We start from the raw sequence: 137,277 nt of genomic DNA on the forward strand, positions 1-137,277 counted from the left end.
TAATTCCCAATTCAGTCACTGATTGTTTGTGTCTCCCTCAGGATTGCTGTTTATGTCCTCTGAGAGGAGGAGCGCTGCAGAAAGCCAACAATGACAAGTAGGTGTACAGGGCCTCTTGCTCAACGCACTTTCAATTACTCATTCTAAACTCAAAAGGCACTTGTGTGAACTGACTCTCTCAGCAGCTGACAGCGTGTCATGTTAGGCGGTTGTACCTCTAGCACCGATGAAACCTGCTGAGACTCAACCTGTGTTTGTCTTACAGGTGGGTTCACGTGTTATGCGCTGTGGCCGTGCAAGAGGCTCGCTTCGTGAACATTGCAGAGCGCAGACCTGTCGACCTCAGTAATATACCGCTGCAGAGGTTTAAGCTGGTGAGTGAATGTTCTGCACTAAAACATGCTTGATTTTCTGTTACAGTGTAAATTCATTCTAAGTGACATGCGGAGAGAAATCAGTTTATGTGACTATTTGAATGTTATCAAAGCAGCACAAAACAACGAGGATTTGGATGAGAAGGTTAAACAAATGTATTAATGGGCAAAATAACTTATTTATATATTTGGGCTGTCACGATTATTTAATAATCGTCTCATCGCAGTGGTTTCAGATCATCGCAATTATTGCACATCTCTATAGAAGACACAAGGGGGAGCTGTAGTGCCTGCATATTTTAGTGTATATATTGTAACTAAATTATGGTAATATTGGTAAAGTGTACCACCACAACACCATCACTTTAAAGCAGATACCATAAAAAATAACCTGCAGTACAATTTAATATTATTTAAGCTAATCTCAGTGTGAAAACGCATTTACTTGGGGAAGTGACATCATGTGCATACCCTCTATACTAGCTACTAGCTAGACCGATAACCAGCCTCAAACCGGAAGTTAATTTCGGTCTAGGCGCGTGCATCCTATGAAACCGCGTATTGGCAGCTCTAGTTTTATTTTATCAGATGCTTCATTGCTGCCTGTGGTGTCAATACTGACATACAACAAGCTGATAATTATACCTGATATTACACCAGTACGTGTGTCACTTTAGCCCAGCCTAACCAAAGCTCATTTAGATGTCTTTTATGCTAACATAACCGCGAAGATGTGTTTCTTTACAGAAATGTCAGTACTGTCGTAAGTGGGTGAAAAAAAGTTCAGGCTGCTGCGTGCAGTGCTCGCACGGTCGCTGCTCCACTTCCTTTCATGCCACCTGCGCACAGGCCGCAGGAGTTCAGATGCACCCAGATGATTGGCCCTTCGTCGTCTACTTTACCTGCTGGAGACACAAGGGTGGCATCCAAGTGGAGGTATATAAACACAACAACACACTGCAATAGACACAACAGGTAGGAGCGACTTGGCAGAGTGCGTTATGATAGCTGAACAATTCAAACATACAGTAAATGTAGAGTACTGGTTTTCCACATCGTCATTGGAAGCAAGCCAGTGTCCTGACACGACCTCTCAGTTTGTCGTGTAACAAAGAATCCCTTTGTAATCATATTTATTTCATGGTGGTTTGTTGACTGTTCATTTTCGAGTGTGAACATAATCTTACATTACACAAAAGTGGCCCCACAGAAAAAAAGAGATAAGCAAAGACAGATTTTCTTTTTTTTTGGTGGCCTGAATATTGCAAATATGTGTCCTATCTGTTTTGTAAGTTACTTTTTTTATACATAGTCATTCTTAACTGTAAAAAACAATATTGTAAGATATCTTTAATATTGACTTGAGTTGTACTGTGATGTGTTAGTTGATGTGTGATCATTGTTGTTATCATCTTCAGCGCAACAGGACATCTATGCGGGAGCTGGAGAATGGACAGAAAGTTATCTGCAAGCACAAAAACAGCCGATATTACCACTGTGAGGTGGTCGAGCTGACCAAAGCCACCTTCTACGAGGTCATCTTCGATGATGGCTCATTTAGCGACAACCTGTTCCCTGAGGATATAGTGGTAAGAGCCCAAATGATGGCTGTCATTCAGTGATTAAATGTAAAGACGTTATGTGTCTGAAGCAATGCTGATCTTTATTTCCCAGAACAGGGACTGTCGGCAGCTTGGCCCGCCATCAGAGGGTGATGTAGTTCAGGTGCGCTGGACAGATGGCCTGATTTATGGAGCCAAATTCGTGGCTGCCCATATCATCCCAATGTACCAGGTCAGAGGACAGTAAACACATTTGTGCACACCATGTGGGTTAGAGTTTATTGAACTTCAGACGCGACGCAGCAGCAAGGCAAAATGAATATAGTGGTCACGCTGTAGGATCTCTGTGTTCAGTGTAAACTGAGAATTTTATGTTGTGGGATTGGAGAAGCAAGCAACTAATGTGTGTTTGTATACTGTTTAAAGTTTAATATGACAATATACACTACTATACATGTGCAATAATACTATACAGTCATTTTCCATGATATTTGCCCTTATTCCATGATGTTTGACTTAAAAATGGCTCTTTTTAACAATTTTCCAGGTGGAATTTGAGGATGATTCTCAGCTTACTGTAAAGAGGGAAGAGCTGTACAGTTTAGAAGAAGAGCTGCCCAAACGCGTCAAGACTCGCCTGGTGAGTGATTTCATGCATGGATTATACATCATAGCGTGGGTCAAAAATGCATTTTTTGCATAAGTGTAATTTTCATTTTTTATTTAAATATATTTTTATCTCTATTACAATGGCATTAACAATTTTTTTCTAATACGTATGTGTGACAAAACATTGCTGGTCATTGTCTCTCTTCTTTATAAGTAGCATCATACACTCCCACATTGTTAGTTCCTCAATTTCATTGGTTCGTTGGTTTAATAAAATATTTCAATTGTCACAACTGTAAATGTCTTGGATAATCTTCGGATGGTAAATTATTTTACTGAAGTAAAAAAAATCATTTGAAAATATACAAGTTGCGACAAGTTTTCTTCCTTAAATTGTGTAATTTACATCAGTAGGGTCAAAATATAATTCTTAACATTTAAACAATGTATTATGTTGCAGTTGTTAATATTTCTGGTAAATTGGCTTGTAACACCATTTTACTCAACAAACCACATTTCACTATCAGTTTTGGCCTCTGGGTATTGACGGTTTCAGCAGCAGTAACAACATAAACAAACGTTATGTGGCCCAAACTTCAAGTTGACTTTTTTCCGCAGAGCACAAAAGAAGATATTTTGAAGAAAGTTGATAAACGAACAGCACTGGCACCCATTCACTTCTATTGTATGGACACAAAAGTGAATGGGTGCCAGTTACCAACATTCTTCAAAATATCCTATTTTTATGTTCTGCAGAAGAAAGAAGTCATACAGGTTTGAAATGACAAGAGGGTGAGTAAATGATGACAGAAGTTTTATTTTTGGGTGAACTATCAGTTTAACTTCCGGTAGACCTTAACAAAGAATCAATAACTGTTGAGTAGTTTTAATTTAATCCAAAAAATTAATATGAATATGAATAGTTATATTATAAACAACTAGGTTAACTTTGAGTCAGGTGCGGGAGTCTGATAAAACCGTCTATAAGGCTGAGAAACAGTGTTGCTGTTCCAATGCACCTGTGGTCTATAAATTACATTAAACGTATTCAATTAATATTTCTCTCCGCAGTCTGTGGCATCGGACATGCGCTTCAAAGGAGTGTTTGTAGAGAAGGATGTAGAGCAGGACTCGAAAAGACAGCGAGTGATCAACTCTCGCTACAGGGAGGATTACATCGAACCAGTCATCTACAGGGCCATCATGGAGTAATTTGTTCCCCACAAACTGCATGGTCAACACACATATCCAACAATACAACAAACAGGCCGGACCGGATGCTTTGATGTTTTAAGTGGACAAATAGAAGGTCACGCTATTGGACAACTGGAAATACACATCCACCACTGAGCAGATTGTTTTAAAAACATCACGATCAAGTTTTAGACCTTCAGGCCGAGTATGGATTTTTGCTGGTGTTCTCACTGTGAAGAAAAATATCTTCAGCCGTCAAAGGCACAGATGAGAAATATTAACAGGATTAAACGGAACAGGCATGTCTTGTGTAAGAATGTTTGTTTGTTCAGACAGCACACAACTGGCTCAGGCTCAGTAGGAGGGTTGGACGGCTCTTTGACTCCCACTATCTTCAGTCAGATGGTGGTAATGTTTTTAATCACATCCCTGCAGACCCACTGGCTGACTGCACACAAACAGACCTTTAAACCATCGGACGGATCATTCGTCGGTTTGGACGTGCCGTCCGGCTGACCTCTTTTAGTGGGTCGTCGAAGTGCTTCGCAATATCTCATGGATGAATCTAGTCTTTATTAGTATGAGCGGCTCTTTGTGTGATCTACTGTAAAGATGAGACATTATAGAAATCCTTAGCTTTATACTTTCACATTTAGATCAGGATTCTGTTTTATTTATATTTCTGTCAAAGTGCAAGGAATGACAGTTTCCTAACTGCATATTAGTTTAAGTAACTTTGTTTGTAAAAAGATGTATTTATGTGTTAAAGCAAAACATTCTCTACTTTTTCTACTGTTTAGTTGCATTTCTATGCCAACACCGGTGAGGGTTACTTGTGACCGATCGTGGTCAAACCAGTGCATTTATCAACAGGTTTCTCTTTCTTTAAATTTCAAGTTGAATTGTTCCTATAGGGCAGGGAAGGCAACCTCTTCAAGCACTTCATTTCAAGTGTACTATGAAGGGTGCCTCATTTGAATCATTTACATTAAAAATGCATTTTGTGAAGATTTCTTTAGCATTGTATAGCATTCTCATTCACAGACCCTTGTTTTGTGTAGTAGGCATTAAAATCTTTTGTCTTGGACTATGGATCTACATAGTTTTTAAACGAACATTATTTTTAAATTAAAAACAATGTCTCCTCTCCCTATGAACTGTGTGGTCATTTGTCTCTTTCAGCTTCAATTAGTGTGATTTGATTGACATCACAGTCGGTAAACATGCCTTACACAACCTGTTTAAAAATATTTTGTGTACTTTATCACTTCTTCTTAGTCTGTTTATGCATAAACCATCAAAACAAGCAATTTTAAACACTGTAAATCCTGTGAAAGCTGCCTGCTTCCAGACAGGTCAAGTGTGTTTTATTTTTATCAGGTGAAACCCATGGGAAATCATTGTTTAACTCGGGCATGTTGTTTTTGCGTTATCAAGCTCCAGGAAAACGCTCTTCCCAGGGAGCACTGAGATTTATGAATCTGTGCGAATGAGCAAATGAGGTAAATGTGTGATTGTGAGAGGTTCAGATGAGTAATGGAAGTGATCAAGTCAAGGTTATATGCTCATTGCCCTGTCAGACGTGGCTTGTTTTTACATGATCTGTCTGTGTACATTGCTTCCATTTGTGTGGATGTCCTAACAGCAACATATCAGCTGGAGTTCTGCAAAGTCTTTCATGCCAGGATGCAAAGTGCTTTTGTCTTATTGAATTAATATCATTACATTTGCTTTAAATTTAAATAGCCATTAAAATCCAGTGTGAAATGTAAGTGGCTTACGTTATTGAAATGTTATCATGTGATCCCTGAGAAAACATATCAGTCACAAACATAACAAAGACAGAAATGCAATATAATATACATAACTATGTCTTCAGAGGTGTATAAAGACCTTACGTAATGAAGCGTTATGCTTTACAACCTTAGAATGAGCTATTTCTATCTACACACACGGGGGTTCCACCATGTTGTTTCTACAGCCTAAACGGAAAAACTGCTCTACGGAGCGCATTTTGTAAATACATTATCTCCTTAAAACATGACGACATCTTACTGTTGTGTCAGCGTAGTGCTTCGAAAGGAAGGGGTGGAGTGAGCCGTTGGTTGCAATTCGCAACCTCGCCACTAAATTTCATACGCTGTACCTGTAAGTGCAGTAATGCATCATCGTGTGGCTGAACAATCATTACCATCAATAATTCAGTGTTTATACTGTAGATCATATAACACCTGATGTCAGAATATCATTGGCTTCTTTAAAGCATTCTGCCTGTATTCACTTGTCATTTCACTAAAGTCAAAATTTTATTTAACTTTTTTGAACTAGAACTGGAACAAATGGCTTGTTAATGGTCTAAAATACTCATGAACCCATGGCTTCTCAGTTTCTGAAAGCATGGGAAGTTCAAACTTAACGTACACATTCTGAAATTCTGCAGCAATATCATTAACTCGAATAGTAATTGGACATGCTTGCCATTCAGACCTAAGGTACAACTGGACAGAATTGTTGAACAGGATGAAATAGAGATATTACATTAAAATGAGCAACAAGTTTTATGTAGATTGATCTCATCTGTTTTTCCCAACACAAATGTCTTTTCTTTAATGAACGAAATAAATAGTGTTAACATGGTATTTGATAAGCAGGTATGGAGGGGTGATGAAGTGTCGTACACAATGAATTAAATGTTTCATGTGACCAAAGGGCTTAAATAAGTAAATAAAGGTGTGTTTTGAACTATAATAAGGAGTTAACCTGCTGATTGTGCACTGGGTAAGTGCTGACAGCTGCCATTCTGTGTTGATACAACTCTAGAATGTTGCTTATTTAATTGGCAGGCAGGCAAACCTAGTTATGAAGAGCCAACACATCTTATTTACATTTACTCATTAGCATACACTTTATCTAAAGCAATTTACAAATGAGTGAGCTCTAACATTTTGTAAATAAGCTAATAATAAGGGCAGTCTACAAAGCAATGTTTTCAAGTAACCAGAGTTAAAGCTAAGGAAAGATGAACAACATAGAATATTTTTGTACTTTTTTAATTAACATATACACTCTTAAAAAAGGTGCTTTAAAAGGTTCTTTGATGCCATAGAAGAACCTTTTGGTTGCATAAAGAACCTTTAACATCTGTTTCACAAAAGGTTCTTTGTGGCAAAAAAGGTTCTTCAGATTATAAAAATGTAAGAAAGAGATGGTTCTTTAAAGAACCTTTGACTGAATCTTGACTGGTTCTTCTATGGCAGGGCTATAGTTTGTCAAGGGGGCCAGTTCATGAAAAGCCTCCCAAATGAGGGGCCGGAGAGATGTGGCTTGCAATATGAGGGATGACACAACAACAATAAGAAATCCATTTTACGTTTTCCCAAATTCTGTTTTTCTATTTAAATTTGTCTGGATTCTGTGTTTTCCGTCCTTTACTATACAATAGTAATATATTTGCCCACATGAAAAAACACTTCAGTATACTACAGTATTCACTTATAAACTATATTAAAAAACCTGTAGTAGATGCGTTGAACCATACAGGGAAAAATAAAAATAGAAATAAAAACACATTTCGTTTTTAAGTCTACTCTAATGTAAGTAATATTTTTAATAATAAGTTAAAAAAATTTATAATTTTACTAGCACATTTACTTTACTAAAGTAAATAATATACTCAGTGTTTGAATTATAAAAAATCAAGAGGGACGGAGTGGTAAAATGTGGGTGTGTTATATAACTTGTTCAAGTTAACCGGACTTTTATTTTTTGACAGTTGCTTTTCTCACATGAAACAGTGAAACAGGTCATGTGAACGTGTTCTCTGAAAGCTCCACGAGCATACGCAAAACAGTTGCAGATTATATACCTGTCTTATATATATATATATATATATATATACGTATATATAATTATGTCTTCAGTATCGACTTCTTTTCAGGCTATCATCAATCAAAAACTCACTAGCCATTCAGCGTAAAGCGGCCGTAAATCCCGCCTACACGTGAGCTTTGAGAAGCGTAAACGAAAACTCGGAAAGCGCAAATGAAAAATCTAGCAGCGAATTCAAAAATTATTATTTGCAAAAACGAAACGAATTTTTTTTATTTGAAAATCATGTCACATTCTTGCAATTGAGTTTATTGTTTTCATTATCAAAGTGTTTTTTTCTTTCTCATTGTATTTTTTTGTTCGTTTTTTTAAAGTTTGCATTCATTTTTATTGGCACAAAAATAATCCCATAGTATGGGTATGGGCCAATTGAATAGCCCGGTTCTATGGCATCGCTGTGAAGAACATTTTAAGCACCTTTACTTTTAAGATTGTATACAGAGTTATATACAGAAAACACTGACAGTTTGGGGTTAAGTGAGTGTGGACCGTGTTCAGTTGTTTCTTCAATGTTGTGATGGACACATCAAATAGCACTTTTAAAGAGTAACTATTACAACGTCCTTAATATTACATTTCATGTAGTGTGTAATGTTCCTGTGTGTGAATGTCAAGCTGTCTGCCAAGTTGAAAGGCCGAAAGTGAACTAATAACAAAGTTATTGGCTTGTGGAAAAAGGAGTCGACTCTGAATCACGCGAAGGAGTCGTTTCTTGTTCTAATTTCAGTTCTGGGTCAGATTTGCGTCATTCCGTGTAATGCCCGCGTGCGTACGTTCCATTTGCGACACTGCTGATAGAGAAGGCTGACAGAAAGAAGTGGATAAAACAGATTAATTGCCGAATTAATCATTTGAGAGTCAGTCAAGAAGTGAGGTAATAATAACTGCCTATTATTAGAAAATGAAAGTGGTTTTACACCGTGTATGTACTTAAATGTGTTGTTGGACACGCCATAAACCAAAGTAGGACCTTAAAAATCACAAAATATTTACTCTTTAATGTGTAATCTTCAAATGCAAACCCATGAAAAGTGTTCCTGGTGGAAGTGGGCTGCAGGGGCTTTGTTTCCAATTCCACTACAAGGCTGTTTAAGAAAGTGGGGATCAGAGGACAGGCCCAACGGACGGTAGTTAAAGAACTTGCCACTGTTGCTGAGAGAAGCAGCCACTGGCTGTGGTTGAAACGGAAGGACACAATATGGGCTGCCAAATGACCACGTAATAAAATGGTGTTGTGTTGTAATGTTACGCCATACGGAACAAGGGGCACTGAGCATGCATTAACGATGTGGGCAGTCGTGGCCTAATGGTTAGAGAGTCGGACTTGTGGAGAGAGGCGGTGGGCCTCCCTTGACTTATCTTGGGTCCCTTGGGTATCTTATAATAAAGGGCCGAAACACCCAATGAGGCTGAGGTGCACAACTGACGATGTGTCGCATTGATAGGAACCATACAAAGAGCATTATCAACAGCACCTCACCAAAAGGCATCTTTCACCCAGGATAATGGATGGGATGAAGTGGGATCGGACACAACTCATGAGATGTCTCTCTGATAATGGCAAGGAAAGGTAAGTATGCTATGTACAGTATTTCTATAATAATTTATCCCCCAAACACAGAGGATGCCTACCTGACGAAGCCAGTGAAACTTTAGACCTCCTTTCCTCTCTTCATATTCTTGATTGCTTCACCCTTTCATGCATAAGGCGTTTTTTTGCCTATTGGGCAATTCAACTGTGCTGAAATAGTGGGATTATAACACCTAGTCCCAATAAGCGAATCTATGGAGAGTGTTTTTAATAGCAGCAAAGAATGCTATTACTCGTAGATGGCTTCAACCTGTCTCACCCACTATGGAAGACTGGAGAGGAATTATATCTGAGATACAGAGGATGGAATCTGTCATGATTCTGCTCCCTTTGGTCATGATTTTCTAGTCTTGTGGCAGGATAATGACAGACCCATGTGTTTAGTGTGTGAGAGAGACATGGCATTGTTTGTTTTGGCACGCCATGCGCTCTCACTGGTCTCCTCCTTGTTCCCGCCCTCTCGTTTCCTCATTATTGATTGTTAATGACTTCATGCCCCGCACCTGTTCCCCTCTTGATTTGATCCCTTATTTAATTCCCCTGTGTTTTCTGTCTTGTACTGGTTCATTTCCATTCACTCGCCTTGTTTGTATAGCTGTATTCCTGTATTGAGTCTAGTCTAGTCTAATCATTTGTAATTTATGTCAAGTGTTGTCTTTAGTCTAGTCTAGTCTAGTTAGTCTACGTTCCTGTTGACCCGTCATGTTTTATTCCCTTGTTCTGTTGTTTTACCCCCGCGTGGGTTTTTGTTTTATTAATAAACAGTTTTTTGTTAACCCCTCACCTGCTGTCTGTGTCTAGGTTCAGTCTGCAATCGTGACAGGAATCGCTCACTTTTACATTAAGACTGAAAAAACAAAAGGGAGTGAATTTATGGAAGAGATGGATGGATTTTGTGGATGCAGAAGAATAGAAGTTCAAGATCTCAGCAAAATGTATTTGGTTGCTAAATAATGTAGAACTGTGCAAAGGGAGTATACTGTAAATAGGCTACATATATTTTTTTTCTTTTTCTTTATTTCATTTTTTCTTTCTTCGTCTGTTGTATTTTCTTTTTTTCTGTTTGATGTTTCAAAGAGTTTTTGCAGGATATTGTATAGTATAAGCCTTAATGGAAGTCAGGTGAGAACTGCTAAGAATTATAAACAACAACAACAACAAAAAACAATTCATTTACATTGAACGTAAATGATCCTATTTGTTTCAAAGGGAATAATACTCTTTCATTTTTGTTCTTGAACTGGTTGAATTAGATGTCCACAAAAAAGGAAAGGTCTATAGAGTATTACTAAAAAATCCTTGTGAAAAATAACCATAAATTTACCATTACGCCCATCTAGACAGTCATGTGCCATCCACAAGAAGCAGAATTTCGAACACGATCAAGCCATAACATTATGCACAACATCATCCAGAAGATTTCTCCGCCATTTACAAGAGACTGGAAACTTGTCATGAAAGTAAAGTGAGGTCTAAAATCTGTCATTAGACACTAATTATGCTGTCAGGCAGATAGTGCAGCAGTTATCCATGTGCAGCTAAACGCACTCTCTCGCTTCACACAATTACTGCATGTACTGTATTATTCAGGCCCTGCCAACATCATAACACATGATCACCCCAATCAAGACAGCGTTTAGCATTGAAGATAGAGCACAATATAAATGACACAACACATGCACACACCCACACAAACATGCAACGTTAATCACAGGTATGGACATATGCATGCAGATTACTTTAGCACATCTGTGTGTGTGCGTGTGTGTGTGTGCGTGTGCGCGCGTGTGAGAGAGAACGAGAGAGAGATGGAGACTCACTTTAGGGCAGCTTCCCTCATGCTGGTCCTCCAGAAATCCAGTTCTGCAGAGCGTCTTATCGTTCTTCAACCAGTACTCAGATGAATCCAGCACACTGTTACTGCACATAACCTAACACAAACACACATATTTACTCTGACGAACAACATTTCAAGAAAAACGTTGGACTCAAAGACCACCTGGTGTTGCAGGGGTCATTATACCTTGTATTACAGAAAAATGTAATTCCTAGAATGGGGAATTCAATTTCCCTTGATCTTTTCAAAGAAAAAAGTTCAGTGAACTTCAAATCTCCTCTCCTGTGAAAAAGACAATTTATTGAAACTATAAAAAATAGGAAAACTAAATCAAGACCAGTCAGGCCAGACAGATTATTTACACCCTGAAATATTGTACGATCGGGTTTCGTCAAATGGAAGGGTCTCTGATTTCACATCCCTTTATTTTACGGTGTCACTTCCTGTTATTGTGAGACATCTTGTGCTTTTATATGTATCAAATTGTTGTTATTTGCTATTAAAGGGCCAGTGTATGAAATTAAGCGGCATCTAGTGCAACCAATGGCTCACTTCACCCCCCCCCACCCCCCTTTGAAGCACTAAGATGGCAGACACAGAACTAAGATGTCGTCATGTTTTCGCATCTTTGCTGAAGGAGATAACGTATTTACGAAACGCTCTCTGTAGAGAAGTTTGTCCGTTTAGGGCTAGAAACAACATGGCCGATTCCATGTAAGGGGACCCGTGGTGTATGTAGCTCATTCTAGGGTAATAAAAACATAAACATAACGATTCATTATGTAAGGTCTTTATACACCTCTGAAGACACAGTTGTGTATATCATATTGCATTTCTGTCAATAGACCCTCCAAAAAATGACACACAGCACCTTTAAAGCTGTACACGGTCAACAAAATGTTTGTTTCGGTACAATGCTGAACAAATAACAACATGTTGCTAACTATTTTCGATCACCTCTGAATGAGATTTGACTGTTTATTAACGCTTTCCATTTGGATCACCCGAAACAAATCTTAACGCCATGTTTAAACATGACCACACTGTCCAAAACACACAAACATTGTACTACAACAAAGAAAAAGTTCACAATTCAGTTTTATAATATTTTCATAACATTTTTATAATATTGTCTGCTTTGCTGCTGTACATAGGATACATTATAATTCAACGTGTCAGTCTCTCACCCTTGAAGTACTTTTAACTCAGTCACACATTCAGCACACAAGTGTCTCTCCAGACGCGAACCTTCCTTAACAGACTTGAATCATGAATATACAAGCACATTAAGAAACACGCAGACATAATTAAACAAGTGTGTCTAACACTTACATTCTGTGCCTTGGGATTGACATTCAGTCGCCCATTTTGACCCCACCATGTCTTTGGTGTTTTGTAATTTTAACAGCATATTTACAGTACATATATGTATATTTAATACAGCTTTTAATACTTCTTCACAGCCAAGTAACAGTGCTGAGGTTAGTTATGGATTATTCATATACTACTGAGTGTCTTTTCCTGTTCTGAGCCCCCAACGATGGGTAATACTTTCATAACCATATGTTGTATGTGCAGGTCAGCGCTTCAACATGCAAAACTTGCTTTGTTGCAGTGTAAATAGTTTTGAGCACTGATGCAAACTGCGAAAATTAAAAATACACACGTCTAATTGAATGACCTCTAGTATTAGTATGTTAAACGTCCCTGACATAAACATATCCCCACCCCATCAATGTGTGTGTGTTTAACCTTCAGCTTGATTCATTATCTGTGCCCTGGCCCTGTAAGTTAATTACCTCACATCTTGTGTGTGTGTTTGTGCACAAAAGTGTCCAGCCTGTGGTCTGTGTTTACTACCTCTGATTAGAAGGAACGTGTGGGTGTTTGTATGTGTGTTTTTCATGCGTGAGCACATGTGTGTGTTTTCTCTGCCCTCTGCTGTGTGTGCCATCTGTACTGACTGTTTTCCTGGCGCAGAACCATATGACAGGGTCGCTGGGACGATTGCGTCACGGTTAAACCTCTGACATAACTAACATGCTATTTCAGAGGTCGGAGCTGTACGGGGAATTTTGACAGCAGAGATGAGTTTGATGTAGACACGGATCGGTCTGTGCTGCTCTTTTACTGGGTCACGCGAGGATTTGTGATGAGATGGGTGATCCCACTATTGTGTTAATCTGTAATGATTATCTTGATAGACAAAACTAGTAAACATCATGAACATTTGTTAATTACAGATCTTATTTTTTTGCGATCTTCCAAAAGTCTATGGGAAAAATGCATAGGCTTTCAGTCGAGGGAACCAGCGCGGCGCTAACTTCCGGGTTAGCCTACAAAAATATGTCATCTCTGTGACCGATATCGGTCAATATTTGGAATTTTTATTCGTCGGCACCGGGTGATAAATCATATTTCTTTTTATCGTTGTCACTGTCGTTGTCAGACGTGAAAAATTACATTACCAGAGATATTAACAAGATGACAAACTGCTTCACGCAGCGCTATCCTTTTCAATAATGGCCCATCTTTCTAATCTCAGGACAGTGCAAAATGATCAGTGCAATGTCACGCTATTGTAACCCCCCTTCTCTTAATCCTGCATCTGCTCCCGCAGGGGCCATTTTACCCTATAGCCAATCCACTAATAAAGTGCTTGGTTGAAAGAGGCGTAAAGTGTAAGGAACCAGAAGACAAAAGAGATATTTTACTAATCATGCTGCTTGTTCCGTCGCACTCCCTTTCTCTCGATCTCAAGTTCCCTCGCTTGTTTTTGTAGCCTTTCTTTTCTCTACTCTGAACTCACGCTGGCAGAACATCAGCTAATGCAACTTGTAGTGCGGCTGCCTACAGAGTGAAGTGCTGATGACAAAAAGACAAAATCTCTGTCCGTGGACAGGTGGGAGCAGTCAGCCAATCAGTAAGGTTTCATTTTAATCACACGGACTGTGATGAGGCTCTGATTGGAGCATAAGGTTCAGCTACAACACAACATCACTCAGTATTGCACTTTTGACCAAAGGCTTACATTTTTTTTATGAGAAATTGTATAGACCACTTCGGACGACGTAACCAACGTTGGTTCAATGCTGGTCCAGAAGCACTTCCTGTTTCAGTTCTTTAACAAATCTCTTTAAGATTTCATTATATACGTAAGATTACAAAACTGGACCAGTGTTTACATCTTGCAAAGTGGTCTATAGATGGTTTCAAAGCAACAACATAAACAGACGTCACCGCGCATGTGTGCTCTTGTGGCCCGAACTTAACTTCCGATACGCATCTGCAAAGAATAGAGTCTCTATAGATTATTTTTGAAAACATGCAAAATAAATAATAAGTAAATTACATTAGCTAGCAAGTTAAAGGTATGTCTAGCCAGTAATATTTTGGGTTACCAGTAGAAGAACCGTTACTTGTCTTAACTTAAATGCGACAAAGTTACACAACATAACATTATTATACAATAAAATTCAACAAATGGTTTTTGTAACATTAATATAAATGTAATAAAATATAAATAGTTATATTATTAACCACTAGCTAGACCGGTCAACAAACACAGATCGGAAGTTAACTTCTGGCCAGGTGCGTGCGCATCCGTTAAAACCATTTATATCAGCCAAATGCTATGTAACAAAAATGACGAACAAAAAACTATATAAAACCTTGCATTACCTCTATTCAAAACAATACGCTTATAATAATAATTTAAAATTTGAGTAACCAGTTACAATTTCGGCGGAAATATATAATTAGGCTTCATTCAGCATAGATAAGCATGTAAAGTAACCTGCCAATTGAAAAACAGAGATGACGATTGACACGTAAGTAACAGATTGCAGCTTTAAAGGAGTAGTTCACTTCAAAATGTTCCCCCATTCACTTTCCCCAGTCATTTTTATTCCTACTATGGAAAGTCAATAGGGGCAAATTTTACATATTACCTTTACATATTAAAAAACGTGGCTTTATGGCAATGCCTATTATTAGATAATCCTGTGAATTAATTACTTTAGAAAAGCAAGGTACTTTCATTTGATTACTTCAGCTTTCCATGTGGCTGGACACAACTCACAAAAGAAGATTATTCAGAGCAACTGAACAATAAATCTGGCATTTATAACTTGGTCCGAAAGGTTCCCTTCAAATTGTTTCTGATAAAGAGAGAGAGAAGAAAAGAGTGTACTAATACCTGCTATAACAACGCTGACACAGCACACTGCATGTTCTGACACATTTCAAAAAGCAGCGACGTATGAAATTGATCCTGCATGCAGAAATGTTCACATTCATGTGCTCGCATAGATTACTTTGGAACTTCACTGGACACGGTGGCAAAACACACACAGGCGGTTATGTACCTTCTTGCAGGCGGAGACAGAGGACCCAAGGGTGCTCTCAGTTCTGACTTCCTGTGTCTCCACGGACTCAGACCCCTCATACATGGCAGACGACTGGAAATGACTGTGGAATGAGCCAGAAAAGAGAGAATTGAACTTATATTTTTTTATTTTAAATGAAAAATAAATTGGCTTCTTTCTCAACTGAGAACGAGAAAGAAAATAACCCAAACTTCATTATAATCTTTAAAATAAATTGACTACTGGGGTACATTTTGTAAGAAAGCCATAGTCAGTCATTCAGTTCTCTGAAGTGGAATAGGAAGAACGTTACTGTACAGTGTGCAAAGAGTATTTTATGTGCACTTCGTTTTCTATCTGAACAGGCCAAATTAACCTCTTTTGTTTATATTATAAAAGACTTAATACATACAGTGCAAAAATGTTCCCAGCAGAATTTATCATGTGCGTTGTTTTAAAGGCAGCACTAACTGGTCCTTCAACAAGGTTAATTGTGGGATCAAAGGAGTGTTTAAAGACTCCGTATTACTTTCTTCGTTGACAAAATGTGCTGTTTTTGTCCTAGGGCTATTTAGCGCTGTGGTGAATGACTGCAAACTCCTAAAACTTAGTCAAAAGTTGAACGTTGCATTAAGCAAGCACCTGCAAACCAAAGGGGCGTGTGTTTGTTTGTTTCACTCTTTTCTTCTCTGCGCTTGTCTTTTCTCTCATTAGTCTGAATGTGTACATAAGCTGCCCCCGAGTAAAGCCCAGTTCTGCTGGGGATTTCTTGAGGTAATTACAGGTTAGATAACAAATAACATAAGCTATCCACTGAGGAAGATAAACACCGGAGCAAAAGACTTAAATGCTTCATTCGGAGGTGCTGCAGTGTCCTGGGATGTTGGCTTTTGTACACCCAAAGTGTTTTGAATATCTTTCAGTCGCTATTAAGGATTACCCGTGAGCCTTGAAGGACTCATGGGGGATCTTCCTGCATTAAACACTCAAAGAAACCAAATACGTCGCTCAGTTGATGGAGTGGATGGATTTGAAAATAAGGAACGCCTTTCAATCACTTCCATTATTGCTTTAGCAAGTCAAGTGTCAGGGCTGCCGTGTTTATGACAAACAGACGTCTCTCATGAGAAGACATACAGCGAACGTCTCAATAATTCTCAATGGGAGCTTTCGACGAGGGGTGACTTGCGGCAACTCGAGCTACCGCGCAACGTGCGTGTTGAGCAAAAAAAGTTGAGAAAATGTACAATGTACAAATCAGGAGCAGCCTGGGAAAGAAGAGAGCAGACCTCATTTAGCTTTCTGATTTTATATTCATTTATTGTTAAATCAAAACGAAGAATGCATCAAAACAGTACATCAAAACAAATGGCAACTGAAAAAGTAACCAGAATCGAAAAACATTGGGTTCCCAACCATAAACCAGTATTACAGTTTCAAAAACCTTTATCTCATAATGTTTAACCATTAGTCCCATTAGTCTTGATTTGCGCTCAAATTAAACCCATCACCGCTGTCTGTATTTCATTTGCAAGAAAGTAGACCCTTGTCTAATACAGCTCGACATACTGAACTCCCTTCCTCCATCTCACGTAATGGGATTATGACATGAAATCATGAACGCCATTTGACAGCTACCAAATGCGCTCTTGACACAGTGTGATCACTTTGCAGGAGAATAAAAACAGATGCTGAAAATCCTCAATTATCCCCTGAGGGGATGAATGCAGCTGCGTGATGTGTTTTGATGTGTCTGGGCCTAAGCACACCGAATCTCCAGTCTTTATGGAAATGAGTCATCGATTTGGTTACGTGAAGGGTCGCTTATTTATCAGCAAAAAAGCTGGAAATCACACATTTTATAGTCGGGGGGCAGTAATGGTGTATGAACTGCACAGATGTCATTGAAAGTCAATTAAAGCAACACTATCACTTTACTCTCAGGAAGCCCTGTCACATTCGGTTTACTCAGTCTGTCAGTCACAACTCGGTCGTAGACGGCAAATGAATAGTGTCGTAGACCCATCCTCACTTGGTCATATGGCTACCAGAACTGTTCAAATCTCCTGCTGGTTATGGTCACGAAATTCATCTGGTGATATTTACATGTTGGTAATAAACACAACATTTTGTTGAACTTGGCGTTGTAAGCTACAGAATTTTGCCAGAACGAACTCGTGCCACAATGACTTCTGGGACTTCAAATGTGTCTGCATTTGATGCATTCTTGATATCAAAAACACATATGGGTACTTTCATGCATTTCCTGTACTTGTGTTCTTTAAAACACGTTCCAGATACAGCCGTAGATGGGAACATCCCAGTTTAAATGTCCGACCTCAATGCGTTCCAGTCAATCGCGCGTCACGGCACTGTCACGGTCCTACCTTCTTGTTTATGAATTTCTAGTCATGTGGCAGGATCGGGACAGAGCCCTTAGGTTTTATGTGAGAAAGCCATGAGTTGTTTGTTTTTACTTCTCATGTGTTTTCTCGTGTCTCGTCTACTTTGTATATATATATACACAGTATATAAATAACCCTATACAGTATATATATATACACAGTACAGTACAGTAGGTATCCCTTTGCACAGTTCTACATTATTTAGCAACCAAATACATTTTGCTGAGATCTTGAACTTCTATTCTTCTGCATCCACAAAATCCATCCATCTCTTCCATAAATTCACTCCCTTTTGTTTTTTCAGTCTTAATGTAAAAGTGAGCGATTCCTGTCACGATTGCAGACTGAACCTAGACACAGACAGCAGGTGAGGGGTTAACAAAAAACTGTTTATTAATAAAACAAAAACCCACGCGGGGGTAAAACAACAGAACAAGGGAATAAAACATGACGGGTCAACAGGAACGTAGACTAACTAGACTAGACTAGACTAAAGACAACACTTGACATAAATTACAAATGATTAGACTAGACTAGACTCAATACAGGAATACAGCTATACAAACAAGGCGAGTGAATGGAAATGAACCAGTACAAGACAGAAAACACAGGGGAATTAAATAAGGGATCAAATCAAGAGGGGAACAGGTGCGGGGCATGAAGTCATTAACAATCAATAATGAGGAAACGAGAGGGCGGGAACAAGGAGGAGACCAGTGAGAGCGCATGGCGTGCCAAAACAAACAATGCCATGTCTCTCTCACACACTAAACACATGGGTCTGTCATTATCCTGCCACAAGACTAGAAAATCATGACCAAAGGGAGCAGAATCATGACAGATTCCATCCTCTGTATCTCAGATATAATTCCTCTCCAGTCTTCCATAGTGGGTGAGACAGGTTGAAGCCATCTACGAGTAATAGCATTCTTTGCTGCTATTAAAAACACTCTCCATAGATTCGCTTATTGGGACTAGGTGTTATAATCCCACTATTTCAGCACAGTTGAATTGCCCAATAGGCAAAAAAACGCCTTATGCATGAAAGGGTGAAGCAATCAAGAATATGAAGANTATATACATGGCCACAATAAACATATGCTTATTCAAACAGCATAGGTAATAGTACACCCTGTGAATCAACACAGGTAATCCTCACAACCACTGTAAAAACAACAATCCCAGAATATGATTGATATACAGTATATATATATATATATATACTGTATATATAGGTTATTTATATATTTTTCTTTCCTTTTCTTTATTTCCTTTTTCCTTCTTTGTCTGTATAGTATAAGCCTTAATGGAAGTCAGGTGAGAACATTGTATTGGATTTCACCAAAAATTTTTACTATTGTATACTTGATTTCTGCTATAAAAAATAAATAAACAACATGGCAACAAACAAACCAACTGCAGTTTGATTAATATTAATTGGAATGCACAATAAAAAAACATGAATTTTGAAAGTTATCTCATTTTGGAACCAAACTCTTCAAATACTTTTATAAACTCTTCAAATACTACTAAATTAGTCAAAATAATCAGTTTAGAAAACTCAAAATGAAGAAAATGTTACAGTAACTTTTTAGAAAATGAAGTTATAAAGTACACTACTTTATATATTTAATTACTTTGAGCATTTGGGTTTACAGGGTAGGTTGAACTGACTTGAGTAGGGATGTAAATATTTGTGCTGTCAACAGTTCAATAATGATTCTTTACCTAGCGATTACAGTGCAGAAGTCTGAAATTTGGTCATCAAATAATTCTCAGCGCATAACTCGGTGGAGAGTTGAAGAAAACCTCCTGAGATGGGCAGGGTTGTGTGTGCACTGAAACTAAAAAACAGAAATTTCTTCTTTTGTATTGCTGAGAAGAGACAGTCATGTTAGGAACAGCCTGAGTGTAACAGGTATACAAAGTGTACTTCTAAATATTGTTATATGGTGACGAATGTACAACACATTTGTTTTATAGAAGCGCAATAAGGGCCTTTTAATCTGAGAGGCTGCTTGTATGTTTCTTTGTCGATCAGGTATGTTTTCTGTTTCCTTCCCTTTCGTAATGTCATTCAGTGGAAGAGATTAAATGATCCAGTGAACTGATGCCTGTCTGTTTCCCACAACACAACGCAAAGTAGACTAAGTCTGGTGTCGCCGGTCATACGCGAGCCACCGGTTACACGAGGGTAAAACAATGATCAACTTTATGGGCTAGTCTGTATAGGTATTCTGACAGGTCCTTTGTGACTTTCGAATACTGACATCCACTTCTCATTCTTTTTAATCTGCAAAGCAGCTCAACAGGCTTGTGGCGATCACATGGGGTTCAGATGGTGGGCTGTAGGAACTTAAACGGCCCTCTCCGCCACATGCCACAATAAACTTATGCTTATTCAAACAGTAATAGTACACCCTGTGAATCAACACAGGTAATCCTCACAACCACTTTAAAAACAACAATCCCAGAATATGATATTTGACTAAGGGTTGTCTATTTAGTCACGGTTTATTGTCATGAGCCCAGCAACCTGCAGCATGTAATGACAGCCCTGGAGGGCTCAGGGCCCATTGGAATTAACCCCAAGCATGTGATCAGCTAGTCTAGCAGGCACCTGCTTCCACTGCCACAGTAGTTGATGGGGAGGCATTTGTGAAGGAGGTAAACTCCAGATGCACCTGAAAGGCATCTGTTCAAATCACGTGAGTTTTACCATTTGAATGAATACTTTTAGGTTTCACTACAGCATTAAACTTGCATGCAATGAGAAGTGCAGTAGGTTTGGAAATGTTTTTAAAGCATGCAGTGTTCATGCTATGCTTAAATAGTTTTGCTAATGATAACCGTGATGTTCTTTCAATTGTATATAAATTTCATTTAGTACTAGTAGATTGCTGCATTACAATGCAGTTTTGAAACCTCTACAGAAAGTGTTGTTGTGAAGCAGAGATGTTAACACCTCACATTTAGACATTTGTTTAGGAAGCACTGGTTATTATGTTCTCTTCGCTTGACAGCGTACTAAAAGCGTGCTGTTTGCTTAATGCCATTTTTAACATTTTATCTTACAGCTATTTTTATGTGAAAATAACAAAGGTACCACCTGAATTGTATATTTACTGTTGTTTGTTACAATAATGAAAATTAATTATTCTTATTCTAATTTTATTCTAGATTCTTATTGTAATGCACAGGCGATGAGATATACATATCATAATATTACTGCTGCAGGCAAGGGCGGTTTGTAAAAATTCCTCTCGCCTTTTAACTCCTCTGATTATTATTTTTGGATTATAAAATATGTCACTTTCACCTTCAAACTGGTTAAACCAGACATTTCCTAGTTTGGTGTCTATTTGTTTTTCTATTTAATACATTTTGAATCAATTAAATGTTCATCCTAAATAAATCAAAATATGAAGCTATAGACTAACTATCATCTGTCATCACAAAATCAAAACTTATGTTTGAAAATCATAAATATCCATCAATTCTTGCTCCTGCCAATAAGAATTGAAATCACAGAGCACTACATTATTTACTTACATGGTGGTTTAACATCCTCATTCCTAAGACTAATATGGGCCAAGTTCTGGGTGACGTTACACACCTCCTAAAATAAGAGAGAATGTCATGTGGGTGGGAGGGGCTGATTGAAATGACAGTACTCTGAAAAGAGGTTCCACACCTCTGACACGGTGAAAGTATTTTTCAATCCTTTATTTAAAATGACTAAAATATCACAGATTTTTTTCACACAACAATTCAGAGTGATTTTTTTTGTCTCAGGACTGTGGGACTGAGGAGGATAATGTTGCAAGCTAAAAAAGGCAGTGGAATCTTTTAGCCATATGTTCATAGACTCACGTGCCTATTTGCATGTTTATTACGTGAATCCAAAAGAGTAATGATCCTTTGAGTTTTCAAACAGTATTTGCTTTTTTGAAGGTATTTCTATGTTTTCATTTCCCGTAGTTATGCAAATTATGAATGGAATGTTTATAGCCATTTTGGTCCAAAGTAGGTGTGTATGCTGTATCGTACATGTACAGTATGCTGAACCAGTGAGATGTACACTGTGAACAGTATGCAAAGTATCTATAGGCTCAGTATATGACCCACTACATATGGTGCGATGTGCAGTTCTCAACAGAGCACCCTGCAATGTCGCATTGCCTACTACTTTTTAAAATGTTTATTGTTGCATATATTGCACTCTACTTCACATACTGTTTCTTTTTAAGTAGAAGATATATAATTTAATCTACACTTCAAAAAAATATATAGAACCATTTTTGGATATGGTTCTATAAAGAGCGGATTTTCACCTTTATGTTTAAAAGTATATACTGTATACTGTACATTGTGCAACGTTTAGTTAATAGTAAGAGGGTTTCAGGGGCTAAAACAGGTGCAGAATATAAAGGCAGTGTAATTTAAACAGAGTAGTTTGATTAAAGAGAAAATAACTCTATCAACAAATAACAAGTAACAAATCACAGTCACGAGGTTGAAACTGCTGTTGAGTTTTGATAGAAAGTTCTGCATTCCAAGGAGCAACCGTAATGTTAGTAGCCTATCCAGTGCATAAACAAATGTTTAGCGTTTAACTGATACAAGACCAGGGGGAACAGTGAGTTTCATATTTCAGAAGGCCCCAGGGTAATACTGTAGAATAGAATCTATTGACACCCCTTGTTTGTCGTAACAGGATGTGTGTCATACAGCAAGAAAATAATCAACACACACAGGTTTGTTTCACTATATTAATGATGACTAATTGTCACATTTACGTCTGTTTCCTTATTTAGTTTTCCCCGTTTTTGCCATTGGACTTAATTTTGCCACGATCCCTTACCTGTACCTCATTTGTTTTACTCGCACATGTTAGTTGTTATCGTCATCACTTGTACACTATTTAGCCACTGCCCTTTTCATTTGTTCTTTGTCTTGTCTAAAGTGTTGAAACTGCCCTTATCGAGTTCTGTTTATGTGTATGAAGTGCTTTCATTAAATATATTATCACTGTGGATTACCTTCGCCTCCTTCATCTACCGAAATGGTTACACTAATGCAATAAACTAACCCTCACACTGGCAACATTTATCAACTAATGTGGACCACCTAATATGTCCTCATAAGTCTTTTTTTAATATATTTCTGAGGATGTATTTAAACATTTGGTCCTCACTATAGCTTAAAAAATAAGTGTAAACACATTTGAAACATGGATATTCTGAATTATGCGACAGAACACAGTATCAAAGACATTTATCATTAATATTCATTCCTTTGCTTGAACACAAAGGGAACGGATGATATCTTGCTCCGTGCTAATTTTGACTTTTGGGAACTCTTGCTCAACGAGTCCCACAACTCCTGGGTATTCTGCTATAGTATACGGGCTACCTGACATGAGGTAAAAGTTACGAGAGAGAAACATGAAACCTTTTATATAATCCTACAGGGTCGCACTGTGTAAACTAAACTACCCCAACATCTCCTGATATATGATACACATAAGAAAAGCTGTGTTTAAAGGTCAGTTTAAACATGTTTTTAAGGTTTATTTATAGAACACACATACTCTGCTTGCTTAGACATGCTCAGTTACTACTGCATTACTGACTTAAGTTATCTTTATATAGGAACACAGAGTTCTGGGAAAGAGGATCACTATATTTACTGTTGTTCTCATGTTCACAGGTTGCCTTTTTAGTGGTCCCTTATCAGTGAATCTAACATACAACAGTGTCAAGTTTGATGGCTCATTGGGTAGCACATTTCAAGTCATAGCTCTAGACCTGGGTCTTTGCATGTTCTGCCTCGGTGTGAGAAAACTGTAAAAGGTACAGTCTGAATATGTTAACCACATTGTAAATGTATATGCATAGCATTTTCTTGGAAGTGTTTTGTTTTTCAAAAGTGACAGCCTTTTTTACTACCCATAATTAAGCATTGCATTGAAAAGCATCAAAATACTTCCTAAGCCCTCTGCATCATCAAGTTTCTGTGACTGAGTTAACCAATAATTTGTTACAAATAACAACATGTTTACTGCTTAGTAGTATTTGTTATGGTTGACATTTATAGAAAAAACACAATAAATTATTAATGATGATGTCACTGCCCATCTCATCAATACTTAACAATTGGCTAATTTTTTGTATTATTGCTTCTTCACAATTTCAGCATAAAAAAGGCTCAGGGGCGGTGTGTTAGATGTGCAATACGCTATAATGGACAGTGTGTTGTTGACCCAGAACACAAAATATCATGTTACACTTGTTTATTATTTGTGTAAATAGTAATTTAGCTGATGCTTTTATCCAAAGAAAATTATAATGTGTTTATAGGGACAAGCCCTGTGGAGCAGACTGGTGTAAACTGTTTTGCTCAAAGGCTGAATGATGAGAGCCCTCAGTTTTTATGTGGATTGAACCATTAGCCTTCCAGCTTTAGCTCTTGTTTCTATGCAGTGTTATCATATTTTTAAATATACATTAAAAGTAGTTTAAGTTGTTTGGATAAAAGTGTATTGTTTGTCCTATTAGGGAAGTAAATTTATATAATTCATTGTTATTAAAGGTGTCCTGAACTGGGCTTGTTTATTGTTTTATACTGTTGTATGAGGTCTACTTATGACGTTCGCATGGTTTTTACATTCGAAAACATCAAAATCAATAAGTAATAGGCTATTTTCTACCCGGGTTTTGATGCCGTCTCGACAAACGCTCCGTTTTAATGGGCGTGCCGCATTAAAGACTTTAAAGGTCAGTTTATGGTTCTGCGTAGGACCTACGCCGTAACATACGGCGTAGCCTACGTACGTAGATGACGCCGTCGTGAACATTTATGGTTCTGCGTTGAGAGTATGCGTCATACTGCAATTACACCGCCGAAACGCTAGTTGGCTCTTTGTGTTTTCATGGGTTTGCTCTTCTTCGCCGATGTTTTGTGTGTGTGTATGCTAGTGTTTGCAAACGACAATGGAAGCCAAACCGACGTTAGAGGAAATCTCTCTCCAAGAATTCGCCGCCATCTGACAGTCTTTATAGTTCGCCGAAGAGGAGTCATACAGATGCGTGTATTTCCGAACCTCTTCAATCAGATGCTCAGTAACTTGGTCGATGTCGATGCTCACCATGTTGTTCTTTTGTGGACTCTGAACTTGCCGGAAGAAGACACCAGAGAAGAAGATGCCGGAAATGCGTAGAAGGAAGTACGATGCTGCCAAACCGACCAATCACAGCGCTTGCGGTCCGCGTAGGGTCCGCGTTGAGTTGACGCATTGTTACATTTTTGGAGAGGTGCGCGTCAGGCTACGGCGTAGGGTACGCACAGGGTACGCGGCTCTGCGTAGGCTACGCCGTAGGTTACGGCGTAGGTCCTACGCAGAACCATAAACTGACCTTTAGAAGTAAACGCTTCTACTGCTATGATTGGATAGCAGTTTGCGTAGTAAACTTAAGGCCAATTTATGGTTCTGCGTAGGACCTACGCCGTAACGCAGAGCCGCGTACCCTACGCCGTAGCCTGACGCGCACCTCTCCAAAAATGTAACAACGCGTCAACTCAACGCGGACCGCAAGCGCTGTGATTGGTCGGTTTGGCACCATCGTACTTCCTTATACGCATTTCTGGCATCTTCTTCCGGCAAGTTCAGAGTCCACAAAAGAACAACATGGCGAGCATCGACATCGACCAAGTACTGAGCGTCTGATTGAAGAGGTTCGGAAATACACGCATCTGTATGACTCCTCTTCGGCGGACTATAAAGACTGTCAGATGGCGGCGAATTCTTGGAGAGAGATTTCCTCTAACGTCGGTTTAGAAGAGTGTCAGCAAAAGACATGAAGAACTTCACACTTTATAAACACTGTGCACGATCTTTTGCACTTTATTGGCTTTATAGTTTTATTTTTTGTTTTACCTTTTATTGTTACTAGTTTTTTGAAAGTTTTATATTTGTGTTATCAGGGTATCATTTCAATACACAGTTTTGACATCTATGTATATACAGTGCTCTGCGTAAATTCAATCCAATTCAATTCTATTTATATAGCGCTTTTCACATATGGAGGACTAAACCTGCAAAAATTATAAATAAATAAATGTATAAATAAATAAATATATAAACGAATAAATGTAATAATATGAAAATAAATAAAGGAATGAATGGTTTTATAAAACAAAATAATTCGTTTTAGCTATTATTGATCTTAGCTTTAAGTTTTTTTCATTTTTTAAATTGATTTATTTTTTGTGTTCATTTTTTAATTATTTTTAATTATTTATTTATTTATTTTTTTTAGATTATTTTATTTATCATTTCCTTTTATTTTTTACATTTATTTATTTATACGTTATCCTTTGCTTCGTGTATAACGTTAAGTAACTATGGCGGGCGCACAATTAGCTAGAGAGTTACAGCATTTAGCCAATGAAGTCGATAACCATGCATCAAATGACTATGTGTCATTTAGATTAGGTGCGCTTATTGATGTTTTATTACAGATTTACGGCGAGATAGCAGGCTTCCATCTACCCGATTCCTGAATTCTAACCTGATCCCCTGCTCGTAGTGGTGTGAGTGGCTTTGCACATCTGTTGTAGTACTTTCCTTGATACAGTTGCTTTTGCTCACGCCTTGCCTTAACATCATTTCCACTGACAGCTTCAGGTTTCAACTGCTGGCTGGTTGTTGGTAAAATGGAGCGTAATCGTCTGCACATCAATAGTTGGGCAGGTGATTTGAAACCATCTACTGGAGTATTCCTGTACTCCAACAGGCTGATTTATGGGTCTTTCTGGTCCGCTTTTGCTTTGTCCATTAGGGATTTGGCAATCTGTACTGTCTTCTCACTGAGCCCATTGCTCTGTGGGTAATGTGGGCTGCTCATGACATGCACAAAGTCCCAAATACGCGCAAAGTTTTCAAACTCTTTTGAGCTGTATTGAGGTCCATTGTCCGAGAAAACCTTTTCAGGAATACCATGTGCTGCAAATGCTTTTTTCCGTTTCAGGAACACTGCAGCAGATGTGGTGCTCTTGAGCTTCTCCGAGTCAAAATAACGGCTGTAGTAATCTACCACCACTATGTAGTCATCACCATTCCAAGTGAATAGATCAGTGCCAACAGTTTGCCATGGCCGGCTTGGTATGGGATGAGAAATGAGTGGCTCTTTTGCATTTGACATACGGCGTTCAAGACAGATGGCGCACTTTTCGACCATGCTGGCTATCTGTTCGGACATACCAGGCCAGAATAGAATGTCTCTAGCACATTGTTTGGATTTTTCAATTCCCATGTGGCCAGCATGAATGCATTTAAGCATCTCTTCTCGCAACTGCATGGGGATTACGATCTTTTCTCCCTTGAAGACCATACCGCCCATCTCCGATAACTCATCTCGGTGATTCCAGTATTCCAAAAGGGCTGTAGGGCATCTCCTTCTTTCAGCAGGCCATCCTTCTTTGATCACTCTCCTCAGTGTGGACATTTGGATGTCTCTGTCTGTTTCATTCCGAATGTTGCTCAGCTTCGCATCACTGACAGTGAGAGCGCTGAGAACAGTGTGTACTTGCACATCCATCTCCTCAGTGAGACTGTGGTCTGTGTCGGGCTTCGACTTTCTTGACAGCGTGTCAGCCACTGGGATGTTTTTCCCAGGAAGGTGTACAATGATTAAGCTGTACTTTTGTAACTGCCATATCATCCTTTGCAGTCTTGGTGGTGCGGCGGCCAGTGGCTTTCTGATGATCGCTTCCAAGGGTTTATGATCGGATTCCACTGTTATGTGATGTCCATAAACATATTGATGGAATCTTTTGCAAATCACGCAAACAAAGCAAATACAACAAATCCGTGTTATATGATGTACATTGTCAGTAAAAAACAAGGTTCTTGAAGAACACATTAACGTATTTAAAATGTAATGGGAACTAGCATTCTAGCACTACACAGGCTGCAGACAACAGCGCGGGCTGCATAAATCTGGTCTCAGAACAGATTACAATCCATGTCCTAACGTTACATCGTTTCTGACATCAGCCTTTTGAGCTTTAGACGTCTGAGGAATAAAAAAGAATGGCATTAAATGGTTAAATATCGTAAATTAGTGTCACTCGTCAAAGGCTGTGGTAAAGTCAATTCAATTTTACCTCAGGTGGAAAAATGGCAGGTACACGCAGGCGTACAAAATGCAAAGGAAAATGACGGTCAAAACAGGGTTCCCGGTGCTTGATAACACGGTTAACAAAAACACGCTTAAGGAAATATGAATTTTACCTTCTTATTTTTGATTTTTCCAGTCCCGACTCGATAAACTTGCTGCTCGGTGGAGTTGCCAGCGTGCCACTGCTCTGCCAAAGATATCCTTCCGCCGATAAAGAAACTCCTCTGTAGTTTGATTTATTTATTTGATTTAAATCATAGCTGTCATTTAAACATTAAACATTTTCAACAAAACAATATTTAATTATGTGATATAAGAAAAATCTACCAAAACTCAGGAGAACTACTTTGTCAAGCGGAACAAAGTGTTCTTGGTCAGGGGTGTGCTCGACTGCATCACCTGCGCAAAGCAATCAGGTTATGACATCAGATACCGCGACATCCTTTCTAGGCAAGTGCTTCCTGATCGATCTCGCGGTAGTGTGACGTGAGCCGGTCGGTCTGCACAGCTAAGTACAAAGTCGAAAGTATCTGTCACATTGAGCAAGAACGTCGCTTGTGAGACTCATGTAAATTGACCTGGATTTCTGCATTTATCTATCGTGGTTGATTTTCATACAGTTAGGACAGTGAATACTGATACAGGCCTATTGAATGAATTAACAAAAATATTCCAGAAACTCCATTTGCATTAAATACATAACAAAATCAGCCTAAATATCTGAGATATTTGTATGTTTAAAATGATTATCAACCAAATATAAGAACTTTAAAAAGTTCAAACGCATAATGTATTTTAAGCATGAAATCATATGCCCACTTGGAGCCCATGAAGGTCTCATATGGGCAAAGTTATGTGGGACGCATATTGGTATCCCACACGGGGCCCATATGTTTTGTCCATCTTAAACCTATGCCCATGTGGAGCCCATATCGCCCAGATAAAACCCATATGGCCCACATACAAATGTACGCATTTAAAGGAGTTTAAAGGCATAATATGTATTTTAATCATAAATCCGTGTGCCCACATGCAGCCCATAAAGGTCCCATAAGGGCAAACCTATATGGGACCCACATTTGTAATCCCACATGGGGCCCATATATTTTGCCCTTTTTTATCCCATGCCCATGTGGAGCCCATGTCGCCCAGATATAACCCACATGGGGCCCACATACCAATGTTGGCTGGGCTATATGCACACTGTTTGTTTTTGCGGTTTTCTGATAGCTGTGACGCATTTTCGCATGCTTTCCTATTGTGTGCACTTGGTGCTCCTGATTTGCATTTGTGCTACCAGTGGCCATACTTCTCATATGCGCCTGCGCGACTTCATGCGATCTGGCGATGTCAATTGCTTTGTCTCTAGGGTTAACTCAGCACCGTGATTGAGTAATTTTTCTCGAACGCGTGGAGAATGGATGCCGAAAACGACACGGTCTCTCACCATCTCCTCTGGATTGGTGTAGCCACAGTCTTTAACGAGCAGTCTGAGCTCGGTGACGAACTGATCAAACGTTTCCGTTGCACACTGCGTTTTCTCGTTGAACTTATATCTAGCAAAAATAGGATTCGCCTTTGGTACTACGTAAGCTTCAAATTTGTCGTAGTAAGTTTTAAGCAACTTGGCTTCATCATCGGTGAGGGTCCAAGTGTTGTAGACATCCCGTCCTTTCTCTCCTTCTCTCGACCCATAGAAGTAGGTAGCTGCATTTCTCCGTCTCCTCTTTGCGGCGAAACGGCCCCGAGAACATCAGTTCCACGTGCTGCTTGAACTTTCTCCATGCATCGGGAAGATTCTGTGATTCCCAATCCATTCGCGGTGCTGGTACTCCGGTAGCCTCCATTTTCGCGATTTACTCTGACACCATGTATTATTTTGACGAGAAAATATGACAAACTCACAGATCAGCTTTCAACATGCGTTCTTTTACGTTTTTCCATTCGTACCCTATTTCCTTGCTTACCCATCAACCCTCATATTTACCATTGCCCCCTATTGCCCATATACAGGAATTACACACATATCACAGTTATACATTTATATTCAACACTTGAATATTACAAAACTCACGTGTATTGAGCTGCCGGCGGGAATTCTTTGCGACAGTTTTTACGACACTGCATACAGACAATTCCGCTTATCAACCACGTGGGGCAACAGTAAGCAAAAGTTACTCGTTGCCGCTTTAACATCCTACATGATGGTCAATATCTGATGGTAGATTTGAGGTTATCTGTGATATTGTCTTTTTGTCAAATGTTAAAGGGATAGTTCACACAAAAATTACAAATCTTTTATTATTTTCCCTCATGTTATTCTAAACATATGACTTCTGCAGAACACAAAAGAAAATATTTTGAAGAACGCTAGTAAACAAACAGCATGATGGGCCTCCATTGACTTTCAATGCATGGACACAAAAACACTAAGACATGTTTAAAACATCTTTGGATTTTGGATTCAATTTATTGTCATTGCACATGTACAAGTACAAGGCAACGAAATGTGACCTCTGCATTTAACCCATCCAGAGAGTAGTGAACACACGTACCCTCGGAGCAGTGGGCAGCTATCACTACAGCGCCCGGGGAGCAAGTAGGGGTAAGGTGCCTTGCTCAAGGGAACCTCAGTTGTTACCCGCCGGCCCTGGGAATCGAACCGGCAACCTTCTGGTCATGAGTCCGACTCTCTAACCATTAGGCCACAACTGCCCCCTTTAAAACATCTTATGGCTTACACCGAACAAAGAGCCAAAGCCAATGCTGGTTTTGTATTTTTGGGTGAACTATCTCTTTAAGCCTTTATTAAAAAAAATCTTCCCACATGCCCTTAGGGAAACTCCTAACAATGGATTCACTAAAATGCTTTTGCTACATAAAGAGCTAACCAATCATGTGTCCACAATTCAATGCAATAGACTGCCACGTGAACAACAGAAAGACAAAACTGACATGAAAAGATGCATTCATTGCGACGAATTTTCCTTGAACACTATAAATCCAAAAGCACTTAACATTGTGTCAAACGCCCTCCACGGAATTTGCTGCATAATAAAACGAGTCATCTCAGAGAAGGCTGCATATTTGAGAAAGTAGTTAAAAACCTATGAAACATTCTAACTACAGTATAGAACTCATTTGGGGCAATATGAACACAACAAATTCACACGTCTTACGTTCCAACGCGCAAAACGCGATTTTCATACGCTTCAACGCACGTTCCAGTTTCGTCTAGATAGTGATCTCACTAGAATTTAAGACACCGCCGCAAAGCACTACAGTCTGTAGAGCCCCCACTCAAAAAATCTTCCAGTTGGAGAAAGGGGAGGGTGATTCCATAATAAACCAACGCACAGCTTCAGCGTCGCGGCTGTGAGGAGCTGATAAAGTGTCCTCGCAATTTTTATCGTAAAGGCATGGACGAAGGCGGGGGTAAAGAAGAGTGCGATCGATAACATGTTAGCCCGAGGGTTTTAACGACTGACGGAGACAGGTAATGCGAAATCAAGAAAAAAATAGACGTTTATGTGCGTTGTACAGATTGGTTGTTTCACGTTACCTCAGAGCTTCAGTTAATTCTGCGCTTGACAAACTAACGTTAACTAGACTGTGTATAAACCATCTGACCATCTAATATACGCATGTACGTAGGCTTTAAAGGCATTCACGTAGAAGTGTGTGTTTGTGAATGAGTTTCCAAGCCGTCTGGACTGTTTATGTATATCTGGCTAGCTGAATGAGCGCAAATGGTCTGCTATGCTTTAACTTAGGCCCGTGAGCCCATGTCGTCCCACAGCGTTTTACTTATAATCTGCTTTAAATGTTTAGTCAGGTCTGTATAAACCTGTTGTGCTTATGTGGTCTGATGCGTCGAAATGTACGCGGTTTGTTTGGTTGAGTATCTAGAAGGCTGCCCGTCAGTTTGCCTGTGTGAAGTGAGGGTCAACCGTTAGCTTGTTTGCGCTCTCAGGCTGGGAAATGCAAACATCCAGCATCGGGATATCGCGATGACATTATCAGACAACAGTTTGACTGCATAACGTTACTTGCGGATAGTTTAAACATTGACTGCTCATCTGTAACGTTACCTGTTGGTGCAGTTCGGTTGGGATTTAAGGATCTGAATAGCTAGATACAGCGGAGGAATGACCATCAAATGGGTGTGTATCAGAATCAGAAAGAGCTTTATTGCCAAGTATGTTTGCACATAAAAGGAATTTGTTTTGGTGACAGGAGCATCCAGAACACAGAAACTGCAACAACAGTACACAGAGACCATAACACAATAGAATACAGTACACAGATGATTTAATTAAGAAATACAATACAATAAACATAAGATAAAGATTAGAGAGTAAAGCTATGTGTGTATGTAAATATGTACAAGTAAAAATTAAGAATAGACTATTGTAGTATAAGGTAGAGCTGCACGATTCTGGATAAATTGAGAATCCCGATTCTTTTGTTTCAAATAGAGATTGCGATTCTTTTACGATTCTGAATGATGACTAAAAGTAATACATCATTTACTAGAGGTTCTGACAAAAAAAAATATTTAGGTATGTAATACGTAGGGCTTTGCTTCAAAATGATTACATATTTTATGGTTACCCTACAGTAGTTATAGTGAGAAATTTTTAACCACAAATTCCATAAGTAAACTAAAGTGTTTTTTTTACTTTACATGTAAAAGTTTAACTTCCTAAAAAGTATTAATGCATTGAAGTAACGTGTATATGAAATATTTCTCAGTAAAAAATGCATAAGGTGACACTTGCAATTAAAGGTCTTGCCTAATATCTACAGACTGCTTGAAGGGGTCTTTAAAGAAAGACACTACTGATAAACATAACAACGCAGTATTCTCACCTTTAAACAGTTTAAAATAACTTTGGCAACTTGATGAAAAGCTCTAATAGCTCAGCTTCTCTATTAGCGTAAATACAGTGATAAGCGCCACACACTCTGATGACGTGTTTTACCGCAATGACGGATTTAAACGCGCACTCGGATTTGTCAGCGCTACAAACTGTCTGCAATCGATAGTTTCGTTTCAAACCTGTCTAGTTAAGATGTGAAGCATATTTAGAACAATGTAAGAAAGACACTCATAAGAGCAGTTTTGTTGTCAGGCGTAATTATTTTATATGTTGGTCTGTTGTTTGGTGTGAGATTAATTTGGGCAGTGTAGGAGCTTGTAAACGCGTCTCATGCGTGTGAGTTGGCAACTCTCTGCTTTAATCCCAATACTTCTGTGATCATTGGACTCAGAAATAAGGATAGTGTGTGGTTGAAAAGACTGTTTGTGACGTCGTTAGATACCTTATGATAACAATGCTATCTCTGCTTCTGCGGCAGCACCAGCACATATTGAAGCGTTATGATTTTAGTCCGAGGTAAGTTAGACACGAGAATCGTTGGTTTTCATTAATGAGATCGCGATTTTTTTAAGGGTTAATCGTGCAGCTCTAGTACAAGGTATGTGCTATATACAGCAGAATGAAATTATCGTACTTGTTTTAAGATGACACATAACATTAAGCCTTTACGTATGTTATTAATAGACAAAAGTATTGAAACATGTCTTAAAAGTATGGTACCTGATGTTGTGTATTTTATGTGCGTTATAATTCATGTAAAGCAAAGAAATCCAAGACTTGTTATTTTCACGACATAGCAAGTTAGCAAAAAATCTCATAAACGTTTCAGATGCAAGTAGTATCACATCCTTTATGCTAGACTTTTGTACATTAACATCGTAAATGACCAGGGGAGTAGCTGGGGAAAAGTAATTGCTGAAATGGCTAGAATAAGGGAGGTACGTCTGGGAAAAGGTCTGGCATAATTTGTTTGCGGATGCCACTTGGTTTCATTTTTTGTTGTGTACTGCTATGAAATGTATACACTGGTATACACCATGTATCTTTTTGGACCACTGTATTATGTATGTTTCATATGTATGTCTATTTGTCATCATATGTATGCAAATTTGATGTGTTCCTTGAAAGCTGTAAAACTGTAATTTGAGCTGATTTTAACTTGTCTTTAACATTAGAATGAATATTTATTATTGTCTGCTCAAAGACATCAACTGGCTACTGTCTTGATATGCAGCATATGCTGCGGTGTTCTTATAACATTATTTGTATGTATTATGAATATAGTGTTATTATTTATGCAAGTATTGTCTTTTGCTGTTAGTATTTAAAATTAATTTGACATTATTGAGAGTATGATGGTTTTAGCTGGGTGGATGATTTAATTCTTCCTCATTCTCTCCGTTCCTTAATCTTTTTATATAATCTTTTTTTAAGTGCCTTGCTTTTGGTTTTACGTGGTGAATATTGGTTTAGACCAAAAGACTTGAATGGTGTGTTGCATTTTCCATGCCATACAAGTAAATATTATTTAAATACTGTCTAATGCTTTGTATTAAGTATATTTAAATATTTTCAATATAAACTTAAATGCCAGGCTCAGCTGTACTCCAATAATAAGAGCCTGTCTGCTTAACCACATGCTGTGAACATGTGATTCAGTTTCTGTGGATCTTTCTGTTCTGTTCCTAGGTGATTTAAAACACGGTACCATGTGAATGATTAAGGATCATGAAGCCTACACACAAACTACTGTTCGTCCTGTGTCCCATGCTGGTCTTGGGGTTCATCTACTACTCTTCTGGGAAGCTCCATTTGCATGTATGGGGCCAGAAGCCACGTGAGTAGTTCTGAGGCCTTGTATTACCATCTACTTGTTAACATGAGTCGGTTTGTGACCTCTCTGTACACTGATGCCTTTTGGTCTGTCAATATGTATGTCTGCCATAGTTTGTTTGTTAAACCCTGTGTCAGTTAAATTATTAAGCTTGAAAGTCCACTTGCTTGCTTTAATGCTGCTTTAGGACTGATCACGTCTCGATGTGATAGTGTTGTTTCGTGTTGCACAGGATTTGCATCACAGCTTTCACAGAGCTCACATTTTGTCACAGTTTGATCTAAGGGAATAATTTAGGTTTTGTTTGACCATTTGGGCCATTAAGCATTTAAAAAAACAAGGGTTTTAAGGATATTTCTGATGTAGAAAGATTCGGAGGTGCGAGTTGTTCAAGTCTGGTTTAATAAATGTTTATGAAAATGAGACTTTAGGTCATCAGTGTTTTCGCAAGGATTTTGTGAAACTGTGGCGCTGAATGATGTCAGATGCTAATTAACATATCAGTGATGTCATTAGGGATGCATGATATTATCGGCACGCAGATAGTATCGGCCGATATTGGCTTTTAAATTAAATATCGGCATTGGCCTGAAATGAAAAATTACGCCATTAAACAAAGATGTGTTGATTATGATCATTCTGACATGAGTGTGCACTCGCAAAGACACCAGGGGCCTGTTTCAATAAGGAGGTTCAACCAACTCTAGGTTAAACCTTGAACTCAGAGTTGGTTTACTTAGAAATGAGAAACTTTGAGTTTTTGGTTTCAGAACAGCTGATTTGAGTTAGTTCAATTTACTCTGGGTAGGCTTACCCTGGGTTAAGCGCGTGCACCACGACTTTAAAAAGCCATCATCAATGGAGCTCCGATATTACGATTCACCATGGCAACGGCACCAAAAAAAGCAACATGGCAGCACAAAGCACTTGAGAGTGAGGCACACTTTCCGCTCTGCATAAAGTGGATTTACTGATGTCCTGAAAATGACTTAAGTTTAAATTAATAAATGTACCAATAAACAAACAAATTAATCATTAAATGAAACAACAGAAATAAAACAGAAATAAATAAAAAAAGTATCTTCTCACTCGCCATGAGTGCTCTAGTTACGCAAATGAGACGTCATGGTGTATAGGACACCTGTAGGGCGTCAGACTTTCGTGCAAAATTAGACTGATCGCCGGTTCGAACCCTGCTCTGAGCAGATTTCAGTTGGAATGGCTGCACGTCAAACTTACTTGTTTATTTTATCGCTTCATTTCTGCATGTATGTCTGTATTTAATAATTTCATTATTCATGCACTTTATTAAGTAATTTCTCATTGTCCATAGAAAATTATGCTCTGATGTAATACACGTACGTTTGCTGATGTTATTGATGTAAGAATGGATGATATATTTTGACATATCTAATTCACTGTAAAGAAAAACGGTACAGTTTTAATAAAAATGCACAGGGAAATGACAAAATTCCACTCGGGTCCTAAATTGCTCTCCTGAAATCAATTCGAACCCATGACCTTGGCGTTGTTAGCGCCATGCTCTAACCACTGAGCCACAGGAAAGCATCGAAAAACTAATTGGGATTACAATTACGGGTAAAACAATTACATAAACTGTAAGAAGTTTCCTGTAGAATTTACAGTAACCTTCTGGCATACTGTATTCATATTTACAGTACTATTTAATTAGCTGTAAATGTATTTATTTACTGTAGAAACACAATAATTTGACAATAATCTTTCTCTAGTAATACACTGTAAAATGTCCTGCAATTCATTGTTACATTTTTTCTTTTTTACTGTAAAACTGTACAAATTGCAAATTAATGTATTTACTGTAACACGTTTCAGTAAATAACAAAAATAAACAATGACAAATGAGTAACTTTATTATTAACCGTTCAATTGTAATACTTGCACTTTTAGCTCTCTTCACAAACTGCAGTCACATTTATACACAATCGCATAATACACAATCAATACACAATATTACAGTATTTAAAATTCGTGAACAAATTCTGTCATAAGAACAATTGTCAACACTTACAAATTTAAAAAACTCTCATGAGTAGAATGTATTTACTTAAAGTAGCAACTGTTTTTCTCAAAACTGCAGTCCCATTTATACACAACAGTGCCATATTAAAATATTTTTAACCAATTCATGAACAAAACCATTCATAAGAACAATCGTCAACACCTACAAATTCAAAATACCTCTCCCGAGTAGGTCGTGACTAATCGAAAGCTAGATAAAAGTTTTTGTTTACATGATACATGTATATATGTACTGTGTATAATAATTATGTATGTATAAATGCACACACATGCAGGTGTAATTTAAAGAACAAATACATATGTACAGTATATTATAAATACTTTTTAATATTATTTATACATAATATAATGATATATAAATATAAAAATGTATATACATGTGAATATTTCTTAAATATATACATGCATGTGTGTGCATTTATATATACATAATTATTATATACAGTACACACATTTATATTATATAAACAAAAACTTTTATTAGGCGTTGTGCAGCCCTACTCCTGAGTAGAATGTATTTGCTCTTAGTAGCTTAATAGTTTTGCCACCCAGAAACTCTTTAATGAAGGAGGATACATGACCATGAGAGTTCTTCCTTTGCACCATCATCCCACTTCTTTTGCTGACTTGTAACTTAGAGGATCACTGTTGTTGGGGTTGATCCTTACAATGAACCTTTACATAAAACAAAGAATTCATTAGATCTTTTGACATGTAAAAGTGTCTTAAACATTAGTTAAGACAAAAGTTAAAATTTTGTCATTGTGTGCTCATTTTCGGAACATAAATTAATATTCTCTCTTCATTTTTATCCCTGCAACCAAAGTCTTTCAGCATCAAGTGCATGGTGCAAAGACGACTTTTTAAAAGTAATCCATATGATTTGAGAAGTTTAAAAAACCGAATTGCTTAAACACATTTGAGATTATATTTACCATATTTGATGTGCTGTGTATTTGGATGACCAGTGTTTGTATTCCAATAAAATCCCAATTGCAGATGACATATCTGGTAGGTCAATCACAGGAAAGAAGACTTTGACTTCAATCGCCAGCATTTTTGCTAGTTCTGTCCATTTGCCTTCATTTCTGTGCATTTCGGCAGTGTGTTTGGGCCCCGAGTACAGTGGCAAAACAGAGACCTTAAAATTAAGTGTCCTTCGTTTTTGATTTTTACCAACTACATAACTCCCTTAATTATATATATATTTTACATTATATTATTTACAGTAGTTTTGGATGTTTATAGATAGAATATGGCATGCAGCTGCTTCACAGAACGTTATAAAACATTTCAAAGCTTCAATATGAAATCAATTAATCAAAAATAATAATCGCAATTATAATATCGAGGTGAATAATTGACAATTATGATTTTTTTCATAATCGCGCAGCCCTATTGGGATGAACATGCATCAGAATTCTATCTCAAATAAGTATGCACCGAGCCACAAAAATCATCTAAATTTTGTATAACAATTTGTGAAGACACCAGTGTTGGGTGTAACTAGTTACTTAATTAGTTACTGTAATTTAATTACTTTTCCCTTGAAAAAGTAAAGTAAGGGATTACTCTTATTTTTTCTGTAATTTAATTACAGTTACTTCTGATGTAATTAAAGTAAATACTTTGTGTAATATGTGTGTGTGCAGAAGAGGAATTGACATCAAAATTCAAAGTCTAACTTTAAAATCCGTGCTTTAATATATAATTCTCACAGTTGTAATTAATAATAATACTTTATGTAGTTTTATATTATTTATTTAAATGAATTAAAAGAGCAGTTTCATGTCTATCCTTGAATCACTTAACTCATCAAGGTTGATGTAGGATATAGAAAGTAATTAGTAATAAGTAATTAAATACTTTTTGAAGAGAGTAACTTGTACAGTAATCTCATTACACTATTGAATATGTAATTAGTAACTAGTAATTAATTACTTTTTCAGAGTAACTTACCCAGCACTGGAAGACACCAAAGGATTTTAACTGATTGAATGTTGGCCTTGCTGTGACACACTATTATGATGTACAGAGAACATGACCTCAAATTCTAACTGAATTTTGGATTATACAGGCACATCTGCACCTTACTCCATGAGATGTTTGTTTAGTCTCTCGCCTGGTGTGCAATGAACTGGGCAAATGAATGAATGTGGGGACTGTTTGAGAGGGAAATGATCTGCCGAAATAATTTGACTGCAGTATGTATCCAGGCACGCTTGCTGTTTCTTTGAATTCTTTCAAGGTTTTTAGGCTGTTTTGAATTAAGGGAAGGTTGTGAAGTGTTACTAATTTACATAAGGTGGCACTCCCAGTTGCGGAGTTCTACCCTGTACGTTATAATATTACAATTATAAAGTTCATGTTCAAAATTAAATATATGAAGTATAAACAGAAGTAACAGATTGACATAGAATAAGTTACTGTAGCTGATTAAAGTGACCAAATTCTAGTATTTCACACTGACTTACAGGTAGTGTAAACAATAGGTACAGGAAAAGTGTAAAGTGAATTGGAAGTGATTTGTTCAAATAAAGTTACCAGTTATAATATTGCACATACATATTCTTTATTAATTATAGTATAAACCGAGGTTCAGATTGAAATGGAAAGTGACCCATGACTATTATGTGTATTCTGTAAGCAGTGCATAATAGTACCCGTAAGTTGCATGTTATATTCTTAAACAGTATGTGAAACGGTATATATGGGAGGCAAAAACTAAAACATCATAAAAAATCACATTTTGGCAATCAAGAACACAGGCATGTGTAGTTCGAAACACTGTAGCCCTTATGTGTATAGGTGTTTTTACCCAAGAATCACAGTTGTGTTCACAGTTGCAACCACATGAAGTGCTTGTGAAACACAGTCTGTTTTAGTTTGTTTTATTTGAAAATGGTAATAAAATAAGATATAATTCGAGTTTTATCTAGATGCTGCTTTGTTGTTTTCAATTGATAAATTTAGATCAGCTGAAGATTGGAGTTTGCTCTGTGTCAAGATCGTCCTCTGAAATAATGAAATCTTATGCTACATGTCAAGCAATGCAATAGAATATATGTAATTGTCATCCTTGAATACTATAACACTAAAATAATAGATCAGGAGATTTTGCTCATGTTTGCACTGTGTCGTAAATAAAAATGTGCAACTATGGTTCCGCCAAAAATTGTTTATAGGGTTTTTTTAGTCCGTATCAGATCTATGTTCTATAGGGATGCACCGAAATGAAAATTCTTGGCCGACGCCGAATAAAAATGAAACCCTTGGCCAAACACTGAACATGGCTTTTCGTATTTCTTAAATTTATTTAGCCAATTTTTTCACTATTGCATAAACTGAATGGTCAAAATGTGCTTTTTATATTTTGTCTCGCTTTTCAATATAATACAATATAACTTAAAATAAAATTAAGCAAAACAAGTAGGTTAAATTAAAACAAAAAATGAGCCCTCTCCCCTCTTGAATAACCTATATAAGTCCTATAACTGACTGCTGAAAGAATGTACTTTACTCTATACAGCAAAACACTTCATTAAATAGTGTCATTCAACATTATAAGCTAAAATATGAATAAACGAAAACTGTTGGATTATTATAGGCTACATTGCAAAATAATTTAAAGAAAAAAAAACATCCACGCAAGCAATTCTGACTGACAACCATTTCAGGTCACGTCTCTCCTCCAAACTCTGCCCACAAAAGCTGAATTTTCTCTCAGAAGGTGCACTCGTGGCCGGGATGCACAGAACGTACTTTGACAAGTTGTTTAGTACAGGAAACTGTGTGCACGCGACCATTGTATGATGTCATAGGGATGGGCATTTTTGATCATATTTCATTTCGAGTATTGGACAGGTTTGAAAAACGAGTACTTGATTAATTGGGGGCGGGGCATGTCCCCCATACCATGGTGACAATGAAAAGATTTTAATTACAACACTGATACGAAAATTTATGTTAATAAAACTATAAGATTGAGTAAATAATTAAATCGACAATGTTAGATTATTAAAAATTCACTATCAATGTTATTGAAAATAAAGTAAACATTTAAAAGAAATATGAGCGTGAGATGAAACGTCATCTCTGTCCTGTCACATTGTCTGTCAGTGTCTGACGGTAAAGTCTCTTATGCTCGTCTGACAAGTCTGTCTGATAGTAGTGGTCTCACCTGACATTTTGTGTCCAAATATACTGGTGCGGAGCGGGTTGAGCGTTTTTAATCCATTCTTATGAACTTCAGCGCACGTTCACGTGGCGCTCGTGGAGAAGAGGAATGCTCGCTTTGCTCCGCGAGCGCAACGCGAGCTCAGCTTCCATGGGAATGGATTGAAAACGCTCGCCCTGCCCCGCGAGCGGCGCGAATACAACACTGACCCATTATAAACAGAAATTCTGTGCCCACTGGATGCAGCGCAAAGAGACGGGGCACAACCCGAAATGCCAGCATAACCAATCAGAAAAAAAAAAGTATTTATAGACCCAAACGAGCATCGTTTTCACCATCGATCGTCGCGTTCGAGTACTCGTGCCCATCCCTATGATGTCAAAGGATGTTGTGAGCAGAGGGGCTACTGTCAGACCGACCGCTCCAGTCTGAAGTACACAAGTTACCAACCGGTAAATACACTTTCATTCAGAAATTTACTCCGGCGCGGCAAGTTCCGTGCTCTGTCTTTCTCTGACACTTAAAGGGTAAGTTCATCCCAAAATCAAACTTGTGTGATTTATTTATTTTTATTCACCCACATGACGTTAAACGTGTTTTGAGACCTCGCGGCGTCTTCGGAGCACAAATAAAGATATTTAGGTGACATCCGATTTCCAGGCCTCCTCATAGACATAATGGTTATAGTTGTTGTCAAGGTCCAGAAAAGTACAAAAGACAGTGGCTCAATTTAATTTTTTTTGAAGCGACGAGAATGCTTTTTGTGTGAAAAACAAACCAAAATAACGGCTTTAATGAATATATTCTCCTCTGTCATGTCAGTCTATGGTGCACGTTCAAGAGAGCACTCCCACGCATGTTCCGTAAATATTCGACCATTTCACTTCTTTTCACTTGCACACTATTTTCGGTTGCCGAACATTCCATTGTGACGAACTTTTAAGCAATAAGCAGTGCAGTGCAGCGCAGCGCACTGAGCACAGCATCCTCATCTTACTTACTACTGAAGATCACAAACTAAAATTTTGCATTACTGCCATCTGTTGTTCTGTAACGCATCTTGCGGCTTACGCACAGTACTCAGAGGTCGTCTGATGATTATGTGACTGTGCAGAAGTAAACTGGACACGCGCACACACACACACACACACACACACACATCCATCCAGGATGGAGCAAGGCATGGTGACCGTGGCAGATTCGGAATCGTAAGATGTATAGATTAATTGCCCATGGCCTTATTTGTCCAAGTTCATGTCTCTTAAAGAAGCAAACAGTAATGGTTACACATATTTGTATATACTGTAGTCTGTGCAAACCAAACAATAAAACGCTGTTTGCATCGAAGACTTCAAGCACAAATTTAAGGAAACACATACAGGCGAGTTATAGCCATTTTAAATCGAATAATTATCCGGTTTTATTAAAGCAATATGACCCAAGAAGCAGTGGGTTACAGTGTATTTTATAACAGCTAAGGGCACTGTAGCGCGACGCGAAGCGCTTATTGCTTTTATGAAACTGTTATTCCAAATGCTTAGCAAGGTTTCATAAAATAAATTAAATGAGGTGATATTTAGGCTATGTAATGCGGTCAGCCGTTATAAATCGGGGTATTTTACAACAGCTCAGCCAATCAGAATCAAGGACCAGCACTGACCGTTTTATAATGCATTTTATATATTAAATGTCTGTTTAATTGCAATGATGAATCCTTATTTACCATTAATTACATAGACTACAATGACCCGCCCATTTCAAATCTGTCCAGCAACAGTTTTCTAATGAACCTAACATTGTGCCAGGCCCATTACTTTGGCAAAACGTCTGCCAATCGAACAGACAAACGTAATCACAATATAACAAGTGTGTTCATCAAACAGTAAAGGCCAAGATTGAATTAACTTCTTTAACAAGTGGCTCTAATTTTGAGTATTGTATTGATTGCAAAAACAAGTTTTGAAAATGAATGTTTAGTGTTTTAGCCTTTAAATGATGCATAGCATTTGATTAAATATTAATGTTAAACAACGGTAATAAAAAATGCAGACACAATAAAAAACGCTCTTCCAGCTTGCCCATGTGCCCTTTGCAAAATATATAAGTTGCATACATTTGTTCTTTTTGTTGTTTTAATGATTCACATTGTCTACATTTTGCAAACTGTTAACTTGAGATAAATTTGATTATTCAACTTGACTGTTTAACTTTAACTTGAGTACTGTGTAATTTACAAAATAAAACAACACTGAAATAATAATTGTATTACATTGTTTTCTTACAACATTTTTCATTAACAATAATTCAGTTATTCTTAATATGCAATGACACTCTAAAATCAAAGTAGTTTCAATGTAGCTAGCTACTTTTTTATAGTAACTTGTAGTGTAGCTAACTACTTTTCAAAGTTTCAAAGTAGCTTCCCCAACACTGAACATCGGCTGTGAAAGTTGTTCTGTGTAAGACACTGATATTGTGTGTGCGTGCTCATATACCTCTAAAACACTTCTATGAAATTTCCTTTGAAGTCCTGCTTGCAAATGTCTCCTAGTCAATCTGCTTGTTTTATTATCCAACGTAGGTCCAATATAAAAAGGCAAAACTAACGCTTCTGTTATTAGTGTTAATTAATATAACCGGTCTGACCCAATTGGTCTGCTGTCATTTCTCTCGCCATAGTAGGAAAAAAAATTGCGATCTCTAACAAAGTTTGACGTTTGCACATGTAATAGCAGACCTCCGTTACACTTCGATCGATCCGCATGTGTTTTAACTGATGCCATTGTTACTGTTTATTGCTAAAAGCCCCACAGTTTATGAATACACGTGCACTGAGAAGGGACCGACCAATCACAACAGCCTGAGAAGCGGAAGCTCGCTGATATGGTATGGGTGGGACATCTTCAGAAACACGCTCTAAGTGGGGAACCAATCACGACAGACCTGGTCAGCTTTACCAATCAGAGCGTTTCGGAAAGAGGGATTTTATAGACCGGAATAAATCCGGTCCTTTTGTTAGAAGAGGGACAGCGGTAGACAATAGACTTGAAATATGTGAAATATAAAGCGTTTTTTGAAACTAGAAACATGAACATCCATTGTTAAACACCTGAAAAACATAATCAAAGCTTCAAAAACAGCAAAAGAATGGCTCCTTTAAATTCAAATTCTCTGCAAATGTTTTTCTAACCACTAGAGGGAGATAGAGCACTGCTGTAGACTTAAAGGTGCAAAGTGGGTGCTGGTGGTTAGGCTGTATGTCCACTCCACATGGGTGAGCATTTGTTTCACATTCAGAGCTTCTCATGGGAAATTGCATCTTATTCACCCTAGAAAAAAAGCTGTAAGCTTAAACTCCTGTTTCAAAGCCTCTTGTGTAAAATGGTTTTATTTAGATAAATTCACACATTTATCATTGTTACCCTGTTTTCCTTGCAGGTTCAGTTTATGTAGAGAATATTTGAGACTGCATTTTCTATGGAAATTCCTAAGCTTTGCTATGCTTTTATTCTACAGATAAAATGTGGTTTCTATTTACACTCACGTCTTTGGTATAAAACAGTTCACCTTAATCTCAAAAGCGTGAAAGCTACATCACCCACAGAAATTCAGACACGTTGCCTGCTCTTGGCCATTAGCAAACTTGATGCATAGGCAAACCGTGGAGAGATCTAAAGAGCTTGGGGTGAGCATTGGTCCAGCCTTCAGCATCTGTGATGGTCTCACTGATAGATGAGCGAGAACGTTCCATAATGCCCTCAGTAAACTGTTACAAGATCTCCTGCACATCACTCACGAGCAGTCTGTGCTATCAGTGTCCCGAGAGCAACTCTCCACTGTCTAATCTCAGTCCACACGCACTGTCACAGCAGGATGTTTATCATGTACAACACTAACTAACACTCAACATACTTTCACATGCTGCTGGGGAACCAGTCGGCCCTGGTGCAGACAGGTCAGAATGGTCCTCGTGTCCTTGATCTGCAGAGGGCCCTGAGTTGTGTAAATAGTGTGAATGTGATTCATATTCTACTTGATAAGACAGAAAAAAAGTGTTGATTCTTTGCAGGGGAAGAAGTCATTTTCATAGCCCGGACTGATGATGAGACAAATAACTATTTGGTTGCTGCAATTATTTTGATGTTTTATTGATTAATGGTTTCTTATTGGCTCTCATAAACACAGCTGAGGAAATAGATTTGGCTGAAGTGTCTTTTATCCCCTCTCCATGTATAGTCTCGGTGATTATTAGTATTCAGCAAATAAGTTATTCTCAGTTGTTCAATTCGTGTTTTTGTTCGCCGACTTTGCTATCTCGAACCTCTGTGGAAAAAGTTAGATTAATGATAAACAGCACATCTCGACAGCTGCGCCCAGTTTATTTTGGAAATTTTGTGAACCTGGGATGGGTTTCTTTGAACCTAACCCCTGTTATGAAAGGCCCTTTCGGACAAATTGTAAAGATGAATCACGAATCGTGGCTCTGAAAGGGTACGAGGGAAGGAAACGCAACCCTTTTGTGATGATAAAGGGAGGGCGAGAACCTAACACTGTTGGTTTGACTGTGCCATACAAGGCTGTTATAATAGCATCATCTAAATGCATCATCTTTCCACATTGCAGCATGAAAAACTTCAGAAAGGTTTTGAGAAAAAATCTTTAGTTTGTACTTTGTACAATCCATAAAGATGTTTTGCTTGTCTTTAAACTGAATCATTTTGCTTTATTTAGATGGGCATACAGTATATCAAGGGGTCACACAGTTCACACAATAAGAAAGGCCTTGGATTTGGATACTGAATGTGTACAGATGGCTGACAACGTCTTTTTTTTTAGATTATGCACATCTCTTTTTATTATTATGCATCTTCAGAGGATCTCCAGAAAAGAACTGGACACACCACCTAAATCCAAGTTCATAGCTTTTAGATGGAACTATATCTTTAATTCTCAACAAAGTGGGTCTTGCAACGTATTGAATCAAAGATTCTTAAATGACAATTTACATTTGTGTTTTATATACAGGACTTAACAATAGGAATGCCATACGGCCAATTATACACTTTTGGGCCAGCAGACTTATTGTGTTACTCAGGCCAGTGGTGCATCATCACTGTGTGTATTCATGCCTGGCAAATGTAAACATTTGGTTTTCATTTATGTATTATAATTAGGTGTGTGACGAGACACTTCAGATGAGACGAGACACGAGACTGAGTTCTAGAGAACGAGATGAGACGAGATATTTTGACTTTTTAAAAAAATCCTCAATGAAATATATAGGAACATTTTTTATTTTTTTCACCTTAAAAACACAAAATGCAAAAAAATGTAGGCATTATAAAATCAACTTGAATTTTATGGTTATGCACCTGCTGCCAAAGTGTTGTTGGAGGGACACGGGATGAAGTCAGAGGACTGTGGATCATCCGAGCTGCTGGGAGTCAATTTTCTTTTCTGTGGCTGTAGGCCTAAATCTTTGCAGCCACTTATCCATTTTAATTTTACAAGCAATTGTTGCTTCGTTACAAGCCGCATGCAGTGGAATTACATATGATGCGTAAAGACGTGCGCTTACGCATGACACTTGAGTGGACGCATATTTTTGGATTGGATGTCATGAATTTGACCTTTTATGGCACTACCTGTCACTAGAGGGAGCACGTCTTTATATTTAGCTTGTAAGAAAAACATGCCTGGTTGAACGTCAGGTGCGTTATATACAAGTAAACGGTACATTTCAGCATTTTGTTCACGTTCCCCCTCCGTCACCTGGCGTACCCCAGTTTGGGAACCACTGCTCTACTCTACATGTGGTACAGTCCACTGCTGTTCAGCTGCGGACGTGAAAGACGTGAAAGAACCGTTCGTCTAGCGGGATGGAAAATCAAGTGGTCTTTATGAATGGCTGGGCCGGTCACTGTAGCTCACGGCACGCACATACTTTGTGCAGTTATTAGCGTGTTCTGTACAGTAATGAAAACAGGTCGCACCACAAAAAAATGTGCACTCACACACATGCTCCCAAATATTTTTTAATGTCGCACAGGTTAAATACAGGGGAGCATATGCGACTAAAATGGTCGCAATTTCGAGCCCAGCACTCCATCATGCCAATAGGGAGACTCAGAGATGACGTATTTTTGTATGCAAAACCCGGAAGCGAGTTAGGATTTTAGGATTTCCGGTTCCATCGCTCCAATGTTTTTTTAATGGGTTTTTGGTAAATCGCCTGAAGTAAGGTCTGTGGTAAACAAAACCTCTAAATATTTTCACGTTTTATTCTATAACATAAAACATACCAATTATAGCCCGCTTGTGATTTTTTTTAAAGCCTTATTGTGTCTTAAACGGTGGTTGCTAAAAGTGACTAATTCCTTTGGCGGGGACGTTAGACATCATCGCGCATATAAAGCTTACAAATAATGCAACGGCACAAATCTCTTAAAACGTAGATGCGGATTCATTCACGGTGTAATTACTTACCAGTGAACACGTTTTTAATAAAGTTTGAAAGAGTTGTCAGAGGCTTGGTTGGTGGTGACGTTGATATCGAGCGACCTTAAGTGTAGTCTGTTTATAGCAATCGTGTTAACTTTTTACCTCTGCCGATTGTATTTCGGCTTCAAAAGTAACAATGTTGTGTTGATTTGTAAAGATTATCTTGATAGACAAAATGTGTAACCATCATAAACCTTTGTTAATCTGATCTTGATCTTCCAAAAGTCTATGGGAAAAATGCATAGGCTTTCGGTCGAGGGAACCAGCGCGGCACTTACTTCCGGGTTAGCCTACAAAAATACATCATCTCTGAGGTACTGGATTGCATGAGGATATTGTGTTCTCGCGAGATGTCGTCACACCCCTAATTATAAGTTCAACAGTTAATATTTCTGTTCTGATTTTTTATTAAATTGCAATTGCTGATTTAATGATGCCAAGGTAAACAGATCTAGCTAGCTGGTTTTGTCAAAACTGCGAGAAGTCGAACTATACAGATTTGGAAGTGTTAGATGGGTCACTTAGATTAGGTTAAACAGTAATCAAAACACTGTTTACCCTTGTTTTCCAGCAAAAGTGTGTTTGTTTATCGCTGTCATAGTAACATTAAAGCAGTATTATTTAATTGAAAATGAAAAATCATTTTAAATGTCTTCATTTGCTTTTTTGTAAAGAGCTGCATATTTTCTAAAGGCAATGTTTACATTTTTGGTTGTCTGCATATTCTAAAATGTGCAAATTGAGTTTATCTTTGGATATATTTATCAGCTCTGATCATTTTTAATCCATTTGATTCACAGATATAAAGGTGGAGCCCACACTAAAACTCTCAAAAAAAGTCACTATCCATACTACAATTCCTACTGTGAAACAAGGTAGAAACTCTGGTCTTTAACTTCTCCATAGTGGCAGTTGTTGGGGACTGGTGAAATAATCTGTGGGCTTGTTGGCAGGTGCTATTTTCCTTTAACACCTGATCTCCCTTGGATTAATTGACCTTTTTTAACTTTACAAAGCTTTACTGCACAGGCTGCTTGTTTTATCAGCTGGAAATGATGCTGATGGGTGTCCTGCCGTGTCTTGAGATTTCCTTAACCTCCAATCATGCTGGAACTAATGCAACTCAACTTTCAAGTTCATATTGTTCGGAATTGGTCATGGGTTTGGGCCGAGGGTCATTTCTTCGTGACCTCAAAGTTCCTAGAAAAGTGTGTGACGGATAGAACCACCGGACCTAACTGATGGTCTTGTGTTTCAGAGCCGGTGGTGGAGGGTGCTGTCTCCGTGGGACGAATAGTAGGCTCAGGTACAGCCTCACTGCAAAGAGTGCATTCTGATCAACACGAGAACCTCAGAAGTTACTTTGGGAGGCCTGGTAGTCCTGAGATAATGTCCTCTACTACATTACACAGATACTGTACATCGGTTACGTTGATGGGAACGGTCACATAGGGAATGTGCACAGCACGTAATGCCACTGTTCCTGAACTAAAAAGTTTGTATGACTACAGCAGAATGGCTTTGAAGATTAGATTGTTTGCCACATACAATGGTGTGAAGTGTCATAATGGCACACCATAGACGTGTCAGCCCTTAAAAGGCACACTTATAATTGTATTATGTTAGATAATCTATTATATCTCTATAAACATGGCTTAATTTAGCATTTGTGTTTGACTGAATCCTAGTCAGTCATCTGCACTGAAAAAAAGAACTTGTAGAATTTACATAATAAAATCCTCGTAACAATTTGCACAATTTTTTTAATTTGCTGCTATAATTCAAGTACAACTTACTAACCAGAATAAAGTAAATTCTACTTATTAAATACATTTAGTTTTTGTTAAAATATCAAGCAAATGTTACTTAAAGTAAACAAAAAAAATGACACTGAACAAAACCATGTGTCTAACTCAAACTTCACAGATCGCTTACTTTCATATTGAAATATACTTTTTTTTTTTACAACATAGATGGTCAAGTAAGAAAAGTCTGGTGGTCTCTGTACTGGCATCAGCACAGTTAATGCTCAAGAAGTGAAATAACACAATTCATGACTAATAGTGTGCCTCCCTCAGCCTAGGCGCAAGCACCACTCTTCTGAACAACGGTAACAACTTAAAAAACCCGATCTTAAAAATTATACCAAAACTCTCCTAAATCTCAAAGATAAATCAACAAAAAACACGAACAAGTCTTTCTTTTTACTGAAAAACACTTAAAATGACAGTTAATCTTGAAAATGAATCTCCTAATGCAGTCAGATACAAAGCATGCTAGAAACTACAGATCAACTGCCAAGGTAGTTATATCTACAAAAATGATTTATGTAGTCTCAACACAAAATAAATAAGTAAACTTAATTTGACCAATTTAAATGGGTTTAACATAATAAAATTGAGTTAGATTCAATTAAAATTACTCAAACAAAATAATTAAAATCTTAACCAAAATTAGTAGATTTTATTCCCAAGATTTTGACGTTATTTTAACTCAATTTTTTGGTTTAAAAACAGGAACATAATTATGTTAAGTATATTTTAATTTCTTTTCATAAAATCTACTAAGGCACATGAAAAAAATTCAGTGTGTGTGGCATATTAAAAACAACACATTTTTTTTACTACATATGCGGCTACTGTACCTCGTTTCCTATTTGTTGCTGTGCACCTTCAGTTAACATCTCAAAGCATAGATCTTTTTGAAGGGGTCAGGTCTAATCCCAAAGGTTATTTAAGAGTATGCATGTTGCTGAGGTCCCACTACTGCTGGCGCTGAGCAAGGCAGTTAAACCTGTGACATTTTTAAAGATTGGCCAACCACATGCTGCTTTGAATAATAGCCTCTTCTAAAGGATTATTTTGGTTTCAGCAGTGGCCACTTTCTAACCACTTCCTCCTCTCCATTCTGCAGCATTTGTCTTGAGACTTTCGACCTTCAATGGAGTTCTCAAATCCTCCCTTTCCATGCATTAGTGCCAATACGATTAGTAGTGCTGTACTAACTGATGCTGTATTTGCACTCTGAATGTTACAAGTGCTGCTAATACGCAAATGTAAAAGCTGAATTAATGTCTTTTTTATCTGTTCATCAGTCCTGTTAATGAGTTCATTTTTCCAGTCTGCGTGATAATTGATTTCTTTGTTAATTTCTTGATTGTTTTTGTTTCTTGCTGCACTGCTCTGGCTACCACCAAATGCATGCTCAAGTCGAGCCTGTTACTGTTTTTATTGGTTTATCACAATTGAAAGACGTAGACCACTTTAGGCATAACAATGACCGTGATTTGGTTTACTGTTTTAATTTTTCCCTCAATCACTTTCTTTTCTTTCTTAGGGCTTAGCTTTATTGACACCTCATAGACACCTATGATCTAAAGGAGCCTGCATAGGTGGACAAACTGCTTTTTAACACACTTTCACAGCTGATCTGAGGAATGTTTTGGCTGGCCTAACCTGATATTGCTGCCTCTACATACTTTACAGTATGCTAAACTCCCTCTAGATGATGATCTAACCTGGGATGAAATAGGAATGCTAACGTAGCATCTTTAGTACTATCAAAATGTGCTAAAGAAGCATTTTGGTATACATAATGGTGTTGGGATAAAGAGTGATAATTACAGTTTTATTGTTGTTCGCTTTTAGTTTGTTGTAATAGTATAAAAGTTGTAATTGTCATCTTTTTCTTTACAGCATTTGATAAGCAAGGGTTCTTGGTGAATCTGGACACAAAGCTGTAAGTATTCTGTGTGATGTCAGTAAGTATATACAGCCGTGGAAAAAAATTAAGAGACCATTCCAAATGTTCAATTAAGCAGCATTTCTAGATAGTGGTCATTCCAGCCCAGTGTCTGTTGAATTTCATCAAAATCAAACCTCAGGATTGACAAAGTCATCCAACAGCAATGTAAACAACTGACAGCATGACAAGACACATGAAAACGGAGATAAATTGAGGTTGTTGCAATTTTTTTTATCTTTTCCTAAATGCATGTACAAATATTATTGATGTATCGCTTGAACGTGAATATGAACTTGTTTTCTTTTCAGTATTTGAGGTCTAAAAATTACTTTTTTGTTATTTTGACCTGTTTCTCCTGTTTTATTTTTTTGCAAATAGAAACAATATTTTTATTTGAAATTTGGGAGAAATATTGTACTTATAATAAATAAGTACTTTACAGAATATGACGACAATTTTCATTTTACCTCAACACATACCTACAAATAATAAATTCAGAAAAACTGTAAATAATTTCGAAATAGTCTCATTTTTTCCACGGCTGTATATTAAACAATGTTATATTTGTTTATACAGTGGCCTGTAACAGTACTTGGACCCTCATGTCTCACCTAAACATGTCTGGATTGCATTAGATCAAAAATATAAAACAATTGGCATATTTGAACAAATAAATGCTTAATCTTTTCTCATAACCAATGAGATTAAAGCTGGTCTCAAGATCATTTCTATACATTTATTACCCATATATTTGTCATTTAAGTTTCCTTTAACTTCACACAGAATCTGATAAAAGTAAGCTCTTCTGCTGGTACTTTAGAAAAATTATTTTAACCGAGAACCTTATAACATTGATTATTTGATTATTTCCCCAGTCGGAGTTGTAATATCACGTACCCTTTTACTTCCAAGCTTTAAAGTGGGAGTGAATTGTGGACGAAATTTTGAAGCTCCAAATGCACTTTTTGGAGCTTCAAAATCTCGTCCACAATTCTCTGGTTTTATGACTCCAACTGCATTATTCTGAAAGAAAAAAGTCATATACAAATAGGACCCTTGAGGGTGAGTAAAACATGGGGAAATTGTGTTTTTGGGGTGAAATATCCCTTTAATATGTTTTGAAAATAAACTCCTCCTCACTTGAGATGTTTAAAAATGTCCTCTGCTGCTTCTCCAAAAGTGCTTCTTCAAAACTGTTTCCCCATTTTAGGTTAACAAAACATTCCTACCAGTTTCATTGCCTCAGCATTGTCATTTAAAAAAATAGAGGTGCGTTCAATGGGCCTCATTCATGAAACACGAGCAGAGCGATTTTTTGTGTAAATCGTTCGGAATGTCTTTTTGAAGTAAATTTTCGGATTCATGAAAATGTATGTATTTTCAAAATGTTAGTTGGTACGAAAGAAATTTACACCTGCTCCATACCACGTGTAAATAGTGCGTCAATCCGCACGTAACGTTCTGTATTCTTTTAGACAAACTGATGCCACTGCATTTTGTCACTGTCCTTTTTTACACAGCCGTCCAATCACAGTGGAGAAGAGGTGGGACAAACACTACATTGACCAACCATCATACACAACAATGGACAAGTTAATATTAATAGTTACTGCATTTTCATATTAAGTAAAATTCTTCAAAATAAGATACTAGTAGGCTAACTGTTGTGGATATATTCAGAGGTGGGTAGAGTAGCCAAAATCTTTACTCAAGTAAAAGTACAAGTAACTAGAGAAATTGTTACTCAAGTAAAAGTAAAAGTCACTGTTTTAAAAATTACTTGAGTAAAAGTAAAAAAGTATGCAATGAAAAAACTACTCAAGTAGCTAGTTACTTTGTATCTGATTATATAGGCCTACTACATAAAATTAATATTAACGCCAATATTTTAATATTACATTTTAATCAATATTTTTAATTATCATAAGCAGATATCTTTGCAATATACTAGAGAGACTAAAGAATAGACAAACACAGAAGAGACAAGCATTTCTGTAAATTTCATCTAGTCCTGATGTCAATGTAGTTTACACAACTTATTTAGAATAATAGACCATGTCAAACTAAAGCATGAACTAAACTCAGAGCATTTCCTAAGATGATCTAGAACATCTGCAGTGCTCTCTTAAATGAAATACACATTTTTGAACAAAGCTCATGTTTTCTCGTGTTGTGTCACGTGTGTGTTGTGAAACGCTCTTACTTGTAAACAAACAGTAAACAGTGAACCACACGCCCATCAACAAGTTTTCTTCCTTCTGTTCTTCAAATGTATATTTCTGCAAGCCCACGTCTCTGTGTCTGACAGGTAACGCGCATGTTGCTGTGTCTGACGAACAGGTCGCGCGGGTGCGCGCATATGGCGGGCATTTATCATTGCTGGCAAACAATATGACACATTTGCAGTTTTGATTGTATAGATATAGATTAATATCCACTTCATCCAACGCTCTTTGTGTTCTGCGTCTTCTTAAATTTCGCCCTACGAGGAGTGAGTAATCCTGCTTCAGATGATTCAGATCGTGCTGCGAACTGAACAAATCATTTGAACTGATTCATTAGCCTATGAATGGTTTTGCCCATTGTTCAATTAATGCTTTCAAAAGAATCGACTCAAAAGAATCGATCACTCGGGAATGCCCGTAAAAAGAGACGACAACCTTGAAATATACATCGCGTTTTAAAAAGCATATTTTAAAATGAAGGAACGAAGGAACGTCACGCAATGTAAGTTATGTAACGAAGTAAAAGTACAGATTTTCTATTAGAAATTTACTCAAGTAAGAGTAAAAGTACACACTTTTAATTTTACTTAAAAAGTACATATTTTCCAAAATGTTACTCAAGTAAATGTAACGAAGTAAATGTAGCGCGTTACTACCCACCTCTGGATATATTCTAAATCACACCAACCAACTCATCTCCGGAATAACGCTCTGTGCCTCCAAAGCAGTTTAATTGATTACTTTATTGGTAAGCATATAGCCTATTAGTATCTTATGCATTTATGCAATATAACGTGCCAAACTAGAGAATGAAGTCCAGAGGATTCCGGCATTCCTAGATACATAATTTGCGTAGCAGTAATTCATAGGCGGGGATTATGCTAATTGTGAATGAGCGCGCATGCGCGCACTGTTTACGAGTGATTGGAATTCATTAACATACACACATTTTACTATCAAATCTGACATTTACGAAGTATTTGTGAATCCGGGGGAAAGTTTTCAGGAAGGTCTGTTTTACGTGCAAATTACTGAATTTACTCATATATTTACGAATGTTTCCTGAATGAGGCCCAATGTGTGGTACCAAAAAAGGTTTAAAAGACTTTTGACCCCCTTCAGTGCCATCAGTGTATCTTTGAGCAATCTATTCCGCTGACCTTGTGAGCTGTTAAGGTGTGACATATTGCAGGTCTGTGTGTGGTAGGTGTATGTTTACATTTCATCGGTGAAACGGCTGAATTCTCAGACTCTCACCTCGCCCTAATCTCTCAATGTTGAGCATCAGAGAAGACGCGTCCGTCCACACCGCGCACACATACAATAAGCAAAGCCGTCGACAGGTTTAAATTTCATTGACGCTGTCTGTGTGGTGCACTTCATCATCGCTCCTGGCCTCAATCCACCATCCGCTCTGCTGTTTAAAGACTCAGAGCTGTCACAATGGCAAAATACAACACTGTCCCATTGGGCCAAGCACTTCATCAAAATGAAGGCTTCACCAAACAAGTGTCCTGTGGCTTTGCTTTTATTTTGACTGTTGAAAAGGCATTTATTGTAGGACGGTGTGTTTAGATGATGCCAGTGATTTACAAGGTTTTTTATGTGTGGTAACAGCGTAACCTCCGAACGCCTATTTTATTATAGAACTTGCTGCTTAATGCACTTTAACAAGGTGGTCCAGCCAGAATGTGTCCATTCTCACCCACCTCCAATCTCTGATAGTCTCATGATCTCGCACAGCACTCTCTCTCTCTCTCTCTGCTGGTCTCTCAGATTCAGACTTGTCATCTCCTTACTTGTTTATTTGAACTGCTCTCATTGTGTACTGCAGATTATTAATGATGCTTCTCCGTTTTGTGGGCGAGAGTGTCAGCTTCCCCCATACATTTAGAGAAATTTGTATACAAATTGTACAAGAAATTGTACACAGATTTTTTGCCGGTATGTATTTCGCCAATGTTTTAATAGTCCCATATTATCTTGCGATTTGAAATAAAGGTTTGGGTTAAAGCGACAGTTCACCTAAAAATCTGTATAAATGTCTTTGTTCTGATGAACATTGAGAAAGATATTTGGAAGAATGCTTGTAACTAGACAGTTTTTAGCCACCACTGACTACCATAGTAGGAAAAATGTTTATGTTATTAAAATGCCACAGAACTGTTTGCTTTCCTACTTTCTTCAAAATAAGAACAAAGATATTTATAATGCCATTTTTCCTACTATGGTAGTCAGTGGGATTCAAGAACTGTTTGGTTAGAAGCATTCTTCTTCAAGGACTTATTTGAAAGTTTACATTTTAATGGGTCTTTTACAAAGCCATTTGAAAACAGTTCAACAATTACCAAACAAAAACGTTTCTTCTATTTAATTTATTTGACACTGTTGGAAGTAACGTATCCACATCCCACTTCAGATAAAACAACCCTCAGTACCTCACTATTACCCTGTAGGATCATTATGCTGCACTTTATGTCAGGGTTAATATTTACTGTTCTGTCTTGGTGCAATTAATGCCTCCTTCCTCTCCTCTCTTACTGTGTCTACAGGCCTCCGGAGCTGGTCTACAAGTATGGAAACCTCAGCGAAGGAGCCTGCAAACCTGGCTATGCAGCTGCCAAAATGACTGCTATCTACCCAAAGTATGAACTGCTTTTTAATGCATACACCCCAAAAAACAACATAGAACTTGCACTGGAGTCCTTTACTTTTTCACGTGTATTGACGCAATACTGGATGTGGTCATGTTTTTAGAAAAGATGTATCGTATTTCAAAGAAAGGATCATTGAAGATGGCAGATGGTATAGAAGTTTAGTTGCAAGAAGACAAAGAGGGCTTTGCTGTGTTTTTATCTGCCTTTTATTCTGATCTATTCATCTTTTTGTCAAACCTGCTTTTGATGTCAGGCATCGTCCAACGGAATTAGATAAAACCTCAATGGGGGAAGCTTTGTTGAAGGTTCACTGGTTTAACCCTGATTTGCCAACCACAGCTTTTCTTCAGCCTGACTTTTACTATACGCGCATCAGCACTGGAAAGACACTATGTCATTCCTCAACTACGAAGTCCCTAAGGCTAATCTCATAATATCACAGAAAGCTGCTCTTCTGATCTTTTTAAGCCTTTGTTAATTTGTGAAACACCACAACAAACAACCACTTCCTCCTGATCTACAATGTGCCTGTTGTAACTTTCTGTGGAAGTGGACAGTGGTTCTGTCTTTGCAGCCAAAGAGGAAAAAGTCCTGTCAAGCAGCCACTGTGGAGGACTGAATGATTCAACTTTTTCACTCTGAATGATGTCACAGAGCACTCGACAACCCTCTATGATGTCACAGGCCTCTGATAGATCCTTCGCTCTTTGCCGCCATCCATTTACCATTGTTCTCTCATCTTTAAGATCATTCTCCTACTGGCATACAGTCATTGTTAGCATAAAGCATTTTTCCACCGCGGCATGCCCAGCAAGAACTGAACGTTATGAGTCACGGTGCGATTTGTTCATGGATATTTCTCTCATCACTGTAAAGATTGTTTAGAAATAACTTGTCCACCAATCAAGCCAGATTATTTTGGAAAGGACTTTAACAACTATCGCACAAATAGCAAAAACAATATTTAATCAAAGTCGAATTTCATCATTTAGTCAAAGGCTGTTCTGGATTGAGTAAACAAATGCTAACAAAACAAAAATATTAGTAAAAAAGGTTTTATGAAGTTTTAAGAATTCTAACGACAAACCGATGGCAGAAGTTTGAGTGGTCTTCATGTGCCCTGTATATGTAGACTCAGCACAAGCACCATGAGAGCCGTAAAACCCAGCAGTGACTGAATTGGTGGCCGAGACATTTTAACAGTTCCCTCAATTAACGGCATGTTAACAGTGTCTACAATCTGCCACTAATTAACACGTGATGGTTCTCAAGCAACCGCTGCAACCTCACACATATTTTCACTACTTGTAAAATGATAAAAAGTATATATAAAATAATAAAGGATTTTAATTATGTATTGTTTTTTGTAAGCAGAACCAAGAACGATGCTAAACTAAATGACTAAATGATATCAAATGTTGTGATATTTTGTCATTTCAAAAAACAAAGATAAAGATCATTATTGATTTGTTGCTATACCCCTCTGATGATTCTCTCGAACTGACCGAACAAAACTGAAGGTTCGACATCATGTGGGAAATGAGCCAAATAATTCTTCAGTTGATTAAATGAATGGACAGCCTTTCAGCTCGGAAAGAGTTTTTTCAGTGTGGATAAAAAGCTTGTTTAGAAGCGTGATACATTTGTGAGAAAATGTCAATTCAATTCAATTTTGATTGAAATTTCTTTTAAACTAACATGATGCACACATGAATCTTTGACCATTGTGTTGTTTTTGTGATTTCAAAAACATTTTTTAATGAGACTATACTTGGTCAACTGTAATATCTAAAAATGTTTTATTATAATTATGTATTTAACAATGTTCTTAAAGGTGTCATGAACTGGCCTTTTTTATTGTTTTGTACTGTTGTATGAGGTCTACTTATGACGTTCGCGTGGTTTTTACATTCGAAAATATCAAAATCAATAAGTAATAGGCTATTTTCTACCAGGGTTTTGAGGCCGTCTCGACAAACGCTCGGTTTTAATGGGCTATGATTGGATAGCAGTTCGCGTAGTAAACTTAGTTGGAGCCTTCTGTAAATTTGGTTAGACACGTAACATTAGGTTACACATTATCAGGACATGTCAAGCGATCTCTAACAAAGCAATAGTGATGAGTAGTGCAAATATGTTTTACTCGCATAAGATTGCTGCGCCATTCCTGTCGGATTCAATATTGAAGGCACAGCACTGCTTTTTCATTTTAGTCTCTCCGCAAATCCAGCGTCGACATGGGCCGTGTTCACAAAGGAATCCGCGGTGAAATGAAGCGAACAAACGCTCAATGTTTTACCCATGTGAGCTGGAACGTCTTTAAAAATAAACTTCAACCACGCATTACTAATGTCGGAATCCGAAGGAAGGTTATGCAGCGACTGTGTTTTTCCACAACCAGGCACTGCACAATATTTTGCGATCTTTACGGCATGTTTATTGCTTGCTCGCTCTATCTGGTTCCGCGCAACTTGTGTTACTTCAGTACTGTCATGTGCGAACCAGTGGGCAGGGCTAGTAATATTCTTCTGTGGAGGCGATGCTTAACCTACAGTATTTATCATAGACGGGTGCATTCCAGCCAGCGTTCGCTGGGCCTGGTGTCAATACAATTTGTAATTTCAGTAACAAGGGGGTTTTCAGTTCTGACACTTACAGGATGTTCGCTTGAATGCGATTACCTCTTGTATAACAAAAGCTCAGGTTTAAATTGATGTCATAATTCATGACACCTTTAATTAAATAAAAAAAGCTCATTGATAAGAAGCAAGTTTTTCGGATTTTCCTTGTTTAATGTTAAATGTATTCTTGGTTTGGACTAGACAAGCTTGAATAAGATACAGTATCACTATTTCATTTCCTCCCCCATGTCCTATTTTCATGGGAGTTGCTAGTGTTAGAAAAAATATGGATTTGAATAGATTTGAAGTTTGCAGCTGATCAAATAACCTTATATGTCAAGTGTTTGAGTAGGAATAAAGCCCACTTGGGATGTGCAGGATGTTGGCTCTCGAATGGTCTCTTATCACTCTTGTTAGGGATTTGGTTTTATTGCGCATTGTAGCGAGGAAGGCGGGACGAGAGCCGTGAGGCATGCGGGACCGGTGCGCGTACAGCTGATACTCATTATCACTCACGCCACCGGCCCCGCCTTCCTGCCCCACGGATCTCGTCCCGCCTTCCTCGCTACACGCATATAGAAGAAAACCACCTAAGGTGAGTTGATTCCAGCCCCCCCATGTCAGTTCAGTCTTTGGTTTACGCCTGGAATCCACTTTATTTTCAACACCTCCGCTCCTTTCCCAAAATTGTTAGTATTGAACTCTTAAATCAAATGTCTTGAGTGAACCCGAGTGGGCGGTTATGAAAATACAGCCCCCAGTAAGAGATAACCATGAGGAAATGAACGCAATCTGCGCAGGCCTCCTGTTCAAGACCCCATTATGACAAGCAGACCCCTGTCTCTCTCAGGGCCTCAAGCTCTTGCACCCAGTTATTTATAATTCAAGTTAGCCCGGACCCCACAAGCCACAAGTTAATTAATCACAGTTTGTTTTGGCAAGTCATCACTTCATCTGCTTTTATCAGGTAGTGTATGTGAACGTTCGTCCTTTTTCTTGACACTGTTGGACATCCCCTGGCCTTAAGCAATTAGTATGTGAAATGAATGCACTTTTTTCGGCGTCGGTTAGACAGTTTCCAATAGCAAGCACATTTATTTCTCTGCCTCATTTCCTGCCATTTCTATCTGACATTCTTCCCTTTCTACAAGTGTCTGATATTGCTGTGTGTATATATGTGCAATTCTCAAGCAAATATTCAACTGGTTGAGGATTGCGTTGGCAGTACTAAGATCACAGATTCGCTTTCCAGGGAACACGCATACTGATAAAATGTATGTTAATGCTGTCGATTTAGCTGGTTTATATGCAACCCTATTCCTTGGTTATGTTTTGTTAAAACGGTCATTTAAAGTGAAGGTCATGTTGCCAAAAGCAAATCTGTAATTTAAATGACCCGTGCATTTTATTTATTGGCCCATGATTATTTTTTTGGTTTCTTAAGGGGCTCTAGTTTTTTTTAGCCATTTGTAACCCTCAACAAGCTCTCCCTTTTAGTCTCCCTATCAACCAATCTACTGCAGATTTCATAAATTAAACCGAACAGTCCTGGAAGAAAAAAGGAAAACAGAAATAAGCTGCAGGATCCCTGTGTTTGTAAATGAATGACCCTGTCGAGTCGGTAAGGTCATAAAAACACGAATCCATCGTGCGGGGGCACTTGCAGAAGCAGAAGAGAGGTAGCGTTCACTGCATGTTTATGGGAAGTCACTGTTGGACACTTGGGTTTCGGTATCCGAATTTGATAAGGTATTTTGATTTGTGTGCAAGAAGCCTTGCTTCTTGTTCTTAAATGAATCGGTAAATTAATTAAACGCCTAAAAGGGATCTTTAATGAAAAATGTGTTCCTACTGCCACCTGTAATGGACTTAGTGTTCCACTTCCTCAGAGTTTCCCATTTGTATTGCTGTAATTGTTGTTGCAATGCCCTTTAGTAGCAGACAGAGCTGATAAGAAATGACAGTGAGGATCTGCGGGTCAGAGGCACAAGCATTCATCGTTGTGCTTGCGCCTCCAGAAGTAGCACATCTAGGCTTGGGGGGGTGTGCTGGGAAATGGCCGCCGGGTATGGTATTCTGTATGAGAATGGGTGAACGGAGGCCTGGATTCATGATTGATTGGAACTGGTTCAGCCAGTGTCTTAAGCTTTACCCATGGGTCAAGCAGAGAAGAGGTGTGACCTCTCACAGACAAAGACCCCTTTAAACCTCCCCAAGCTCCAAATGTCCAGGAAAGAGAATGTGTTGTTTGCCCAATCAAACAAGCCATGTTTTTGGAATTTGCATGTGTGGATGGAGTTATTTTTGGTATTGTGGGAAATTTGCAGTTGTTTTTAGACAAAACGCATTGTTATCATTCTGATCAGTGTTATTAATGTTTAGATTACCAGTGTGATTGTATTCATTAATTTAAATTCCGTATGTTTTTGCAGGTTTAGTAAGCCAGCTTCCATGTTTCTGGATCGAAACTTCAAGCGGCTTGCAAAAGTTAACAACTATTTACCTCCATTTGGATTCAAAACACAAGGTTTGTATCTATTTTTATCATCCTCAGTGTTCCGTATAGGTCACAACGCCTCTGAAAGAGGGCAGTTTTAAGCAAAAAGAGTCACTATGTGGGTTGGCTAGTAGGACGTTGACATCAAGACACATCACATACAAGTATACAGGGTTTTTCCTGGCTCAAAATGAGGCGGAGGTGGTGCCATCCTGATCTTGTACACACACACACACATGTAGGCCTACCGTACCTTTAAGTGGCTTAACCAAAGTGACTTTGAGTTTGACATATTAAAAGTTCTAATAAAATTAGATAAAAATGACAATTATTAAGTTATATAAAACATTACTTTTATTATTTATTTATTTACCAATCAGAAATGGGTTTTTTTAATCAAATAAAGCTTTTTTATCATTTTCAACTAACTTTTCAGCCCACAATAGCCAACTGAATTAACCAGTCTTACTAAATGAGCAAAGCTCATTCGCATCTTGCATTCTCTGTGGTTCACTTTAAATGACTCAAGGATCTCTTATATTCGCTAGTGACTGAAAAGTTCAATAGTTTAAATGAATCTGTTCAAATGAGTCATTCGTGTGCGAGTTGTTCTGAACGCAATGTGCGTTCATACTGGCGAACTCGCTGTGTACAGTATACGCTGATTCAACGATCCAACTGCACAGCTAAAGACATTACAATGATGTACGTCATGTTAATTTAATAAATTTCAAGAAATTAAACGTAGTTGGATGCAAAACAAACAGCCGTGAAACACAGGCTGACTCTTGTTCTGCAACTCTTTTTAGCGCCTCAGTGTGCTGATAACGAAACAGCGCCTCCACTGTGGCGTAATGTCGCAACTGCAATTACAAATGATCTCTTGTGAAGACACCCGACATAATTTTGGCGAGAGCCTGAGGCGCACGACATTTGACGGAGGCGGCCACCTCCAATTTCTCTATGCAGGAAAAACCCTGGTATATTTTAACCAATTAATTAACCAATTAATTGTGTCCCTGCCTGTGAAAACCCATTTTCTATTTTTATATGTAAAATCATTTTACATAATGAAATACATTTTCAATAAAAGAGCATTTTTTGAAAATATAACCTTGAAATCTTTAATATTGACTGAGTAAGGCCATGTCAAGCATTGAAATCATAATAAAATTAATGGTTGAAGCCAAACTTTAATGCTCTCAGAATTCGATTTTGGGACTTTAACCTGGTTTTAACAGATAGGGTCACAATTTCTTGTTTACAGATGCCAAGATGTTGCATCACAGATTCAGAAGTGACTGCCGAATTACATACAGTACATGCATAAAATAGAACTCGCTACGCTATTTAAACATGTTGTATTATATAGGCACAGTTTGGCGGTGCTGTTTAGAGGGCAGTTTTTAATTTACTGACACACTTAGACATCAACACTCATCATTAGGGTTGGGTACCGTTCACTTTTTAGCCGGTACCGGTACCAAAACGGTACCTGGAATTCGGTGCCGGTACCAAACGGTACCTTTTTTCGGTACTTTATTTATTTCAGTGAAAAAAAAGTCCAAACCTCTCAATTCAAACATTTTGTTGAAATTTTACACAAAGACTATAGAAATAACTACAGCGTTATTATTACAACCAGCTTATTCTATTTCCTCCTCACACACATAATCATTTATTCATGCAGTGTGATAATTTACCTAAACCATGAGGCCTCCACCATTAACAGACCATTAGAAAATATAGAAAAACAAAACTTGAAAAGTCTACAAAAAAAATTTTAACAGCATCATTACTGAAATTAACAGATTGATTTGTAATATACATTTTTAACAGAGATACTGAAAGAATTACATATGTTGATCATACAATAATACATAGTGTAAATGTGCATCAGTCTCCTGCGGCGCTGTTCACAGCTTTAAACTGCACCTTGACGGTTGCCATACTCACCTCTTAACATCGACTGCTCTAATCTGTCACTAATAACTTTGCTTCGGGACTTCATGAGATGATTTTATTCATTGGTGGACAGAAAACACAAAGCGCCTTAACAAACTTAAATGTTCAGCGCAGTGTTATGTGTGTGCGTGCCGGCTGCGTCTGAGCGCGCATTTCCTTAACGTGAGTGTACGCTTAATTTTCTAAACAAGAACAAGTGAAACAAATAATATAAATATGATAACCGTATGTAGAGTCGAGTGTTTATTTTCATTTTGTACGTTGATAAGGACAGCCTGCTTTATTAGCGGTTTTAGTTTCGCTTTGCGTGAAGTAAAATTCTCTCTCTCTCTCTCTCTCTCTCGTACATGCTCACGCGCAGTACCAGATGCATTCTCAAGTACCGAAATTTGGCACCGATTGATTTAATGTGAATCGATACTCAGTAGTACCGACGTAATTCGGTCGGTGCCCTTAAAAGTACCGAGTCCGGTACCCAACCCTACTCATAATACAAATCTCAACAATGGTGACAATTATCAAACAAATTCAGATAAACAGATCAACTGCAATGCATGCTGGGAATCATGAATGAGTTTTGTACTATGATGTTACCCAGCATGCATTGCAGCATGAATTTTTATTTTGTTGATTGTCACCATTGTTGAGATTCATACAGTCTAACTAAATGAGCAAAGCTCATTCACACCCTACGTTCTCTTGTAGTTCACTGAGCTTTGAACGATTCACTGATCTCTTACATTCTGTGTAAACGAATTGGTTCAATGGAGTCATTTGTTTGCGAGTCTTTCTGATCGCTATGTGCGTTCTTATTGGCGAACTCGCTGTGTACAGAATAACGCTGATTCAACGAGCCAACTTAACAGCTAAAAACATTATAATGATGTACAGCAAGTTAATTTAGGAAATCTTTTCAAGAAATTCAAGAAAATGTAAATTGAACGTAAAACTCCTGAACAGCCGTGAAACACAGCTAATACAGCTCCTAATATACTGTAGCTCTTCTACTGAACTCTTCAGCGTCTCACTGCTGGTAACGAAACAGCACCTCCATTGTGGCGTAACTGCAGTTACAAATGACAATCTGTTTAATAATGCACGCAGTGTTTTTTGTGAAGACACTTGACATATTTTTGACGAGAGTCTAACGTGGCACGAAATTTGATTGAAGCGGCCGCCTCCAATTTCTTTAAGCAGGAAAAACCCTGATCTGGGATTACTATATACAAAGTGTGCCCTCTCTCTGTCCTTTCATGCATTTAAATGTGACCAAATTTCTGTACTAGTGCGTACAGTATGAATCGTTAGCACTGCACTGACGTTATTATATTATGTCTTTATGTGCCCATCGATCTGCGCAGCGGAGTCAAACCTTTCTACATTTGAACTGGCCGCTCTCTCCTACAAAGCTCACAGCGCTCTTTGTTTGACAGATGTTTTGGTTGTCAGTCATTATAACTGTGTTGTCGGTGTTCATGGAGAAATACTCACGGGCACATTATCATTGCTCGTTGCCGGGAGAGTGCTGCGTCTGGTGGGAGAGAGAGGCGCTACTGCTGTAGGAGCAGCGGTGGAGTTTGTGTGGGGAAAAGCAGACACTTTGGCAACAATCTTTTGTAAATCGTCTTTTTTCCTCTGCGCTGGTGTAGCTGCGTTCTTTGTTGTTTTATTTCCCTGCGACTTTTACTTCGTTTTGCAGCTAATGTACCACACAATGACACTCTCGCTGTGGGTAGTTCTACTAATTCCGCCGCTGCGTTAACTTTCTCTAGCTGGTGTCGAACTCGTCTCACGCATATATGGTGCTAATGGAATGGTCCACTCTAATCTATAATGGGGGGAGTGCCTTCGTACAGATGTAATAACTTAAAACGTTAACAGGGATATCCCGACTATTTTGATGATTACTTGGGGCTCTACGTGGCTGCTGACATAGCTTATTGGTTAAGTCCACCCCTTTCTTTTGGGGGCCCCTGGTAGCTCGGGGCCCCAGGTGATTGCCTACCTTTGCCTAATGGTAAGTCCGCCCCTGCTCTTTATAGTGATTCATAATGATCACCAATTGAAATCAGCTACCGGATTTCTTTGCTTTTTACCCCAAACAAACAGGTTTAACACACTGTTTCAGCGGTCAAAGAGAAGCTAAGTAAATGTTCTAGTAGTGAAACACAAGAGCAAGAGCCCAACTAAAGCAAACACTGATCACAATAATGGTAGTCAGGTTAAATTTCAGCCTTTTTTAAAAATGTATTCAATGGTTGCTTGTAGTGTTGTCAAAAGTACCGGTACTTCGGGTCCAAGTCGGTACCTAAAAATAAAAAAGTTGTCGATACCTAATTTTCATAAGACCCGGTACCACCGACGTACCGGGTCAACCGGGTACTGATGCTCTGTCTGACAGGTTGTCAGTCGGAAACTTTTTATAGACGCAATAAGACGTGATGAGCGGATAAGCGCGGCTCCGATCCACAAGAGATGCGCACAGAAATACTTCAGATTAAAGTCATATCACGAAGAAAACGAACAGAGTTTTGTGGTGAAACGAGGAAGCATCCGGATTTAAGTTAACAAGTTCAAGCGGTAAGTTTCAAATTCTGTTCGTGTTTGCATTATGAATGTTGTAGCATACTGTATGTTAAGTTAAAGGTTACGTTTAAACAAACGTCCCTGTTTGCGTGGTAATTTGTTAGCGCCAATGCTAATCCAGTCAAGTGTCCTTATTAACCATTTAATGCTTTTATAACTGTAATGGGGTAAAATAAGTGGGAGGACAGGATGGGGTTTACAGTACCTATTTTATATAGGCCTATCTGAAATCTATGTGCTAGAAAACTAGCATTCTAACTGTATGACTAGCAATGTGTATGTTTTGGATAGATAACTCTATTAGGTTTAAAAATTCACATTTAATCTAAATAAAAATCTATCTGTTGCTTTTATTATTTTAATATACAGTTACCTTAATGTAAGTAATCTTGTGTAAATGCAGTATAAAAACTGAGGTTTGTTCTAATATTGCATATGCATGTTTGTTCAGTCAGTTGACTTACTGAAGTTTATTCTATTTGTCTTATACAGCAGCAGACTGAGGAGGATGTTCATCAGCATGAAAGACCCCAGTGAGCACACAACAGTTTCAGCAACAATTAACTTATACGTCATGTATACAAAATGGCATTGCTTTTTATACATTTATATTAACAATGAGCTTTATTAATAAAATTGTGTTTCAATTAGCATGTACTGGTGTTTTGCTTTGGTACCGAAATTGGTACCGAGAACCGTGGAATTTTACTGGTATTGGTACCGACTACTGAAATTTTGGTACCGTGACAACACTAGTTGCTTGCTATCTGGGACACTTTAAAGTCTTAAGTAAACAGGACTATTTCAGTTTTGAGTACAGTTAACTCATTTTTAATGAGTAGCTTGTACTGTTCGGGATTACAGTGTGATTACATCTTGGATTTCACCACATTGTCAAATGTTCCAGCATTTGAGGGCAACGTGCACGTAAGGGTACCTTGAATGTAACCTTTGTGTTTGTCGAAGGGCTGCCGTGTCCACGCACATGAAGACTTTGAAAAGAATAGGTCCCATGTTTACATTACACCTGGTTTCTGTTTTCTGCATGGATCGCGAGCATGGCGTGACACCGCTTTTAACTTTTTCATTCGGATAGGTGATACGTGTGGTTCTTGAATAGAACTCCACAACGGTTCTTAAGTCATAGGGCAGGAGAAGCATAAAAATAGATGTCTTGTTTTTTTCACTTCCAATTTTGATCTGTGTGGCCACCTACGACTTTGTGATTTCTGCTCTTGATTACGCCCCCTCACTCAAAAGATTGCAGATCGCACGGTAGCGTCGACCATAGGGTAATCCCAAAATCCCTTAAAGACGGTTGAAAGAAATATGACGGCGAATAAACCATTAAGACTGTTTTGACTGTATGTTTGGCCTTTTAAGTGTCTTACAGTATTAGGTAGCCTCTTAAGTGTCTCCAGTGACTCAGAATGAAGTGTCACTTTCAACTACTTTGACTCTTTGGCAGACTTCCTAAGAGCAAGTACTAATATTCACTGTAAATTATGTGTAGATAGTTTTCGAGTGTGTTTGATTAGTCTTTAAACAAAATTCCTTCACGCCAAACGTGAAATGAGGGAAATGTGTCATTACCTGGCATGCAAGAACCTTGCTTTTGAAAGTCACGCTTCAGAGGTTTCCGTGACAGCAGCCTCTAGCGCATTAGCTCTTCTCATTCTCAGCATCTGTATCGTACCCAACCATTTTCACTATATTTCAGACGCCAATGTCCCTTGCCAAAACAGTGTATGTAGAAGGTGAGGGTCCTGTTTGTTTAAACTGCCAGTAGTGATACTTGGATGGCATGTTTATCCCATTATTTTAAAACAATTAGAACCTATTGCTCTTCCCGTTTCTTTTTGAAACCTGCTCTTAATTTTTTTTTGTTTCACATTCCACCCTTATCCAAGTGTGGTCCCTCTGCTGTTTATTCAGTCAGTGGTGATGCTTGATGCAAGCTGTCAACACTTTGTCCAAACAATGACGGCTGCTCCCTTATGCCTTTTAATCATTAAGGTTACAGTTTAGGGTTAATACTTCACACAACAGGAATTTGAGTTCTTACAACAGTTTTCGCACTATACTGAATGGCCCGTTTGGGAGGCGGAATCGATTTAATCTTGTAATGGCAACCGTTTGTTTCAAATCGAACCAACCCAGGCGACGTCACTGGTACATCCTAGTGTGTTTGCCTCTCAATAACAACGTCTTTGGCAATAAAAAAGATAATGTCACATGTAAACTCTTTGTTGTCAGAAAGGGTAATGGTAGTCATTAGGGTGGATGCTTTCAAACCACCGGATGAAGAAAAAAAGGTAGAATTATGTACAGATGTAGATTTGGCGCCTCACAAGTGCTGCAAAGTATCTAGCAGACCTCCCAAAGTGTTTCTTTACACATTATACCTAAAACCTCTTGATTTGGGTTCCTCAATTACAAATAAAGATCAGTTAGGGCGTGTTGGGAAAATGAGTCAGCCCTTGAATGCTTTTTGACTACAGTTTTCTGATCAGTAATGGCTATTTCACATCTTTGGCCTTTTATAGTCTGCGTAGAGAAGCGAGGGCTCGATGGGTCGCTGTAATGCTAAAGTACCCTTACTAGGAAATCTGGTGTCTTCACTGATAGCACACAATACAACGCGTGGCTGCCGTAAATGCCTATGAGGGTATCGCAGGAATGATCGCTATGACCAAACAGTCCTGTAAATTTACATCATGAGGTGACATGCTTAGAGCAAAGTCTCAGTCACTGGAATTTTTTGCTTGTTTGCGAATGGCATTCCACTTTTACAGGCTGTTTTTTCCAAAATGGTAACAACCTATTTCCAGTTGCTAATAAAAGTTCCAGGGGTCTTCAAGTGAATAACAACCATGTTTCTACATTAGGCCAGAAGGAGTGTACTGTAGATGTTTGATTGTCTTTTTATCTTTATTCGACAGAAAGAATCATAGATGCTATTTTAACTGACACAAAGAATTATGGGCTGGGTCCAGAGTTGGATAGGTAAGACTTTTAAATGCATGTTAAGAAATAATTTGCCTAAAGTCCTCACGGCGTGTCCTAACCAGGTGATAAAACAACAAAGCTATCTCTTCCATGTAAATCAGAGATTTTGTCCTAACCAACCTGGCGACTATGTTAGCTTGTACTTACAAGCTAGACAAGCAACATTTTATCTGACTTCTGTTTCTCACAATTTTCTAAAATATCTCAGTTAACATCACAGTTAAACCTCATTGTTCCAAAATATAGCTATGTAATTGTATTAAAGTTGTTTTCTCACCTGTTAAGGTTATTAGCTATTTAGGTTAAGTTATTAGTTGTGACAAACCATGTACCTTATGTTAATAAAAAATAAATAATATTATAGATATAATATTATAAAAAAGGATGCAATATTTTTAGATTTTAAATATTCTTCCTGAATATTTGATTAAATAATCCTGTTTTTTCACAGCTTTTGCAGTATATATTACAGTAGCGTTCTCTCATTCTTTCACATTGCTGTTGGGTGATTTTGTCATGCCTTGGGTTTGTTTCTATTGAAATTCAACAGCCACTGGACTGGAATTGCCACAATACATATCAAAATGCTGATTAAATGCAAAACTGGAGTGTTTTCTTATTTTTTTGTGTGGCTGTGTGTGACATTAAATAGGGCCATGTGAATTCTTCAGTCACGTATAACATGCTGAGTGGCATAATAATTATGTGTATGGATTTGAATTAGTGACTCCTGTCTTCTCTTACATCCTCCTTGCAGTTTGAGTTGTAGAAGATGTATAATAGTAGGTAACGGCGGTATCCTCAGCAACAAGTCTTTGGGCTCGCGCATCGACGAATATGACGTTGTGGTGAGGTGAGCTGTGCCCAAATCAATTAATGAACCAATCTACAGTGACCTCATTTTAAAAGTATGGATATACCAGGGGAGAACATTTAGAAGCAACTGTTTGCATGTTCATCCTATTGTGTGTGTGTGTGTTTTTTATCTCTAGGCTCAATCAGGCACCAGTGAGTGGTTACACCAGAGATGTAGGTACGAAGACCACCCTGAGGATTACCTACCCTGAGGGGGCCATCCAGAAGCCCGAGCGCTATGAGAAAGACTCTCTCTTTGTCTTCTCTGCTTTTAAACCTCTCGACTTTAAATGGCTGAGGCAGATGGTCCTCGGAAAGAAGCTGGTAAGGCTCAGTTCAGTAGTACGTAAATATACTGTCTTGTTTTTTGTAACACTCTGTTGGTATCATGACTTTATTTTCCTTTTTAGTTCTTTGATTTTGGCATGACACGAGTGACTGACATTTTACGAGTTGTTTTCTAATTCAGCACTACCTTGGACTTGAAGTTTTATCTCTCTCTGTTTTATTATACTTTAAACCTCACATGCATTTAGAGTGCTCATTTTTACAATGTCGAACATGTTGCATTGACATTTTTGCAATGAAAGGAATTCGATTAAGGAACTGGTTAAAGAAAAAGATGTATTGTTCCAAGAGTTTTGTATCATATTTTGCAAGTGGTAAAACCATCTCCTTTCAGCTTTGAGTGACATCTAGTGAATTAGCCTCTTAATCGAGAGGGTCGCTCCGTTTGAATGAGCTCTCTCTTATCTCACACCAGTTTTAATGACTCTGCCTCCATCCCATTTCTTATCACATAAAGAGCAAGCATAAGCACTCCGTTCTTCTCTGAAGGCAATTGGCTCAGCTATTCAAGGACGCATTTTAACTTTTCCAAACGTCTGTCATGAAAATATGGATCTGCCAGGTCAAGGCGTTGGTCAGCATGTGTGATTTCCTCCACAATCTTTCTTTTGGAATATTCTTGTGTTCCTCAGCATCACACCTGCTTGTTTTCCGTTATTATCGTGTGGGAATCCGGTGGCGCTGTGCCTCACGAGCTCCCGGCCAGCACAGCTGCTGGATTTTCAGGGACCGGCACGGGAAATTTTGCGTGACATTTGTCAGTATGCGAGAAAGTCGACAGAGGAAGAAAAATAGTGAGCTATTTGATTACCCCCCCTCCCCTCTGACAAGGGCCAGATTTGTCTGAACGTCTGATCGTAACAAGCTGGACAGTGGAAAGTGCTCAGATAATTGATCTGCCCTCTGGCTTCTGATACATTGGCTTTGATCTCATGAAAAGAAGTATTTCCTTCACCAAATGAGGGGTCAATGTGTCTGCCATAATGTTTGAAATGGCATTTGGAGGACGAAGACTGATGAAAGCACGATTTGGGTAACAAAATAGCTTGCTTGCTTTTTTAAAATGTGGGTTGAACCAGAAAGAGGGAAACTGAACATTCACGCCATAGTGGAGTCTAATGGGTACTTGGATGTTTAAACATTTGCCAAATGGTAACAGTATTCTCGATGCTAAATACAGCTATTAATTTATATTACTAGTAGTAAACATCCTGCTTGCTTTAGCGTACGGTGCTTATTATTGCTATGAGGCAACATTTAGAGACCAGAATATCAAATAGACTTTGGGGTGGGGTCTTTTAACTAAGACTAATAAGAAACCACCCAGAACACCTCAACCACCAAATAGCATTGCCGAGGCATCTGCCCACAGTACCCCACCATCATGTTTGGGCATTTGGTTTTATTCCGAAAATGTAAAAATCTAGTCTGCGCTTATTTTTCTTCCAACCGCAGACAGCCACAGCTGTAAAAGATGTTTATATTCGGCCAGTCTTCAACGTGACCTCCCGTGTATGTATTAAGTTGTAAGAGTATCATGTTTAAAGTGGCTTTTTAACCGATTGTCACTTGACAAATGAAGCCTATCAGTGTTGTGAATTCTTATGGATGAAAAATGACACGGACGTCTATTCTTCACTCCAGAGCGACGTCAGCCCCGCGCATTCCCTCGTTCCCTTCTCAAACAGTTTAACTTAGGATGTGTTTATTTTCAACTGGCAAGTAAAAAGGATGGTATTTTTGGGCCGATGAAAATTTGACTAGGCGTTTATCTGGTGCATGCTCTCTTTACCTACCACAGATGTTTCTTTTAATAATTTGAGTAATCTCAAAACAATAACAGACATTCATCGCAATGGTTAATCACGCCAAATCTTATCAAACACTGTTTCCCTAACAACAGTATACAATACGACTCGTGTTTGAAAACAAAAGCATTCCTGCGATCCGGTTTCAAGTCTCATGTAGGTCTGAAGACATATCTTGGAAAATATCATCGGCGTGGTGAAAATGCTGTTGAGTGACTTGCGCTGAAGTTGCCGCTGCTTGGCCGGCGTATTAACATTTGTCTTTAATAGCAGAAACCTGGTGGGGAAACAGAAAACACCTTGTTTGTTCAAGCAGTGACAGCAGCGATTGAGCTTCATTGTGTTGCAATGTCTTCCATTCCTCTTCCCTGAGCAGAGATGAACACACAAAGGCATGAGTGGCTGTGTGGGCAGTTAGCTTTGGAAAGGCATGTAGACTTTAGGTGCCGAATCCTCTGATAGCACTAACTCCTCACTTTTTTAATCTCAAAGAGTCTGACTGACGTAACTTTGAACGGTGGCAGCCTGCTGCTTTGAAGTGCTTTTCTCTCCGCTGTGTGGATACTCGCTGATGGAAAGAATGCAAGTCTTTTCAGTTCATCTCTTTTATTGACAGAACAGTAGATGAACGCTTTCGCCAATGCTTGGGTGTTCTCTTAAATGAACTCTCACGCTCTTGTGTAGGGTCTTCAGAAAATTCTGCCGGGCTTGTAGTTGGCTCTACCAATTGAGCTGTTTTGTTAAGAAGCATGATGAACATTCTTAATGTGTTAAGTTTTTTTTTCTTTAAGAAATATTTGTGGTTCGAACATTGGAGTATGCAGTCGAGACGATAATTTTAACTTTTACAGTAATGATCCTGACAGTCTGTGGGGGAAGACATTCCTGATTGATTAAAACCAAAACATAGCTTGTATTTCATTTCTAACAATTATATCAGACCTGTGTGACTTTCTGTCCTCTGCAGAACACAATAGAAGATATTTTAAAGAATGACTTGCATTTTGCGTCCATACAGTAGAAGTAAATGGGTAACGCCATTGTTCGGTTCCCCGACATTCTTTCTTTCACAGAACACAAAAGAAGATATTTTGAAAAAATGTTAGTAACCGAACAATGGCAGGATCCCAATGCACGTTTATAAAAATAAATTTAAGACAAGCAAGTTTAGTAGGTAATTCAATCTGGTCTCACATATGTTAAGTCTTATGGCTCTACTTTCGAAAGTAGTTATTTTAAGGTTTATCAGTCGTGCAGTCCCTCACCTCATTTTAAGTGCCTTACTTTACACACTATTTTGCATGTTTTTACAAACTAAAGGGGTAAGAGAATTAGTTTCTGTGGTCATAAAGCCAAATTTGTTTTGAACCCACTAGGTTCCTTTAACAGTAACCACTTAACACACCTCAGATTTGTTAACCTTAGGCATCTAACTTTGCTCACCTTTACCATGTTTTAGAGATTTTTTTAAATAGATGTAAGACCTTGGAGGTGCTTGAAATAAAAAGCAAATGAAGGAGGCAGTCGTCTATCGTATATGATGAGAATGAATTGAATGAACAAGTCCTGGAGGTTGCGGGGGGCACGCAGATCCCACGTTAATTATTTTCATTCAGAATACCATTTACCAGATAATCCTCTGCTCTCTGTCTGAATGTATTTACCCATCACTTCCTTTTCCAATATGGCCTAATCCCTTATTATTTCAGCCTTACATGGTAAGACCGCGGCTAAAGTGTGTCACGTATCAGACACTCCTTCAGGGTTCAGGATTCAAGCAGCTCTTGTTTTTTATTGAAGGTGCTTTCCGTGTGGCGGCATGTTGCATAGCGCATCATAGCCTGTTTGTGGTTTTGTCCGTGTTAGTTTTATTTGTATGCCAAAATGCAACTGCTGGAGTACAAACTGTTGTGTGCATGATTATCTGTGTTGATGCCTGCAGAGAGCGTGCCTGTGTTTACTTCACAAACCTCCAGGAAAGGTGACTCACAGCAGACTGTAACACAGACATGGCAGCCGACCAAAGGACCAAAGTTATGAAATCCACCGATTGAATATTTTATAGAGGTGTACTTTTCTCTAAGCAGGTTTTTAAAGCTTAGTTTTTTGTGTGCAGACCTGTTATGTGTGTCGAGTCTTTTTGGACTGTTTTTGGCCCTTTGTAGCATAGTTTGTTTTAGAAACCTGTGTATTTTTTGAGTTTGATGCAGGTGTTGTCTCTCCCTTTGACCTAGTGAGGCATCAAGCCAGGGGTTGATGACGGGGCATGTGGATGTTTGCGTTTGAAAGTGCCAAAGTAGTGAAACAGGAGAATTTTGCATTCTGTAACACATCTGTAGTACATTGTGGTAATGAAGGCTTAAACATCTTTTTGAAAGGGGTCATATGGCGCGAATACGTGTTTTTCTGTGTCTTTGGTGTGTTATAAGTTGCGCATGCATGTATTAGACACGTAAAATTGCAAAAATTAAGTGTCGGAACAAAAGATGCATTCTATCTAAAAGCGAATGCTCACCCAGACCTGCCTGAAACGCCTCGTGTAACCACACCCCCACAAATCTACGTCAGTTGACTATGACCGCCCAAATGTAAACGCAAGTAAGGTGGGCATACCTGTCAGTACAATTGCTTTGGATCCTGATGTTCCAAATATGGTAAGAGGCGTTACATTTCCGTCACGCGCTTGCAGTATTCGACCAATCACTACGCACTGGTTAACTGGCCAATCATAGCACACCTCGCTTTTCAGAGCGATGAGCTTTGTAAAAAATCAGCGCGTTTCAGAGAAGCGGGGAAAAGAGGAGATACAAACATGCACGGTATGTGGAAAATACAGCGTTTTTGAACCTTAAATCATGTATACACATAGCAATACATCTAAAACAAATGATAATATCCGTTTTAGCCCTGTCATATGACCCCTTTAAAAGTGGAACCCCTCTTACCAGGCTGCAGAGTACGTGAGCGGTGTGAACCGGAGAGTCACTAATTCATTGCTGTTGGAACTGTATGAAAAATTAATTTCACTTGATACATTTTGTGTTTACATGTTTATTATTAAAATATATTTGAAACTAACTCATCAGTGTAGCTGGAGTAGTAAGACTAGATCTTCCCATGGAGTCAACTTTGATTGGTGTTAAAGGAAATGGAAAACCTACAGTGGAGTTGGAGCGATACAGGACATGTAGGATGAGATGGGAAATTGCTTTTCACTCGTATGTCTGACGTGCTTAGGGCAACATTTTCACTTTTTGTAACCAAGCTCATATCAGGTACCCATTGCTTTTTGGCTTTTCATTAACACTGAGAGGGCAGTTGTCCTTTTCTGTCTTATGATGTGTGAAGGTGAGAAGCAAGTCGAAAATGGAGAAAGTCACGGTTCTCATGGCAAAGAGGGGGCCACGACTGGGACAAAGGAGAAGAAAATGAGCAAATACCTCAGATTCCTACTAACAAAAGAAATGACATTGGAGTATTCCATGCAGTTGGGATTTCTGACTCAGTTGAGAGCAACAAGATCTAGATCTTGTATATTTGACCTGCTCTGGATGAGTGCTCCACAAAACATGCACATTTCTGTAGGGGCCCTCCGAGTAAACTTTTGGAGCTTTATACACAAGCTCAAGTTCATATGAATCACACATGGCCCAGGGCTAAATGCTTTGCCTATGTGCAGCCTATTCTGTCTTATCTGGCTTTTAGCTTTAGTTTAGCTGTATCTAGCTGTGGTGGTATACATTTGCATGTTGATATTTAAGCAGATTTGTCACCCTGTATGATACGTTTATAGGCATTCTGATCATGGCAACAGGGGAAGCAACATCTGTCTGACAGCATGCCTGAGCCTCTTAAGACAGAGCTCTGTCAGCTAGAGCACACATCATAAAAACAGATCATTTCACTTTAACAGCGTACCTCCCAGGTTTATTGACCTTCTAAATATAACGCTAAAGATAAACAGGAAACTTTTTCAAAATAGCCTGCGTTTTCCTCTGGTTGTTTCTGTGCATGCTTCGCCTTGAGAAATTTGTTTAGTAGAAAGGCTTATAAGGTTATTGGGTAGTTGGGTCTCATTCACTCCTCACACGGGCACATGTATTTGTATGTGAATTATCACAGACAAATCATAGACTCTTCATAGCCTTAGAAACATGGCAAGCGAGAATGTCATTTCAGTCATTTACAATTCGTGTGAATGTGGCTCATCGTAATGATCAATTTTATTTATAATTCTCTACAATTATCAAAACAATTTATAGACAAAAGGAAATAAAGAACAAATGTATGTGTAGACATCTGTTTAAAACAAAGTTTGTGCACACAAGAACACTGATTATTAGTCACTGACACCCTGTGTCATTATTTTCAGAAGCATGATACCGTTTTCACAAATACAAAGGAGCCCTTGGCTAGTTTTTTCCTCATGCAAGCACCTGTAGGATTATCTCTTGATATCTTCTGTTCCCGTTTTGCTTGAGTCCATTGCAGTGGCCAGGTAAGGTTTCCATGCACATCATCTTTAGAAGGAAGTCCCGGTTCAGAAGTTTCCCCAGCCCGTCATATAAGTCCATGTCAGGTGTAAACCTGATCAAAGCAAGCGCTTTCACTCCGCCCCATAGAGGATTAAGCAATGAATTACACGGCTCCACACAGTTTCACATATATTAGAGATTAAAACAAGTGCATTCCAAACATATTTCAAGGTATATGAATGTATATTCTCTATGGCATCTTTTTAAAAATCTGATCTTCAGATTTTGTATTTTCAGTTATACCAGTCATTAAAGCTCTTGGTCTAAATGTTGTTTTTCAGTGCTGCTCGATCTGCAGATCTGCTGTATTTTACATGTTTTGCTTAGTTTTGCCTCCCTTCAAATAAATTGCCTCGCCTTTTAAACTCCAAAGCGTTCAACTGGAGATGAGGCGGCCAGATTGCTCCTTATTGTGAATTGAAAGCGTTCTGGATAACTAAGCTTGCTTTTCATATATGTTGTTTTTCTTGTCATTCAAGCCGTAAGTTGAGCATATGGTAGAAATCATGTGTTTACACTGATGACAAAGGCGAACGAAGCGAATACCTTTCACACGGTTTTATACTTCATTGCAAATGACAGCAGCTCCCTCACACCTGACCTCTTAAATACACTACTAGACTGCAGGTGACTAGTGAATAAGCATACTGTCAACATTTGGGTACCAAAATCTGGGAGACCGCGATCGGGTCGGGGGCTTGTGCAGGGCAAATCTTTTAATTACTTTATATCTAACATAACATAATTTTCTTAAATGTAAATCAATATCTTTATTCAGAAGGCAATGAATCCATGAATTGTATAACTGCAAGGTATCATTTTAATTTAATATTTAAATATAGTCAGAAATCTCAACGTCAGACATGAAATGCATCTAAACGTGGTTTTAGTTTGTCCCTTCGCGCGTCGAGTAGTTTGCGTTAAACTTTCCGCCTGCATTTGGCATACCCAATTTTAAATGCACACCATATCCATGTACAGTGGTGTAAATACAACATTTTGGTGTCATATTCCAGGAAACCTCTCCAAATTTTATAAAACACTGCTGAAAGGGATAAACATTATTGTATGTGTTGTCAGTCCTATGAAAAAGACACAAAAATAAAGGCACTTTTTTTTCTTTTTCTAAAGTCTGTTTTTGAAAGTGTATTGCTCTGAGCCTGAGGGGCCCAGGTACCTGCAGACAATTGTTCTTGATTCCAACAGGTCTCAACAAATAGAGGAAAAATGATTTTTTCTCTATCGTGTAGTATTCAATTATTATTCTAAAGCAACTCAAGTGGCCTTTTTTCGTAATTTCCATCTGAATTTGGCATACCCAATTTTAAACAGACCCCATAACCACATACAGTGGTATAAATGGAATATTTTTGTGTAATTTCACAGTAAACCTCTCAAAATTGTATGTAACAGCTGAAAGTGCATGTAACAAGTGAAACTTGTTGAGGTCACAAACATGCTACTTGTGTTTTGGTCCGCCTCCCCTGTTCTGTTGCGCATTGCCATATCTCAGCCTCTGATTTGCCTGTTTGGACAAATGAGAGGGGTCTTCGTAGAAGTCAAAGTCTGAGCTTCCGTTAAATATGTATCTCATGTGGATAGACAGAGGTTCATATATTTTGCTGAATTTTTAACTAAACAAGTTTTTTTGTCACGTTGCTGACGCAGCACGTTGATGGGAGACTTTGGAAGTGGATATTTCCCTTTTAAAACCCCCAAAAGAGGTAGGAATGGACTTATGTAACAACCTAACGAAAAAAAGATTATGTAGCATTTGTGGCTAAGTGTAATGGTGCAATGCAGTTATTAGCTTAGATATTCGATGGATTTGTTGTTTGTTTACAAATATCAATTTCATACATCGTAATTCATTCGACTTGTATTCGATCTTTGGTAAAATATCAATAAATCCAACTAGAGATCTATATTCTGTAGAATAAGAGCTTTCATTTGATATATACTGTAACTTGAACATGTTGGACATATTTGAGCGTTAAGAAAAATGTTCATGATCATAAACATACATGATTTTAAAGGAGAGGTTTCTTTCTACTTTTACACAAATGTAATATAAATCTTAGGGGTCCACAGAATGTGTCTGTGAAGTTTCACCTCAAAATACACCGCAGATCTTTTACTATACCATGCCCTAATTGCCCAGTTTTGCATGTGAGGAGAAACGCGCTGTTTTGGTGTGTGTCTCTTTAAGTGCAAATGAGCTGCTAGTCTCCGCCCCCTTTTCACAGAAAACTCAGCCAGGGCTGTGAGCCTTTGCTTCCATCGACAAAAGAAGGGTCACATAAAGCGAATGAGAAACTCTGTTTCCGTCTTTAAACACCAAACACATTGTTTTCTAAAAGCGAACAGACTCCTAACAAAGGCGTCATGTTTTCTACATGCGAAATTACACATGACAGACCGGTCGCGTGTTTACAGACCATACACACTGCTTTCTATAAGTGAAGATACTCAAGACAAACGCATCACGTTTTCTCTAAGTGAAAGTAACGTTACACAGGACAATCCCGTCGCGTGTTTACAAGCCATACACATTGCTTTCTTTGCGTGAACGGACAAACGTTTCACAATGACGTTTTACCTACTTTTAAGTTGCCCTGAGGTCTTACTTAAAAAATAACGGTACTTACAATGTCTTTATTTGCAGCTTTGCCTCGTTCAGTCTGGTGGATTTCCATTGAAAACAAAATAAATCCATTGCTCTCCTGTCAGGCTGGGATCAGTGTTCTGTGCTGCTCTGCGCAGCCAACAACAGAACACTTAGCATGCTTTGCTTACTTTTGCCATGGTGTCAGAACTAATTCACATATGTCGCCTGCGAAAACAAAAATGGCGGCAGCGCCATGGGTGGACACGTTCAGAAAAGGGGGCGGTAATATTATAATAAGAACGACTACCTACGTCAGAAAGCGAGCGAAATCTGAACGGCTCGTTTTCTCACAGGCTTGCAGAGATAGGCTCACGTAAACAAAAGTTACTGGATTGTCATTTTTCATTTTGTCGTTTTCTGAGTTGGTATGCACCAGACACCCGATTATAGCACTTAAACGTTGAAAAAGTCAGATTTTCATGAAATGTCCCTTTTAAAGGGGCTATGACATGGGGATATGATGAATTTCAGGATAAATAAGTTATTTTATGTACGATAAATGCCAAAATGGTGCACTTCTCCAGAAACTAGAGACTAAGCTTTGCAATGAAACCACATATGATAGTTAGAGTTACAGAAATAAATGTAAACATTAAGGGAATACTTTTCTGACGTACTTTCCATAGAGTTTAACAGGTTAATGTTGTTTATTAGTAAGCATAATGTTTTATTTTTTATTTGGATGGAGGATTTACCAGTGTTTGCATATTGCAGTTATTATTTACAAGAACCGGTTATGGTCACAGTACGGGAAATATTAGAAATAAACTCTATATTACCTGTCGAAGGAACGATCTGTCGTCTCTAGTGAGTGTACGGAGACGGACCTCTACTCGCCTGTTTTGTCAATTTTTGTTAACCTGAAACGTATTCTACTATGTTCCCAGGAAGATTTTTTCACACGGCACATCTGCAGTCAGGAGCAGGTTTTCCAAGTCGCTGCTCACCCTGACCTCTTGTTTCCAGCGCCTTATGGGGGGGGAGGCCAGCGTTGTGGCCTGTGATTTTTATGAAGTGATTTAACACTCGGCGGCCATGCTGGAAGCTTGTTAAGTGCGTGCTGAAGTTACGGTTGGGAATTGAGAGGCCTCTCTCACCTGCTGCTTTATTGGATGGATCAGTTACAAGGGTTGTCCTGTTTGACAAGAGTGTGGCGGCTGTTAAAGTTACTGCGCCACAAACGGCTTGTGGTTTTGAGGGCTTGGAGAGGTGATTGGTCAGGGTATCTCTTACTTACTCTTTCTCTCTCAGCGTTGTGTGTCACCTGGCTGTGATTCCCGGGAGGAATGACAATGGTTCTGGTTGGCTTTACTCCAGACATCTCAATGGAGAAAACATCAACAAAGGAACTATGTTTAGAATGGCCTTGTCTAACTTTGATGGAGCCATAATGCAATCCAGAGTAAGGCCTAGGAATAAGGAAATTCTCTCACCCACGTGTCATTTCAAACATATATGACTTTGTTTTTTCTGCAGAGCCCAAAAGAAGATACTTTGAAGAATGTTGGAAACCCAACAACCCATTGACTGGTTTTGTGTCTGTATAATAGAAATATCCGGTTACCAATATTCTCCAAAATATCTTTTGTGCTCTGCATACAGGTTTGAAATGACAACAGGGTGAGTAAATGATGACAGAATGTTTTTTTGGGGGGTGGAGGTGGACTACTACTTTAAGACAAGCGTTTTGTTCTAATTTGTTTGGGCTTTTTAATCAGATCCTTAATCATTAGTGGTGGCATCTGTTGGCACTACAGTGGCCTTGATATTAGATGACTAACATATATACTCTGAATTTGGCTTGTATTTAGTCATAAAACAAGCAAATCAATATAGAATTAATAGTTATTCAATATTACTTGAAGGTGCACCTTACCTTGTCTAACCACATACTACCATCATATACATTCAAGTGGATTCAAGTCATCTAGTGGATCAGTCTTTCATTAGCATCATTAACATAATTATTTGCCATTGGGCTGTAGTTTGTCTCACTCTTTCCAAAGTAATTTAAGTAAATCCTGTATGCCTTTTAGATGTGTACTTTGAGAACTGCCTGGTCCAGAGAAGGGAATGCATTGGGCTACAGTCATCCACACTTCTGCGACGTGACTATAAAAGAATCAATCAAGGACTTCCTGTTTTATTTTGTCTTCAAACAACCCATCACTCTTTTATACCAAACACTCGCGGAGTCAGATTTCAGATGCCAGTGCATTCTGCGAGTGTTTACTTGTTCTCTTAAATAGAGCTTGTGAATCATGTGTTGCGTTGTGGAAGGCTTCGGCTTGGCAAGGGATGTACGGCGAATACTGTAGAAAACAAAAAAGTGTGTACAGTGTGTCAGCGGTTTGCTAAATGCATATCGTTGTGGTGCACGATGTGAAATTTTGATATGTTGTTGTTGAATTTTTTCCCGTTTACACCTGCTTGTGGTTGCAGCATTCTCCAGACTTTCTGTTTCTGTTAAGTGAAAACACACCGTTGACAGGAGAGATGATGTTTTCTTGCCACGGCTTGTTGTGAGCGCGGGGCCCTCCGAAGTTGGTTCAAAGCTATTCGACCAGCTTCAATGGCTGCTCCTATTGTTGGGCTACATCAAAGGCACAGTCTGCTTATTTGAACAGGTGACTCCCATTAAGTGCGATGACCTGGCTGGCTTTTTTCCAGCAGAGCTGCCGCGGCTTTGCAGAGCTCGTCTATTCGGAACGCTAATACCTGGTGATCTCAATGCCAGGTTGCAGATTGAATAATTGCTGAGCTGTGGCGCTCTGTGTGTCTCCTGAGTAATTGGTATGGGAGAAGCTAGGGGGCTTCGGCTCCCCGAACACTCGTAGAGGTCAGGATTTCATTTGTCCACTTCCTGTGGGCTTGTCCAACTTGGACGTCTTACTCACTTTTAATGAAAGCCGTCTGAACTTGCACCCCTGGTTATTTCCTCGTTGCTATCAGTATGCAGTTATGGCACCTTATAGTATTGTGCCTGAGCTCATGATTATGGAAAACGTTATGTCTTCAGGTGTGGGATTTGTACTCTTGATCTGCTGTAACATGATATCAAAATATTTGATGCATTTTTCATGACGGGTCACTTTTAATGACTCGAATGTGCCAAGTGGTGTTCGCTGATGTGATGACTGTTTCTTTTTTGCTTCATCTTCAGCAAGGAACGGAGGGCTTTTGGAAGTCTGTAGCGCAGAACGTGCCCCGGAAACCCTCGGAGATACGGATCCTCAACCCTTACTTCATACAAGAGGCTGCCTTCCAGTTTATTGGCCTTCCACTAAACAATGGCCTCATGGGTAAAGGGGTAAGCATCATGTTCATTTTAATGACTGCCGTCTTTTTCAGGTGCCATGTCTTGCTGTTTTTATTGCATGCTGCAGAATAATTCAACCCTGCTATAACCAGTAGCTCTGTGAAAGGGAAATGTTGGACTGCTCAGATTTCTCGAACCAAAATGGCAGGCGGTGCCTTTAGTCAATTTTATGTAAATTGGGGTCACAGGAAGCCTTAGGCACGTGTTTCCTCAATTAGCCTTTAATTACCAGAAAGATCACCATAGGTCAAAGGCAGCATGACTAATCCAATGGGTGGGGAAGCTTATACCATTTGTTATGGCCAAACCTTGACAGCTGTTTTAATACCTTCAAATTGGAAAACTCAGTTGACAGCCACAGTTTAATCAAATTAATTATGTGGTTACTTGCAGATTAGTCTAATTGATAGCAATGTGGATAGACAATATGAATATTGTAGGACTATGTGAATATAGTGATTTCTCACTAACATGACACATATACGTCTTTGGTGTCATGTCTAGTGCCGTGACAGCCACGTTCAGATGCCATGTCAAAAGAATTTCAACTTCGGAACAAAAAGTGTCTTAAGGCCATTTAAAAGTCACAAAAAAGACATTGTTCCTTTATTTGCTGTGTTCATCCAGCTGTCTTTGAGTATAGAAACGTGAATCTGGACACGTTATGAAATGTACATCATACTAAATAAGCTTATTTAATTTAACTACAATTTTTTCATGTAGAGCAAGCGAGCAATCCTCCCTACTTAAAGGGTCATATGGCGCGAATACATGTTTTTCTGTGTCTTTGGTGTGTTATAAGTTGCCCATGCATGTATTAGACACGTAGAATTGCAAAAATTAAGTGTCGGAACAAAAGATGCATTCTATCTAAAAGCGAATGCTCACCCAGACCTGCCTGAAACGCCTCGTGTAACCACACCCCCACAAATCTACGTCAGTTCGTGGTATGATTAGACTAAGACCGCCCAAATGTATACGCAAATAAGGTGGGCGTACCTGTCAGTACAATTGCTTTGGAACCTGATGTTCCAATACTGCAAGTGTATACGCAGTTTTCGACCAATCACTATGCACTGGTTAACTGGCCAATCATAGCACGCCTCGCTTTTCAGAGCGATGAGTTTGTTAAAAATCTGCGCGTTTCAGAGAGGCGGGGCAAAGAGGAGATACATGCACGGTATGTGGAAAATACAGCGTTTTTGAACCTTAAATCGTATATACACATTGCATTACATCTCAAACAAACGATAATATTCGTTTTAGCCGTGTCATATGACCCCTTTAAGGTTTAGTTGGTTACACAAAACTGTCAGTACATATCACAAAGGCTGTGAAGCATGCAAGATGACATTTCCAGAATTCCACCGGTGAAACACATCATGAATGTTCTGGTCAAGCATCACTAAAATTTGTTATGCGCTCTTTCACCATGCTTAAAAGACCCCCGCCCCATTAGCAAACACGCATCTTATTCAGACCTAGCTAGGGTGTGCCGTAGCCCGTGGGGAGATTTAGTAATCGCAGGCTGACAGGACTGTCATAAAAGAAGTGTGTGTGACATGCCTCAGATCTCAGACAGGCTTTGACATAAAGTATTCGCCTACCAAGAACTCATAAACACGACATGCCACCTTTTTCTTACATCACAGGAAATTGGACTCTTAAAAGGAACTTGCCAGTCATTCAGTGCGTTATAAATGCTGTAAATGATGCATGCACTTGAAAGGGGGAACAGCAATGATGGGCATGTTGTAGGGATTTTCTCAACAGAACAGGACAAAATCCTTAGTACATTTTAAATCAACATTATTTAATGGTAAAGGTCCAGAAATTTAGCGGCATCTAGTGGTGAGGTTGTGAGTTGCAACCAATGGCTCACTCCACTGCTCGCCCCTCCCTTTTGAAGCACTACAGTGGCTGACACAGGACTAAGATGTCAGCAAGTTTTCGCTTGCCAAAGGGGAACCAACTTAATTACGAAAATGCTCTGTAGAGCAGTTTGTCCATTTAGGGCTACTGTAGAAACAAAATGGCGAATTCCATGCAAGGGGACCCACAGTGTATTTAGATAGAAAGAAAATGCTCATTCTAAGGTAATAACACTTCATTATATAAGGTATTTATACACCTCTGAAGACAGTTATGTATATTACATTGCATTTCTGTCAATAGATCCTCCTAAAAATGACACACAGCACCTTTAAAAAGCTTTAACTGTGGTCATGGAAGCCTTTAAAGCTAACAAGTTGTAAGGATGAACTCTTCTGAACACAAAACCAGGTTATAATTGATCCAAGCTATTTATGACATAAATGTAGACAGGGGTCTGTGTATGAGTTGACCACCTCCTGAAAGCTCAGACCCCCTTTGAATTGTGCAACATGTGCTGTGCACGTGAAGCGGTGCCCGGGCCCCTAAGGTTTGTGTAGGTAGGGGGGCAGCGGGAGGGAAGCTGTCCCATACGGTACTGATCAAGGTGGGATATGGTTTGACACATCCTTCCCCTTTGAGCGCTCCAGACACCCACCTGCCTTGTGCTGAATACACTGGGCCAATCTTCTTACTAATTGTGTGTGTGTGAGTGATCCATTCCCCAGGCCACTGCGAGCTAATGATTTAGAATAGTTGACTCCCTCAGGGAGAGGAGGAAGTGAAGGTCTGCCTCTTGAAATTGGTGAGTCAGGGGTTGGGGGTCTGTGTAAGGCAATTGTTAATCACAGGCAGCTCAGGATGAGTTAACAACTGCAGGGATTGAATTTAGCCAGGGCTCATTTAAGAGCAGTTATCTAGACCTTGAGGAAGCACTGCACTTTAATGCAGGACATAGACAATGCTATAAATATATTTGCATGTAGCATAGCATTGCTTATTCTTAGTTTGGTGTTACATGTGCCAATCTTTATTTAAAAGATTATTTTGGAACTTGGGTTTCATGCACTATTAAACATTCAAATGATTATATTTCCCTGGTTCTTATCAGTCGTAACACATGATTTGCATGAATATGGTTAGGAGTTTGTTTAGAGCTTTGAGAGGTGTTTAACTCGTCACGCATGCTGTTACTACAGAGACTATTTATATTTATGGCACTTATAGTTTTAACCCTGGCATTGTGACAGCAACTTTTGCACGTGTAAGCACAACTTTGCTCATCAAGAAGTTTAATGATGCTAAACTTTCACTTTTTCTCGACAGAACATTCCAACATTGGGCACCGTCGCCATAACAATGGCCCTGCATAATTGTGATGAGGTCGCCGTTGCCGGATTTGGCTATGACATGAACACCCCTCATGCACCCTTGCACTACTACGAAACCGTCAAAATGTCTGCTATAAAAGAGGTAAGAGTTTTCTAGATTTATTTGCTTCTGTAAACTCAGCAGATATACAGACCCAGGTTAAACAACGGTGAGCTTATGGAAAAGTACGATTATGAAGGTTTGGTTCAGATGAGACGTCATGAAAATAACTCCGTTGTTATGTTTTCTGAATTCCATTCTGCCCACATTTACCATGGCTGTAAAAGCACACTCATAAAACCGAGCGGTTAACGCACAGTTAGCTCCTGACTGCTCTGGCACATGTCCCTGTCAAATCACAGTGAGATACCGTTCATGCAGAACACAGTCACTTCCTACTATCTGTGTTCTGTCCATTTTTAACGTGTGCGCTCTGTAAAGCTGGCCGTAAACCAATGGGATTAAAGCTGTGCAGGTGGTTTGCACATGCTGTACTTGAATGGTGGAGGCTATTTATCTTTGTAGATTTTGAGTACACAGCGTTTATCCTAATTGTGATGTGAGGGATGAATCCAACAGCAATTCCAACAGTACATTAACTCAGAGGCTTCTAGCGGTAAATTCCAGGATTACGGTAATAGCTTTTTCTTCCAGCGTGTTGGGGAAAATGACATTTGGCATTAAAAGTCTTCTTGTGAGAAAAATGGTTTGCAGGCTGTTTAGAGACCCCTTGAATGTCAACACAAGCGAAGGCTACAAAAAACGAATGTGTATTAAGTGGGTTGCCTAAACAACTAGTAAGAGAAATAGCGAGAATCACGGTTGATCTAAAGGAAGCATAGCACTGCTGTCCATCTAAAACCTTGTATCTCCATATTTCGTGATTTTATTATCATTATTATTAGTCACCCTTTATGTTTGTCATTGGGTTTCGCCAATATCTAACCAAAATTAAGGATTAATTGTGCTTGTCAACTTAGACAACACATTATTTGATCTAGCGGTGTCCTTGACAGAATCAGAATTGTCACGTCTTGCCTATAGTCGACTCATAGTCGAATCGCACGCGCGTGCGTGCAATACAACAGTTCGACGGCACAAGGATATATCAGAAACCGTGGTGATACTGGTGGCAGCGCAACATTGATGCAACAAAAAACAATCAAACATTAATTTACAGAATTTGTTTAGAACACAATATACCTTTATAATAAATAAAAAGAAAAAAAGCCGGATTCAAGTCACCATTAAGTGCAAAATAACTGTGTTTAGGCAAAATGTCTGAAATAAAGGGGAACATATACTCAAAACACAAGCCAGAAATACTGTAGTAAAATGAATGGGCATTTTCCTTAAACATCACGTATGCCTAACAATGCTGTTTTCAAAACTACGATAATAATAAATTATTTTTTATAAATCGGGAATACAGCACGTTCATTACCAATAAAGTTACTTTATTTACCGCATGTAAAGGAGGAATCCAATAAAACATCTTACCATTTAAACAGTCAAAAAGTCCCTTTCACCTTATTTCCTGCGCACTCTTTCTCCGTCCTCCTGTCACGCTACGCTTGCTTTCAGTGCAGAGAAAGACAAGTTCCGAAAGTCTGCACCGTGCTTGCTATATGCTGTGATTTTGGATATATTACTTTTTATTGTATCATGCAGCGCAAAGTTCAGTCTAAGTAACGAACCACGTGCATTTACAGACAGTGTTAATTCATATTTATATGCCCAAACATTCAGTAAGTGACAAATGTTTGGAAACAGTGTACACAATCATTTGCGAGTCATCTGCGGGTGCGTGCGGAGCGTGCTGCTTCTATGGAGTTTAAATGGACCCTAAACTCACGCGCATGGAATCCATGGATGCATGGATGCAAACGCGCATAATGATAACCACGCGTGGAAAGCTGCTCCGTGAGGGCGCATTTAAACTCCGCGAGTGAGCAGAATAGTATCTGCAAGCAGAACAGAATCCTCGCGCGGGCGCATTTCTGCTCCGCGAGCGCATTTGATTGGTAACTTTTAACATGCACTCACCTACATGCAGTCACCTACAGATTACATGTCTTACTACCGAATGATTAGTGTATTACCTTAGCTTGCCTTAGCTATGTGTTAGTGTTTTAACAAGTGACATTTTGATTTCTTACATCTGTCAACAAAAATTATGCTATATAATATAGCAGTTAAACTTACATGTCATGTATGACCTATTTAAAACATACTATAATAATATAATTAAATGTCTCCTGTAGTCATTAAATTTGAGTTATCTAATATCTGTTTACTGGCATAGCCCGTTTTAATATTTTCAAAACAAAACAAAACAAATAAATTATTTAAATTAAATTTTAGAGAGTACATCATATTGTAATTTATAATAACTTGTGCTTTGAGTTATACTGTTGTAGCCATTTATTAATTCTCATTTTATAACAATTTCATGAAAATTATTAACAATTCAAAAGCAATTATGAATACACATACCAAACTATTTATTTCTAACTTCCTGTCAAGATGCCAAATATGTAAATCCAAAGCCAAGGGCATACATAACACTGTAACCCAAGTTTAAAAATGGAAAAAAGTATGGTGTTATGCCAAATTAAGACGTCTGTACAACGGGTAAGATACATGTCGGAGACTGTAGGTGAGTGCATGTTAAAAGTGACCAATCAAAGGATCGGAGAAGTCTGTCATTGTCCCTCCTCCAAAGTCTCAGAAGTCAACTCAACGAGCGAGCAAGTGTTGAGCAGTTGCGAGAGCATAGAGAGAATCGCGCGCGCTCGTCAAAGCCTCTGCTCGCGGACTAAGTTTTTGCTCGCGGAGCAGAAATGCGCCCGCGCGAGGATTCTTTTCCGCTTGCGGATACTGTTCTGCTCGCTTGCGGAGTTTAAATGCGCCCTCGCGGAGCAGCCTTCCGCGCGTGGTTATCATTATGCGCGTTTGCATAGCGCGTGCGCACGCGGATTCCATGCGCGTGAGTTTTGGGTCCATGTAAACTCCATATGCTTCTCTTTACCGGTCTCACAGCACAGAAGACGCGGTCCTGTGCTGAGTCATAGCCAGACCTCGCGCTCATATGCGCCGGGGGTTTCGGTACCCAACCCTAAAATTATATAATAATATTTTTGGCGGCGCAGTGCGTGCCCGTCTGCTACGCCACTGCCCATACCAAAATGTCATGATCCCCATTGCATTACACCGCTGCGAAGATTCGACTGTCGAATCAGGCTCCTGCTATTGAAGCATCGAATCTTCGACTATTTGGGGTCACCCCTAATTTGATCATTTAAGAAGTACAGTTTTTTTCCCATATCCTGAAAAACAGAATTTGAACATCTGAGGTTTTGGAAGGACAGCGACGACAGGCTGCATATGGCATGTTCGAAAATCTAAAACCCACCACCACTAACCAAAGCACTACTTTTGAGAATATCAAAAGTAAATTTTGCTGGATTTTTATTTTTATAAATATATATTCAATATTCAATTGACCTATCCCTACAAAATCCAGTTTGTTTTGTAGCCATTTCCCCCTCCAGTCTGGGAGTTTCTGTACTACAGTCACATATGGAAGAGATTGTTTCAGGTCTTCTGTCCCTAAGGCAGTTAGGCGTGAAGGCACTCTTACCCCAGCATTCATTTTGGCCTGCACCTTTTTCTTTCTTATGGGGACGGAAATCGTATTCCTGGATCTACTGGCCTTTTTATGAATGTGATCCTTCACACAAGTTGAACAGGCTGAAGTAGACAGCCCAGAGACTCTGACGAGAGCCTTGGCCCAGTATCACCGGCCCAGCGGTCCTTCTGTCAGGGGCAGATGTGCAGTCCACCCATTCGGACTCTGATCCTCTCACAGGAACCCAAAGCTCTGGTTTCATCCAGGATTATCGAGCCTGTAGTTCCTCTGTTGTGGGGTTCAGTTTGCAAATCAGAAAATCACACATGAAATATAGTATGTTGAAGGAATGGTTGGAAAATATGGTCAGTTGAGTCAGTGGAGCTGGGGTTTCTTGCTCTCAGGCCACACTCCGATTGCCCTCGTGTGGCTCAGTGCTCACTGTTATTGTTATATTAAAGTATCCTAATAGGTTTGATGTGTTTGTGAGAATGAAGGTAGCTTTGCTTGTAGTTGATGTTTGGTTGATTTTTTTCAACTCTAAAAATTAATTTGAGGCCTTCAAGTTTTACTTCAATTGTATTTCAAGATGTGTGTTCTATGCTGAAAGTTATCAATTCTATTTATGTCTCCCCCATAGTCATGGACGCACAACATCTCAAAAGAAAAGGAGTTTCTCCACAAGCTGGTTAAGGCCAACATCATCACAGACTTGACAAATGGGGTTTGAAGCTCCCAAGGGTGCCTTTCCCAGAGGACTAATGAAGAGTCCTGGCAAACCCAAGATGAGGACCAGTGAAGACTAAGAGGCATATTTCAGAGCGTTGGAGCGATGCCTCCGTTAAGATGCACATGTGCCTTTAACCGACAGGCTTCCTCTGAGCGGGACATCGAAAGGTTCTTGAATGTCTCGGGAGACAATCCTTGTTCTGATCTGACCCCCTCACGAATGGAAGATATTTGGAGGTGACAAACAAAACCAGTCTTTGAGGAACAAGTCTCAACATTTACTGTTTGTGCCAAATGTACCTCTCTATAGGAGGAGACTGTCCTCTTCTCCTGCCTGAATGTATTAGCGTAATGTAAATATCAAAGATTTTTACAGTGCATTTTAATGAACTGCTAAGGCCCCTGGGGTTCTGCCTTCACATGTTTTTCTGTCCTGGTCACTCAGCGCATATCCTGCCCCCTGTGTATGGAGGGGCAGAGGCAGTTGTTTAATTCAGCTCTTGTCCTGAGCACAGGAGGCTCTTTATCTCCTGAATGTGAGGTTATGTTACTTCTTTTGTTTAGGAAAGAGGATACATCGCTAAGTTATTTATTTTGGTACACAGTTGAAGTCATTTATTTTTTCAAAGAGTTCACCGTTTCGGAAAATCTCGCGTGGTGAATATATAGACCAAGTTTAACATAGATGGGGACCGAGTACCTTCTCAGGCGGCCCTCAAAATCACCTGACGTTATGGTACACTGCCATGCTGTATCCTGCCTTTGTACTTTCAAGGCAGTAGACTGAGACAATTAGAAAATTATGAGAAATATTTTTACCTCTGTTTCACGTTTTTCTTTTTTTAATCAAATGTCACGCCATTTTCTGTATATTTTTGGAAGGTACAAGTCATTTTAATGTGTAATTGTTTCAGTGCTTTATAGTTTCGTACGCTATGAGGTTTCATAGAAAAGGCTGCAACACTGCCCTGATTTATAGGCCATTCCACTAGCCATCTCAACCTTTTTTTTTACTTTTCTTAGGTTGAACATATGCTACACAGATATGTTCAGCAGATATTTAGCTATTCAGACTTCAAAACATGAAGCAGTCATCATCCTGACTGATGGAAATCCAAGATAAATTTGTCCATGTTCAATGTTATATTTATACTGTGCAGAATACCACCAATCAGCATTATTCTGAGGATCATTGAAAGTAGATGGAAAAAAGTATTCATGTTTCTTTTTATAAATATATATATATATATAATATAAATATATCTTCAAGTTGTAATAAAAGAAGTGTTCTGGGCAGTTTTGCCCTAAATTAAAATTTGAGCTGTGTCTAATCTTTATCTTCTCTGTTTGAAAACCATCTATAAAAGTTATGTAGTCTTAAAGGGATAGTTCACTCAAAAATGAAAATGATGTCATCACTTGCTCACCTTAGTGTCATTTCAAACCTGTATGACTGACTTTCTTTTGCAGAACACAAAATATATTTTGAAGAATGTTAGTAACCAAACAATTCGGCTACCATTAACTTCCATGGACACAAAACTGACTGAGACATTTCTCAAAATATCTTTTCCACAGAAGAAAGAGTCTCATACCGGTTTTGAATGACGTGAGAGTGAATAAATGAGGACAGAAGTGTTAATTTTAGGTGAACTAACCTTTATGTAGGTAAGTATTTTATCATTCAATTTAAAAACATTTTAAACAATTTATGTCTATATGAAATGTAATGTCATGTACAAATTATGATAACCTCAGTCAGGATTAGTTTCCTAATCCAATGTAAACACCAGAAATGGCTCTCTGATAGCTCTCTACTGTAGTGACCTCTATGCATTAAAGGGTTTAAAGGGACACTCCACCCAAAAATGAAAATTCTGTCATAAATTACTCGCCCTTAAGTAGTTCCAAACCTGTATAAATGTATTTGATATTAAGAAGAATGTTAGCAACTGAGATTTCAGGGGTAGTCATGAAATGGTAGTCAAAGGTTGCTTTCCTAGATTCTTAAAAATATCTTATTTTGTGTTTAACAGAACAAAAAATATATACAATACTTTTTCTACTATAGTAGTCAATGGTGCCCCAGAAATCTCAGTTGCTAACATTCTTCTAAATATCTTTCATTGTGTTCAACAATACAAAGAAATGTATACAGGTTTAGAACAATTTGAGGATGAGTCATTCATGACAGAGTAATCCCTTTAAATGTAACATTACAAACAATGTTCACCTTAATATTTGTTCATGCTGACACATAACATTGTGTTATTAGGCAGAACCTTAAGTCACAGATAGCAATGGTTGGATGAATAAGTAAAGGAACTTTACACTGTATGTTTGTTGGTAATGGTCTATTTAACATATTACGCAAAGTAAAAAAATAAAATAGAGTAAGTTAATCACGATACATTTTACTTTATTCTGAATGTTTCCCGAGAATTGGCCTGGTTTTGATAAATATCAGTACTACAGTGTTCTGAAGCCATAAACAGAAGGGAATAATTATTTTATTATGCAGACATGTCTTTGGTGGTTAGTAGTCATCTTATGATGATGAATTGGGATGTTTCAGGGGAGAAGCTGATGTCCAGGATTTAACATAGAATCCTAAAGCAGCTGCACTTGGTGACCTGCTGTCAGAACCACAGCCAGATCACCAGTCAACCAGGACATGTGTAATGTTGTCAAACTTCAACGCTTGTTTTTGCAAGCTTAGTACTGAAAACAAAAGTTTGAAGCTGCTGGAGAGGTAAGTGACACACACAGAATTTCTAAGGGGTATGAGTTTTATTAAAGGGACAGTTCACCAAAAAAATAAAGTTCTGTCAGCCTTTACTTAACCTTGAGTTGTTCCAAATCTGTATAAATTAGAAAAGATATTTGGAAGAATGCTTGTAACCAAACAGTTCTTGGCCAGCATTACAGTAGGAAACATGACAATGCAGTCAAAAGTGCCCCAGAACTGTTTGCTTTCCTACATTCTTCAAAATATCTTCTTTTGTGTTCAACAGAACAAAGAAACGTATAAAGCAATTTTTCCTACTATAGTAGTCAATGGTGGCCAAGAACTGTTTGGTTACAAGCATTCTTCCAAATATCTTCCGCTGTGTTCATCAGAACAAAGAAATGTTTACAGATTTGGAACAACTTGGGGGTGAGTAAATGATGACAGTATTTCATTTTTGGGTGAACTGTTCCTTTACGCTCTACTTTGTCTTTTGACCTCTATATGTGTGTATCAATGTGTATACAGTTCATGTACATTTCTCTTACCAAATTCAGTTTGTTACAACTGAGATCCAACTGGACTTTGTAAAAATAAGTAGCAGCCAGAGGAAATGCATGCAGTTTTTCCTCGCCCTACCCGCAGAGAGTGAGTCTGTGAAAGTGAAATAAAGAAAAATATTACATTATTTCATCCTCTCTTTCTCTGTATTTATTTTAATGCTCAAGTGAAATTTTGACAAGGATCTCATTTCATTTGAGCTGCTCTGGAAGACACCGTCTAACAGTGGGACACACACTGAGATGGACTTGAGACAGGAAAGGCACAGCGGTACAGCTGCTGGATGTTATAACTGTATTCTGATAGGGTGACACTCAGGCCCTTTAAAGTGACCGTGCTACTCTATGTCCTGCTATAAATATAGTCCCGTAATATAACCTTCCACGTTTTGGCATCAAAATTCCATCTTGTATTCTGGCAATTCTGCTTGAGATGTCTTAACTGTCCCTTTGCAACCACAAAGCACTATACAATACATGCTCGCACACATCGTCCCAGGATGTATTTTTTGAAGTTCAATAGCTCACTAATAGCCACACTAAAGAAAATACTCCCATCACTTCACAGCATATTTGTGTTGACAAACGTAGATCCTACCCATAATCCTTTGGCTGATACCTCGCTACCTCATAAACTTGAAGAGGTGAGAGAAACAGCCCATAAATTGTTGTCTTTAAATCATGTCAACCACAAAACGTCCCACCGTTCTGTGATTACACTGAGTGAAGGGTACGTTCCTTTAACGTGGCACATGAGAATAGCGCACATTGCCTTTCAGTCTGGAACCGCTCAGCTTGAACATGTTCAGAGTCAAAGGAACATTGCTTGGAGTTATGGTGACCTCTTTCTAAACAGCACCACATTTCTTCATTATCAAGCTGTGGTCCAAACCTTGCATGCGCTTTGAAGCAGTGCATGTTCTCATATGACTTATTTCCTTTTTATTAAAAATTGTAAAAGGAAAACGAAAAGTCAAGTCTTCGTTTACTCACCCTCATGTCATTGCAGGCCTGTGAGTCCTGGAAGACAAATGGAAAAATGTACTGGTCATTTGTTTTCCATGCAATAAATTGGAGAGGTGGGAAGAGGGTTTAAAATTCAAAAAGGATAAGTTGTGTGGTGCAATGCAAGTTTTCTGAATTCATATCATAGCTTGATTTAGATTTATTTGTGAATTGTGTTATTCATTGATAAATGTACGCCTGAGCTCGTGTGGCTGCGTTCTTAACTTCATTAGAGTAGCAGGAATGTCCAATTTGTGAATGACTGCTCTGGTTTTCAGTTCAGTTCAAGGGATAGTTCACCCAAAAATGAAAATTCTGTCATAAATTACTCACCCTAAAGTAGTTCCAAACCTATGTAAACTTTCTTGCTCGGCTGAACACAAAGAAAGATATTTTGAAGAATGTTTGTAACCAAACAGTTCTGGGGCACTATTGACTTCCTTAGTCGGGAAAAAAATGCTAGACAATGGTGGCCCAGAACTGTTTAGTTTCAACATTCTTCAAAATATCTTCTTTTGTGTTCAATAGAACACACGGTCTTGGTACAATTTGAGAGTGATTAAATGATGATCTATCCGTTTAAGCTGGTGTTAACAATGAAATGAAGATACAGACAAACCAGACAGACCAAGGCACCTGTGAAAGACTTTTATAACCTTCACATCTGTAATCATGTTTTCTCATACCATGGTTACCAATTTATGGTAAATCAATTTCGGCTATTGTGATAACAGCTTTTCACAGCTGGCATAAGTTAAAAATAACCAGACATGCATATGATAAGCATTTTGTTAACTAGCCGATTAGCATCTCCCACTTTTAATGCTGAGGTTTTGTTGCAAAAATGATGTTTTTATAATACAATTTGAATGATCACAGTGTGGCTTATAATATGGTTGAGAAGAGTTTTCTGGTTAGAAAATATGTCTAGAAGAAAGCTCCATGTGTGCACCACTATTGTTGGCATATGGTCGCGACTCCATTTGTTTTGCTTTTGAGCGAGCGTCTTCTGTTAGTTGTGGCTGCAAACATCTCCTCAGTATTTGACTCTCACTCTCTTTTACAGCATGTTCTGTTAATGCTTTGAAGGTTTTACACAAATATACAGAAACGAGAAAAGATCAGGGGATGAGCAACACACAACAGCAACTGGATTAATTTCATAATAGCCGTATATAAAACGTGTTTTGTATGCCATAGTATCTGTATATGGGAACTATTGCAAATATACATGTTGGTTAACTATGACTATTCTGAGACAAGTAAAAAAATGTTTTGTTTTTAACGCTACGATTTTGTATTTAATACATAGATCAGTAAAATTTAAAAAATGTATGTTTTGGATATAGAGTAATAAGTGGTTTACAAGTTTGATTCCAGAGCTGTAAACTTTCCCATATGGTGTTGTGAGGGTGCAGAACCCGGTGCTAAAAACTGAGCTTTGAGGGTAAACACATTGCACTGATTACTTGTAGAGAGCATCGACATTACTGGGAGGGGCTACATGACTGTAAGTGTCTGCAGTATTTGTCATAGTTCAATCACCCTTGATGCAGTATGAGCTGTTTGTTGACTGGGTGCCTTTATCTGTTGTTCATGTGCTCATGGGCTTAGCCGTGAGTACACACAGGACGTGTTCTTCAACCCTAAACAATAGTGCAACAGTGCATTCATCACTTAAGCAGACAGCCACATATGTCAGAGGAGGTGTGCGCTCAAGTGTATTTTTATCTAGGCTATTTTATTTTTCTGAATTTTTGTATGCCAACCCCAGTTTTGGTTAGCCTAATTAAAATAACAAATAAAATATACATTATTGTAAGCAATAAAATGTAAGGGCCACATGTTACACAAGCAAAGCATTCTATATGGGAAAATACCTTTAAGTGCAGCTGGTGAAACCCTGAGTGGGACATGCTGTGGTGCACCTGAAAAGGAGCTTGAAAGTTGTGACTGCTTCATACTCAGCAATGTTATCTGTTTAAATCAAATTGCTTTCCATTGTGGCTTAAACAGGGTTACCTGAGGGGAAAGGTTACAACAGCAGATTTCCCAATCAGTCTCTTTGAACTTTGCATTTTCATCATTCTCTGTAGGACCAGTGATGAGATTTGATACATTTCCCCATACCTCATTCAATTGCGTGTATTGTTAGTTTGGTCTATAAATAGAGCGCATGAGATCCTCCCCGAATGTGTAGTGAAAGCCTAAAGTGAGCAAGGCCCTGTTTGATCAGTCTTTGTGCTTGATGTCTGGTGTTTGTAGGAAGGAGTGCCAAAGTCAGCGCATGCATGTCTGTGGGTGGAGGGAACTCCGCTGATGAAGTTTGGGAAAGAGAGGGCGGACAAAGAGGTTTCGTAGAACAAGGGCCCGGAGTTCATTTATTTGACTAGAATAGGTTATTTCTTTACTGAGAGCTGCCCTCGTGGGAGGCTTGGCCATTGGGGAGAAGCCATATCGTCCGTCTAATGCGCTGCCTGCACTTTGTTGCATAATTTAGCTGAACGTACTGTATGATGAGATTGTATGATAATTGTTTATGTACAAGAATGTAATGCACGATTTTAATTTTAATTGTTTTTTCGAGAAATAATATTAAAAAGTATCGTAAATAAAAGTCTATGAATAGCGTATATAATAGGCAACAAAATGTGGTTAAGAAAGGTGATCGAAATGAAGCATTGGGGTTTATGCTTGAGCTATGGCCATAATGTAACCTATAATCTGTAGCCTAATCTGTGGCAATTTATATGATTTTTTAAACTATTGTTTAATGTACATTTGTGTGTTTTGATTACCATTAAATGTGGTGGGGACATCCGATAAAGTAGGCTAAATATATTTTTACGAAATCGATTTTATGAGTCTATTCTCGCGAGTAAAACGAGTTTCCATATTCTTCTCTGACAAGTTCATCGGTTATGGTATCGTGTTATATGCAACTGTTTTTTACACGGGATAAAGATGTATACAAAAAAGCTTTAAAAATAAACGTTTTTTTTATTTTGCCACTCACAGACGAGTGAGAAAATTGGGAGCGAGTTAATGAAAGCAGGATAAATCTGTCCAGGAGGAAAATAGTCCACTCGCATCTCACATTTCTCCGAGTCTCTCTTCCAAAGACTCCACGAGACCATAAATCACAGCACCCGATATGTATAGCAATTTGTGATGAAAATCCTCTTACGGCTATTTATCAGACGAATTTAAGTGTTTTTATTGTTATTAAATTACAGTATTCTTGGACTACAGTATTCTTGGACAGGAAACAGTCGGTTAATTTTCCCAATTTTGCTTACACGGTAAGTCAGCATTGTTTGAATCCAATTTTACTAGGCATTTTATATAGGCAATTATTTATTTTAAGAAAAGTCTAACCCTTTTGACGGACAAATGGAAAGTTTGCACTGAATTTAGCATTTCACCTAAGCTTTAACACCAATAAACAAGGAAATTCGCAATTAATCATATTAATATATCTAATTTAACGAAATCAATGCCTGCAAATGTTTTAAATGTAGGCTAAATGCGCGCTTAAAACACTAACGAATACATAACGCTGTTATTAATATTTACTGTGATGGTTATCGATTATATTATTAGTGTATTCTTTTAATCATTTTTATTAGTAATATTACTAACTCCAATGCTAAACGGGTCATGGTCATTGGCTTTGATTTTCATTCCTCTCAGAATAATCTAACGAGGTGCGCACAAGAAGAGAGAGAGGCTTGGCCACAGAGGGAGGCGCTTCTGCGTCCTTCTCGCCTTTGAAGAGTTTGTTCTCTCGCTTTCAGAAGAGGACATACCCGTGAGAAAGTATATTGCTAGAGAATTATGAACCTTTAAGGAAACCCGTGTGGATTTTATCCGTCAAGACACGCTAAGCTGCCTACCAGAAGCGCGAGGCTGTGCGGATCGGGAGCGCTCGCGCTCAACCAGCAGATCTGGGAACTCACGGTAACGCGCGTAACTTCAACTTCATGTCATGAACGCGTTGTGACTTTACAAGCGGCGTTTGAATATACAGAGTGCTAGATTGTCAGCAGATTTGGTTGTTATTCAGACCTCTATAATATGTCTCCCCTCGGGCAATAAACTTTAGAAGGTTTGTGTATAGGCTAATTGAAAGTTTTATGAGGCGGGTGCCATCAGGTGTGGTCTGTGGAGACCTGCCTGTCATTCTATTCTCTCACAGAACATTAGCATAGTAAAATGGTCCTGACAAAGCCTGCTGAACGTGTTCCTGCAAATAAATAGAGATGTATGGGCCTATTGACTGTACAAAGACCTGAAATGGCTAGAAAAGAAGCGCTGGATTATTTTATTTAGTTTTTGAATGGAATTAAAGGCTATTTAATTAAAGTTTTCCTTTAATCCTTTATGTTGTGTGCACATACATTTTTTTAAAATTTTGTTCATTTATTTGTTCTACGTGAAGGAAAGCGTAAATCGTTTAAAAACGTTTTTTATTATGTCACATTCGACAGAGATGTTTCGGCTTTTTTCTATCCTGATTTCTATGGGCATTCATTCTGGATGTTTGCTTTTTTTTGTCTTGGACCATTACAGCTCCTCAATTTCATTTCTATGTGTTTTTGCATTGCGAGCAAATGAGCAACATTAACTTAATTCTCTTGGACAAAATTTGCCATGAGATTTATTTCTCAAACTCTTGTGCAACCAGGTCCCTTTAAAGAGATCATCACCCAGAAACACAGACTGTGTTCATTTAATCACCTCATGTCGTTCAAAACCTGCATATGACTATTTCTTCTGTGGAGCACATATGAATTGAGATATTCTGAGAAATATCATTGGTTTTGTGTCAATGGGGCCCAGTACAGTTTGGAGCTTTGCAGAAAAAAGTCATACAGGTTTGGAATGACAAGAGTGTGAATAAGTAATGACAGAATCTTCATTTTTGGGTGAACTATCCCTGTGAGTTCTTTACTCTTAAGGGCTTTTACTTCTTGATTTAATGATTATATAACAATTTCCAAGCTTCGCTGTGTATGGAGAAGGACAGTAATAGAGTTGGTTTTTGTGTGAAGAATACATTAGAGGAGAAAGTTAAGATATCTCACAGGGTCCTGTAACTCTGCCACGGGATCCACTTCCCTTGGACCTTAGCTGACCTCAACTCCATTTTCTCCTAAGTTCAGTGCTCCATCTGAATGGGCCTCTGTGTCAATTTAAAGATGCCAACAGGTCTTAAACTGTACCACAATGCAACGGTCTGTCATAAAAGTTATGATTAATTGTCTAATTAATCTAATTAACAACTAATTGACTCACTAAACTGACTCTCACTCTTGTAAAAACTGTAATGACAGCCTGTACAACGTTCTGGAATGTCCATACATTTTCCCCTCTTACAAAATGTATTTGACTTTCTCCCCCTTGTGGTTACATATATAACTTGCGAAGATTTTTCCTTGAGATATGTCCTTTGACGGAGCTTGTTAATTTCGGTTTGATTGTGGCAACAAAAAGCAGATCTTATGATTGCTATCAATTCTCAGCCTATTTTCAATACTACAAACAGAATTAAGATATTACCAATGGCTGCGCTAGGCTTTCACTTAATAGTTGGTTTTAGCTGATTTGCCAGATGAAATCCATGCAAGTTCAAGAGCGTTTCTACATCGGTTTTAGGACACTGATGAAGGATATTACCTTTTTCTCTTTATCTGAACATCTCTTACCAAACCTTTGATAGCAAAGAATGTTAAGTGCTCTTATTGTACACTCATGTTTGTGGCTGTAAGCAGTGTTTAATAAGCTGTATTCTTCTGAAATTGCCAGGTCAGATACATTAATCATGGTGGCGTCGGTGCCTTTGAAAGACTGGGCCAGGTCATTACTTGAAGCCTGTCTAAGGCTGAACCGGGCGACATGAAAACGCTTTGAATGTCATTAGTTCATCCAGACACACTAATGGCTGGTTTTTCCCCCTCCCTCGGCTTAATTTGAACAAATGAGATGTGAGCTACAGTATAAAGGCCTGTGAGGATGGGCTGGCCTGTGTGCCCGAATGCTGGCCCGATTGAAATAATTACCAGAGTATTCATTTAGAAACTGTGAAAGTGAGGGTCCGGGTCTTCCTTAGCACTGGGTGGATAGGATAACTAGAAATTAACAAGATATCTGGTTTTATATAAATTATTTCAATGATGAAGCTTCTTTCGTTCCAGCCACCCATGTTATCTCAAGGGTAACTTTTCGGCTTCCTTTTATAGAGTATTTGGTTGCTTAGTGCATCACTATCTTTCACTCGCTCTTTTTAGAGGTCGCTGTGACTGTTCAGGCTAAACCTTTCAGGGCTGAAATACTATCTTCACCATTAGCCCCTCTTTCCTAATTTATTCCCATTTAAGGATTTGTTCATCCAAGTGTTCCTACTCAGTCATTCCCTTTTACATTGTTTTTAATCTAGCTGTATTTGGTTATCAAAGCAAAAGGCAAGACACTTTAATGAAGAGGAGCGAAGGTAAAGCTGTTTGTCCAGGATTAGTTTCAGAGAGGAAAAGACATTAGCTACTGAGTCTAAATTGCTCAATGCGGAGTTTATCCAGAAGAGCACATTAATCTGGACTATAAAGTTTAGAACAACAGTACGGCTCAAATGTACAATGTTATTTATTTTACTGATTCTTTGTGTTCTCACAAAATCAGACTGTGGCATTTTTTTGTGGATCAAGAGAAACAGTAATATGTAAATATAGTATGTGAATGAAGAGAGGCATTATTTAACACTGTTGTTCTGTAAGGATGACAATTATTCACTTTGACTTTATAGACGGTTTCAAAGCAAAGACATAAACAAACATTACTGCGCATGCATGTTTTGGTGGCTCAAACTTAACTTCTGGCAAACATCCGCACAGAACTGGGTCCCTGCAGATTATTTCTGATAACAAGCAAAAGAAATCACAAGTACATTAGCTAGCAAGTTAAAAGTATGTCTAGACAGTGATATTTTGTGCTACGTAGCTTAACGTAAATGCGACAAAGTTACACAACCCATTCAACAATCAAATTAAAATAAAATGAATATACAATAAAATTCAACAAATTTTTTATTTAATACAATCATTGTACAGTACAATCTTAATATAAATTAATCTAATATGAATGAAATATAAATTGTTCTATTATTAGCCACTAGCCAGACTGATAACAAACACAGACCGGATGTTAACTTCGGGCCAGGCGCGTGCGTCCAATGAAAGTGTCTATATAGATGTTTCATGTTGGGAAAAGATTATTTGGAGGGGATTAAGATCACAGAGATGTGAAACATAAATGTACCCAACTTCCTCAGTATACTGTAACTAGTTCCATCTAAAAAGTGCTAAAATTTCACAAGCTACCCTTAGTTATCTAATTTCTACTATTGACTAGTGTTTATAACTTCATAATTTTAAAGTCAACAAAACACATTCAATAACCCGTAAACCTAGCAATCAGTATTATAACAGCAATCAGATCAGCAATAATAGGCTTAATCTCACGCATTGTGATGTGAGATGTGAGGTATGTGTGCAAGTGCGTGTGCACGCTGTAGGTGCCTGAGCGTGCTGTTTGTGTGGTCCGTGCGTGCGCCTCAGTCAAGGGTCTAGTGGGGATGTGCTCTCGTGCTCCGTCCGACAGGTGCGTGATGCAGCCGCGTGGTGTGGAATGCAAACAGTGGCCACTGCATTTGCGTAGCAAAAATAAAGTCTGCAAACCAATGTGCCTCTTTTGTCAAGGCTGAAAGCCTCTGACTTAGACACTGCTGATTTCATTGCTGATGTACCGTGAGTTGAGGAATTTACCCTATTATGAAGTCAAAAAGCAATGATCCTGAACGTGGGCAACGTCATTGATGACCAATGCTGAACAGTTGTATAATTGAAATGTCTTATGTCTTTTTAGATCAAACTGATTGCGTGTCTAGCACTAAACAGCATCTTTCTTTTTGAACAAAATGAAGGCGTTATTTGCTGTATTGCATGCATTTGCCGCTCAGGTCTGGACTTCCAGGACACGCAGATATTTATGACAGTGACTGTGCTATACCTGAATGAGAAGAATATGTATTTCTGCAAACATCAAAAGAAAGCATAATTTGACGAAAAAATGATCCTCTAAGAGAGCAAATGAAACCAGCTGACACTTGAATGATGGATCTTTGCAATTAATGAGTTGTTTTTGCTATCATGTTCACTGAATGACATGAATGGTGGTCTGAAAACCACATGTGTTCACAATCCAATAATCAGCGCCTTTTTTCTTGGAAACTTCAACAAAAGAGTAAAGGGTTTTAAACAGGTAATGCTGGTTTTCTTGGCAGCATACTCTCTCTCTTCGCCTCTCCAGTGGCTGGACCATTGACAGTAATGGGAACTTACCTTTTGCCAGAAAAGGATTATTGAATTATACGCTTGGATGTCACGCACTCAGACATGCTGCGATTGAACTCGGGTTCTGGAGCATATGAACATTAAACTGTCCTAGAACCAGTGTCTTGAATGTCTGCAAATAGCTAAAATACAGGCTGTTGTAACTGTTTCAATAAGGTCAATACATCACTCTGGAAAGAAAATAAAAGAATGGCATGCTGATCCCAACTGGGTTATCTTGGTTAGAGTTAGGATGGTCTTGGGCGATTTCTCAATATGCGTTCTTCAGCGGTCTTGTGTCCTCGTGTTCTCGCTCTACGTCATCAATAACCGTCAAAGTCCGGTTCCAATACTCAAGAACAGAGAACGCATGAAAGTATCCGGATGTGTTCTCGATATCAAGGATGCCTCGATTTCAGCCTTGCACGTGTAAAGAACCCGCTTGAAGTCCCAGAAGTCACTGCGGCACGTCCATCCAAGTTCGTTCTTCCGAGGCTGCCTCGCAAGACCGGTCTCCACGAGAACACAAGTCCGTTCTTTGCGTTCTTGGAATTGAGAAACTGCCTTGGTCTAGTTGGTAAATCTGAATATTCATGTGAAAAATATGGCATACCAGCTAGGTCAATTCAACCAAAAAGAGTCTTTCATAGCTAAACTAGCAACGAATCCTGGTTGGGACACAGGCATCCCATGCATGCATGAAACAACATATGCCCCTGTCAACAGAGCATTATAAGTACTACTTCAAGGAAAGACCTGTGAACTTGAAGAGCATGCATACTTCTTGAGGGCGCAAGTCTTGCGGGTTTGCATGTACCCATTTTGTATTGGAGATTGAGGGTGATGAAGTTTAGAGAGCCAGAGGGAACACTGATAGATATATTACACGCACCTCATGGCCGAAGTTCACACCCCCAGATATAAGCATGTCTGGCAATGATCAGTCAGACCCGGCTTGTGTAGCATACTTTGCATCTCCGCTTTCACCAGGTGTCTTTTATTGGCTGGCTGATTTAGCGTGGCCTATCCAACATCACTGCACCTCATCATTAATGACAGGTAGACCTGGCACATCAAACACCTCTAATGGTTCTGTCTGAGACAGAGGGAGGAGAACAACCTGGGAGGAATGGGCAGTGAAATAACACATGCGTCTCTTGAGAGACACAGTTTCCAGTAGTTCGACTGGTGCAAGCAATGCCAAGGTCGTGGGTTTGGTTCCACGGGAAACGCATGTAGTACCTCCGAGAAAACATTATCATGTCAGCTTTGATGTGTTCAGACACTCATGATTAACCTCAACATTAAAATCAACACATCATCTACAGTGTCTTTGTAGAGCGTATCCAGCAGAATTCCCTTCGATTACCACAAGCAAATCAACGACAGCCAGTCCCTCATTTGCATCGGCTGTCATGGCCGAGCAGTTTGTGTCCACCTTAGTCACAATGACGCCGCTGTGATGCTCTACGATTCTTTAACAGTGACATGTATTTGCCCGAGGGTGGGTTGCTCTGCTTTTGAAGCATGCCTTTAATCAATGAGTCCCTGTACGGAGACCATCAACACCACTCTGCTCATAGCTCTGCAGTTCCTCAAGAGTGTAGCCGCATATAGACTCGTCCCTCAGGCACCTTCAGCTCGCATGTTAACAGCCATGATCCAGGAGACATAGACTGGCCAACAGAGACACTGCTCAGGGCACTTAAACACAACCAGCTGCACTGCTCCTCGTGAAGATTTGTACATGTTGGATAGTTTGGCCTTTCCCTTTCTTCCCACAACCAGAGCTCCTCTGCTCTTTTGGTTGTGGTTATGTAGCTTAGCAGTATGCTCTTCCTCTTGACTTTCTTGACCACAGTTTATGTCATTTCAGGAACGTGTGGGTTTCCCTAACCAAATCCGAAACCAAATCGAGACGGTTCTTGTGTCTCAGTAGCATTTAGGTAAATGTGTTGCCCTGAAGCAAATCTGATGTCCTGGTTAAGTCTATTTGATTAAGAAATTAGAGTTGCTAATTACATTCATGGAACTGAAATTCATAGTAGACCTTACTATAAACTCTTACTACAGGTTGTTTGTCAAGTTTATCGAGCAGTCAACTGTTTTCTTTCATACATAAAAATTCTGAAGATTTGTATATTTTCCGCAAAAAAATCTTGTGCTTGCTCATGCAAAACCAAACTATGATGCTTTGGTTTTGCATGTGTTCCTATGTTGCTAAATGGTTGTTAATGAGTTGGACTGAGGTTGCTAGAAAGTGTTGTAGGGAGTGGTTAGATGGTTGCTAACTTTTCCTACTCAAAAGAACCCAATTATCTTTGTTGTGGCCTCTTTTGTCATCAAAAAGCATAAATCTCATTGTTTAGACATCTTTTAGATACACATACAACACATTAAATAGGATATATGGTATTATTACATATTACGAAAGTACATTTGGCTGTACTAACTTAAATAAGCACGTGTATACATTTTTCAAGATGTATGTAGGAACAGCACTTATCGGAAAAAATGTCTCTCATAATGTTAATTTATATTAATTTGCTATTAACTAGTAGTAGTTCACTTCAAAATTTGCCCCTATTGCCTTTCCATAGTCATTTTTATTCCTACCATGGAAAGTCAATGGGGGCGCATTTTGAAGTGAACTACTCCTTTAAGCAAATATACAAAATAAATTTCAAATGTAAAAGTCAAACTATTAAATACTGAAAAAAGTATATTGGTGTAATATCCAAATATCAATTTTTTTTAAATAATTGTCTGTAGAACAGTAATTGAAACATTGTATGTTGCTTAATTAAAGCAACACTGCCCCATGCCGCAATTGTCTGTTACCAGTGTTGTAAATATTGTCGCTGTATAAGCTTCCCTGTGGGCATGTGAATTTGTTTACTAGGCTGATGGAACCTGAGAATGCAGAAACGTTGTTTGGAAACCATGTTGCACTCTTCAGTAGGCAGGGGATGGGCGGGGCTGTGTGCAGTTTTTATATAATGTAAAATTAGCAGTAATGTACATGACAAATTTTACAAGACTACCATGTTATGAGCCAACGTTTAACAAACCCCTCGAAGTATGAGTGAAAGTAACTATGATACTTAGGAAGTCCCCAAAATTAATAATTTAAATATGAATTTATTTTATCATGAACCATTTTCATTGCCGATCACATTCTTAACAGCCTGCTGTGTGTTTGAGAGGCAGGTAGTGCTCTTATCATAACCTCTGGCCTGTGCCCCCAGCGTGCCAGCTCAGTTTACAGGAAGCAGTGAGGTGGGGGGCCTTCATGGATCGAGAGGCCAAGGGGCTTATTTAGAAACTGACAGCCTGAAATGAGCCTTACCGAGCCCAAGTGCTGGCCAGCCTATTAGCCAGATTGCACTTCCATAGCCTGTAATGAATGGATTTCCAAATTCCTGAGCTATGGAGCCGCTCGTGTTTCTTTGTAGGTGTCTGATATTGATTTGTTTGTTACGGTCAGTCTAGTTTTCCTGCAATAGGTTTATACATTCAGCTGGATAGAAGCTGAAGAGTGAAGGAGGGCAGCTGGCCAGACTGTAAGAATGATTGTTGTGGTCAGGAGCGCAGATGTGTAGATTCTGTTGCAGTCACAGCCATAACACTTATACGCACGCACACACAAACCATTTCTAAACAAACAATCGTGCATATGCGGCTCGGGGCGTGTGCTTTTATTTCGCTGGTGATCAAAGCAATTACAGCGGTTTACATAAAGTTCCACGCATTTAGAAATGTATACCATTAGAATTATAAAATCATCACAAAACAATAAATCCTTTCACATAAACATCATTTTGATTTTAATGCACCATATGCAGGAGTTATAGGGTCGAAGTCGCTGTAAACCCTCTTGACAGAATGTCTACATTCATCTCTGGTCATATGTGGTCTCTCTAAGCTGAGCCCTTCCTCCAGAGACACCATAAATATGTCTTGAAGCTGTTGAAACTGGGTTCATATTTATTTGGCTGGATTTAGCGGACATAAATTCTAAATTCGCTTTAAAAATCCAATAAACCAAGATGACTGAAGATCTTTAGATACACCATTAGACATCTTTAATGCTCCTGAGGAGCACATGAGATACTATTTTTACTTTTGGCTGTAAAACTAGATTTATTAAGCTTTATCTATCATATTGTTGAAGAGTCCAATGGTGAGTTTAGGAGTAGATTAAAGGGAGAGACTGTGACTGAAACGGATAGAACGCCTCCTTCTGCACGAACAGAGTAGTGCAAGATTGAACAAATGAGTGTCTGGTTTATTTTACTAAATGTTTGTGCTTCTTGTGTATTTTTATGTTTAATAAGAATATTGCATGTGAGACTAGCAAGACTGTTACACTTTTAATTGGTATCAGTCACTTATGGGAATCTGTGGTGGTAAGGATACAGCTTTACTAGGTTGCAGAACAGAAGTGTTCACCTAAAAATAAATTTGCAGAACACAAAAGAAGATATCTTGAAAAAACTCAAATGGCCGTCTTTATTCTTCATTGGGGTGAATAAGGGCTGCACAATATATTGAAATAACAAAAATATCTAAATGTGCATATCGTGATATACAGTATATATATTGCAGTTGTCCGATTTTTTGAAGTTTTAATGATTCTTTCTTTTTCATGAAAGAATATGAAACATTTATGTTGGTTATATATTTTTCAGGTTTTTACAATTTTTTACTATTTAAAATATAATTTTATTATGATCGTATCTTATGTTGTATATCACAATATTCAAGTCACATTTTCTCCCAGTAAATTTTCTCACATTTTCTCCCACATTTTCTCGCTTTAAAGGGATAGTTCACTCAAATTAAAGCCATCATTAAAAACGCATATGGTTGTCTGTCTTCTTCATGGAGGTGAATAAAGGGCTGCACAATATATTGAAATAACCAAAATATCTAAATGTGCACATCGTGATATATAAATATATTTTTATAAATTATCGTATCTTATATTGTTTATCACAATATTCGCATGTCCCTTCTTTCCTCAGTGTCACGCAGCCCCAATAGATGGTGACAGAATTTTCATTTTTGGGTGAACTAATCCTCTAAATCTAAAAAAGTCTTAGTCCTAAACGTATAGTTCAACCAGAAATCACCACAGAAAATTATTTATTGATTCACCCTCATGTTGTTCCAAACCCTATGTCTTACATAAAACAAGAAATGGTAAAAGTGCCTCAGCCACTGTAACCCACACCCTCTCACAGCAAACATCTTTCTTATTCTGAATTAAGGTCGACTGTCATCAGGTCAGTTCTTCTTGTAACGCATCTCATAGAGGTAGCAATGAGAAAGGAATCCAGCCTCAGTCAATTCCACACAACTGGAAAGCAATAAAACTATGCCAAAATGAGCACGCCACGATCCGTTGCTTGCCTTTCATTCTGCTCCCCCAGCAAATAATTGGCCTGTCATTAATCATTTTTTGTGTTGCTGTGTTTGACTGAGTCCTGCTCTTTGAATGGTGTTAACTGAGACACTGTGGCCCGTTCCTGACCCTGATATAAATCAGAGCCCACAGCACAGGTTACACAGTCACACACTGCAATGAGTCAATAAACATCTGCATTGCTCAGGGCTCTTATCAACCTCTCTCTATCTCCGTGGCTTGTAAGACCCCCTAAGAGCAACAAGGCCTTTTCTACGTGTGCTACCAAGTCAAGAATGCTTTTGACAGCGTTCACTTCAAGGCTGTTTATTTGATGGACAATGGCTCTTTTTAACATCGTAGCTTTGTCTGCAGGCAAGTCGGCACCGGCCACGCTCAGAGATTGCACTGTTACAACAATAAGCGTGTTTCTAAAGGCATTATGCCTGTGATGAATGGGTGCACCTTTGATTATAAGTTTGTATGTATGCGGACATGTCACCCGCATGTTGCTCTCTTGAGTTTACATAACCTGCCTCTGTATGTTCCCGTAGGTAGGTGTATAATAAAGTTGTTCCTTGTTCTTTCCATGCAGGTGGGAGTTGGTGGCCAAAAGGTCGGTTCAGAGCAATGTCTGTCATACCATCAGTCACAGATGCATCGTGTCACAGGAAGAGCTGGCAGGTGTATATAAATGAACACATTCTTTGCTTGGACATCTGTCGATTCAATCGTGTCTTAGTAGACTAGAGAAAAACTTACATTCAGTTACCCATCAACCTCTGCTTTGTTTGTGCAGGTGCTTGTATGGGTTGTGATGTCTCTGCTGCCCCTGGTGGCAGGAGGCAGGTCAGGTTTCAGAACAGAATCCGAAGTTGCGGTGGGATTCATTGGCACTGGAGTGGAGGAACCGCCTTTAGAGACTCTTCCGGACATTGAGGAGGACATAGACGAGGGCAGTGACTCTCCATGGCAGGGTCTGTTTGGTAAGTCTGAAACTTTCCAATGTTCTACAATCAATTAATTATTCAATCCTGAAAAGTGATAAATCTCTCTTTGTCTCCATCTGTTTCCATGTCTCCTGCAGAGCCATCTGTGTTTGTTGAGGACGACCAGCAGCCGGCTCGATGGGAACGTTCCCGCCGGTCACCAGTTACCACTGACATACAGACCAAAGGTGCACGCAAAAAAAAGAAGAAAAAAGAGAAGGAAGAAAAGAAAAAGAAAGACAAAAATAACGGGAGGCGGCACAGCAGTCGGGAATGCCGCGTGGAAAAACGGGAGATGCGCGTACGGGACCTGGGCATGGGCTTTGACTCGGACGAGATCGTCCTTTTCAAGTTTTGTGTCGGTTCTTGTCAGAGGTCTCGTGGGAATTACGACCTGGCTCTGCGTGCTCTGCTGGCCAATGGGAGTTTGCCGAAACGCACAGCCAGGAAGATCAGCGCTCACCCTTGTTGCCGCCCGACGGCCTACGAGCCGGTCTCCTTCATGGATGCTACCACTACCTGGAGAACCATCAAATCCCTCTCTGCTGCAGACTGTGAATGTGTAGGATGAGCCAAGCTGGTAGAGGGGAGGGGGAGCATGACCTGAAGATATGGTGCAATGCCCAAAGAGAAGGAGGAATCAGGAAGCCTCCCGGGCCAGAGTTACAGAACGAGGTCAGGCAAGGTTGGCCCTACCACTTCCTGGTGAACCATCAAATCCCTCTCTGCTGCAGACTGTGAATGTGTAGGATGAGCCGAGCTGGAAGAGGGGAGGGGGAGCATGACCTGAAGATATGGTGCAATGCCCAAAGAGAAGGAGGAATCAGGAAGCCTCCCGGGCCAGAGTTACAGAACGAGGTCAGGCAAGGTTGGCCCTGGTTGAAAAGCTGCGAGGGAATTTGGTTTGTCTTTGGAGGCTGTGAGGGATTTCCAACATCAGCCTATGTATACAGACTTTAATAATGCCAAACCTCTGTAAACAGGATTAAATGAGATTGCATCGAGTCAGAGAAGATGAGAGACATCACCCGAAGTGGGAGAATAGCTACTTTGTAGTTACTTTGTAGCAAACAAAAACTACATGTTATAACTCTACTAGCATTTTCTTACCAGGATTTTCATCAGGATTGGATGCCACACGAAATCCTGAATAGTTTGTCAAGCTCATTTGTTGATCCTGGATGTCAGTGCCCATTTTCCTGGCCTTTAATTTGACATGTCGTATTTCAGCCAAATTAGCAAACTCGGGATGACTCGTTATTTAACGGCATGTTATTGTTGTAATTTCAATGTAATTGCAAAATCACATGTGGAGTATTATTAAAAGTTTAGCCCAGAGAAAACACAAAGGCCAGTTAGTATTACCCTTTTAGCTGAAAGCATTGAAGGTTGATTGTATTTACAGTAGGTTGTTGTCCATTTCTCAGGATGTTTACAATACTGTATTTTCAATGCTTTTTGATAGGGGCTAGTAAGAACAGATGATGTTCCATGAGGCCAGTTTTGTAAGATTTAAATTGCATAGTAATTGTATAGACTGAAAATATAGTGACTATAGATAAATATATATAAAGAAATATTTGATTTGATGCTTAACTTTCTGTAGCCACAGTACTGTTCAATAGCATTTGTAAATGTATTAATGCTGGTGCATCCAAAAGGAATAGTTCACCCAAAAATGAAAATTCTGTCATCATTTACTCACCCTCAGGTTGTTCCAAACTTGTATACATTTCTTTGTTCTGCTGAACACAAAGGAAGATATTTGAAAGAATGTCAGTATCCAGATCTCATCCCCCATTTACTGCCATAGTAGGTCAAATAAATACTATGGGAGTCGATGGGGGATGAGATCTGTTTGATTACTGGCATTCTTCCAAATATCTTCCTTTGTGTTTAGCAGAACCAAGACATTTATACATGAGGGTGAGTAAATTATGACAGAGTTTTCATTTTTGGGTGAACTGTCCCTTTAATATGTCAATACTAGCATTAAGATACACGTAGTCCATGTAGAAATTAAGTAAAACTATTCTCAGACCTAGATGTTGTTCTCCTTAGTGTTTAATAAGTGAGAAATAAGAAATTAGTAAAATTCTGTGGAGTCTACCAGAGAGTGCTATACCAGACTCCTTTTTCAGCCAAATTATGACCACAATGCATTTGTCATTGTTTCTTATTGTTACTAAATGGATGCCGTGCATCCCTTTACAATTACTGAACACTTAACAGATATCATATTTATTTTTTCATTTAAGTTATTTATTTATTGCTATGTCTGCAGATGCGTCTCTGGATGTTTATATTTATTACTGTTTATACTTTTGCTTCTGTGTTCGCTTCCTCTCATCTCACGATGAACCAGCATGGATATAAACAAGGCCTTGAACAAGCTGCAAAATATCACATGCAGGGAAAAACAGGGATTCGCCCTAAATATTAATTTATGGGACTTGTAGATATATCTTCATAAATCATGATAAAAGGTTTATTGGGTCATTTTTTCGAGTCCTCCAAGATGACTTGGTGGGAAGTGTCAGCTTTAATTTATAAGGGAATTGAAATGGTTTTCTTCCAAAAAAATTTGACTAGTCCATCTGTCTGCCCAACCTGCTTACCTCGATGAGCTTTGATGTTGTATTCAGTTTTATTATTAAAAGCTGCTCGGAAAAAGACATTTTAAATATTGTCTTAAAAAGCTGTTATCAATAAATTGCTTTGCTTCAGTATTTTACATGTTTTATTTATCTATTGTTGTTGTTGGCAAAGTTACTCTTTATTTTTGTATTTCATATTTTCTGTATAGGAATAAAACTGTTTATACATAATGTGAACTAAAATAATTGTCCTTTATATGTATTTTTAACTCCACCTAGAACAAAATTAAAGTTTGGTTTTGTCTAGCTTATCACATTAGCGCTTGTATTTTTAATTATGAAGAAACAGCTTATGAAAGGAGAGTAAACACTTTCAAATCTTCAAATCTGTTCATCCGCAAGGTTTTCCCTCCACTGACCTCTTGATTCAGTTCGGCTAATGGCAATCATCAGGTAGTCAGGTAGACTGCTTGGAGACATGTATGTACATTATAGCACCATTAGGCCCTAGGTGAACCTCTCATCTGCTAAAGTGCAAAGAACGTTTCCATCTGTTGTTGAGCTGCTAATGAGTGCACCTCTCACAGACCAGCCTGGCGGTTGCTCAGGGGCCTCTGTGCGGTGCGTCTGCACCTCTCACGCCCTGGCTGAACTTTATTAACAGGAGATTGGAGCCTCTTCTGAATTTTTGAGGGATACTGCACCAAGAACCTTATGCCTACAGGGGCGTCATCACTGTTGAGTTAGTACATCTGGATTACAAGACTGTGGAGGCCAGGGTTATATTATATTACCCAACTATGAAGATTCATATGCCTTAATATGTTAAAATGACCTTCAGTTAACATCTGTCCTTGGAAACACATCGATTATTTTCATTACTTGAAAATCTCACACGTAATGCCCATTTTAACCTATGGAGGCCGCCATTACTGGCTCACCCAAAAATGAAGTCTGTAAATACTGTATTTACTCACTCTCATGTCATTGCAAACCCATAGGCTGGTTGTTTTTTGCAGAGCACAAAAGCAGAATTTTATATTCTTTTTTAATATAGGCCTACCTTTCATCCATGAAATAGGCTTTATTGAAAAGCTAGCAAATGATACACAACGCACTCTAAAAGCACTAAAGTAGTCCATATGACTACAGTGCAAAATCTTTTTAAGTGCAAATCATTGCAGGCAGCAAGGCATTGGTTCTCATGTGACGTCAGACTGGCGCCATATTGGATTCGAGAGCTGCAATGATTTGTCTAGCCTAATATATTTGGTTAAAGACTTGATTTCATTTTTCCTTTTATATAATTCTGTCGTATGATTGCAGTAAACACAAAAAAACGAATGATTGATAGACATGCTTCGCTTTATTGTCATTTGTGAGGCTAGACACTGTAGACAGACCATAAATGAGTCACCATCCATTGGTTTTAACCTGCATGGTTATATAAATATTTTTGCTTTCCATCTAAAATAACAGCTTTCGGCTTTGTAATGACATGAGGGTGAGTAAACAACTAATGATGATTTGTAAGGAGTTGCAAACAATCAGAGCCTTTTAAAGGTGTAAACAAATGGCAGAGACGCGTCTACATAAAGCTTTTCTAAAATATCGTTTCACTGTACGCTTGACGATTCCATTTTTTTACTGACTGTTTGCAGGTAATAAACTGTGAGCTCACTTTTAAAGTGTTTATTTAAAATTGTGCGATACTGACACCTGCTGGTCAGTATATGACAACGCGTAATAGTAGCGCGCGTCTGATTTTGCCAAGTGGTTGATGTCCTTACGGCAACATCATGTTGACCCTGGGACAACATTTAAATCAACCAATCAGATTTCAGAAATAAGTTTACAGTTTATTTTAAGTTTAATCTTCCAACCAGGATTAGGTGCTTCTAGACCATTGTTTTTCACTTATCATTTCCCTCTGATTTTAGGGGTAAGTTATGGTTAGGGTTGGGGTTTGGTGTGGGTTTAGGTTTTATTTATAAAAATGTTGTCTAAATTGCAATTTTTTAAAAAACGTTTTCAGCTGTTAAATCATATCCATAAATTCTGATTTTCTACATTTTTGTGTTCATATATGCAGATTTTGTGTCAGTGTGGCAATTCTCAGTACATATAATAATATATATATAATTTAAGATATTGGCAGTAAGATATAGGCCTATAGGCTATTGGATTTTGTATGAGGCTGAGCTATAAAATGACTAATGTAACTATAATTCAGTTTTAACATTAATATCTTTGCTCCTGTAATATTGCTCTGTTTTCTCTGTCTGTGTTACACAATCCAGGTGAAAGCAATATCAGAGAACAATGGGAAGTGTAATTCCTCAAGGGAGCAAGTAATCTCAATAGCCCATATGTCACATTAGACCGTGAGTATTCCCTCTGTGTCTCATTCAGTAAGAAAGTAATTCCGCCCATGGCTGATGGAGTGATCGATGTTTGATCACCTGATTGAAATTGAGTACTGAAATCAATACACATGTCCAGTCCAAGGCCTAACTCTGTAAATGAAGGTCTGGGACTCGGGTGAGAACTGTGATGACTTGTGAGAGACATACAGTGTATATATCATTTTAAACAATGTTTAGGCTGTATACCTTAAACTGAGAAGAGATGTTTATTCATTTTTACAATTTAAGTTTTATGGGTTTTGTGTAAATATCTCTGTTTAAATCTGAGACCAGATTCCACACCAGTGTAGATTGATTGGTGCCAGAGAGTAATTTCAGACCCTGTTGAATGTTTGAGAATTTATAAGCTTGGTGTAGTGGCAGTTACTATAAATGTCAAGATAAATTTGTCTTGCACCCTGCTGACATGGTTCAGCAGGACAATGCAATTGATATTAAGACTTTTCATTAACTAGTGATATACTATATATTGACTTTATACGTATATGTACATAATACGTATATGGACTATCATTTGAAGTCGTTGGTTGTCTGAAAAACCAGACAAACCATGTTACAGTATATGTACAAGTTCATACCCCTATGCTGATGTTGGAAAATACTAAAGTCATTAATAAATGTTAGGCTAATAGTATCTATGATCTTAATTCTTAAAATATTTTTTACATAAAAAATAAGAGAGAACTCACCTTGGTTTTAACCAAGCATCTTATTGACATTTCTGAATTTTTACTGTTACTCCAATAGTCACCGTTTAACATATGAAAATTAAATCTCTTTAATAAATTATTCACAGTTTACAGTTTAAGTCACAGTCAAATACAGCCCAGCATGCAACATGGCAAAGCATGGTATGGGAAGCAGCATATTCATTGCCTTAACATCCAATGTCCTCTTAGAGAAAATACACATGCAAGTCCTCTTTTAATCCAAAAATTGGATCACTTCAGCTCAAAATTAGGCTATAGGCCTAAATTAATTCACAGAATTGTTTGTTTTTGACAGATAGTCACAGAAATTGTGTCTGATGTCTTTTTAGTGCTCATTAACCTTTTAGGTTGTGGCATTTACTACAAAACAATGAAATGTAAACTCATCCTTAAGTCATTGTCTAATGCCCTTTTCTGAATCACATGAACTTGGTGTACTAAAAGTGCAAGTCACCATTTCAACTCTATTCTCTAATATCTGAGTGCCTGGTAGCGCCTCAATGCATCCAACGGTATTGGCGAGGTCCAGTTTGGAACTTGATGCTCCATCTTCGTCAAAACCCATAACATCGTTCTGCTCGACGCTGAAGGGATGAAAGTCAGCCAAGGCTGTATCGAAGTCCCATGCCTGACGAAGTGTCAGGTTTACATACGATTTAGTATTAGTGCAGATTTGTTTTCCAACGTCGGGTCTACAGGTGGCCGTGGGCAACGAGGCGTAACTTGTGCAGTTACTTTGCGCAAACGATGGAGGCGACTGCCGACCGTCAATCCAACCCAAGACATGACTGTGATCCTCTTTTCTCAGACCGATAATGCGTTTGAGACGCGCACAGCCCTTGGTCAATAAATGTTTCCTACACAGAATATAAACCCATGGGTCAAGGATGGGGTTGAAGGATGCGAAACGAATGGCCAATAGATCACTGCGATAGTCTGGGTTTCCACCTGATGATATGTATGCTGGATCATACAGCTGGTTAATGAAGATACGCACCTGTTAGGTTGAACAAAAGTGATTTAGGCGCATTAAAAAATAAATATTGCAATTTCAAGATTTGTACTTTTTTTACATCTAGGCCTACATCTATAATGTCATATAAGTTTCATATGAACAGTTAATGTAATAGTGTGAAACTTACCACTAAAGGAATGGAGCATGTCAGAAACACGATGGTCATGAAAATTAACAACCAGAACATCTGAATCTCAGCCGCAGATGTAACTGATGTTAATTTGGGGAATCTGCGTCTCGACCCTATGTGTCCAGGCACCTCTGCTCTCACCATGCGGGTCATCTTACTCATGCCAACCAGTGATCGACACACGGCGAAATTACAAAGGACGGTAACGGCGATCAAAATCAGCATAAAGCCCCCATATAGAAACGTGTACGAGGCACTGACAGAGTCCATGGCGCGCCAGTCCAAAAAGCACCAAGTGCCCGGAAAATGTCTCTTGTGCTTCCCAAAACCAAAACTGGGCATAATACACAGCACGATATTGGCTAGGTATGTCGTCATCAGCGCAAACCGAGCCATAGTCCGATCCACATGTTGCGAGTAAAAGTAAGCGTGGTTTATCGCCAGATATCTTTCCACGGACATTGCGCATAGAATAGACATTCCGGCTGAACCGAAGAACAACATGGAGAAAGAAAAGAAATTGCATAAGAGCACTCCTCCTGGCCACCTACCCGCAACATATGTGGCGATGACGACTGGACTTGTGAAACAGGTACCAAGCAAATCCGTGATGGCCATTCCGCACACCAGAGTGTAGAAGGTGGTCTCCTTCTGTTCCTTCTTGGAAATGCAAAGTACTACGATGGCCACGATGTTGCCGAGGACTCCGAAGCCAAACATCGTGGCTGAAATGATGAGAGAGCGGTAATCGAGGCTCAAGACACGGGACGAGCTGTTGATGACAGGCAAAACAACGTCTGACACATTGAAGCCCACGTTCAAAAATGAATCATTCATATCTGACAGGTTGAGAGGTTTGAGTCTGTCCAAAAACTGAAAGCGTACACTATAGCCACACAAACAGAGGGCAAGTTAAGTTCACTAAAACAAGAAAATAATTGTTTACCGCATCTCAGTGTGTTGTTGCCTTGACTGCAGACATATGTCTCACTGCTTTTATACGAATCCACAACTTCTCATCCCACAGTGTGACGTCAGCGGTGAGTAGTGACGCCACGGGCAAAACGTCAACGTGAGATGCTGCTCATGGAGCCAAACATCATTGTACGCACTGCAGGATGCCAAGTGGTTGATGTCCTTACGGCAACATCATGTTGACCCTGGGACAACGTTTAAATCAACCAATCAGATTTCAGAAATAAGTTTACAGTTTATTTTAAGTTTAATCTTACAACCAGGATTAGGTGCTTCTAGACCATTGTTTTTCACTTATCATTTCCCTCTGATTTTAGGGGTAAGTTATGGTTAGGGTTGGGGTTTGGTGTGGGTTTAGGTTTTATTTATAAAAATGTTGTCCTTAGGTCAACAAAATATGTTGCCCTGAGGACATCAACCACTTGGTGTGGTTTATAGATTGTATTTTTACTCAGGAATAACAATTGTGGTGAGATTCGTAGCTTTACCATGATCTTATAACGTTATGCAGGATGATTTATAGAAAACAGTAAATGACAAAAAAATGACTTTAGCTTAGTCAGGGTCACATTTATTCTTTGACTTTTTAAAAAATGTTAAATAAAAGCCATGTTTTATAAATATTGCATCCTTTTACCTGGCAAAAAATACAGTATTGTAACACATTGTTAAACATCCTCTCAGGGTCAAAGTCTGTTATCAGACAGTGCTTTTGTCTGCTCCAGCTTTGTTTTTTTCTCATTTTAATTTGTCTTAGGTGATTTTCTTGTATAACTGCCATTGGTGATGACACTCAAAGAGAAGGCAATATTGTTATACGTCATCCATTATTGCACCTGCAACCTGTGTTTTTGCAGCACTGAAGCATTAACTAAACTCTTAAAGGGCCAGCGTATGAAATTTAGCGGTTGTTTTGAATTCCAACTAATGGCTCACTCCACCCCTCCCTTTCGAAGCACTACGGTGGCTAACGCAGCACTAGGATGTTGTCACGTTTTACTTCTTTGCCAAAGGAGATAACGTATTTATGAAACAATGCTCTGTAGAGCATTTTGGCAAGGGCATCCATGCAAGGGACCCGCAGTGTATGTAGATAGAAATAGTTCATTCTAATCTCACTCTAGATCCTCCAAAAATTTGCATGTGTAATGTACATTGAACCTTTAAGAACTTAAATCCTATGCTCAACCTACAGTCACTCATCTAGTCAATGATAACATTATTACATAAATAAAATTCATTAAGATTTTTAAAGGCCATCACAAAGAGTGGGCTGAGATAACCTGTAGCCAGTATTGGAGTATTGATCATGGTGTGTTTGCATCCATGTGGCATCCATCTCTTAATCCATATGGGAGTGTTTAGCCCCAGAACAGGTTATGAATCTGCAGCATTAGTTTATATAGGCTATGAAGCTATACTTCTGGACCAATGTTTGATTGGTCAGAGAGGCACTGCTGCCACGATTTTTCAACAAAGGATCTTGTTAAAGCTCTCACTTGATCCAGCACAGGTATCTGATAGCAGCCACGAATCCAGGCGTTGAAATCTAATTTGAGGTAATGAAAGAATTCATCATCCCTAGGGGGTTAAAGAACGATGCCACCGTTTGTAGTTCCTGACCGTCTTGGTCTCTGTAAATAGATTCTGTCTTTATGCTGCTGGAGTCAGTGATGAGTGCCCAGCACTCTAGGCGTCCACCTCATTCAGCTTTCTCATATCATACAATAACCTTTTGGTCAGAGACGCCTACACTCCCACATGGCATGAACAGAGGGACACTTTTTTAATACCATTCTCATGTATGGGCTGAAGGGGGTGTGTGCTTGTGTGTGTGTTTGTACAGATATCCATTCTATGAACAAACACATAAATGGCTCTATGAGCACCATGGCTGTTTCTGGCCATTTTGGCAACAGAGATTCTTCACATAGTCATTTTTCAATTATTTCCTAAATGTTATTGAAATTGACAATGGAGTGATCAGCTGGAAAACAGCTTCATTTTTTACAACTAGTCGCACACCTGTATATTTAGCATTTTTCTTCTCCTCTTTGTTTCTTTTTCCATAAAGTTGATTTTGCGTGATGATGAGTGACCTAATCCGTATCTTCACTCGCTAATTCAGATTTATGTACCCGCCCGATCCCTGCGCTCTGCAGTCGAACAACGTCCTGTGGTGCCCTCACACAAAGGGAAAAAATCACTCTCATGCACTTTCTCCGGATGTGTTCCACGACTCTGGAACGATCTCCCTCTTGCCACAAGATCAGCGGATTCTGTAGTGGTCTTTAAGAATCGGCTAAAAACACATCTCTTCCGTCAACATCTGACCCATTAGTATACAGTCTTCTACATCTTTTCTACTTTCCTATCACCCCCCAAAAAATACTTAGCTTCGTATACGGTGATAGGCTGACTGAGACCAGTTGTACTGCACCTATGCATTGTTGTTCTTTTGTTGCACAAATTGCTCCTACTGTTTTATCCCCTACTTTGTACGTCGCTTTGGATAAAAGCGTCTGCTAAATAACTAAATGTAAGCACGGACATTTCTGGCCCTCAAAATCGTTATGTTATGTAGTAATTGACGCCTTTTGAAGCGCCTGACCGCTCTTCTGACAGTGTTATCTGATTTCTCAGATAATATCTACAAACAATAATACTATAGAATCTGCGTCTATTATTGTAACGAGGAGAAACCAGGCAAGCAGCGGATCCAAATGCAGTATAAACATTTAATAAAATAAAACAGGACAAAACAAAACAATGTAATCCAGAGACTGAATACAATTTAAGACTGAATACCATGAAAACAAAGACTGACAAATGAGATCTCAAACACTAGGGCTATACATACAGTTACTCAAGAGGTACAAACTAAAAGTCCACAGAAACTAACATGAACACGTGACAATTATTTGTGATCTATATGGACAATCTGAGACAAATATCAACGTATGAATTCAGTCATTGCACACAGACAAGCCCTGAGTCCAAATCTGCATAGTATCTGTCCTAAATAGTATTCTAAATAAGAATAAATATGTCCCAAATCATAGTATGCTGAAATTAGTACTCTCAAAGGGCTGATATTACACCACGAGTAGGCAGTTTAGTGACGCTACACTGCATTATTAAATTTAAAAAGTGATGCTTCACGGAATTAATAAATGTAAATATACAGTGAACATTACATAAGAAATAATGAATAAATACGTACTTAAATACAAAGAAGGGCTGTATTTTGATGGTCTTGACTGTTTACAAACACAGTGTCGTTTAGGCAACAGCAGCCACTTCTGTTTCGCATTAGTATGTCCCAGTGTATGCGTACTGTTTTGCGGCGTACTAAAATGTATATACTTTTCCATAACAAAAACAGTACATACTTTAAGGGCATATAGTGTAAGTATGCGAATTGGGACTCAGCAATAGAGCCTATATCATTGTACAAGCAGGATGTGCTGGTTGGTGGGTTTGGTATTTGTCCCACCCTTCCAGCACTTTGATTGTACAGCAGAGTAAAATGTGACATTGACGAGCGCGCAGTGAGCTTAGCTACCCAAAGCTAAGCATTTTTCAACTCCAGGCATGTGACCGACTGGGAAAAAATGCAGAGCGTTCAACGCCTACAATCTTCTAGGAGGGTGACTCAGACAGAAGCTGGTGTCACCCCCAAAGCGGGTGGACGACCGCCTAGTTTGCCTATGTCTAAAAACGGTGCTGATGAGCACAAATGGTGGCACATAAATCTTTCAGCTTGCTCATCTCTGAATGATTAAGCTTGAAATAGAGGTGTGAGGTCAAACAGGTAGCTGTTATATATGTGTATAATACAAACACTTATATATAACAAATGTCAGTAAAAGGCTATACAGCCCCTTGTGACCCTGCTGAGGACAAGTAGGTTTGGAAAATTAATGGATGGACATGTCATGTATGTATGGAATAGAAAGGTTTTTTTAGCCTTTAGCATTTGTCGAAAAAAAGTAAAAAGTCTTTAGGCTTTTAATTTAGTGTTTGACAAGGGAATTTAACATTACTGTAAAACATATAAATTACCCCTGTTTTGTGATGAGACTCTCTTGACAGTGAAAAAAGAAAGCAGTGATTACACAATAAATCAATAGAATGTCTATAGAATTAAATTAACCAATCAATCAATGGAAGCACGTTTTAACAAATTACAAGATTAGCTGTTGCCATAGAAATATCATGCGAACACCTGAGCCTAGCTGAATTATGTCTTTGTTACTGTCTACAGTTGCTATGATACCCAAAGTAACAGGGTTAAAATTAAAATGACCTCTGACACTGAGTAATGACACGTTTCCTTTGTAAAATGAAGAGGGATGAATGATTAAAAGAGAATTCCTTCAGAATTCTTTATTTTATCTTCTGGATGTGGAAGACATTAGCTGATTAAGAGACTCATATGTACATTGATCGTTTAAATTGGATTATAAAAAAGCTTTTTGAAGACATTGTGTTGGGTGTGAGTTGTTGGGTTTGCTACACTGCAACACTCCACACATTTGACTAGTGGTCAATAGACTTGATGTATTTGTATCATGATGATAGACCTTTAATACTCCAACTGAGCCTTCTGTTCATAAATTGTGCCATCTATTTCTATTCCATACAAATTATGTTTTGATTTGATGATTAACTACTCCTTTGGATATTAATTGTATTCAGCATTTGCTGTTTGTTAAACCTGTTTTTATGGTGGATTATACCTTTGGGATAGTGATGGGCAGGCTGGGCATAGTCACATTGGAAAGTTGTTGCAAGGGCTATATTTCAGTATAAATGTAAGAAAAAATGCTTTTTAGTTAGCCTTCTTAGTAATAATGAATACTGTTTGTAAGAATAGTGTGATGATGCTGTGCAAAATTCTAATATTATCATAATGTTATGTAAAATAATAAAAACCACACAACCATACCGTCAAGCAACTGTCAACCATAAAATAAAGGATTGTAACCAAAAAGTTGACTTATACTTGAAGATATTTTACTTTATACATGTCAGATATGGGAAAGTTATCAAATTGTAATTGGGGTAAGTATATTTTATATGTTGCATTTTTATGCAGTATGCTTTTAGAATATTTGTACGAAAACGTTGGTTTATAGTTTCCATTTTGCCGTTTCATAGTATTAGTCCATTTATTGAATTTACTGTGACAACCGGTCTTGGTTTTTTGGTGCAGAGAATCAGTGTGTGTTCAATGTTATAAAATTCAATCATTTTAATAACAAAGATGTAAATGTTAAGGTTCTGACATACTGAAACTTACTTTTAGAAACAATCCTGTGTGACAAATGGCCCCGTTCTCCACTATATTTGTCAGGAAGGGAGTCTGGAATCAATGGCAGGGGGGACAAAAAGTTACTGCCACTGTTACTGGAGAACTCGAAAGGCCATGGGGAAATCGAGCAAACACTTCAGAGGTGGAACACGATGCAAGCTAGGTCTGGACTAGGTGACCAGGGCTGGGATGAAGGGCAGGTAGGGAAACCAACCTGCAGTGAGGCAGAAGGGGCAAGGCAAGGACTGGGTGGCCAGGAGTGGGCAAAGGACAAGGAGGTGGGTGGAGCTGTTGCTGACAAAGGGCCTAACTGAGAGGAGATGGCTGTAGGCAAGGGTAAAAACTCTGGGAAACTCGAGGGTGGAAAAACAATAGATTACTTGGACAGAGCCTCAAGGGGAGGCCAATTCTAACAAGGAGACAGACTAGGGGAAACTACAAACAAAGAAGCTGACTGGGGGAAAACAGTGGCTGACAGGGGCATAAACTCTGGGGAAACTGCTACTGACAAAGGGGTAGATTGGGGAAAGAAGCAGCTGACTTGGGTCTAGCCTCAGGGGAAACTGTGACTGATTTGGGCACTGGCTCTATAGAAGCAGCCGCTAGCTGAGGGCCTTCCAGCCCTGGGGATGCAGCCGCTGGCTGGGATGCCGGTTCTGAGGGGACAGACTTGGGCACCGGCTCTGAGGGGATGGCCGCTGGCTGAGGGCCTACCAGCCCTGGGGATGCAGCCGCTGACCGGGATGCTGGTTCTGAGAGGACATACTGGGGCTTAGACTTGGGGACGACCATGACGGACATGAGCACTGGCTCTGGGGGAACGGCCACTGACAGAGATGCTGGTTCTAGGGGGAGAGCCGCAGTAGATTCGTGTATAACATCTCACTCCTAAGCCTGCTTGACCTTAGTGCTACGCTCTATACTGTAGACCATAAAATACTTCTAGATCGCTTACACAATTATACCGGTATTCAGGGACAGGCACTACAATGATTCAGATCTTACTTATCAGACAGATATCAATTTGCCCATTTAAAAGGAGAATCGTCAAATCTAACACAAGTAAATTATGGATTACCTCAGAGATCGGTTTTAGGACCCTTGCTATTCTCCATATACATGCTGCCCCTTGGCAACATTATTAGAAAACATGGAATTATCTTCCACTGTTATGCAGACGATACTCAGCTATATATCTCATAAAGACCAGATGATTCGTTCCAGCTATCCAAATTGGCAGAGTGCATCGAAGATATAAAACATTGGATGACTATTAATTTCCTTCTTTTAAACTCTAATAAAACAGAAATATTACTTATCAGACCAAACACTTGTAAACAGAATATTTATGATTATAACCTGCAAATTGAAGGCTGCACTGTTAATCCAACAATACAGTTAAAGACCTAGGCGTTATATTAGACCGCAACCTGTCATTTGGAAATCACATCTCAAATGTCACAAAAACAGCCTTCTTCCACCTTAGAAAAGTTGCCAAATTATGAAATATTCTATGTGTTGCTGACGCAGAAAAGCTTATTCATGCATTTGTGACCTCAAGACTTGACTACTGTAATGCACTACTTAGTGGTTGTCCTGCATCATCAATAAGCATACTACAGTTAGTTCAAAATGCAGCTGCCAGAGTTCTAACAGTTGCTCGCAGACAAATCTTACTATACCGGTTCTCTGGTCAGCAATGCGAATTGTCGCTCTACGCACACGTCATCAGAGCGCTGTTTCCTACCGGATAAGTAGGTTGGACGTCTCCATGGAAACACCTCTCAGTGAGTTAAATGGGAAACGTGGAGTGGACTTTGGTCTGCTACGGCCAGTGCAAAGACTTGTAGCATCATCAAGTAGCAAAATTGAACTCTTAAATGCACAGTCTATTACAAACAAATCCTGCTTAATTCATGACCATATCCTGGATAAATGTCTGGATTATATGTGCATTACAGAGACCTGGCACAAACCAAACACCTTTTTCTCTTTAAATGAGAGCTGTCCCCAAGGATATAGCTACCTCCAGAAAGCTCGCAGCACAGGACGTGGTGGCGGCCTGTCAGTCATCCACCGCATCGATCTGGAGCTATCTTTGCAACCATTACCTTAACTGTCTTCATTTGAATGCCTCGCATTTAAATGTAAGTCCCCTTCCCCTGTGTTGTTCCTCCTTATTTATCGACCACCTAAACCTAACTCATTATTTATCACTGAGATGTCAAATCTTCTCATACATTTTTGCACATCCTCTGCCGATGTTATAATTTTAGGTGATATGAACATCCCTGAATTTCTTCAACTACTGGACTGCTTTAATTTAAAACAACTTGTTGATGTCCCCACACATACCAGGGGGCATACCTTGGACTTGGTCATTACAAACTCTGCCCCTCTCACAAACCTGCAGGTGTATGACCTAGGTGTGTCTGATCACAAGGCCATTTCTATGGATCTGTCATCCTCATCCTCGCCTCTCCAAGCCTAAGCGGAATATCTGTTTCAGAAATTTAAAAAACATAAACCCAGAACTCTTGGCAGCAGACCTTCAGCATCTTTCCACACACTCTTTAGCAGCTGACGAAGCAGTGGACTACTACAACAGCCATCTGAGCAGCCTCCTGGACCTCCATGCCCCTGTTAAAACTGGCAAAGTCACCTTCACCTGCTCAGCTCCCTGGTTCACAGATGGGCTTCGTAAGATGAAGGCAGCAGGGCGGGTCCTTGAGCGATGCTCCTCACTGTTCACAAACAAATCTACCGGGAGCAACAACAAAAATATGCACAGTCCCTCAAAGACGCAAAGTCACAGTTTTATTCCGATGCCATCAGAAATAGCCCAGGAAATTCAAAGCAGCTTTTTTCCACTGTAAACCACCTTCTCAAACCAACCCCCCCCCCCCACTTACTGCCACTACAGAAGAGCAGTGCAATACATTTTAGGATTTTTTTACATCAAAAATTGAAGATATTCGCTCTGCCCTTTCTGGTCCTCCCGTCCGAATTGTTCCCCAATCATATACCGTCTTCAAATCCTTGAACTGCTTTCCTCAGGTTACATCAGAAGAGGTGCAGGACATCATCAGGAAGATGAAATCCTCCACCTGTTCCTTAGACCCTCTCCCAACCTCTCTGGTAAAAACCCATATCACTGTCCTATGTCCCCTGATCACCGCTATTATAAATCATTCCCTCCAAACTAGTCACGTTCCCTCTGTTTTGAAAAATGCCATAATCAGACCATTGCTCAAAAAACCTACTTTTGATCCAGAAGTCCTATCCAATTACAGGCCCATTTCTAATCTCCCCTTCATATCAAAAGTACTTGAGAAAGCAGTTGCCATCCATCTTCAGGATCACCTCAAACAAAATAATCTCTTTGAAAAATTTCAGTCAGGTTTCCGCTCTGCCCATAGTACAGAGACTGCCATTGTAAGAGTCACAAACGACCTCCTCATATCATCCGATGCTGGTTCTCCCTCCCTCCTCATTCTCCTGGACCTTTCCACTGCATTTGATACTGTCGACCATGGCATTCTTCTAAACCGGCTCCACCACACCATTGGACTAAATGGCACTGTCCTAAGTTGGTTCAAATCATATCTCACAAAACGGACAGAATACATCTCCTTGGGCCATTCCAAATCAAATCTATACACAGTCACTTGTGGTGTCCCCTAGGGGTCTGTTCTTGGCCCCATCCTCTTCATTCTTTACCTCACCCACCTTGGCCAAATCATCAGCCGTCATAAAATTTCATTCCACTGCTTTGCCGATGACACACAGCTCTATGTAAATGCCACAGCTGCAAACCCACCTTCTCAGTCATTCCCATCAAAACTCACCACCTGTCTGGAGGAGATAAAGGTATGTATGGAGCAAAACTTCCTTCAACTCAACAGCTCCAAACCCGAAGCCATCCTGGTTGGCACCCCTCACCAGACCAAATCATCATCTATAACTTGCATTACCTTTTTTGGTTCCAACATCCCCCTCTCATCAATAGTCACAAATCTTGGTGTAAAAATGGATCCCCAACTCACTTTGAAGCACATATAAATTATCTATGCAAGACCTCTTTCTACTACCTCCGTAACATTTCTAAACTCCGTCCCATTCTCTCCCTCTCAGATGCCGAAAAGCTGGTTCATGCCTTTGTCTCCTCCAGACTGGACTACTGTAACGCACTTCTCATTTGGATTCCTAGCAAGAGTTTGCAGAGGCTTCAGTACATCCAAAACTCTGCAGCTAGGATCCTGATGAGAGTGCGGAAATATGAGCATATTACCCCCATTCTCCACTAACTCCACTGGCTTCCTGTCTCCACCAGGATTGAGTACAAAGTTTCCCTCCTCACATACCAATGCATCCATGGACATGTCCCCTCCTACCTCAAAGAACTTATTAACCCACAAAACAGTATACGCCCCCTCTGCTCCACTCACTTAAATCTCCTCCACATACCCAGAACTAGACTCAGGATAATGGGAGATAGGGCTTTTAGTGCTGCTGCCCCACGTCTGTGGAATGCCCTCCCTGACACCTTGAGGGCACCTCAATCCATTGACTGTTTTAAAAAAGGTCTAAAGACATGTCTTTTTAACAAAGCTTTTGCCCCCCTTTAGTTGTTTTTATTGTTTTTAAATCTGTAGCACTTTGAGATCTTTTGATGAAAAGCGCATTATAAATAAAATTTACAATACTTAGTATTTAATGCTAAACTTACATCACATGACAGCAGTTTGAAGTTATAGCTGCACTCAGCTACATTATTTCATTACTATTTTCCCTGCTTATAACATTCCTCTGTTGTCTGATATCAATCACAAAATAAAACCAAATTAGACATAAAAAGTTTCAACAGTTGAAACTTCCAAAATCCCAACTAATAAGCTCTCCCTATTCTTCATAACATTTACTCAGTAACTTTTAATCAAAATCACTGAGTAAAGCTGTGACACGTCAGAGGAGACCTGGCTCTCCCGGCTGAGACTGGTTTCTCCCAAGGGTTTTTTTTCTCCATTTATTTATCATTGGAGTTTGGGTTCCTCGCCACAGGGCGGTGTTATATGGAGGACTAAACCTGCAAAAATTATAAATAAATAAATGTATAAATAAATAAATATGAAAAAAAATAAAGGAATGAATGGTTTGATAAAACAAAATAATTCGTTTTTAGCTATTATTGATCTTAGCTTTAACTTTTTTTTCATTTTTTAAATTGATTTATTATTTTTTGTGTCCATTTTTTATTTATTTTTAGATTCTTTTATTTATCATTTCCTTTTATTTTTACATTTATTTATTTATACGTTTATTTATTTTTATATTTATTTATTAACGCATGTATTTATTTCCACTTTTATTTATTTATTTATTCTTGAATTTATTCTTACTTTTCTGTGTCTTGTATGATTAGGGTTAGGGTTATGGTTAGGGTTCGTCATTTATCTCGCTGTCAATCTGTAATAAAACATCAATAAGCGCATCTAATTTAAATGACACATAGTCATTTGATGCATGGTTATCGACTTCATTGGCTAAATGCCGTAACTCTCTAGCTAATTGTGCGCCCGCCATAGTTACTTAACGTTATACACAAAGCAAACGATCAGTGAGTGACGTGACGTTAGTCCAAAACAAGTCAAGAGTAATTGATCAAACGCTTCAATCTATGCTGAACCAATAGTAGGCAAGACCAACCATCTAAATATCATACAAGACACAGAAAAGTAAGAATAAATTTAAGAATAAATAAATAAAAGTGGAAATAAATACATGCGATAATAAATAAATATAAAAATAAATAAACGTTTAAATAAATAAATGTAAAAATAAAAGGAAATGATAAATAAAATAATCTAAAAATAATAAATAAAAAATGGACACAAAAAACAATAAATCAATTTAAAAAAGGGAAAAAAGTTAAAGCTAAGATCAATAATAGCTAAAACGAATTATTTTGTTTTATCAAACCATTCATTCATTCCTTTATTTATTTTCATATTATTACATTTATTCGTTTATATATTTATTTATTTATACATTTATTTATTTATAATTTTTGCAGGTTTAGTCCTCCATAGTGTTGGCTTGCTCACCGGGAGACTGCATTTATTAGATATAATTTACTAGAATGATCTAGCTTGTTCTATAAACACCATGCACTGTGCTGTGTTTTACCTTTTCTGTGTTTTTCTTATTTTCCCTTGTAAAGCTGCTTTGGCCGTTAACTGGGGGCTTGCTGGCCCTGGGGACACAGCAGCTGACTCGGTGGGCGGCTCAGGAGAAGCGGCCGCTCACTAAGGGCCTGTCTGCCCAGGGAACACAGCCGCTGATTCGGAAGCCGGTTCGGGGGAAGCTGCAGCTGACTTGCAAGGATGCAAGTTCAGGGGAGCCTGACTTGGCTGCCGAATTGAGGGAAGCGGCTGCAGACGAGGGCCTGCTGGCCCTGGAACACAGCCGCTGAAATGAAAGCCAATTCGGGGATAGCTGCAGCTGACTTGGGTATCGGCCCAGGGGTGGATACATCAGACTCGGTGGCCGGCTCTGGGGAGGCTTCAGCTGACTTGGACGCCGGTTCAGGGGAAGTGGCCCTTGTTTGAGGGCTTTCTGGCTCTGGGACCGCAGCCGCTGAGACTGTGGATGACTCAGGAGAAGCGGCTGCTGACTGAGGGCCTACCTGCCCTGGGAACACAGCCACTAGGTGGGGTTGGTGACACTGGCTCTGGGAACTCGAATGGCTCTAGGGGTTCAAACCAGTCTGAATCAGAGTCAGAAGAGTACTTGAACACTGGTGGAGCAAACTTCTCGGGCAACCTCCTGTGGAACTCCCTAAAGTCCTCGCAGAAGGACATGTGAGCCCTCAATCCCCCACTCTCTCGCTGGACCAGTGAGCCATGCGATGACGAATGCCACCCTCGACGTCCCTGTGGGGTACAGATGGGACTGCTGTCCCAGCTGGGCAGCACACAGGGTCAAAAAGCAGTGGCAAAAATGAGGCTCACCCTCATACATCCCCGGTTTGATGAGGTCGGGCTCATGAGTGCCCCCCGGACAGTCAACTGGGAAGGGAGAGGTGAGGGAAACTGGCCCCGCTGATTCCATCCTTTGGTCAGACCGTCCTGTCAGGAAGGGAGTCTGGAATCAATTGTGGGGGTAACAAAAAGTTACTGCCACTGTTACTGGAGAACTCGAAAGGCCACGGGGAACTCGATCAAACACTTCAGAAGTGGTACACGATGCAAGCTAGGTAGCCGGGACAACAATCTGGGGGAATAGCAAAAGTAAACGCACAGGGACCTAAAATGGGACATGACAAGGTAAGATTAATATTAAATTACAAGACTGGGGAGTCAGTGTGAGGGAAATGATCAAAATGGTCTGACACAGGACAAGAAAAACACAGGGAATATAAAAGGCAGAAAATCTAAACACAAATGAGGAAAAGGAGGGGAGAGAGATGAAACAATGACCAAACCCAGGTGAGAAGACTGAAACAATAACGAGATAATTAATAGAGTAAAAAAAGGGCAGGGTCACAACACGATGACAAGAGAGCACATGGCTGACTGTCAAACAGGCCATGTGCTCACAACAAAAGAAAACATCAACACAGAGAAAAACAAAGACACGCTAGACAGGAACCCTGACAATATTAAACTAAAAGTAACATCTCAGTTCACAGCAAAATGTGCTGTCTGCAGGAGTATGACGTAATCTGTGCTCTGCATTGTCAGGGGAGGGGAATGCACAGATCACATTATACCTTGACGTAAAAGTGATGTAATGTTCTGACAGAATGCTTATTGTGTCTCATTGGAGGGCATAAGTGATTTTCTCTCCTGTTGCCTCTCGCCCTGTCATCTTTCTCCACACATGCAGCTCATTAAGCCTCGCTTTCTGTCTTTCACCCTCACAATCTTTCTCATGCTTGCTTGCTTGCTTGATCTCTCTCTCCCCCATCCAGCTGTCGTCATTAAGAAGCAGCACCTACGTTTAAAATAACTGTATTTGTGATGTCATCACCGCACGAGAGACTGAAAGACACCTATGTTTCTACATGGTAGATCTGGATCATGTGTTGTGACCGATTGTCTGATGGAGGTGCTGTGATGCAGTAGCTCACCATCAGCGGTCTGAACATGATCCAGTGCTCTTTTTAGCCGGTGTTAATTGAAAGTTGCAGAAAAAAGGGCAAAGATGTTCAAATGGTTGTTTTCTGCTTCATTCACCCACACAGAATCTGTAGTCCTTTATATGATGGGCAGAGTGAACTTTGGAGCCACCTACGCTCTAACCAGTTAGCGTGAAACAATGCTGACCTTCCCTAAAGCTCAACAAATAGGACTGAATCTGATTTACTGAATTACCTTCAGTAAATTTGACGGGGCTAGGCTGTCACACACGTTGCATAGCATGACTACCTTCCGTAGTGTATATCTCTGTTGTAATATAGCTCTTGGTTCCCAGGCACAGTTTAAAAGATGTTTGCTTTTAAATTCTAAGCAATATACCGAAGAGACATCGTTAATCACTTAAAGCTGTGAATATAATAGCTGGCTTGGGTGACTAAGAGCATGCCAGGCGTATCATTATTGGTCCTCTATGGAATTTGTGGTAATATTAGCAACTGGTCAGGGAGAGATATTAGAATTGTTCATCTTGTGACTCCTCAGCTGGCTGACTGGCTGGATGGATAAATAATAACAGATACCCAGAAGGATTGCCATTTTGTCACAGTGCTGAATTTACTATTACTGTAGCTAAGAAGAGCTCTTTGTTTCTCATATTTTAAATTGTGTGTGTGTGTGTGGGAAGGGTAAACCCTACAGTATGGGGACAAAATGTCCCCACAAAGATGGCAATATCCAAAATCCTTGTCCTTGTGGGGACATTTTTTTGTCCCCACGAGGAAACAAGCTTATACTGTAAATCATACAGAATTAACTTTTGTGAAAATCTAAAAGAGCAGACAGTTGTGTGTGACTTTTAGGGTTAGGGGGTGGGTTAGGGGTAGGGAATATGATATACAGTTTGTACAGTATAAAAACCATTGCGTCTATGGAATGTCCCCATAAAACATGGAAACCCAACATGTGTGTGCGTGCGTGTGTGTGTGTGTGTGTCGTGTGTGTGTGTGTGTGTGTGTGTGTGTGTGTGTGTGTGTGTGTGTGTGTGTGTGTGTGTGTGGGAAGGGTAAACCCTACGGTATGGGGACAAAATGTCCCCACAAAGATGGCAATATCCAAAACCCTTGTCCTTGTGGGGACATTTTATTGTCCCTATGAGGAAACAAGCTTATAAATCATACAGAATTCACTTTTTTGAAAATCTAAAAGAGCAGACAGTTGTGTGTGATTGTTAGGTTTAGGGGGTGGGTTAGGGAATATGATATACAGTTTGTACAGTATAAAAAACATTGCTTCTATGGAATGTCCCCATAAAACATGGAAACCCAACATGTGTGTGTGTGTGTGTGTGTGTGTGTGTGTGCGTGCGTGCGTGCGTGTGTGCGTGCGTGCGTGCGTGCATGTGTGTTAATGCCTATTATGCTTTATTAAAGAGAAAATAACATTACTGCTATAGTATATGTTATACCAAAGATTGAGTTTTGAAATGATTCAGTGAATGTGTGCAGACTTAAGATTAAATATCATATATCACTGTTATATAGCCCAATAGCAGAGGCCTTATGTTAATCTAATATAGTTATGCATTTAAAGTGTATGAAATTTAGCCTCATAGTGGTGAGGTCAAGAATTGCAACCAATGGCTCACTCACCCCTTCCTTTTGAAGCACTACGGAGGCTGACACAGGGTTAAGATGTCGTCACGTTTTCGCTTCTTTGCCGAAGGAGATAACGTGTTTATAAAGCGCACTCTGTAGGGTTGTAAGTCCGTTTAGGGCTACTGTAGAAACAACATGGCGAATTCAATGTAAGGGGGTCCGCCATATATAATATAATAGAAAATAGCTCATTCTATTACATAACGCTTCATTATGTAAGGTCTTTATACACCTCTGAAGACATAGTTATGTATATTATATTGCATTGCAAAAAGAAAAGGATGAAATAATGCAGACTAAAAGAGTGAGCGGATGAACATCTCTTTAAAAGAACACAGCAAATTGAGCAATTGAGCTCAGTCAGGCTAGTGACATTTAGAAATAGAAAGAAACACAAGCTGGGGGTTTTATCAGACCACAGTGTTTTATTTGTCTACTATTGACACTAGAATGTGGATGCCGCCAGAATTCATTTCCTCTCAGGACATTAAGCAATTTTCTCCCTCTTTCACGTGGCACTTTGGGATCCAGAGGCTAAGCACAACCACATGCATTGCAGATTGACATTGTTCACATCTAATTAGAGATCCTCATCTCCATTGGGACACAAACAACAGCGCATTAGCAAGCAGGCCAATTACCACAGACAACACTGCCGAAAGAGACGTAATGATCTTCTTTCAAACACGCCTGCTTCAGGCACAAAAACATGATGCTGTCTGTACATCACTAATTTAAAACAGAGACCCGGGACTTTGTCTCACTTACGGATGACAAATCATGACATGACGTGCCTGACATCTTCTGCTGACATCATCAATACAATTTAAGGTAAAGATTACCTACTGCATGGATGGTGACAGCACATACAGTAGTAACTAGGAAACTGAATACAACCTGCACTAATTGTGTTTTAAGGACTCAATTTCATGCATTCTCTTATGTTTCCAGACCAAAGTAAGTCATCAAATGATGCTGAAAATTTTTATATATTTCCATAAATATACAGCCGCGAAAAAATAAGAGACCATTTTAAAATGATTTGCAGTTTTTCTGAATTTACTATTTATAGGTAAAATTATCATTTTTGTTTCGTTCTTTGAACTCGTTCTTTCTTTTTCCAAATTCAAATAAAAATATTGTTTCTATTTGCATTTATTTGCAGAAAATTAAAACTGAAGAAACAGGTCAAAATAACAGAAAAGATGCTCTGTATTCTTTCAGACCCCAAACACTGCAAAGAAAACAAGTTCATATTCACTTTTAAACAATACAACAATGATATTTGTACATGAAGTTTGTTATTGTTGAAATTCAACAAACACTGGACCGGAATGGCCAAAGTACATCTAGAAATGGCGCTTAAATGAAAAATTGGAATGGTCTCTTAATTTTTTCCTCGGCTGTATATTAAGTATGTAGTGGTGTCCTGGTGTTCATAACATAGATGTCTTCTTACTAAACTGCAGGCGATTGAGCTCATCAGGAAAAGGAGATGTTGAATTAAGTGTAGTGGTGGGTAGAGCTATAATCGGGCCTTAAAAGTTAGGCCTGACAGGGTCCGAGCCCGACAGAATTCGGCCCGAGCCTGACAAGTACATTAATTTTGATTGACAGCTTTTTAAAAGCCCGAACCCGTTTACAGCCAGACATTAGGCTATTCAAATGTGCGCACGCACACAGCTTTTTGTCAAGAATGCGTCATTTATACATGTTTTAACATAATTTATTAATGACTAACGTAGGCTATAGGCCACTTGGAAGTTGGAACAAAGAAATAAAATAAGTCCTCTGTAACATCGTAACATCTCACATATCCCACTGGCTCATTATTCTCATTATCACATGGTCAAACCTTTTCCTCACCTCAGACTTTGCTTTAGTTGCTGGTGCAACCAAAACGTAATCGCCAGAGGCAAGCCTCCGTTTCACCTCCTCAGCATGCATTTTCGCATCTTTCTCGCGCTAATCGGAACGCATCACATGACCGCTCATTTACTTTGCAAGCCCGTGCCCGGCCCGAGCCCGTGTAAAATGATAGAAATTAAGCCCGAACCCAACCGAAACCGTCGGGTCACGTCGGGTCCGTCGGGTTCGGGCAAAGATCTTCAGCTCTAGTGGTGGGTGGTTCTCTATTATAGATTGAAAAACCTACTAAAATGTATGTCACTATTATTATTAAAATGCTATGCCATATTTCTATTTTTAATTTATATGAACTATATTATTGGTCACACACTTCCAATACACGTGTGTTAGAACCATTAGTAGAATACATGCAGTGACTCTAATAGCTACTCTATTAAATAATATGTGAAGTAATCTGAGAGCTGTCTGAACACTTGAGAGAACTCAACACCCTCAGGCTTTTATAGATGCTACTGCAGTCCAGAATCTTAAACAGCAATGTTTAAAGAGGGCTCAGAGGCACAGTTTCTCAAGTTTTCAATGAGAATTTAACGAAAAAACACACATGAAATTAGAGCTGTGTGTCACAAGCGCGTGTGCAGTTCTGAAAACAAGACATCATTGTAACATGTTCCTTTGTCTGACATTTAGTGCATTTAGAAGAATGTCTGCAGTCTGGGTTTGCAGTTAGGATTTCATTTTAGATTAGATTAGATTAGATTAGATTCAACTTTATTGTCATTACACATGTACAAGTACAAGGCAACGAGGTCTAACCAGAAGTGCAATAAGCAAGTGCAGGATATACAGTTGTGCATAAATACATAAATACAGGATAAAGCAAAATTATGAAGAATTTACAAGTGGGAATGTACTATGACCATTATATACAGATGGCTATTTACTGAAAACAGAAAATTTACTGATGGATATGTACAATATAAATTAGACTATGCAGAACAGTAGTGCAATGAATATAAAGTGTGCATAAATTATGGACAGCAGCTATTAAATTAAAGTAAACAGTGCAGTAGATGAGTTAATGCAGTATTCAGTACATAGTACTGGAGTGCAAATGATGCGGTATATGTGTAATAATCCAGTAGTGCAAATAACATTAGTACATAGTACTGGAGTGCAAATGATGCAGTATATGTATAAATAGTCCGGTAGAGCAAGTAAACATGTAGTACAGGTGTAGACAGTCCAGTCGTTATTTGACAGTCCATTTGTAATTATGTGCAAAATATTTAATAGATAAGAGGTGGATAATCCATTATATATTTATGGTTGGCTGGTTGTTATTCGAGCACAAAGAAAATGTTCGTCACATGCATTTGTTTACCACTAAATTTGACATTTTGGGGTAGTACCTCATAGAGATGAGTTCTTCCACCAGCTGAATCGTTTTATAACATTTTATAAGCTTTCCTGTGGCTCAGTGGTTAGAGCATAGCACTAGCAATGCCAAGGTCATGGTTTCGATCCCAGGGGATTGCACACAGTCAGAAACAAAATGTATAATACAATGCAATGTAAGTCGCTTTGCATAGAAGCGTCTGCCAAATGCATAAATGTAAATAATGCTTGTGCACTGCTTTCAGAAGGTGCCACAAATTCTCCTTTAACTTAGAAACGACAAAGCATTTACCTTTCCACAATAACACTCTAATGTAAAATTGGCCGGCCCTATAGTTTAGGTGCTTTATTTCGTCTTTATTGCTGCTCTATTTCATATTTAACAGTTGCATGGGAGGTGAGTCAAGAACGCAGGTCTGGAGTGAGTCATCTGCACATTTAATTTAGCAAAAGGTGGATTCATACCCTTTAGATTTGAACTAAAAAGGAATGATAATGATTGCTGAGTGGCTGTTCACACTTGGCCTTTACTGTGACACCATACAAGAGGTTACTTTTTTAATTTAGGAGTGAGTCTAAAAAAATAAAGAAGCGATAAGTCTGTTGCCTTTGGGTATATATGGTTTTGAAGGCTCTAATGTAAATTTATACTATCAAACTAATAGAAGACCAACAGCTGAGAATCTAACAATAACATTATACATAATCATTAAATGTATATGTGGGAAATCCTATAACCTGAAGGCTGTTATTAGATGTAAATGGAGTGCAAGTAATCTCTATAAATGGCAGTCGTTTTGAAGAAATAATGTTCAATATAATGAGGAAGTTCTGGTCACGTGAGATATGAAATATGAATGAGGAGGTCATTAGGAATTTAATTGAGTTCCCATTAGATTAAAGGGATACTTCGCCCAAAAATGAAAATTCTGTCATCATTTACTCACCTCAGGTAGTTCCAAACCTGTATACATTTCTTTGTTCTGCTGAACATCTGCAAGAATGTCAGTAACCAAACAGATCTCATCCCCCATTAACTCCCACAGTATTTTTTCCCTACTATGACATCTGTTTGGTTGAAAATCTGTTTGGTTACTGACATTCTTCCAGATATCTTCCTTTGTGTTTACCAGAGCAAAGTAATTTGTACAGGTTTGGAACAACCTGTGGGTGAGTAAATGATGGCAGAATTTTCATTTTTTGGGTGAACTATCCCTTTAAGGATGTATCCACAGCAGATAACTGTGTAATATAATACCCTGTAATGGCACTTCTCTTTTATCAAAGTGACATTTATGAGGATAAAACCTAAGCTCTGCGGAGACCTCTTCCGGATATACATGAAGGTTTAGTGAAGCAAGTTTGTTTGTTCAGGAGGAGAGGGGCAGGTAAGATTAGATAGTCAATTCTTAAATATATTTGCAATCAAGACTCTGATGTTCCACTGATAACCCTATTTGCATATCACAAATAATATGCAATTAAATAAAATGAATGATGAAGACCAATGCAATCAATGTCTTTATGGGAAATAATTATTTTTCAGTCTATTTTTTCATGCATCGTTTATTACTCTTCTACCTCACTATATCTTCAAAGGGCTGACTGTGAATGCAAGATGTAGGCAGTTCTTACTGTTAGCTATAGCTTGTGTTCTGGTTCTGCCCACCTCTCCTGAGCGCAGCGATAACTCACCCAGCTGTCATTTTGCCAATGGGTGTAAATTAATCTTACATGTACTGAGTAGGGCTTAATGATGCAGGACAGTGACCCATTCGTGGAATTTTCTCTCAGCCTGCGCAATACTTGTTTTTGGTAAATAAACCAACCCATCACTGAAATTTTATACTGGAAAATTTAACCACAAATGATGTGTTTTACTGGCTAACAGAAAACATTTGTCAGTGCAAGTATAACCCAAATTAGGTAATGTTGATTGTAAATCAGTGGTTTGTTGATTTATACAATTTTTCCTTACGGGAACTTGACAAGCCTTAGGAAAATTTACTGTGATTTTAATATGATAAAAGTGTAATAAATGACCATGTAATATATTTGGCAGAT

At 38.9% G+C, this 137,277-nt stretch overlaps 4 protein-coding genes across 10 annotated transcripts in view; 3 read left to right on the top strand and 1 right to left on the bottom strand.

The window, feature by feature from the left end:
• Positions 1–4,967, top strand: part of kdm4ab (lysine (K)-specific demethylase 4A, genome duplicate b) — an 11,547-nt gene extending 6,580 nt beyond the window's left edge. The window contains 7 exon segments of the mRNA XM_057334761.1: positions 42–97; positions 266–374; positions 1,122–1,310; positions 1,793–1,963; positions 2,049–2,168; positions 2,484–2,576; positions 3,617–4,967. Of these exon segments, the coding sequence (XP_057190744.1) occupies positions 42–97; positions 266–374; positions 1,122–1,310; positions 1,793–1,963; positions 2,049–2,168; positions 2,484–2,576; positions 3,617–3,757 (879 nt within the window). The 3' untranslated portion in view covers positions 3,758–4,967.
• A 15,505-nt stretch (positions 4,968–20,472) lies between these two features.
• On the top strand, positions 20,473–91,195 carry st3gal3b (ST3 beta-galactoside alpha-2,3-sialyltransferase 3b). 7 transcript variants are annotated; one of them, XM_057333187.1, is made up of 13 exons: positions 20,473–20,535; positions 34,584–34,731; positions 48,268–48,342; positions 48,726–48,773; positions 51,163–51,205; positions 55,989–56,081; positions 61,147–61,241; positions 68,705–68,768; positions 69,529–69,624; positions 69,764–69,950; positions 82,149–82,295; positions 85,503–85,649; positions 89,819–91,195. In XM_057333187.1, exons 2-13 carry the CDS (start codon positions 34,623–34,625, stop codon positions 89,906–89,908), a joined length of 1,194 nt encoding a protein of 397 aa, XP_057189170.1. In that variant the 5' UTR covers positions 20,473–20,535; positions 34,584–34,622; the 3' UTR covers positions 89,909–91,195. The 7 variants fall into 7 exon arrangements, with proteins under 7 accessions (XP_057189170.1, XP_057189169.1, XP_057189174.1 ...); XM_057333186.1 differs by lacking the exon at positions 20,473–20,535 and adding an exon at positions 31,289–31,507; XM_057333189.1 differs by lacking the exon at positions 20,473–20,535 and adding an exon at positions 33,036–33,109.
• Positions 91,196–95,704: 4,509 nt separating this feature from the next.
• Positions 95,705–110,327, top strand: LOC130554115 (glial cell line-derived neurotrophic factor). Its single transcript, XM_057333553.1, has 6 exons — positions 95,705–95,710; positions 96,466–96,552; positions 98,100–98,160; positions 108,590–108,678; positions 108,794–108,980; positions 109,082–110,327. The coding sequence occupies exons 1-6, from the start codon at positions 95,705–95,707 to the stop codon at positions 109,552–109,554; spliced, it is 903 nt and encodes a 300-aa protein (XP_057189536.1). The 3' UTR covers positions 109,555–110,327.
• Positions 110,328–114,995: 4,668 nt separating this feature from the next.
• Positions 114,996–116,811, bottom strand: ptger4c (prostaglandin E receptor 4 (subtype EP4) c). Its single transcript, XM_057334442.1, has 2 exons — positions 115,859–116,811; positions 114,996–115,713 (listed from the first exon to the last, which is right to left on the bottom strand). Exons 1-2 carry the CDS (start codon positions 116,696–116,698, stop codon positions 115,111–115,113), a joined length of 1,443 nt encoding a protein of 480 aa, XP_057190425.1. The 5' UTR covers positions 116,699–116,811; the 3' UTR covers positions 114,996–115,110.
• Between the last annotated feature and the right edge of the window lie 20,466 nt (positions 116,812–137,277).

This window comes from Triplophysa rosa, linkage group LG5 (genome assembly GCF_024868665.1).
Source record: "Triplophysa rosa linkage group LG5, Trosa_1v2, whole genome shotgun sequence".
Classification (NCBI taxonomy): Eukaryota; Metazoa; Chordata; class Actinopteri; order Cypriniformes; family Nemacheilidae; genus Triplophysa; species Triplophysa rosa.

Bases quoted from the DNA above. Each gene is read 5' to 3' on its own strand.
- LOC130554115 (XM_057333553.1), top strand. The intron at 96,553-98,099 runs GTTTCGTAGAAC...GCTGCCTACCAG, and splicing joins AAGAGAGGGCGGACAAAGAG to AAGCGCGAGGCTGTGCGGAT. The intron at 108,981-109,081 runs GTAAGTCTGAAA...TGTCTCCTGCAG, and splicing joins TCCATGGCAGGGTCTGTTTG to AGCCATCTGTGTTTGTTGAG.
- st3gal3b (XM_057333187.1), top strand. From the start codon at position 34,623: ATGAAGCCTACACACAAACTACTGTTCGTCCTGTGTCCCATGCTGGTC. The intron at 51,206-55,988 runs GTAAGTATTCTG...CTGTGTCTACAG, and splicing joins GTGAATCTGGACACAAAGCT to GCCTCCGGAGCTGGTCTACA. The intron at 69,625-69,763 runs GTGAGCTGTGCC...TTTTATCTCTAG, and splicing joins GAATATGACGTTGTGGTGAG to GCTCAATCAGGCACCAGTGA.
- ptger4c (XM_057334442.1), bottom strand. From the start codon at position 116,698: ATGAATGATTCATTTTTGAACGTGGGCTTCAATGTGTCAGACGTTGTT. The intron at 115,714-115,858 runs GTAAGTTTCACA...TCAACCTAACAG, and splicing joins CATGCTCCATTCCTTTAGTG to GTGCGTATCTTCATTAACCA.